General features: G+C 53.4%; 9 protein-coding genes across 28 annotated transcripts; 4 read left to right on the forward strand and 5 right to left on the reverse strand.

The window, feature by feature from the left end:
• Positions 1-4745: 4745 nt before the first annotated feature.
• On the forward strand, positions 4746-14654 carry STX4 (syntaxin 4). 4 transcript variants are annotated; one of them, XM_054669326.2, is made up of 13 exons: positions 4746-5345; positions 5523-5624; positions 5736-5835; positions 5972-6046; positions 6482-6552; positions 9398-9506; positions 9586-9662; positions 9982-10119; positions 11015-11125; positions 11197-11292; positions 11386-12633; positions 13581-13717; positions 13832-14654. In XM_054669326.2, the coding sequence occupies exons 1-10, from the start codon at positions 5316-5318 to the stop codon at positions 11275-11277; spliced, it is 894 nt and encodes a 297-aa protein (XP_054525301.1). In that variant the 5' UTR covers positions 4746-5315; the 3' UTR covers positions 11278-11292; positions 11386-12633; positions 13581-13717; positions 13832-14654. The 4 variants fall into 4 exon arrangements, with proteins under 4 accessions (XP_054525301.1, XP_063653846.1, XP_063653847.1 ...); XM_063797776.1 differs by having other exon boundaries at positions 13584-13717; XM_063797777.1 differs by having other exon boundaries at positions 4867-5032; positions 5714-5835.
• A 17934-nt stretch (positions 14655-32588) lies between these two features.
• ZNF668 (zinc finger protein 668) lies at positions 32589-45520 on the reverse strand. Of its 6 annotated transcripts, none has more exons than XM_063797771.1 (4): positions 36531-36760; positions 36300-36413; positions 35541-36209; positions 32589-34022 (listed from the first exon to the last, which is right to left on the reverse strand). In XM_063797771.1, the coding sequence occupies exons 2-4, from the start codon at positions 36329-36331 to the stop codon at positions 32810-32812; spliced, it is 1914 nt and encodes a 637-aa protein (XP_063653841.1). In that variant the 5' UTR covers positions 36332-36413; positions 36531-36760; the 3' UTR covers positions 32589-32809. The 6 variants fall into 6 exon arrangements, with proteins under 6 accessions (XP_063653841.1, XP_054525297.1, XP_016785231.1 ...); XM_054669322.2 differs by having other exon boundaries at positions 36287-36413; positions 36531-36634; XM_016929742.3 differs by lacking the exons at positions 36300-36413; positions 36531-36760 and adding an exon at positions 45389-45520.
• Positions 45521-45522: 2 nt separating this feature from the next.
• On the forward strand, positions 45523-55242 carry ZNF646 (zinc finger protein 646). Of its 7 annotated transcripts, none has more exons than XM_063797766.1 (3): positions 45523-45610; positions 47976-53434; positions 54701-55242. In XM_063797766.1, the coding sequence occupies exons 2-3, from the start codon at positions 48055-48057 to the stop codon at positions 54820-54822; spliced, it is 5502 nt and encodes a 1833-aa protein (XP_063653836.1). In that variant the 5' UTR covers positions 45523-45610; positions 47976-48054; the 3' UTR covers positions 54823-55242. The 7 variants fall into 7 exon arrangements, 6 of the variants coding, with proteins under 6 accessions (XP_063653836.1, XP_063653834.1, XP_016785224.3 ...); XM_063797764.1 differs by lacking the exon at positions 45523-45610 and adding an exon at positions 46053-46491; XM_016929735.4 differs by lacking the exon at positions 45523-45610 and adding an exon at positions 46126-46450.
• A 138-nt stretch (positions 55243-55380) lies between these two features.
• Positions 55381-60678, reverse strand: PRSS53 (serine protease 53). The gene is given in 12 exon segments (XM_001156750.7): positions 55381-55539; positions 55849-56065; positions 56288-56433; positions 56510-56707; positions 56710-56753; positions 56839-56989; positions 57693-57912; positions 58066-58220; positions 58362-58627; positions 59266-59428; positions 59535-59555; positions 60481-60678. Coding segments are annotated over 12 exon segments (1659 nt in total). The 5' UTR covers positions 60539-60678; the 3' UTR covers positions 55381-55519.
• Positions 60679-62564: 1886 nt separating this feature from the next.
• VKORC1 (vitamin K epoxide reductase complex subunit 1) lies at positions 62565-67394 on the reverse strand. 3 transcript variants are annotated; one of them, XM_016928450.3, is made up of 4 exons: positions 66970-67382; positions 65731-65840; positions 65186-65269; positions 62565-63053 (listed from the first exon to the last, which is right to left on the reverse strand). In XM_016928450.3, the coding sequence occupies exons 1-4, from the start codon at positions 67140-67142 to the stop codon at positions 62845-62847; spliced, it is 576 nt and encodes a 191-aa protein (XP_016783939.1). In that variant the 5' UTR covers positions 67143-67382; the 3' UTR covers positions 62565-62844. The 3 variants fall into 3 exon arrangements, with proteins under 3 accessions (XP_016783939.1, NP_001238859.1, XP_009428908.1); NM_001251930.1 differs by lacking the exon at positions 65186-65269 and having other exon boundaries at positions 66970-67368; XM_009430633.4 differs by lacking the exons at positions 65186-65269; positions 65731-65840 and having other exon boundaries at positions 66970-67394.
• An 11156-nt stretch (positions 67395-78550) lies between these two features.
• Positions 78551-82816, forward strand: BCKDK (branched chain keto acid dehydrogenase kinase). The gene is made up of 12 exons (XM_001156688.6): positions 78551-78726; positions 79294-79665; positions 79758-79826; positions 79920-80030; positions 80324-80371; positions 80452-80571; positions 80648-80746; positions 80935-81008; positions 81338-81466; positions 81547-81636; positions 82116-82274; positions 82368-82816. Exons 2-12 carry the CDS (start codon positions 79471-79473, stop codon positions 82510-82512), a joined length of 1239 nt encoding a protein of 412 aa, XP_001156688.1. The 5' UTR covers positions 78551-78726; positions 79294-79470; the 3' UTR covers positions 82513-82816.
• A 4920-nt stretch (positions 82817-87736) lies between these two features.
• KAT8 (lysine acetyltransferase 8) lies at positions 87737-101630 on the forward strand. Of its 2 annotated transcripts, XM_016929746.4 has the most exons (11): positions 87737-88160; positions 90455-90529; positions 90608-90783; positions 97302-97355; positions 97456-97620; positions 98317-98406; positions 100285-100425; positions 100535-100628; positions 100724-100874; positions 101014-101168; positions 101463-101630. In XM_016929746.4, exons 1-11 carry the CDS (start codon positions 87950-87952, stop codon positions 101525-101527), a joined length of 1377 nt encoding a protein of 458 aa, XP_016785235.1. In that variant the 5' UTR covers positions 87737-87949; the 3' UTR covers positions 101528-101630. The 2 variants fall into 2 exon arrangements, with proteins under 2 accessions (XP_016785235.1, XP_024209206.1); XM_024353438.3 differs by lacking the exon at positions 101463-101630 and having other exon boundaries at positions 101014-101405.
• Positions 101631-101703: 73 nt separating this feature from the next.
• Positions 101704-105999, reverse strand: PRSS8 (serine protease 8). The gene is made up of 6 exons (XM_001157509.5): positions 105686-105999; positions 105426-105443; positions 103497-103659; positions 102953-103224; positions 102700-102866; positions 101704-102606 (listed from the first exon to the last, which is right to left on the reverse strand). The coding sequence occupies exons 1-6, from the start codon at positions 105768-105770 to the stop codon at positions 102280-102282; spliced, it is 1032 nt and encodes a 343-aa protein (XP_001157509.1). The 5' UTR covers positions 105771-105999; the 3' UTR covers positions 101704-102279.
• A 3196-nt stretch (positions 106000-109195) lies between these two features.
• PRSS36 (serine protease 36) lies at positions 109196-118989 on the reverse strand. Of its 3 annotated transcripts, none has more exons than XM_016929748.3 (11): positions 118698-118989; positions 116063-116229; positions 113849-114092; positions 113603-113732; positions 113001-113257; positions 112745-112908; positions 111987-112224; positions 111733-111874; positions 110760-111025; positions 110562-110683; positions 109196-109685 (listed from the first exon to the last, which is right to left on the reverse strand). In XM_016929748.3, exons 2-11 carry the CDS (start codon positions 116105-116107, stop codon positions 109407-109409), a joined length of 1887 nt encoding a protein of 628 aa, XP_016785237.1. In that variant the 5' UTR covers positions 116108-116229; positions 118698-118989; the 3' UTR covers positions 109196-109406. The 3 variants fall into 3 exon arrangements, with proteins under 3 accessions (XP_016785237.1, XP_054524311.1, XP_054524312.1); XM_054668336.1 differs by lacking the exon at positions 118698-118989 and adding an exon at positions 116525-116734; XM_054668337.1 differs by lacking the exon at positions 118698-118989 and adding an exon at positions 116525-116734 and having other exon boundaries at positions 109603-109685; positions 110569-110683.
• Positions 118990-135672: the final 16683 nt, after the last annotated feature.

Raw genomic sequence — 135672 nt, forward strand, 5'->3', positions numbered from 1 at the left:
AGCACTGACATACTGACATTCCACACCAGGTGCTGTTCTGTTTGCTTTACAAATATCACTTCATCTTTACAGCAGTCCTATGAATATGGTGCTATTATTATTTGGATTTTTCTGTTTCTTTTTTTTGAGATGGAGTTTCGCTCTTGTTGCCCCCAGCGTACAATGGCGCAGTCTTGGCTCACTGCAACTTCCGCCTCCCGGGTTCAGGCGATTCTCCTGACTCAGCCTCTCAAGTAGCTGGGATTACAGGCATGTGCCACCACGCTCGGCTAATTTTGTATTTTTAGTAGAGACGGGGTTTCTCCATGTTGGTCAGGCTGGTCTCGAACCCCGGACCTCAGGTGATCTGCCAGCCTTGGTGAGGGCCGGGCACGGTGGCTCATGCCTATAATCCCAGCATTCTGGGAGGCCAAGGCGGGTGGATCACCTGAGGTCGGGAGTTTGAGACCAGCCTGACCAACATGGAGAAGCCCCATTTCTACTAAAAATATAAAATTAGCTGGCTTGGTGGTGGGCACCTGTAATCCCAGCTACTCGGGAAGCTGAGGCAGGAGAATCACCTGAACCCAGGATGTGGAGGCTGCGGTGAGCCAAAATCACACCACTGCATTCTAGCCTGGTGACCTGGAGAGACTCTGTCTCAAAAAACAACAACAACCAAAAAAACAAAAACAAAAACAAAAAAAAATGAGAACTGAGGTATAGAAAGGTTATATAACTTGCCTCCTAGAGTTATTACAGTGGGTGAATGGGCTGGGATTCCAACCCAGGTCGTCTGGCTCCCATGTGGATAGGTCTGGACCCACAGGTAGAGGGGACAAGACAAATTGCCAAGCCTCAGGACTGGGTAGAGCAAGACAGGATCAACAACCTCTCCAGTAGTTGGCTCCAACTTAGCAGGTGTGGGAGATGACCTGTGACAGGGGCAGGAGAAGGCTGAGTGGGGCGGGCAGTCCACCCACTCCTCCCCCAAGACAGTCCAAAGCAATAGGTGACAGCAAGCCCCCAAGGGTGGGTGGAACACGGGAAGCCACCCCAGCTGGTATTTTCCTTGGATCATAGTGTAGAAGTTAAGAAACACACCCCACCCCCCAACAGCTGCACAGTCTGGAGCGAATATACACGCCCACCACCCACACACCCAAGACCCAATACACTTTTTTAAACTTTATTTTTACTTCTATTTATTTATTTTTAAAAAATCTAATTAGAGATGAGGTCTTAGGCTGGGCACAGTGGCTCATGCCTGTAACCCCAGCACTTCGGGAGGCCGAGGCAGGCAGATCACGAGGCGGGAGGATCACGAGGTCAGGAGTTCGAGACCAGCCTGGCCAATATGGTGAAACCCCATCTCTGCTAAAAATACAAAAATGAGCTGGGCGCGGTGGTGTGCACCTGTAATCTCAGCTACTTGGGAGGCTGAGGCAGAATTGTTTGAACTCAGGAGGCGGATGCTGCAGTGAGCTGAGATCGTGCCACTGCACTCCAGTCTGGGAGACAGAGCGAGACTACATCTCAAAACAAACAAACAAACAAACAAACAAACAACAACAACAAAAACAGAGATAAGGTCTTGGCATGTTGCCCAGGCTGGTCTCAAGTCCTGGGCTCAAAGGATTCTCCTGCCTCAGCCTCCCAAAGTGCTAGGATTACAGGCGTGAGCCACTGCACCCACCCTACTTTTTTTTTTTTTTTTTTTTTTTTATACAGGATCTCACTCTGTCACCCGGGCTGGAGTGCAGTGGCAAGATCACTGCTGACTGCACCCTTGACCTCAGGGACTCAAGTGATCCTCCTGCCTCAGCCTCCTGAGTAGCTGGGACTACAGGAGAGCGCCAGCGCACCTGGGTAATTAAGATTTTTTTTGTAGAGACAGACGCTATGTTGCCCAGGCTGCTCTCGAACTCCTGGCTTCAAGTGATACACCCTTGGCCTCCTAAAGTGCTAGGATCACAGGCATGAGCCACTGCACCTAGCCTAATATAGTTAATATCCCGTCAAGGCTGCTCAGAGGGCCTGAGAGGAACAAAGGGCTCAGCTCTGGAGAGCTCCACCCCCAGCGCCAATCTCTCTAAATGGCCTCTTTCCTCTCCATATTCCACCACAAGGCTTGGAGTCCAGCTTCCTGTGACCTTAAGTCACCATTCCAAAGCCCTGCGATCTCACCCAGAGACCACAAGTGAAATAATATTATAATCCTGAGAAGTTTAGTGGACCAAGATGGCATGCCATCAAGACGCTGAGAAACAAAGAGGAAGATGGGACCAGGGGGCCCAGAAGACGCTGGAACCTACAGTATTAAAAGCTCAGAGAGGCTGGGCACAGTGGCTCACACCTGTAATCCCAGTACTTTGGGAGGCCAAGGTGGGTGGATCGCTTGAGCCCAGGGGTTTGAGAACAGCCTGGGCAACATGGCGAAACCCAGTCTCTACCAAAAAAATATACAAAAATTAGCCAGGCATGGTGGTGCGTGCCTTAGTACCAGCTACTTGGGAGGCTGAGGCAGGAGGATTGACTGAACCTGAGAGCACACCACTGCACTCCAGCCTGGATGACAGAACCAGACCTGACCTCAAAGAGAAAAAAAAAAAAAAAAAAAGCCCAGAGGGGAGGGCACCCTCAACAGTTTTCCAGCCCCTTCCACATCCTTCCTAACCTCACTTGATAGTGTTCAAGTCCTACCTTAGGCAAGGCAGAAATTATAGGACCAAGCCGCCAAATGGGGAAATTGAGTCCCAGAGAGAAGTAATGCATTATTTAAGATCCCATGCAGGACTATGAGTCAGGGGTCCAAGAGCCCTTCCACCGTGTGCCACTCAGAGACACAGAGTAGGAGGGGGAAGGGGGTCGGGTGGCAGGGGACAAAAGATGCAGGAGGCAAGCAGCAGTGACTGAAGAGGCAGAGGCTGACATGAAAGACCCAGGAGCAGAGAATCTTTCCTTATCATCTCCAGGGGACACCACTGGGCAGGGCTTGGCCTCCTGAAAAACCCTGCATTCCCTCTGTGGGTTGATCAGGGCACCACTCTCCTACTAGCTGGGGTTTTTTTTGTTTTGTTTTGTTTTTGAGACGGAGTCTTACTCTGTCACCTAGGCTGGAGTGCAATGGCGTGATCTCAGCTCACTGTAACCTCCACCTCCCATGTTCAAGCAATCCTCCTGTCTCAGCCTCCCAAGTAGCTGGGATTACAGGCACCTGCCATCATGCCTGGCTGATTTTTGTATGTTTGTAGAGACAGGGTTTCGCCATGTTGGCCAGGCTGGTCTCCAACTCCTGGCCTCAGGTGATCTGCCTGCCTCAGCCTCCCAAAGTGCTGGGATTACAGGCATGAGCCACCACACCCTGCCTGAGCTGGGTTTTAACAGGAAGAGGAGAAGAGCCAAAACTCCTCACATAGAATCACACAGCACTTGAGAGTTTCCAACCTCATCATCACTGAAGTTTAGAGCAGCCGATACCCATAAAGATGATCTCCCCATCCCCCTACAGTTACCCACTGTGCAGAGGGAGATCCACACTTAGAGACAGGAAGCAATTTCCAGAAGTCCATAGCAACTCAGTCCCAGGAATCTAGGTTTCCTGACCAGGGCATAGCAGAAAGGGTCCATTCCTTTCCTTGCTTGTACCTTCACAGAAGCTTCCTGGACAGAGCCCTGGGGTCCAGGAGACCTGTTATTCATTCCCGGCTATGCTGAGACTTGCTGAGTGACCTTGGGGACTCCTTCTAGAGAATATAAGTTCCACGAGTGCAGGAATTTTTGTCTATTAGTCCTTGATGTATCTCCAGCCCTAGAACAGTGTTTGGCCCATACTATGTGCCCAAAAAATATCCATTAAATGACTGAATGTTGCTGTGCATGGTGGTGCATGCCTGTAATCCCAGCACTTTGGGAAGCTGAGGCAGAAGGATTGCTTAAGCCCAGGAGTTAGAGACCAGCTTGGACAACATAGTGAGACCCCATCTCGTAAAAATTTTTAAAAATAAAAAATGAGTGAATATCTAGATAGCCAGGATTAGAGAAGTGTCACAGTCAGAAAGCCTGAAGCCTAAAGAAGACCAAGGAACCAGGGGCTTTATCCTCAGATACATGAAAGCCTGAAATTCTGTCCACAAGTATTTATAGAGGGCCCGTAATGTTCTTGGTACTGAGCTAGGAACTCCCCAGATTCAGTTAAGAACAAAGTCATTACCTGGACTCAGATGCAAGGCAGGGGCTGGGGGGGTGTGAGTGGCAGGGAGGCAGCGTGATCAATACAAACACTTTTCTTAGCCTGAGCTGCCCTGACATGGTCTGACGGCTCACAAGGTGGTGAGTGCAGCCGGGCTGCAGTGTTCAAGGAGGGCGCCGGCTGGCCGCCCACCTGTCAGAGGCTGCGCCAGAAGGATGCGGAAGAAGAGATTTCTGCCTTGGCTGAGGTCACTTCCCACCCCCAGATTCCCTGCCCACACAACCCTGCAATTTTCTGACGCTGACGACTCGGATCCTATTATTTCCCGATTTTCAAGGTCCCATGATGCTGACAGCCCCAAATGCTAAGTCGTCAGTCCGCCCACGCCCCTGGACCCGAAAGCAATAAAGGCGAAGTCAGCAAGGGTCCTACCACCCACTGCCTCGAAAGGCCTCTGGGGGTGGTCGGCGCGCCCCTCCCCACCTCGCGGGGGCCGTGTGGGCGTCGCTCGGTCGTTGGGGTGCCGGGGACGTCGTGATGAGAACGGCGTCCCAGAGACGGCGGTGACAGAGCCGGGACACGTGACAGTCACAGGGTCACATTCTGCGGTCCACGAGTTTGGGACCGGGCTGGTCACGTGACGCGGTGGGGGCACCATGGGGTGATGTGAGATGCGGGTGTCTCGGATTACGTACAAATGACGTATTCCTACCCCTTTTGGCAACCACATCTCCGTTGGAAGATGCAACGGTTCCGGTGACGGTAGCAAGTTCTCGCGTCCAGGCATCTCCGCTTCCGCTCGGGGCGCAACAACTTCCGACTCCACCTTCCCAGCCTCGGGCAAGGAAGAGACGCGACCATGTGCGCATGCCCCGAATTTATCACGGAGGGGCGGGGCTGAGGCTGCGGGAGCTGGAGGGGGGAAGAAAAGGGAATTCCAACCTGTGGAACCTTGGGGGGTCCCCGGGGTCGGCGCCTTCCCATTGACTGTGGGCGGTGCAAGGGACGGAGCCTCTGGCGGCTCGTGGGGGTGTTGGGGTCCGCAGGGGGAGGGAGGGGAGTGTCAGAGTGTGAGCGGGGTACGGGAATTCCAAATTTGAGGGCCTCCCGGCTCTGGCGCCGGGGAGGGAGAGCTCAGGCCGCCATGCGGGACAGGACCCACGAGCTGAGACAGGTGAGACGCCAGAGCAGCGGGGATGGGGACGGGCGGACGAACTGGAACGCAGGACTTCTGGTCTTCGGGATAGGGAGGGGTGGCTGATGGCCAGGAAGGAAAGTCCCGGAAGCCTGTGGGTCCTGCGGGGTAAGAGCCGCAGCGAAACGGTGGTGCCAATGACTCCGGGCCTGGCAGGGGGATGACAGCTCGGACGAAGAGGACAAGGAGCGGGTCGCGCTGGTGGTGCACCCGGGCACGGCACGGCTGGGGAGCCCGGACGAGGAGTTCTTCCACAAGGTAAGGGGCTGGGGTCTCCGCCTGGATTCGCGAGGGTGTAGGAGGACCCGAGGAGTAGCGTGGTCTGGAGTACCCCATATCTCTTTCAGCCCTCTCGGTCACCCTCCCCAGGTCCGGACAATTCGGCAGACTATTGTCAAACTGGGGAATAAAGTCCAGGAGTTGGAGAAACAGCAGGTCACCATCCTGGCCACGCCCCTTCCCGAGGAGAGTGAGTGAAACCCCGGCTGCAGGGCGCATGCTCCGCCCCAGGGATTGTGGGGGTTGTAGTTCCATGCAGGTGGTGGCCAGAGTGGTTTGTTGAGGTGGGGGCTGCTGTTTGGGAGTCTTGGCCTTCTCTTATTCAGGCATGAAGCAGGAGCTGCAGAACCTGCGCGATGAGATCAAACAGCTGGGGAGGGAGATCCGCCTGCAGCTGAAGGGTGAGCTCCTGGGACCTCAGACAGATCCTTCCCTCTGATCCTGCCCTGTTGTTGGTATATCTGGGGAGTGTGTGGCCCAGAGAAGCCAGTGATATATCCAGGTCACACAGCAGGCCTGGGTCTAGCATCTCTGTCTCCTGGCCTCCAGGCCATTGTACTCTCCACAGCACAAGTCCGCCTCTCAGGTTCTTTTATTTACAATGAAACCATTTACTTACACAGTTATCGCTGCCCACTGGGCATTCTTTGGGCAGGGAGATGGAGTTTTGTTAGGTGGCCTCTGCATACCTATGGGAACTCAGTGATGTAATGCAAAGAAAAATAAACTTACTTTCTCCTCTTAGAGGCTCAGCCTTAGTCATTTTATGATAAATTATATTTCCCTAAAAATCCTATGGAGACAAGTACCCCCAATACCCCTGTGTCTTCCCACAGCCATAGAGCCCCAGAAGGAGGAAGCTGATGAGAACTATAACTCCGTCAACACAAGAATGAGAAAAACCCAGGTGGGTTTTTTTTCTCAGAAATGAGGACATTTCAGCAAATGTTTCATGAAGTATTAGATGACAGGTGTATGAAGGAAGGGCCTGCAGAGATCATGGAGTCCAGTTGGATGACTTTTCCACATGGGGAAACTGAGCTCAGAGAGAGAAAGAACTTGCTCAAGGTCAGGAAGCCAGGTCTCCTGATGCTCAGTCCGGTTATAACACCCTGCTTTATTTTCTTCCATTCAATAAGAAGTTACTGTGGCCCCAGACAAGACCTAGTCTTGGCTGTGGGACACATGTTTTCTTTTCTTTTTTTGCCTCAGCCTCCTGAATAGCTGGGATTACAGGCGGACACCACCATGCCCAGCTAATTTTTGTATTTTTAGTAGAGACTGGGCTTCACCATGTTGGCCAGGCTGGTTTCGAACTCCTGACCTCAGGTGACCCTCCTGCCTCGGCCTCCCAAAGTGCTGGAATTACAGGCGTGAGCCACCATGCCCAGCTGGGACACATGTTTTCTGGGAGTCAAGATGAGGAGTTAGGGTTCAATAGGGGATAAAGACATTACTCACGTGGGACCTGGTGGCTAATGGCGCTGCCCAGGGAAGGAGAGTGAGAAGTCATAAATGACTGGCAGGTTTCCTATCTATGTGACAGGGACATCCTTAGTCCCACAGGTGGAATTCAAGAAGTCAGGAAGAGGAACTCCCCTGGTGTGATATCTTATTTTTTTAATTATTATTATTTTTTTGAGATGGAGTCTCACTCTGTCCCTCAGGCTGGAGTACAGTGGCACAATCTTGGCTCACTGCAACCTCCACCTCCTTCAAGCGATTCTCCTGCCTCAGCCTCACGAGTAGCTGGGATTACAGGTGTGCACCACCACACCTGGCTAATTTTTTATATTTTTGGTAGAAATGAGGTTTCACCTTGTTGGCCAGGCTGGTCTCGAACTCCTGACCTCAACTGATCCACCTGCTTTGGCCTCCCAAAGTGCTATGATTATAGGCATGAGCCACCGCGCCCGGCCCCTGGGGTGATATCTTAGTAAGGAGATTTGCAGTGATCTGACTGGCCCTCTCTGGGTCCCCAGTGAGGAGGATACCAGGAGGTCAGGGTTGGAGTAGTTGGGCCCAGGGCTCAGCAGGGACCCCAGATTGAAGATGGAGCAGCTTGGGCATCTTGGAAGGGTGCAGCTGGAACCAGGAAAGCAGATGTATCTCTGGAAAAGGAACTCCAAGGAATGAGCATATTTAAGGCCTCAGAAGAAGGGGCAAGGCAGAGCAGATGCCCCAGAGCCAGTGTTTCTGGGGAAGCCCGTGGTGGTGATTGGCATGAGTGGTCGAGGGTCCATGTGGGCCTGTTGCACCTGTTTCGCCCAGGCAGCATGTTCGTCTCTAGGCGTAGGAGCTGTGGTGTAGGCAGCGAGGTTGGCATTCAGCAAGCATTCAGCAGTTACATATTGGGTGCCTACTGTGTGCCAGACCTTTTTGGAACTGTTTAGGATACAGCAGTGAACCAGTGATCCTTGTCCTCATGGAACTTCCCTTCTGGTGTAGACAATCACCATAATAAATAAGTGAATTATTTAGAACATAATAAGCATTAAGGAAAAAAGAGCAGGGGAAGAGGGACTAAGCATGCTGGAGGAGGTAGAGTTGCAGTTGAAAGCAGGTGGAGGAAGCTTCGTTCAGAAGGTAACATCTGAACAAGAGACGTAAAGGTGTTTGCTGGGAATGAGCATTCTAGGTAGAAGGAAAAGTGAATGCAAAAGCTTAAGCTGAGAGTGTGCTTTGTCTAGGGAGGGGTAAGGAGACCAGTGTGGATGGGTGGAGGAAGGGAACAGTAAGAGGAAGTAAGATCAGAGAGGTCATGGGAGAAGGAGAGATCATAGAGGGCTAGCCAGGCACCGTGGCTCACGCCTGTAATCCCAGCACTTTGGAGGCTGAGGTGGGAGGATTGGTTGAGCCCAGGAGTTTGAGACCAGCCTGGGCAATATAGTGAGACCCCCTCTCTCTCTCTTTTTTTTTTTTTTCTTTGAGACAGGGTCTCACTCTGTTGCCCAGGCTGGAGTGCAGTGGTGCCATCTCTGCTCACTGCAACCTCCGCCTCCTGGGTTCAAGCCATTCTCTTGCTTCAGCCTCCCAAGTAGCTGGGACTACAGGTGCCCACCACTGCACCAAGCTAATTTCTGTACTTTTAGTAGAGATGGGGTTTCACCACGTTGGCCAGGCTGGTCTCGAACTCCTGACCTCAGGTGATCCACCTGCCTCAGCCTCCCAAAGTGCTGGGATCACAGGCATGAGCCACTGTGCCCGGCCAACCCTGTCTCTATTAAAAATAAAAATAGGCCAGGTGCAGTGGCTCACGCCTGTAATGGAGGCCGAGGCAGGTGGATCACAAGGTCAAGAGATCAAGACCATCCTGGCCAACATGGTGAAACCCCATCTCTACTAAAAATACAAAAATTAGCCGTGCGTGGTGGCGCGTGCCTGTAGTCCCAGCTACTCGGGAGGCTGAGGCAAGAGAATTGCTTGAACCCGGGAGGCCAAGGTTGCAGTGAGCCGAGATTGTGCCACTGCACTCCAGCCTGGGCAACAAGAGTGAAACTCTGTCTCAAAAAACAAATAATAAATAAATAAATAAATAAATAAGATCATGGAGGACCACATAGGCCTGATAAGGGCTTTGGCTTTTAGTCTAAGAGAAATGGGGGAGCCTGTCAAGGTCATCACAAGGTGGTTAAGGTGGCAGATCCCGCATAAGAGCTCATGCTATTTGCTCACTGTACTATGGGGTTGCCGAGGCACCGACCAGGCAGGGATCCTCCCAGGGGCACTCAGCCTATATTCTTCATCTTTAGCATGGGGTCCTGTCCCAGCAATTCGTGGAGCTCATCAACAAGTGCAATTCAATGCAGTCCGAATACCGGGAGAAGAACGTGGAGCGGATCCGGAGGCAGCTGAAGATCAGTGAGTTGTGCATGCCCAGCCTGGCCCGCAGGGGCAGGTAATCCCAACCCAACCCTGAGCCTGGCCTTTTCCTTCACAGCCAATGCTGGGATGGTGTCTGATGAGGAGTTGGAGCAGATGCTGGACAGTGGGCAAAGCGAGGTGTTTGTGTCCAATGTGAGTGGCCACAGCCAGCCCCTCTCTGCTGTGCCTCCCATCCCCTCTGAGTCCTGTCCCTTTCTCGACCTCCTGGGCTCAGGTGATCCTCCTGCCTCAGCCTCCCGAGTAGCTGGGACTATAGGTGCAAGCCACTGCACCCCGCTTGCTGTGGCCCTTTCTGATTAAGGGCACCCTGAGGCCTCTAAGGGAATTAATTAGCCTGCCTGGAGTCACCCATCAGATTCCAGGCTGAGGGCTCCCCAGAAGCTCAACAGGAGTTTCTGACCTGCTGTCGGTCTCCCTGTGAACAGTTGCCCCACTCCTGTCCACCCCCCAGATCCTGAAGGACACGCAGGTGACTCGACAGGCCTTAAATGAGATCTCGGCCCGGCACAGTGAGATCCAGCAGCTTGAACGCAGTATTCGTGAGCTGCACGACATATTCACTTTTCTGGCTACCGAAGTGGAGATGCAGGTGGGTGCCCCACGCAGCCCCAGACGTGAGACCAGGTTCAGTCCAAACTGCCAGCCTCCCGCCACCCTTAGATTCTCTCCCTGAGGCTTTTGTGTCTTCCAGGTTTGGCCATGCCCCCAGATTGGTGCTTATTCCTATCCTTAGCTGTACCCCGAGAATGGCACCTGCCTCTGCTGCTACGCAGATGCCCACTCCCTTCTGCATAGCACCCTGCCCCCTCTCCAAAACTTGAGCCTGCCCAGGTCTGGCCCCAGCCCTCACTCCCCCTCCACTAACAGCATCCACCCTTATACCTCTCAGAGGTCCAGTCAGAGTTGCTCTAGAGGGGCTGCCTCCTAACATCTGTACAAGGCTGGGGTGGGGGCGGCGTTCCCCTGGCCCTGGTTGTGTGAGTTGAGTTGAGCTTCCAGCCCTGTCCTGGAGGAGCTGGCCTCAGTCATGCTACAGCCAATGCCCTTTTGCAGCTGAGACTTACAGGAAAGAGATCTCATTCAGTAGGAGTACTGAGACCTGAGGCTGGTGGTGCCAGGAGGAGGCAGGGATAGGGAGGGCTTTGCAGCAGCTGTAGATAGGCCTGGAAGAATGGGTAAATTCAGACAGATTTGTGAAGGCACAGTTCACCATCTGTGAAAGGTATGAGCCATTTGAGGCCCTTAGCTCCAAGCTACCACTGCAGATAGAGGTTGTATGGGATAAGTGAGCAGGGGACAAGGGACTACATGATAGAAGGGGCCTGGAAGCCATCCCCAAGGAGTCTGAACTTTTGTCAGATCGAGTCTTGCCCTTGTCTTTGTTAGTGCAATTTTTTTTTCCTGCCAGGAATGTTCTTCAGTCATCTAGGGTGGGGTGGGCAAAGGCATCCTTACCTCCCTGAACCACCCCATCCTCTGAGCAGGGGGAGATGATCAATCGGATTGAGAAGAACATCCTGAGCTCAGCGGACTACGTGGAACGTGGGCAGGAGCACGTCAAGACGGCCCTGGAGAACCAGAAGAAGGCGAGGAAGGTGAGCCTCCCAGGCCCGGCCACTGCCCCAGGCACCCTGTGTGACTTCCCTGACCCCCTCCTCTCCCACAGAAGAAAGTCTTGATTGCCATCTGTGTGTCCATCACCGTCGTCCTCCTAGCAGTCATCATTGGCGTCACGGTGGTTGGATAATGTCGCACATTGTTGGTGAGATGTTGTGGGCTGCCCCCTGGCCTGCCCCAGCCCTGGCCCCAGCCATCCCTCCTCCCTCAGACCCTGTTCTCCCTCCTTTCCTTACAGGCACTAGGAGCACCAGGGACCCAGGGCCTGGCCTTCTCTCCCAGCAGCCTGGGGGGCAGGGCAGAGCCTCCAGTCGGACCCCTTCCTCACACTGGCCCCTATGCAGAAGGGCAGACAGTTCTTCTGGGGTTGGCAGCTGCTAATTCATGGTGGCCGCCTCCTTCAGGCCTCAATGCCTGGGGGAGGCCTGCACTGTCCTGATTGGCCGGGACACACGGTTTTGTAAAAAATTAAAAAACAAAAAAAGAGCATAGAAAGCCCTGTGCACGTGTGTTCCTGGAAGGGCTGGCCCAAGGCTTCCGGGCATCCAACCTCCTTACCTCCTGGACGTCCCCAGGGCCGGCCCTGGCTGCTCAGGTCAAACTGCCATGGGTGCTATGCCCACAGCAGGCTGGTTCTGCCTTTCTGCACCCCCATAGGAATGGGTGGGCAGGGAGGGGTAACACCGGCATCTAGCTCCTGGCTCAGTACTGTCCCCGGGAAAGGACCACTGTGAGTATCTGTCTTGGAAATGATGAGGCTGACCAGGCCAGGCTGGGACGCAGGTGAGATGGGGGTTTGGGTGGCATCAGTGGGCCTTCTTGTGGCCCAGAGGAAGAGGCACCATGAAAAAATGCCTAATTGAGGCTGTCACTTTGGATGCAGTGGATAGGGATGGTCTGGTTTCAGCAGGGATGACACTGGAGTGGGATGTTAAGTGGGGAGAAGCCAGTTATGGCGAGAAGCTGGGGAAGAGGTTGCCAGTCAGAAAGCACAGGAGGCCGGGCCCTGTGACCAACAAAAGCATCATCTTTTACATAAGAGTTTAGGCAGGGTGTGGTGGCTTGCACCAGTAATCCCAGCACTTTGGGAGGCCCAGGCAGGAGGATCTCTTGAGCCCAGGAGCTTGAGACCAGCCTAGGCAGGATGGGGCAACCTCTTCTCTTTAGAGAATAATAATTTTAAAAATTAGCCAGGCGTGATGGCAAGTGTCTGTTGTCCCAGCTACTCCAGAGGCTGAGGTGGGAGGATCGCTTGAGCCCAGGAGGTTAAGGCTGCAGTGAGCCATGGTCATCCCACTGCACTCCATCCTGGGTGACAGAGCGAGACCCTGTCTCAAAAATAATAGCAATCATCATCAGTAGCAGCAGCAGCAGCAGCAGCATAGAGAGCCAGTGATCCTGGATCAGTGCACCTGGTTGCTGAGAGTTACCTGGCTGAAACAGGTGGTGGCAGCAGAAAAGCCTGACCTCTGATTTCTTCCATAAGGTACCTGAGATCCAAGCCCTGACTAAATTTGTTTTTTTCTTTTTTCTTTTTTGAGACAGAGTCTTGTTCTTTTGCCCAGGCTGGAGTGCAGTGGCACTATCTCAGCTCACTGCAAGCTCCGCCTCCCAGGTTCACACCATTCTCCTGCTTCAGCCTCCCGAGTAGCTGGGACTGCAGGCACCCGCCACCACACCCGGCTAATTTTTTTTTTTTTTTTTTTTTTTGAGACGGAGTCTCGCTCTGTCGCCCAGGCTGGAGTGCAGTGGCGCGATCTCGGCTCACTGCAAGCTCCGCCTCCCGGGTTCACGCCATTCTCCTGCCTCAGCCTCCCGAGTAGCTGGGACTACAGGCGCCCGCTACCACGCCCGGCTAATTTTTTGTATTTTTAGTAGAGATGGGGTTTCACCGTGTTAGGATGGTCTCGATCTACTGACATCGTGATCTGCCCGCCTCGGCCTCCCAAAGTGTTGGGATTACAGGCGTGAGCCACCGCGCCTGGCCAGCCCTGACTAAATTTCTAAGGGCTCCTAGTCCTGATGCCTAATTTCTGGAGTGGACGTGGCTCCTGTTCCCCGACACCTAGAGTTTTTGTTTGTTTGTTTGTTTGTTTTGAGACGGAGTCTCGCTCTGTCGCCCAGCCTGGGGTGCAGTGGCACAATCTCGGCTCACTGCAAGCTCCGCCTCCCGGGTTCACGCCATTCTCCTGCCTCAGCCTCCAGAGTAGCTGGGACTACAGGCGCCCGCCACCATGCCCGGCTAATTTTTTTTTTTTTTTTTTTTTTGAGACGGAGTCTTGCTCTATCGCCCAGACTGGAGTGCAGTGGTGCGATCTCCGCTCACTGCAAACTTCGTCTCCTGGGTTCACGCCATTCTCCTGCCTCAGGCTCCTGAGTAGCTGGGACTACAGGCACCCGCCACCGCGCCCGGCTAATTTTTTGTATTTTTAGTAGAGACGGGGTTTCATCGTGTTAGCCAGGATGGTCTCGATCTCCTGACCTCGTGATCCGCCCGCCTCAGCTTCCCAAAGTGCTGGGATTACAGGCATGAGCCACCGCGCCCGGCCCCCGACACCTAGTTTTAAAGGGTAAGCCGGCTCCTGGCACCTGCCTACTTGCAGTAGGGCGGCGCCTAGCTCTGACCTCCAAGGTCTGGGGACTGCGTCGCAGCCGCCCAGTCCATCCCACTTTCAATCTTACAGGCCCCTGCTGTTGCTGCCGCTGCCGCCGCTCCCAGCTGCCCAGTCTGGCGGGCTCAGTCCCGCGTTGCCATGTGTGGGAGACCGCGTCCCGTAAGCGCTGGATGTGGCTTCGCTGATGCACATTGGACCGGGCTCTGGACTGGGCTAGGGGAAGGGCAGGAGGGCGGAATTGGGCCCGAGGGCCAGGCCTCGCCGACCCCCGACTGCGCCTCCCGGTGGCCCCGCAGCGCCTCCCGGTGGCCCTGGAGTGCAGGTCTTACCGTCCGAGATCGCCCGCAACTGGGCGAGCTGTGCATGGGGCGTGGCCAAGGCCGTGGTTTGGTTACGATTGGCCAGCGGGACTTAAGTGTTGTCTCTGAAGAGCATGGACATTAGTCTGGAGGGTCCTGGAAGAGTGATCCCCGCCCCACCATCAAATGGCGCTTAGGTCTAGGAAGCGGGTGTGGGTGGGGCCTTAGGGCGAGGCGCAGACACACCCCGAAGTGGTTGGATTGTATACCGCAAGGGGCTGGATCGAACCCCCTAAAGACACTGGAAGGCTGTGTGGCTGAGGAGGGCCCGGCAGATCCAGTGTGTCGTGGGCTTTACAGGAAAGAGCTCCACCTTCGCTGGAGTGTGCAGATGCGATCTAGGTGTGTCCACCCGATGGGAGCTGCGGGCCGGGCAGATGCTGCCCCAGTACAAAGCTGATTTGGACCTGGGGCCTCTGGACTTCCCTGATTCTCTGCTTGCATCTCCAGCAAAGTCCTGTCCCATTGGCTGCCTTCATCCACTCTCTCGCCTCTCTGCCTTCAGAGTAAAATTGCAAGATCTGTGGTGCTTACTGGGATCTGATAGAGTCTCTCGGCATCCACTGTCTATGCAGCGGGTGTCCACCTGCAGCGGGGGGCCATGTGCAGCGGGGGGCCACGTGCAGTGTGTGCCTCTTCTTAGCCATGCTGGACAGCGCCGCCCCTGAAAAGCAGCTCCCCTGTTTCACCCAGAAAGCCATCCAGAACCTCCTGGAAAAGGTGGCCTGATGGCCAGGTGGCCTGATGGCCAAGTGGCCTGGGATGCCAGGATCAATCCTTTGAACTTTTCCTGTGGGCTGTCAGGACCCATAGAAGGTCTTTGAGCAGGTGAGTTTGGAGCAGATCTGGTAGGCAGGCGAACAGATGGATGCGTGCACTGGAGATTCCATGGGCTCCCCTGTGTACATCTCTTCCCTTTGGGAAACTGCCCTGAGTGAGGGGCTAAGGGCAGGATTTGCATTGAAATCCTAGCTTTGCTGCTGTCAGCCCAACTTTTAGGCAACAGGGTCTTGGTTAGATGTGACATTTCCAAGTCCATCTTGTATCACAACCTGTCAGCTGCAGCTCACTTATTCAATCTATTGTGGTTCAAGTTCCCAAGAAAAGGAATCAGTCTGGTCTGCTCTCCAGATCAGATTACATTTACTTGCCTAGGAATTGTCTGCCCTTTAACTCAAGACTTTGCACTGTTGTTCACATTTGTAATCCCAGCACTTTGGGAGGCCAAAGCAGGAGTATTGCTTGAGCCCAGGAGTTCAAGACCAGCCAGGGAAATATAACAAGACCCTATCTCTACAAAAATTAAAATTAGGTTGGGCACTGTGGCTCATGCCTGTAATCCCAGCACTTTGGGAGGCCCTGGCAGGTGGATCACCTGATGTCAGGCGTTCGAGACCAGCCTGACCAACATGGTGAAACCCCGTCTCTACTAAATACAAAAAGTTAGCTGGATATGGTGGTGCAGGCCTGTAATCCTACTTGGGAGGCTGAGGCAGGAGAATCACTTGAACCCGGGAGGTGGAGGTTGCAGTGAGCCGAGATTGTCCCATTGCACTCCAACCTGGGCAACAAGAGCAAAACTCCGTCTCAAAAATAAAATAAAATAAAATAAAATAACCAGGTGCATGTCAGTGGTGCGTGCCTGTGGTCCCAGCTACTTGGGAGGCTGAGGTGGGAGGATTGCTTGGGCCTGGGGTTGAGACCACAGTGAGCCAACATTGCACCACTGCACTCCAGCCTGGACAACAGAATAATAACCTGTCTCAAAAAAAAAAAAAAGAAAAAAAGAAAAAGACTTTGCCCTTGAGTCAAGACTTTACCCTTGGCTAAGATGGATGCAGGAAGTGACATGGTACAAAATGCTGCAGCAGAGCGTGTGTATGTGCTGGAAGAGGAGTGGACTAGGGCAGTGATTGACATCTCTGTTCCAGATATTTGCTTACCTTCCCTGCTGGGCCCCTCCCTATAGGAGCATTATATGCTCATTCCCTGCTTACAATAGGTTTGGCTATAGGACTTGCTTTGGCCAGTGGAATATGGGTAGGAAGGCAAAATATTGGCCGGGCGCAATGGCTCACACCTGTAATCCCAGCACTTTGGGAGGATGAGGCGGGTGGATCAGTTGAGGTCAAGAGTTCGAGACCAGTCTGGCCAACGTGGTGAAACCCTGTCTCTACTAAAAGTACAAAATTAGCCAGGCATGGTGGCACGGGCCTGTAATCCCAGCTGCTAGGAAGGCTGAGGCAGGAGAATCACTTGAACCCAGGAAGGAGGAGGTTGCAATGAGCCCAGATCATGCCATTGCACTCCAGCCTGGACAAAAAGTGAAACTCCGTCTCAAAAAAAAAAAAAGGTAAAGTATCACTTCCGCATAGAAGCTTTAGAGCACCATTGAGTACTCTAGCAGCTTCCAGTCTCTTCTCCCTCTGCTCAGGCTCATAAACCTGGCAGTTTCCAGATCTAGACTTCTCTTTCAGCCTGCAACCCAGAATGACAATGACATGAAGCTGGGCTACAGCCTACCTATAAAATGATGCAGAATTTAAGAAATAAATCTCTCTTGCTGTGAGCCATTGATATATGGAGGTTGTTTGTTAGCACATCCAAATGTTTAAACAAACTGTTACAGAATTAATAACCAGAAGTGGTGTGCTGCAACAATAAAAATTAAGCCTCGGCCGGGCACGGTGGCTCACACCTGTAATCCCAGCATTTTGGGAGGCCAAGGTAAGTGGGTCACCTAAGGTTAGGAGTTTGAAACCAGCCTGGCCAGCATGACAAAACCCTGTCTCTACTAAAAATACAAAAAAAATTAGCCAGGCATGGTGGTAGGTGCCTGTAATCCCAGCTAGAGGCTGAGGCAGGAGAATCGCTTGGACCCAGGAGGCAGAGGTTGCAGTGAGTCAAGATTGCGCCACTGCACTCCAGCCTGGGCGATGGAGTGAGACTCCATCTCAAAAAATTAAAAAATAAAAATAAAAATATTATTAAAAATTAGCCAGGTGTGGTGGCATGTGCCTGTAGTCCCAGCTACTTGGGAGGCTGAGATGGGAGGATCACTTGAGCCCAGGAAGCAGAGGTTGCAGTGAGCCAAGATTGCACCACTGCACTCCAGCCTGGGTCCAAAAAAAAAAAAAAAAAAAAAATCCCCAGCCAGGCATGGTGGCTCATGCCTGTAATCCCAGCACTTTGGGAGGCTGAGGTGGGTGCTGAGGTCAGGAGTTTCATACTAGCCTGGCAAACATGGTGAAACCCTGTCTCCACTAAAAATACAAAAATTAGCCAGGCATGGTGGTGGGCACCTGTAATCCCAGCTACTCAGGAGGCTGAGGCTGGAGAATTGCTTGAACCTCGGATGTGGAGGTGGCAGGGAGCCAAGATCAAGCCACTGCACTCCAGCCTGGGCGACAGAGCAAGACTATCTCAAAAAAAAAAGCCTAAACTATGTAAACTATATGACATTGACGTTGAGCTGGACAGTGGCTGGTAAGGGAACTGTCATTGGAAGTTGGAAAGATGGTGACGTGTGTTATGCAATGGTGAAGCATTTGGTTAAACTGTAAGCTTATGACCAAATGAGCTTTAGGCTTTAGGTAAAGAACTGGGGAAAGGGAGTATTGGTAGCATGCTGTCACTGCTATTGCATGTATTTGAGGAGTTACTAGAAGAAAGAGATGACTCAGAAATTAAATGGTCAGTTTTTAAGCAGAAATGGAAGAGAATATAGAAATTTGAGGCAAGTGATCCACATTTTCAGTAAAAGATACAACTGAGAAAGTCCTTGAGCCACAAGGTTTTTGTTTTTGTTTTTGAGACAGTCTTGCTCTTGTTTCCAAGGCCACCTTCTGGGTTCAAGCCTTTCTCCTGACTCAGCCTCCCAAGTAGCTGGGATTACAGGCATGCACCACCACGCTCAGCTAATTTTTGTATTTTCAGTAGAGACAGGTTTCACCATGTTGGCCAAGCTGGTCTTGAACTTCTGACCTCAAATGATCCTCCCACCTCGGCCTCCCAAAGTGCTGGGATTACAGGTGTGAGCCACTGCGACCGGCTGAGCTACAAGTTTTGATTAAAAGTCATCTTTGTGGCAAGGGCCATATCAAGTATGTGGCTATTATGCCCTTTGTAAAAATCTCCAAACTGATCAAAGTGGTTCCCAATAAATCCTCTCAGCTAGTCAAGATGATTCAGAGGAAAGAGGTTCAGAGTGTAACTCACCTTGGCTGGGTGTGGTGGCTCACGCCTGTAATTCCAGCACTTTGGGAGGCTGAGGTGGGCGGATCACCTGAGGTCAGGAGTTTGAGACTAGCCTAACCAACATGGAGAAACCCCGTCTCTACTAAAAATACAAAATTAGCCGGGCATGGTGGTGCATGCCTGTAATCCCAACTACTTGGGAGGCTGAGGCAGGAGAATTGCTTGAACCTGGGAGGCGGAGGTTGCAGTGAGCCGAGATCACCCATGGCACTCCAGCCTGGGCAACAAGAGTGAAACTCCATCTCAAAAAAAAAAAAAAAATGTAGCTTACCTGAGGGAGTCAGTAGGCTCAACTACAGTTAAGTCTAACGCCATGGTTATGTCTGAAAAGAATTATGGGTATGCTGTTGACCCATGGATCTGAATGGAGTAAAATACGTAAGTTCGGTTTTGGAGGGAATTGCCCTGCTTCCCCTGCCTAACACCCCCTCACCCTGACAAAAAGCCACCAGGTTAAATCTTGACCATGAGTGTTCAATACTTAGTATGATTTTTAGGTCCCCAAGTTTCTTTCTTTTTTTTTATTTCGGAGACCGGGTCTCACTCTGTCACCCAGCCTGGAGTGCAGTGATGCAACCACAGCTCTCTATAACCTCGAACTTCTGGGCTCACACGATCCTCCTGCCTCAGCCTCCCAAGTAGCTGGGACTACAGGCCCATGCCACCCCAGCAGGCTAATTTTTGTTTTTCAGATTTTTTTGAAACAAAATCTCACTCTGCCACCCAGGCTGAAGTGCAGTGGCACGATCTTGGCTCACTGCAACCTCCGCTTCCTGGGCTTGAGTGATCCCCTTACCTCAGCCTCCCAAGTAGCTGGGACTACAGATGTGTGCTACCATGCCCGGCTAACTTTTATATTTTTTTGGTAGAGACAGGGTCTTGCTATATTGCCCAGGCTGGTCTCGAACTCCTGAACTCAAGCGATTCACCTGTCTTGGCCTCCCAAAGTGCTGGCATTATAGGCGTGCGGTGTACCACCATGCCCAGCCTATTTTTTGTTTTGTTTTGCTTTGTTTTGTTTTGAGATGAAGTCTTGCTCTGTCACTCCAGCTGGAGTGCAGTGGCACAATCAAGCCTCACTGCAGCCTCTACCTCTAGGGCTCCAGTGATCCCCCCACCTCAGCCTTCTGAGTAGCTGGGACTACAGGCATGCGCCACCACACCTGGCTAATTTTTCTATTTTTTTCTGGACAGGATTTCAGCCTGTTGCCCAAGCTGGTCTTGAACTTCTGGTCTTAAGGAGTTCTCCCTCGTTGGCTTCCCAAAGTGATGGGATTACAGGTGTGAGCCACCATGCCCAGCCTAATTTTTGTATTTCGGGTTTTTTTTGTTTTGTTTTGTTTTGTTTTTAGTAGAGATGGGGGTCTCTGTATGTTGCCCAGGCTGGCCTCAAGCAATCCTTGCCTCAAGTGATCCTCCTGCCTCAGCCTCTCAAAATGCTGTGATTGCAGATGTGAACCACCATGCCCGGCCTGGGTCTCCAAATTTCTTTCTTTTTTTTTTTTAGAGACGGAGTCTCGTTCTGTCACCCAGGCTGGAGTGCAGTGGTGTGATCTCGGCTCACTGCAAGCTCTGCCTCCCAGGTTCACGCCGTTCTCCTGCCTCAGCCTCCCGAGTAGCTGGGACTACAGGCGCCCGCCACCATGCCTGGCTAATTTTTTTTTGTATTTTTAGTAGAGACAGGGTTTCACTGCGTTCGCCAGGATGGTCTCGATCTCCTGACCTCGTGATCTGCCCGCCTCGGCCTCCCAAAGTGTTGGGGTTACAGGCGTGAGCCACCGCACCTGGCCATGGGTCTCCAAATTTCTATGGGTGTGAAGGAGACTGAGAAAGCTACTCTACTTCAGAAAGACATAACCACCAATGTCCTCTCAATTGTGGCCAAGGAGAATAAGTGGAAAAGGGTGGTTTACTCTAAGGGCAGAGCCAAGAACATGGTGAAGAATGAACTAGGGAACTCTTCCCACTCCCAGGGAAAAGTGGGGGTTCTTCTCAACATCTGCCCAGCAGCACTTTAGACTTACTGGGGCCCAGAGCCTGCTGTGTGTCTCTCGTCCTTTCTTCCTTTTTTTTTTTTTTTTTTTTTTTTGAGACAGAGTTTCACTTTTGTCACCCACGTTGTAGTGCAATGGCACTATCTCGGTTCACTGCAACCTCTGCCTCCTGGGTTCAAGCGATTCTCTTGCCTCAGCCTCCCGAGTAGCTGGGACTACAGGTGCATGCCACCACGCCTGGCTAATTTTTGGTGTTGGGGTTTTTTGTTTTTGTTTTTGAGACGGAGTCTTGCACTGTCGCCCAGGCTGGAGTGGAATGGCACGATCTCGGCTCACTGCAACCTCTGCCTCCTGGGTTCAAGCGATTCTCCTGTCTCAGCCTCCTGAGTAGCTGGGACTACAGGGGCCCGCCACCACGCCCGGCTAACTTTTTGTATTTTTAGTAGAGACCGGGTTTCACTATGTTGGCCTGGCTGGTCTTGAACTCCTGACCTTGTGATCTGCCCCCCTCGGCCTCCCAAAGTGCTGGAATTACAGACGTGAGCCACCGCGCCTGGCTAATTTTTGTATTTTTAGTAGAGACAGGTTTTCACCGTGTTGGCCAGGGTGGTCTCAAACTCCTGACCTCAGGTGATCCACCGGCCTCGGCCTCCCAAAGTGCTGGGATTACAGGCATGAGCCACCGCACCAGGCCCTGTCCTTCCTTCTGAACGGGAGTGTGCTCTGCTGTTCTCCTGTCCTTGTTCTGCTTTATATGTTGGATGTGTGCATGTGTGTGTGTGTGTGTGTGTGCGTGTGTGTAGAAATGGGGCACAGGTAACTTGTCTCTGTCTCTCTCTTATTTTGTAGCTCATAGGTCTCTGAATCAAGAGAAGCCACATCTGGACCTGATATAGAAGAGACTATTAGAGATCCTGGGCTTGAGGCTGATTCCATGTCAGATGGGTCACTTAGGTGGTCTCCCTTGGGAAGGGGATGCATTTATTTTGCATATGGAAGAAAATGCAAAGGCAATATTTGTAAGGAAGAGGGCAGACGGGGGAAGATTTTATAATTGTTCAAAAACATTCACTGGGATGTGTGTGGTGGCTCACGCCTATAATCCCAGTGCTTTGGGAGGGTGAAGCAGGAGGATCACTTGAGGCCAGGAGTTTGAGACCAGCATGGGCAACATAGTGAGACCCTATCTCTACAAAAAATAAAACAATAAAAAAAAAATTAGCTGGGCGTGGTGGTGCTTGCCTGTAGTCCTAGCTACTTAGGAGGCTGAGGTGGGAGGATCACTTAAGCTCAGGAGGTAGAGGCTGCAGTGAGTTATGATTGCACCATGCACCTATGCACTCCAGCCTGGGCAACACAACAAAACACTGACTCTAAAAAACCAACCAACAAAAAAAATCACATGTATTCACTGGCCCTCTCTTTGGGGACCTGCTATATAGAATGGTTTTTTGTCCCCAGTTCACTGACATCAGGTATGGCTATGTGGCTTGCTTTAGACCATGGACTTTGAGTGAAAATGACATGTGCCACTTCCACGAGGAAGCTTTAAAAGCCGTCATGGGGTCTGCCACCTTTCCTCTCTTCGGTGTCTGGAGATGGAAAGTTCCAGCTTGAGGCTTTTCCTTCAGACAGGGCTCTGGAATGAAGATAGCATAGAACAGAGCGGTCCCATGGAGGACATGGATATGAGTGAGAAATCAACATGGTGTTGTGAGCCCCTAAGATTTGGGGGCTGCTATTACTGCAGCGTAACTGGATCCCAGCTGATAGATGCAGCCTCCTTGTGGGATACCCTGCTCAGGTATCCTTTCCCATCACCATGACAACTGACACACCATAATGAGCTATGCTGATGTTAGGAAGTCTCCGCCTTTGCTCCTCTTCAGAGCTGTTCACCCTCAGGTCCTAACCAGTGAGCCTATTTCTTTTTTTCTTTCTTTTTTTTTTTTTTTTTGAGATGGAGTCTTGCTCTGTCACCAGGCTGGAGTGCAGTGGTGCGATCTCGGATCAATGCAACCTCTGCCTTCTGGATTTAAGCAAATATTGTGCTTCAGCCTCCTGAGTAGGTCTGGAACTCCTGACCTCAGGCCATATGCCAGCTTTGGCCTTCTAAAGTGCTGGTATTACAGGCATGAACCACCGTGCCCAGCCAAGCCGAGTCTTCTTGATTCTTGCTGGCATTTGGCAACTAGTAGCAGCTGCTCACAGGAATTGTAAAAACATCTGGTGGGGCCCAGACCTTCTAGCATCAACATGGTGCCTAGTAAATATCAATCTCACATGCATCCTGAGATGCATTAAAAAGAAGCTGTCCACGCCGGGCACGGTGGCTCACGCCTGTAATCCCAGCACTTTGGGAGGCAGAGGCGGGTGGATTGCTTGAGCCCAGGAGTTTGAGACCAGTCTAGGAAACATGGCAAAATCCTAGCTCTATTTTTAAACAGGGGGGAAAAAAGAAATAAAAAGGCTGGGCATGGTGGTTCACACCTGTAATCCCAACACTTTGGGTGGCTGAGGCAGGTGGATCACTTGAGAGAACAGCCTGGTCAACACCATGAAACCCCATCTCTACTAAAAATACAAAAATTAGCTACACCTCATGGTGCACACCTGTAGTCCCACCTACTCGGGAGGCTGAGGCAGGAGAATTGCTTGAACCTGGGAGGCGGAGGTTGCAGTGAGCCCAGATCACGCCACTGCACTCTAACCTGGGCTACAGAGTGAGACTCTGAAAAAAAAAAAAAAAAAAAAGAGAAAAGAACATAATGTTTGGCCAGGCATGGTGCCTTACACCTGTAATCCCAGCAGTTTGGGAAGCCGAGGGGGCGGATCACCTGAGGTTAGTTCAAGACCAACCTAATCAACATGGTGAAACCCATATCTACTACAAAAAAAAAAAAAAAAAATTTGCCAGGCGTGGTGGTGGATGCCTGAAATCCCAGCTACTTGGGAGGCTGAGGCAGAAGAATTGTTTGAACCCTGGAGGCAGAGGTTGCAGTGAACCGAGATTGTGTCACTGCACTCCAGCCTGGGCGACAAGAGTAAAACTCCGTCTCAAAAACAAAACAAAACAAAAAAGAATCATAATGGTTAGTAAGTGAAAATTCTGAATTAGTTTGTGTATGTGTATTGCTGCATATAATAGAGACCCAAATTAACTGTGGCTTAAATAAGATAGAAGTTTATTTCTCTCTTCTATAAAAGTCCAAGTTAGTATGATGGATCTTTCCATGAAATCATTAGGAGCCAGATTCTTTGTATCATTCATTCATTCATTGATTCATTACTACCATTAGTAGAGACAATTTTCTGCGCCATTCAGGCTGGAGTGCAGTGGTGCAATCATAATTCACTGTAACCTCAAAATCCTGGGCTCCAGCGATTCTCTTGCCTTAGCCCCAGCAAAGTAGCAGGGACTACAAGCACATGCCACCACACCTGGCTAATTTTTATTTTTCTTTTTTGTAGAGGTGGGGTGTTACTATGTTGCCCAGGCTGGTCTCAAACTCCTGGCCTCAAGTGATCCTCCTGCTTCACCCTCCCAAAGCTCTGGGATGACAGGCATGAGCCACTCTGCCCCTCCAGGTCTTTTTTATCTTGTTGCTGTTCCGTCCCTAGGGCGTTGCCCTCACCCACATGATCCAATATGATTCACCACCACAGTCTGGCCCTTCTGAGGGGTGATGGTTTGCCCTTTGCCCTAAAGAGCATGATTCAGAAGTACAGATCATTTTTGCTCTAATCCCCGTAGCCAGGATGTAGTCATATGGCTACATCCCGATGAAAGTGTTGCTGAGAAATAGAATCTCTACCCTGAGCAGCTTTTTGCCCAGATAAAAGTTCAGTTACTCTGGGAGAAGGGTAGAATGGATACTGGGGGACCATAAGCTGTTGCCAACACACACATTGAATGTTAACCCATCCCAACTGTATCAATTTTTCCTTTCTTCCTTCCTCCCTCCCTCCCTCCTTTCTTCCTTCATTCCTTCCTTCCTTTCTTCCTTCATTCCTTCCTTCCTTTGTTCCTTTCTTTCGACAGTCTCCCTCTATCCCCTAGGCTGGAGTGCAGTGTTGCCATCTCGGCTCACTGCAACCTCTGCCTCCCAGGTTCAAGCAATTCTCCTGCCTCAGCCTCCTGAGTAGCTAGGATTACAGGCGTGCTCCACCATGCCCAGCTAATTTTTGTATTTTTAGTAGAGACAGGATTTCCCCATGTTGGCCAGGCTGGTCTTGAACTCCTGGCCTCAGGTGATCCACCCACCTCAGCCTCCAAAAGTGCTGGGATTATAGGCGTGAGCCACTGCCTTGGCCTCAAACGGTATCAATTTTCTGTTACTGATTTAACCAATTATCATACACTCAGTGGTTTAAAACCACACACATTTACTTTCTTACAGTTCGGGAAGTCAGAAGTTCAAAATCAGTTTCATTGAGCCAACGTCTGGTGTCAGCAGGGCTGGTTTTTGTTGGTGGCTCTGGTGGACAATGTTTCCTTGCCTTCTTCAGCTCTTTTTTTTTTTTTTTTTTTTTTTGAGACAGGGTCTCGCTCTGTTACCCAGGCTGGGGTGCAGTGGTGCAATCATAGCTCACTGCAGCCTCCATCTCCCAGGCGCAGGCGATCCTCCCGTGTTAGCCTTCTCAGTAGCTGGGACCACAGGCTCATGCCACCACGCCCTGCTAATTTTGTTTATTTTTTGTAGAGATGAGGTCTCACTCCATTGCCCAGACTGGTCTCAAAGTCCTGGATTCAGGAGATCCTCCTGCCTCAGCCTCCCAAAAGTCTGGGATTACAGGTGTGAGCCGTTGCACCCCACCCTCTTTCAGTTTAGAAAGGCTACCTGTATTCCTTGGCTGGTGGGTCCATCCTCCATTGGAAAGCACATGAATCCATCTCTGCCTTCATCATCACTCCACTCTCTCCTCTGAGACTTATTCCTCCTGTGTGCCTCTTAGGAGGATGTTCATGATTACATATCGCCCTCTTGGATAATCCTGAATAATCTCTCCATCTCAGGATCCTTCACATTTTCAAAATCCCTTTCACCATATAACGTGACATTCACAGATTCCAGGAATAGGACGTAGACATATTTAGGGGGGGGTCTCTATTCAGCCTACTGTACCATGCCATTCCACACTTAACTCCTTCACTCATTTATTCATAAAATATGTATTGAGCAAGACGTGTGTGCCAGGCATTGTGTTAGGTGCTAGAGAAATAGAGGTGAAAATACAGACAAGGCCTCTGCTTTCATGGAGTTTATATTCTAGTGAAGAGGACAAGTAAATAGCTAAGCTATTCTTTTTTTTTTTTTTTTTTTTTTTTGAGACGGAGTCTCCCTCTGTCGCCCAGGCTGGAGTGCAGTGGCGCAATCTCGGTTCACTGCAAGCCCCACCTCCTGGGTTCACGCCATTCTCCTGCCTCAGCCTCCTGAGTAGCTGGGACTACAGGCGCCCGCCACCACACCCAGCTAATTTTTTGTATTTTTAGTAGAGACGGGGTTTCACCGTGTTAGCCAGGATGGTCTCGATCTCCTGACCTCATGATCCACCCGCCTCGCCCTCCCAAAGTGCTGGGATTACAGGCGTGAGCCACCATGCCCGGCCAAGAGCTAAGCTATTCTAAGCTATAACGTGTATTATCGAAAAAATTAAGGCCAGGCACAGTTGCTCACACCTGTAATCACAACACTTTGGGAGGCTGAGGCGGGTGGATCATTTGAGGTCAGGAGTTTGAGACCAGCCTGGCCAACATGGTAAAACCCTGTCTCTACTAAAAATACAAAAAAATTATCCAGGTGTGGTGGTGCATGCCTGCAGTCCCGGCTACTCGGGAGGCTGAGGCACAAGAATAAGAATTGCTTGAGTGGGGAGGTGGAGGTTGCAGTGAGCCGAGATCATGACACTGCACTACAGGCTGGGAGACAGAGTGAGACCCTGTCTTAAAAAAAAAGCAATTAGGCCAAGTGCAGTGGCTCATGCCTGTAATCCCAGCACTTTGGGAGGCCAAGGAGGGCAGATCACGAGGTCAAGAAATCGAGACCAGCCTGGCCAACATGGTGAAACCCTGTCTCTACTAAAAATACGAAAATTAGCTGGGTGTGGTGGCACGTGCCTGTAGTCCCAGCTACTCGGGAGGCTGAGGCAGGAGAATGCCTTGAACCCGGGAGGTGGAGGTTGCAGTGAGCCGAGATCACGCCACTGCACTCCAACCTGATGACAGAGTGGGAATCCATCTAAAAAAAGAAAGAAAGAAATTGGCTGGAGAATCGCTTGGACCCAGGGGTGGAGGTTGCCATGAGCCGAGATTGTGCCACTGCACTCCAGCCTAGGCAACAAGAGCAAAACTCCGTCTCAAAAAAAAAAAAAAAAAAAAAGGGCTGGGCCTGGTGGCTCACGCCTGTAATCCCAGCACTTTGGGAGGCTGAGGTGGGTGGATCACCAGGTCAGGAGATCAAGACCATCCTGGCTAACATGGTGAAACCCTGTCTCTACTAAAAATACAAAAAATTAGCTGGGCATGGTGGCGGGTGCCTGTAGTCCCAGCTACTTGGGAGGCTGAGGCAGGAGAATGGCATGAACCTGGGAGGCGGAGCTTGCAGTGAGCCGAGATCACACCACTGCACTCCAGCCTGGGCAACAGAGCAAGACTCTGTCTCAAAAAAAAAAAAGAAAAGAAAAGAAATTAAACAGTGTGATGTGACAAAAAGTGATAGGGGGTTGGAGACAGCTTTTCTGTTGGATGGTTAGGAATGGCTTCTTAGAAAAGATGACTGACACATGGGAGGCTGATGTGGCAGATCACGAGGTCAGGAGATCAAGACCATCCTGGCTAACATGGTGAAACCCCGTCTCTACTAAAAAATAGAAAAAATTAGCCGGGTGTGGTGGCGGGCGCCTGCAGTCCCAGCTACTAAGGAGGCTGAGGCAGGAGAATGGCGTGAATCCGGGAGGCAGAGCTTGCAGTGAGCTGAGATCACGCCACTGCACTCCAGCCTGGACGACAGAGCAAGACTCCATCTCAAAAAAAAAAAAAAAAAAAAAGAAAGAAAAGAAAAGATGGCTGACACAGAGGGCAGAGCTGAGAGCCAAGAGGGCAGAAAAGAGCCATAGAAAACCACTTCCAGGCCTGGAAGCCTAAAGGAATTTCCCAGCTGGATTTGCAGTTGCTTTGGATTGGTGACTCCTTTTTACCTTTCATTGTTAGGGGACCTGCAGGTTCCTTTGCCTGCTGTGCAGCTACAGCTCCATTACACCAAGACAATAGGGATGCAGCAGAGAGAGTTACTGGTGCAGGGCACCTAGTGCAGAGATGGGAAGAGGCCCTCAAATCTATCTCCCCGAGCAATTCTGGGAGAGGGTTTCTAAGGGGACTGTGGAGGGTAGGGGATTGTGGAGGGTAAGGTTTTGGGCAACTGGGTCATTGATTGATTGGGGGAAGGATGTAGAAGCTGCGTTTTTGGGGGAATTAGCTCCTTGTGGGGTCCTTCAGGTCAGCTGAGTCAGTAGTTCCATGAGGACCTGAAGGAATCTCTTTTCTTTTCTTCTTCTTCTTTTTTTTTTTTTTTTTTGAGATGGAGTCTCTCTCTGTCGCCAGGCTAGAGGTGCAGGGGGTCGCAGGCTAGAGGTGCAGTGGCGTGATCTTGGCTCACTGCAACCTCCACCTCCCAGGTTCAAGCAATTCTCCTGCCTCAGCCTCCCAAGTAGCTGGGACTACAGGTGCGTGCCACCACACCCAGCTAATTTTTGTATTTTTAGTAGAGACAGGGTTTCACCATGTTGGCCAGGGTGGTCTCGATCTCTTGACTTCGTGATCGGCCCCCGCCCCACCCTCGGCCTCCCAAAGTGCTGGGATCACAGGAGTGAGCCACAGTGCCCGGCCTTAATTTTTGTATTTTCAGTGGAGACGGGGTTTCACCATGTTGATCAGGCTGGAGTGCAATGGTGCAATCTTGGCTCACTGCAACATCCACCTCCTGGATTTGAATGATTCTCCTGCCTCGGCCTCCCAAGTAACTGGGATTACAGGCATGCGCCACCACGCCCGGCTAATTTTGTATTTTTTTAGTAGAGATGGAGTTTCACCATGTTGGTCAGGCTGTCTTGAACTTCTGACCTCAAGTGATCCACCTGCTTTGGCCTCCCAGAGTCTGAAGGAATATCTCAAAGGGAACACTTAATGTTGTGTAATGTCCAGGTTGTGATCCATAGAGCAGTTAAAGGTAAAGGTAACTATAATCTTTTTTTTTTTTTTTTAGACAGAGTCTCCCTCTCTGTCACCCAGACTGGAGTGCAGTTTCACGATCTCGGCGCACTGCAACCTCCGCCTCCCTGGTTCAACCAATTCTCCTGCCTCAGCCTCTCAAGTGTGTGCTGCCATGCCAGGCTAATTTTTTTTTTTAGACGGAGTCTCGCTCTGTCACCCAGGCTGGAGTGCAGTGGCACAATCTCGGCTCACTGCAACCTCTGGCTCCTGGGCTCAAACAATGTGTTTTTTCCCCTAGTACTTTGGTGTTTGATTATCTTTTTTTTTTTTTTTTTTTTGAGATAGAGTCTCGCTCTGTCACCCAGGCTGGAGTGCAGTGGTGCAATCTTAGCTCACTGCAAGCTCTGCCTCCTGGGTTCATGCCATTCTCCTGCCTCAGCCTCCCAAGTAGCTGGGACTACAGGCACCCACCACCACGCCCGGCTAATTTTTTGTATTTTTAGTAGAGACGGGGTTTCACCATGTTAGCCAGGATGGTCTTGATCTCCTGACCTCATGATCTGCCCGCCTCAGCCTCCCAAAGTGCTGGGATTACAGGCATGAGCCACTGCACCCAGCCTGGTGTTTGATTATCTATTATGTCAAACAGGCTGGGTTCAGTGGCTCACGCCTGTAATCCCAGCACTTTGGGAGACTGAGGTGGGAGGATCACTTGAGCCCAGGAGCTGAAGACCAGCGTAGCAATGTAGCAACTCCCTGCCTCTACAAAAAGTTAAAAAAATTAGCTGGGTGCACCAGTAGGCCAGCTCCTCAGGAGGCTGAGGAGGGAGGATCACTCGAGCCCAGGAGTTCAAGGCTGCAGTGAGCTGTGATCATGCCACTGTACTCCAGCCCAGGCAATGGAGCGAGACCCTGTCTCAAAATAAATAAAACATGAAGAATGTCGAACACATTATCTGGTTTTTGTTTTTGTTTTCTTTTTTTGAGATGTTGTCTCGCTCTGTCACCCTGGCTGGAGTGTAGTGGTGCGATCTCGGCTCACTGCAACCTCTGCCTCCCAGGTTCAAGCGATTCTCCCGCCTCAGCCTCCCGAGTAGCTGGGACTACAGGTACGTGCCACCATGCCTGGCTAATTTTTGTTATTTTTTTTTTTTCAGTAGGGACAGGGTTTCGCCATGTTGGCCAGGCTGTTCTGAAACTCCTGACCTCAGATGATCCACCCACCTCGGCCTCCCAAAGTGCTGGGATTACAGGCGTGAGCTATCGTGCCCGGCCTGTTTTAAAAAACCATATTGGCCCAACTCGGTGGCCCATGCCTGTAATCCCAGCACTTTGGGAAGCCAAAGCAGGAGGATTGATTGAGCTTAGGAGTTTGAGACCATTCTGGGCAACATGGTAAAACCCTGTTTCTGCACAAAAATAGAAAAATTTGCCACCTGTGCTGGTATGTGCCTGTAGTCCCAGCTACTCTCAAGGCTGAGGGAGGAGGATTGCTTGTAGAGCCTGGGAAGTCGGGGCTGCAGTGAGCCATGATCACACCACCACACTCTAGCCTGAGTGACAGAATGAGACCTTATCCCAAAAGAAAAAATAAATGATATTGTATTATATGTGAACTTTGAATTATATTGTGTTGTATCTGAAGTTTGAATTTTCACGTTATGTTTAAAAATCCTGGCTGGGCGTGGTGGGTCACGCCTGTAATCCCAGCACTTTCGGAGGCCAAGGCGGGTGGATCACCTGAGGTCAGGAGTTCGAGACGAGCCTGGCCAACATGGTGAAACCACGTCTCTACTAAAAATACAAAACTTAGCCGGGCATAGTGTCATGCACCTGTAGTTCCAGCTACTCGGGAGGCTGAGGCAGGAGAATCGCTTGAACCCAGGAGGCAGAGGTTGCAGTGAGCTGAGATCGTGGCATTGTACTCCAGTCTGGGCAACAAGAGTGAAACTCCATCTAAAAAATAAAAAAGAAAAAGAAAAAATAATACAAGAAATTAGCTGGGCATGGTGACAGGTACTTGTAGTCCCTCCCAGCTACTCAGGAGGCTGACGCAAGAGAATTGCTTGAACTTGGGAGGTGGAGGTTGCAGTGAGCTGAGATCGTGCCATTGCACTCTAGCCTGGGAAACAAGAGCAAAACTCAGTCTCAAAAATAAATAGCTTGAACCCGGGAAGCAGAGGTTGCAGTGAGCTGAGATTGCACCACTTCATTCCAGCCTGGGTGATAGAGCAACACTCTATCTCTAAATAAATAAATAAATAATCCTTTAGGATGGCAATGAATTTAAGGACTAAACTAGGGAGAATCGACTTTTTTTTTTTAAAATGGAGTCTTGGTCTGTCGCCCAGACTAGGGTGCAGTGGGTGCCATCTCGGCTCACTGCAACCTCCACCTTCCAGGTTCAAGGGATTCTTGTCCCTCAGCCTCCCAAGTAGCTGGGATTACAGGCACCCGCCACCATGCCTGGCTAATTTTTGTATTTTTAGTAGAGATGGGGTTTCACCATGTTGGCTATGGTTGGCCAGGCTGGTCTTGAACTCCTGACCTGAGGTGATCTGCCTGCCTCGGCCTCCCAAAGTGCTGGGATTACAGGCATGAGCCACTGTACCCAGCCCATTCGATATTATTTATTTATTTATTTATTTTTTGAGGTGGAGTCTCACTCTGTTGCCCAGGCTGGAGTGCAGTGGCACAATCTCGGCTCCCTGCAACCTCCGCCTCCCGGGTTCAAGCCGATTCTCCCGCCTCAGTCTCCCGAGTAGCTGAGATTAGAGGCGACCACCACTATAACCGACTAATTTTTGTATTTTTCAGTAGAGATAGGGCTTCACCATGTTGGCCAGGCTGGTCTCGAACTCCTGATGTCAGTTGATCCTCCCACCTCAGCCTCCCAAAATGCTGGAATTAAAGCTGTAAGCCACCGGGCCTGGTGGACATCTTTTAATAATCTGTCTTTCCATTCAGGTATATGGTATATGTCTCCATTTACTTAGGTCTTATTTCATATCCTTCAGGTTGGAGCTATCATTTCTTTTCATATAGGTTTTGCACATTTCTTGTGAGGTTTATTCCTTCATGGTCCATGGATTTTGTTGTGAATTGGGAATCCTTTTTCCACCAAGTATATTTTCTAATTTGTTACTTTAGTATACAGGAAAGATAACTAATTTTTATCCGCAGTTTATTATCTATGAAAGGATAAAAGTAGAACTACTCAGTAAAAGGTTTCCATAATCAAATAAGTATGGGCTAAACAAAGCTAAACAGATATGTTCACTGCTGGACTTATCAATGCTTGTGATAATTTTTTTTTTTTTTTTTTTTTGAGGCAGAGTTTTGCTCTGTAGCCCAGGCTGGAGTGCAGTGGCGGGATCTTGGCTCACCGCAACCTCCACCTCCCGGGTTCAAGTGATTCTCCTGCCTCAGCCTCCCGAGTAGCTGGGACTATGGCATGCACCACCACATCTGGCTAATTTTTGTAATTTTAATAGAGACAGGGTTTCACCATGTTGACTAGGCTGGTCTCAGAACTGTTGACCTCAGGTGATCTGCCTGCCTCAGCCTCCCAAAGTGCTGGGATTACAGGTGTGAGCCATCACCACCAGGCAATTGAAGACGTATATTCTATGAAGAAATGGGTAGATTTTAATGAACAATACCCCTTTTGTGGGCAGATTCCTAAGTCCCAGGCCCTCACAACAAGGGGTCAGTGGGGCTGGAGATGCCAGCTTCAGCTGCCAGAGGGACTGCTCCTCCAGGGCCACCCCAGCCCACTTTTGATCACCAAGTTTTGATCACCAAGAATCCCAAGAAAGGCACAGGGAATTTCCTTTCTTACCTGCCCATGAAACCTTTTGTCACTAGACATCCTGAAACATACTTTGGGAAACTGCATCCAAAGACCCTTCTAGTTTCAAATCTGTGGATCCAGGGGTCTCCACTGAACCTTACCTGATGCCCAAACTCCCACCCATTCACTCCCAACCAGAACACAGAAGATGACCTGGTGCCAAAATGAAAGCTTTAATGAGTGTTACTCCTAGACAGTCACGTCTCAGCTTCTGCCAGCCTCCACTGTCCCAGCTCTCTTAGCTGGGCGACAGGTGAGCTAGTTGCTGAGGGGTAGGGATCTGGAGTCTAAAGAGCAGAGCCAGGCAAAAGGAGGTACAGGAAGCCCCCGATGGGGGCTGGGCTCCCGGAGTGTGGTGCTGGGGGGTCATGGGCTTCAGGCCGGCCCCTCTTCAGGCATTCCTAGCAAAGCCACCAGGGGCTCCAGGGGTGTGGGGGTCCCCATGGGCACAGGGTGGGTGCGTTCATGCTTGCGCAAGTCGCTGGCACTCAAGAAGGCCTTGGGACAATGGGGGCAGGTGTAGGGGCGCACTGAGCTGTGAGTGCGGCTGTGTTTGCGCAGCCCAGCCCGGTCAGAGAAGCTCTTGCCGCACTGGGTGCAGGGGAAGGGCCGGAGCTCCGGGTGTGAGCGCTCGTGCCGACGCAGCAGCGTCATTGTGGAGAAGGTCTCCTTGCACTCTCGGCACACAAACTGGGGGGGCTTCTCGTCAGCCTCCTCACCCCCCGCCTCGCCTGCCCCTTCCAAGGGACCAGGAGCCTCCCGGACACCAGCATCTTGGCATTCCACATGCTCCACCGTCATGCCCACCACCTGCCACTGTGTGGCCATCACACCACCTGACTCCGGGGGCAGCCCTAGCAGCCCTGCTGGAGGGTCCCCCAGCCCCGCCCCTGCTGCCGGGGCGGCTGAACTCTCACCTGCCACGCCCACAGGCAGCGCCAACCCCACCACCAGCTCCTGTGCAGGGGGCACCCCCGCGGCCTCACTGCTTCGATGGGTCCGCTCGTGCTTCCTCAGGCTCGACGACACCACAAAGGATTTCCCACATGCGTTACAGTGGAAGGGGCGCTCCCCCGAGTGCACCCGGCTATGCTTCGTGAGGCTGGCACGCTCGGCGAAGGCTCGCCCGCACTCCTCACAGCGGAAGGGCCGCTGGCCAGAGTGCACCAGCGCGTGCCGCTTGAGGTCCCAGGACGCCACAAACGTCTTGTCACATTGCAGGCACTTGAACGGCCGGTCGCCCGTGTGCACACGCCGGTGCATGGCCAGGTCCGCCGGCTGCCGGAAGTCCTTGCCGCACTTCTCGCAGTGGTATGGCTTCACCCCTTCATGCGCGCGCTGGTGGCGACGGAAGCTCGAGGGGTCGGAGAACATGCGGCCGCAGCGCGGGCACAGGAAGGGCTTCTCCCCCGAGTGCGTGCGCTCGTGGCTCTGGTAGGAACTGAGCTGCGTGAAGCCCTTGCCGCAGGCCGGGCAGCGGTAGGGCTTCTGTGCCGCGTGGATGCGCTGGTGGCACGTGAGCGAGGATGAGCGGGAGAAGCTCTTCCCGCACTCGGAGCAGAGGAAGGGGCGCTCGCCGGTGTGGGACCTGCGGGGGTGTGGAGGACTTGGCATGAAGGCGACAGACCCATAACGTGACCCCACTGCCTGTCTGGGCTGTACTTTAGGGGCTCCCCAAACGTTCGTGGGGGCCTAGGCTTAATCCCCTAAGAGCCACATGGCTGCACCCCAGAGGAAGAAGCCTTCAGGCTGGCTGGGTGTCTCTATTCCAAAGACCTGTCTCTGCACATTAAAGACCAAGACATGGGCCGGGCGCGGTGGCTCACGCCTGTAATTCCAGCACTTTGGGAGGCCGAGGTCAGGAGATCGAGACCATCCCGGCTAACACGGTGAAACCCCGTCTTTACTAAAACTATAAAAAATTAGCCAGGCGTGGTGGTGGGTGCCTGTAGTCCCAGCTACTCGGGAGGCTGAGGCAGGAGAATGGCGTGAACCCGGGAGGCGGAGCTTGCAGTGAGCCGAGATCTTGCCACTGCACTCCAGCCTGGGCGGCAGAGCGAGACTCCGTCTCAAGAAAAAAAAAAAAAAAAAAGACCAAGACATGGCCAGGCGCGGTGGCTCACGCCTGTAATCCCAGCACTTTGGGAGGCCGAGGCGGGCGGATCACCTGAGGTCAGGAGTTCAAAACCAGTGTGACCAAAACGGAGAAACCCCGTCTCTACTAAAAATACAAAATTAGCCGGGCATGGTGGCGCATGCCTGTAATCCCAGCTACTCGGAAGGCTGAGGCAGGAGAATCGCTTGAACCCGGGAGGCGAAGGTTGCGGTGAGCCGAGATCGCGCCATTGCACTCTAGCCTGGGCAACAAGATCAAAACTCCGTCTCAAAAAACAAACAAACAAACAAAAACAAAACAAAACAAAACAGAAAACCAAGATACGTGTCCTCCGCCTTTTTTTTCCTGTTCCCCAGGCTGGAATGCAGTGGCCTGATCATGGCTCACTGCAGCCTCGACCTCCCAGGCTCAGGCCATCCTCACACCTTATCCTCCCAAGTACCCGGGACTAGAAGTGTACATCCCCACGCTCGGGTAATTTTTTTATTTTTATAGAGACGAGGCTTGCTGTGTTGCCCAGGCTGGTCTTGAACTCTTGGGCTCAAGCACTCCTCCTGCCTCAGCCTCCCAAAGTGCTGGAATTATAGGCGTGAGCTATTGTGCCCAGCCTAGAAACATGTCATTAATGTAGAGGCTGAGAAAAAGAAAAAAAAAATGACCTAGACAAACCAGGCCCCACTCACACCTCCTGGTCTCCACAAAAGACCCTCAGAACTGCCCAACTCCAAACCCCGCCCCCTTTCCAGCTGGCCTACAACGGAGGCCAATCTGACCCAATCCCATTCTCAGGGATCAACCTCAAGGTGGTTGCCACCTCTGCCCAATCAGGGGCACCAATTTCTCCCACATGCCTGGCCCCTCCCCTTGGATCTGCCATGCCCACCTTCCCATTGGCTCACTTTACCCTGAGACTCAACCCCAGGCCCCATTGGCTGCAGTAACGCTGTCGCCCTGCCCCGGAAGGCGCCCTGCCCCGGAAGGCACCCTCACCGCTCATGGTTGCGGAGGTCCTTTAGCTCCGCATAGGCTTTGCCGCAACGCTCACAGCTGTAGGGCCGCAGGCCAGCGTGAGTACGCCGGTGCTTGCGGAACACTGAAGGGTCAGCAAAGCTCTTGCCGCAGTCGGCGCAGGCGTAAGGCCGCTCGCCTGTGTGGCCACGCTGGTGGATCTTGAGCTTGGAGAGCGCGCCATAGGCCTTGGGGCAGTGCGCACAGCGGAAGGGCAGTTCGCCAGCGTGCGAGGCCAGGTGCACGCGCAGGCACACGGGCTGCATGAAGCGGCGGCCGCACTCGGGGCACGGAAAGGGCTTCTCCCCTGTGTGGCTGCGCCCGTGGCTGCGCAGCTCGGGTGCCGTCTTGTAGGCCTTGGGGCATAGCGGACACGCATAGGGCCTAGGCTTGGCCGCGGAGCCTGACACCTTCTCCCCACTGGCTTCCTCTGCCTTAGCTTCTGTCTCTGGCTTTGGCTTCACCTCGGCCACCTCTTCAGAGCAGTCTGCCGGCCCATGTGTGGCAGCGTGGCGCGCTGCCCTGGGCGCGTTTGGAAATGTCTTGGTACAGGACAGGCACTTGTAGCGGCGGCCCGAGCGCTTGTAGCCGGGGGCTGGGGACCGGGCCTCTGCAGCCTCCACTTCCATGGCCTTGGTGAACGGGGTTTCTCTGCAAGAGAAGCAAAGTTAGACCAAAGCCACATACCTTCGCCACTCCTGAAAGCCTCAGAGAGAACCCTATCTCACCTGCATTTCTCACCTCGGAACCCACACATCCTTCCTGCCCAGCATTCCTGGCTCTGACACCCTGCGTTCGTTTCCTCCCTGATCTGCTCATTGAAGAAAGGAGTTGGACCAAGTGTCCGCAGAGCCACTAAGAAAGGAGGCTGAGGGTCACAAAAGATTCACCTACACGTCCCCCCCCCCCGCCCCCAACGGGCTTTTCCAAACACTGTGGCATTCCCAGAGGCCCAGGTTCCATCTGTCTCACCATCTTCCTTCTTCAGCTCAGTGTCCAAGAACTATGCCAGGATAAAGAGTGTACCCAGACGTGGGCCTGGCCTGAAGGTCTCCAAGCGCCCAGAAAAGACAGACCTGGGACCAGAAAAGGGCTGAGCCAATGGGCTAAATCTGGTAGCTGGCACTGTCTGGAAGTGACAGGTCCCCAGCATTTGTGTTTTCTTTCCTCCTCTGGATGGTTAGTCCTCAGAGACAACAACTGTTCACACAGAATTCTGGCCTTGCACAGCTGTACGGGCCTCCGCCCCAGACTGGAATCTGTCCACTCTCTGCTCTGGAATCTTGTTGGCCTGTTCCCACAACTCTGGTAATGGAGAATCACTCAAGGCAGCCTGAGCCATTGCTAGCAGCTGGAAGCCTCTTTCTGAGTCATAACTGATGTATCTGATCTAACATGGCCTCCTGGGATACCAGCTCTAGCTGAGATCCCTACTTCCTGGTCCAGAACCCAGACGCCCTCCACCCAGCTGCTCCTGGGGATCATGGTTGGGAGGAAACAGGATTAATGGTTGTATTAGTCTTAACACCAGCTCATCCTCCCTGGGGGATGAAGGGAAGAGGATTATGGCAGATCCACTTAAGGAGTGCTCAGCAGCTGCTGCTGGGGGAAGGGGTCTGAGGAGTGGGGGCTGCAGGGAGCCAGGTGTGCCCAGAGGCTAGGGGGCCTACGTTCTACTTGCAGCCCTGTGGATTACTATGAGACCTCAGTGAAATGAGTGTTGTTTATAAGACTATTTCCGCCCGGCTGGGTGCGGTGGCTCACGCCTGTAATCCCAGCACTTTGGGAGGCCGAGGGGGGCGGATCACGAGGTCAGGAGACCGAGACCATCCTGGGTAACACAGTGAAACCCCGTCTCTACTGAAAATGCAAAAAAATTAACCGGGCGTGGTGGCAGGCGCCTGTAGTCCCAGCTACTCGGGAGGCTGAGGCAGGAGAATGGTGTGAACCTGGGAGGCGGAGCTTGCAGTGAGCCAAGATCGTGCCACCGCACTCCAGCCTGGGCGACAGAGCGAGACTCCATCTCAAAAAAAAAAAAAAAAAAAGACTATTTCCTCATCTGGACACGTTAGGGGTTGGTGGCTTCTAAGTTATGACACTGGGGTTCAGGAGGAGGAAACTGAGCTGAGCCACGAGGGTGCTAGGGGAAATACAGAGACTCAGGGCCCCTTATGCCAGGAAAGGGCGGGAGAAGCAGCTTACCTGGTTGACCCAGGGAGGACACAGGAGCCCCTGACGCGTGGCAAGGGCCACATCCTTAGAGTCAGCACCCTTCTGCCTGAAATCCCGGCCTCAGGCCTGCACGCTGCCCTCCCTCCCCAACCCCATGCAGCCGGTCTTCTCCCAAAAGTAATGAATGATGTTTCCTGTTCCCTGCTCAAGAACTTTCCATGGCTTCCACCACACCATGCAAATCCCCAGGTCCTTCCTGCTTGTTCCAAATCTGACAAGTCCTTCACTGGAGCCCCACTTCCACCAGGAGGATCCTCAAGCATCTCCCCTTTGGGTTTGGCCCCAATCCCACAAAACTCCATTCTATTCTCACTTGGTTATTTCACTTTTCCCACTAAATCCTAGGGCTTAGCCAGGTGTGGTGGCATGCGCCTGAAGTCCCAGCTACGTGGGAGGCTGAGGCGGGAGGATCCCGTGAACCCAGGGGTTCGAGGCTGCAGGGAACTATGATCGTACCACTGCGCTCCAGCCTGGGCAACCTGGCGAGACCCCATCTCTACTAAAAATAAAAATTAGCAGATGTGGTGGCATGTGCCTGTAGTACTGCCTACTTGAGAGGCTGGGGTGGGAGGACTGCTTGAGCCCAGGAGTTCAAGGCTGTACCACTGCACTCCAGCCTGGGAGACAGGGCAAGACAATGTCTCAATCAATCAATCAATAAATCAATCAATAATCAATCCTGGGGCTTGAAGATAAGTTAAAGGGACTGAATTCTAACCTTTCTGATGACTTGAATTCTTCCTACAGTTTCCAAGGGATCCCTCCCTATTTCTGGATGAGGTACTCACTACCCCTTCCAGACGGTTTCTGGAGAGTCTGCCTGATAATGTTCCTCCTTAATAAAAATGATAGCTTGGGCCAGGTTCAGTGGCTCACACTAGCACTTTGGGAGACCAAGGCGGGTGGATCGCTTGAGCCCAGGAGTTCAAGACAAGGCGGGTGGATCCCTTGAGCCCAGGAGTTCAAGACCAGCCTGGGCGATATAGCAAAATCCCATTTCTACAAAAAATACAAAAATTAGCCAGGCATGGTGGTGCATGCCTGTACTCCCAGCTACTCAAGAAGGCTGAGGTAGGAGAAATGCTTGAGCCTAAGGAGACTGAGGTTGCAGTAAGCCAAGATGGTGCCACTGCACTCCAGCCTGGCAACAGAGTGAGACCCCATCTCAAAAATAAATAAATAAATAAATGATAAAAAATATAGCTCACATTTACTGAGCACTCACCAAATACCAGGCAGTATCCTAAACTCCTTATGTGTATTAGCTCAGTTACCCTTCATGGCAACCCCATGAGGAAAGTTCTATTATTCCATTTTCACAGATAAGGGAACCAAGGTCCAGAGAAATGGTTCAGTATTTTGTTAAGTGCCCAGTCCCTGAAGCCAAACTGTCTGGCTTCAGATTTTGCCTCCATCACTTCCCAGCTGATGTGACCGTGTGTAATGTACTGCATGTCTTAGAACCTCAGTTTTCTAATCTGAAAAATGGAGATAATGATAGTACTTACCTGACAGAGTTGGGTGAGGAATGAATGAGTCAAAAATAATTACTGTCCTCAATTATCAAAGCGTCTTCTCAGAGCCAGACACATTGCTGGGTGTGCTAGTTTATTTAATTTAATGTCTTATAGCTTCCTGAGATAGGGATTCTTGTCCCTACTTTACAGAGGAATAAATCGAGGTTCCAAGAGTTAAGTGACTTGCCCATGGTCCCACAATGGGTAACCTAAGCAGCTGGGACTTCAGTCCAGGTGTTTAATTTGCCTTAAGTTGCTGGGGTCTTGCTCAGTGGTCTGGGGCCTCTTACGCTTGTCTGCTGCCTCCGCCAGCCCCACAGTGACCAGAACCCTGAGCTCAGGTCATACCTGTGTCTTCTCTCATCCTTGCAGAACTGCCCTGAGACCCTGGCCGGCACCCTTTATGTCTCTGCTTCCCTCTCAGAGGGCTTGGCCCAGTGGTTCTGAGCTCTGGCCCTTCTACTGCCTCTTGCCAGCTCTGGGTCTCAGCCTTCCTGTCTGTGAGTTAGACACCAGGTAGCTGGAGGGGAAATCCCTCCTCCCATGGCACTTCCCAGGGGAAAAGGTAGGGGAGTGCCAGGTTGGTCTCAGCATGCGCCCAGCTACACAAAGAGGCCAGGTAGGCTAGGTCTCTGTCTAACATCCCACCATTAAAAAAAAAAAAAAAAAAAAAAAAATATATATATATATATATATATAATTTTTGAGATGGAGTCTTACTCTGTTGCCCAGGCTGGAGTGCAGTGGCGCGATCTTGGCTTACTGCAACCTCCGCCTCCTGAGTAGCTGGGACTACAGGCACTTGCCACCACACCTGGCTAATTTTTTGTATTTTTAGTAGAGACGGGGTTTCACTGTGTTAGCCAGGATGGTCTCAATCTCCTGACCTCGTGATCCACCCGCCTCGGCCTCCCAAAGTGCTGGGATTACAGGCGAGAGCCACCACGCCCAGACTTTTTTTTTTTTTTTTTTTAAAGAGCTTGAGGTAGGCCTCAGGAATCTGTATTTTAAATACACTCTGGATCATTCCAGCCAATACTTTTGTTTGTTTGGTTTTGAAACAAGATCTCACTCTGTCACTCAGGCTGGAGTGCAGTGGTGCAGTCATGGCTTACTGCAGCCTTGACTTCCCAGACTCAAGCAATCCTCCCACTTCAGCCTCCCAAGTAGCTGGGACTACAGGCATGCACCACCATGCCTGGCTAATTTTTATTTTATTTTTAGTAGAGATGAAGTCTTGCTATGTTGCCTGGGCTGGTCTAGAACTCCTGGGCTCAAGTGATCCTCCCACTGCAGCCTCCCAAAGTGCTGGGATTACAGGCGTGAGCCACCGTGCCTGCCCAACCAATACTTAAGAACCAAACACACATCCTTAGGTCTCCACGAGCTCTCAGGAGAGGAGCATTTTAAGTGTTCACTACACCTCTTTTTCAGATATTGAGATTAAGGTCCCCACAAAGGAAAAACTGTACACAAGGACACACAGCTGGTCAAGGAGCCAGACTCGAACCCAAGTCTCCATTCTCTCCCCCAGGTTGAATCATGAGACTTCCCACTGCTCCCAGGAAAAAGACCAATATCTTTTCCATGGCCAGCATAGCCCCAAACCATCTAAATCCTGCCTACCTGGGCAGATCACTTGAGGCCAGGAGTTTGAGACCAGCCTGGCCAACATGGTGAAACCCCATCTCTACTAAAAATACACACACACACACACACACACACACACACACACACTCCTGCCTACCTCACCTCCCACTCCTCTCCCTGGCCCACTGGGCTCTACCCACAGAGGCCTCCTTTCTTCTCCTCAAAGAGCTAAATTCCTTCCCACCTCAGGGCAGTGGCACTAGCAGTTCCCTCTGTCTGAGCCACTCTTCTCCCAGGATCTTTGTGTAGCTGTCTTTTTTGGTGTTATTTGGATCTCAGCTCCCAGTCACCTCCTCAAAAAGAGCTTTCTTGACCACCTTTCCTTTTCTTCCCCCCTTTTAATATTCCAAATTTTTTCCTTTTTTAACCAACCAAGGAGCACTGAATGACTACCTTTCTCAATGCTATCTTTACCCCTGATAATCATTCTCTACTCTTTATTATTATTATTATTTTTTGACGGAATCTCATGATTATCTATCAAGCAGTTCTCCTGCCTCAGCCTCCTAAGTAGCTGGGACTACAGGTGCCCGCCACCACGCCCGGCTATTTTTTTTTTTTTTTTTGAGACGGAGTCTCACTCCGTCACCCAGGCTGGAGTGCAGTGGCACAATCTTGGCTCACTGCAAGCTCCGCCTCCCGGGTTCATGCCATTCTCCTGCCTTAGCCTCCCGAGTAGCTGGGACTACAGGTGCCCGCCACCACGCCCGGCTAATTTTTTGTATTTTTAGTAGAGACAGGGTCTCACTGTGTTAGCCAGGATGGTCTCAATCTCCTGACCTCGTGATCCACCTGCCTCGGCCTCCCAGAGTGCTGGGATTACAGGCGTGAGCCACTGCACCCGGCCCAATCCCGGCTAATTTTTGTATTTTTAGTAGAGATGGGGTTTCACCATGTTGGCCAGGATGGTCTCGATCTATTGACCTCGTGATCTGCCCACCTCAGCCTCCCAGAGTGCTGGGATTACAGGTGTGAGCCACCGCGCCCGGCCCTTTTTTTGAGACGGAGTCTTACTCTGTCCCCCAGGCTGGAGTGCAATGGCACAATATCTGCTCACTGCAACCTCCGCCTCCCAGGTTCAAGCGATTCACCTGCCTCAGCTTCCTGAGTAGCTGGAATTATAGGTGCCCGCCACTACATCTGGCTCATTTTTGTATTTTTAGTAGAGAGAGGATTTCACCATGTTGGCCAGGCTGGTCTTGAACTCCTGACCTCAAGTGATCCACCCACCTTGGCCTCCCAAAGTGCTTGGATTACAGGCATGAGCCACCGCGCCCAGCCCTCTTTACTTTTTAAAAATTGTTTTTATTTTTATTTATATATTTATTTTTGAGACAGAGTTTCACTCTTGTTGCCAAGGCTGGAGTGCAGTGGCACCATCTCTGCTCACTGCAACCTCCGCCGCCCCGGTTCACGAGATTTTCCTGCCTCAGCCTCCCGAGTAGCTGGAATTACAGGCATCCACCACCACGCCTGGCTAATTTTTTGTATTTTTAGTAGAGATGGAGTTTCACCATGTTGGCCAGGCTGGTCTCGAACTCCTGACCTCAGATGATCCACCGCCTCGGCTTCCCAGAGTGCTGGGATTACAGGCATGAGCCACCGTGCCTGGCTTATTTTTATTTATTTTATTATTTATTGTTATTATTATTTGAGACAGAGTCTCCCTCTGTTGCCCAGGCTGGAGTGCAATGGTATGATGTCGGTTCACTGCAACCTCTGCCTCCCGGGTTCAAGCAATTCTTCTGCCTCAGCCTCCCAAGTATTTGGGATTACAGGTGCCTGCCACCACGGCCAGCTAATTTTTTGTATTTTTAGTAGAGATGGCCATGTTGGCTAGGCTGGTCTGGAACTCCTGACCTCAGGTGATCCACCCACCTTGGCCTCCTAAAGTGCTGGGATTACAGGCTTGAGCCACCATGCCCGGCCTATTTATTTCATTTTTACTTATTTATTTTCTTTGAGAGAAAGTCTTTGTTGCCCAGGCTGGAGTGCAGTGGCTGCATCTCAGCTCACTGCAGCCTCCACCTCCCGGGTTGAAGTGACTCTCCAGCCTCAGCCTCCCGAGTAGCTGGGACTACAGGCGAAAGCCATCACACCTGGCAAACTTTTGTATTTTTAGTAGAGACAGGGTTTCACCACGTTGGCCACGCTGGTCTCGAACTCCTGACCTCAAGTGATCCGCCCACCTCAGCCTCCCAAAGTGCTGGGATTACAGGCGTGAGCCACCGTACCTGGCCTTTATTTTTATTTAGAGATTGGGTCTCACTCTGTCACCCTGGAGTGCAGTGGCTCAATCATAGCTCACTTCAGCCTCAAACTCCTGCACTCAAGCAATCCTCCTGAATAGCTAGGACTATAGGCACCCACCACCACACCTCGCTAATTTATTAAAAATTCTTTGTATATAGAGATGGAGGTCTCACTACGCTGCCGACAGTGGTCTCAAGAACTCCTGGCTTCAGATGCTCCTCCACTTTGGCTTCCTAAAGTGCTGTGATTACAGGCATGAGCCACAGTGACCAGCCCCCCTCCTCTCTAATTTCCTTTATGGTGTCATCTGGACAATACTCCTTGCAAGCTTACCATGGGCAAGGTATCATTCTAAGCATTTTGTGCATAATACTCAACTACTCAAGCCAACTGCACAGCTGCCTAGCAGTTCATTATGAGTGAATGTTTGTGTTCCCTGTCCATTCATATATTGAAATTCTAACTCTCATTGTGACTGTATTTGGAGACAAGGCCTTTATGGAAGTAATTAAGGCTGAATGACGTCATAAGGGTATGGCCCTGGTCCAGTAGGATTAGCGTTCTTATGAGAAGTGACACCACAAAGAAACAAGCTTACTAGTCACGGTCCCAGCCAGTGTTCAAATCCCAAACACCTGCTCTCTGAGCCCTGACTATTGCTTTGCTAGCATTACACATCTTATGGTTTGGCTGTTAATTCTTCATCACCAGCACCAGAGTCCAGGCTGGCAAAGGGCTAGGAAACCGATCATCTGCCTCCTCTACACCCAGAACCCTGTGTGGTGACCCAAAACAAATGGAAAGAACCAACCTCAGATGAAATTTGAACCCAGGTCTGTAGCCTCTGCCTCCTCCACAGTAGGAGTTTGTGAGAATGTCCACCAATAACTGCTTATTAACTAAATTCCTCCACCTTTCCAAGTCCACAAGGCCCAACTATTGCCCCAATATCCCACAGTGGGCTCCCTGTCGTGGCGATGAAGCCTTGCTTTGCCTCACTACTGGCTTAGGAAGGGGATGAAGTTCTGCTGTCTCACTAGGCAAGCAAAGATTCAATTTCCAAAAATCCTAGGCTAGGACCCTGGGGCAGGGATGAGGAGAAAAAGGAGGCACCTCAATCTTCCCATCTCTAAACAAGCAGTCACCACACAGGCCTCACGGCCAGGAGTGACGTAGTGAGCGGATGAACCCTGCAGAAGTGAGCGCTAATCATATTCTAGGCCTCCTACCGGGCCAGTTCACAACCTGATCCCAACCTACTTTTCCAGCCTCAGCTCCAGCGACAGAGTCCTCCTCCCGGCAGCGACCGAACCTCCAGCCACAATTCTCAATCCTCCACCTCTAGATGCAGTTTCCTGGGCTCGGGAGCCCTTGCCTGCCTTCTCCAACGGGAAAGCCCCTTTACATCCTTCAAGAACCCCCTTCCCTAGTGCCCTCAGGAATACTTAATGGCAGTAGAGAGGTAAGGGCCCCACGCCGCTCTGGACCTCAGTTTCCTCATCAGTAAAATGGGGTCCCTTAAGTTTGTGGGAGTTTGAAGGGCGGTGGGGCCTACGAAGCGCGCCGAGGAGCCGAGAGTTGCAGAAACCCGGAGCTCCTCGCTCCTCGCAACCGTCTGTACGCGGCGCCCCCGCCAGCCAGGCAGCCCCTGGAGGGCAGGACCCCGGTTATGAGCCTCAGAAAACGTGGCCTCGGAGGACGTGGCAAGGAGGACTGAACGAAGGATGAGGAGATGAACAAATGAATGGACGGAAGGCCGAATGAGGGACAAAGGCTTGCAAGATGGCGTTCTCTAGGACCGCGGGAGTGGTGGCCGGGCCTCAGCAGGGGAGGGGCCCGCCGGCGCCTAGGATCTTGCAGCGCGGGCCGCGCGGCCGGGACAAAAACCCGCAACATGGCGGGCTCTAGGACCCCCGGGACCACACCGCGCCGGGCCAGCAGCCGCGCGGGCCGAGCCTGGGTGTCCGCAGCCCAGAACCGCGGAGACAGCCGGCGGGTTCTAGGACCTGCTGGGCCCGCAATGCGCCCGGGGCCGCTCACAGCCCGCCCCGCCCGCGCTGCTCGCGCTGGGCCAACCCGGCCCGCCCTCGGCGCCCGCAGGGAAACTGAGGCCAGCTCGGATCGTGGCCGCGTGGGAGCTGCCCGGGGCCCTCGCGGCTTCCCGCCGGCGTTTCCTACCTGATGAGACTTGTGCTGACTCCGTGGCGTCGGCGTCGGCTCCTCGCACCGACGGAGCCCGGACCCTGCCAAACAGAGGCCGGCGCTAGGACCCAGCGGGGGGCGGGGAGGTGGGACCGGTGGCGCGGCGAGCGGAAGTGAGGGATCTTCCTCAGCTAGGAAGGAAGGGAAAGTTCCCGGGGAACCTCCAGCCTATGGCGGCAGAGAAGCATCTTGCAAGAGGTCTGTGTGTGTGCTGAGGCAAGGGGACGCCGGGCAGGCTGACGGTATACGCCCGCCTTGTGTTAGTCTGGGGCCAGGTCACCGGCAATGTCTTCAAGAACCAGAAGGTGGGAGGACAAAAAGGCCATGCTCAAGCTCTGCAAAACCTAAGTCCAATTATATTCCACAACATTTCCTTTAATAGCAAGGAGTGGGTTTCACGAAGTTTTCTCCATCTGCCTTGGGAAAAGTCCTCCAGAGAGCCCCACGAAAAGTGTCACCAAAGTACTGTGGCCAGGGCTGTAGAATCTTTTTCTCCCTTTCTGCGTCTATTCAATGTGCACCGGAACGATTCTAGCTGCTCTTGCCGGAAGTGTGGCTAGCATAGCGTGCAAAGACGCCGCGTTGTGACCTACGTGGGCGGAGTCAGCCGTGCAGACCTAGAACCTAGCGCCGGAAGTGTGTCTGCGTAAAACTGCGGCTCGGAGGCGGGACAGGCAGTGCTCCCGAAGCGGAAGTTTCGCGGGGAAGCTTTTGTACCTAAGGACACTTCCTGTTTCCTAGTAACAATAGGAAGTGTCCGCAGAGCTGGGGGTAGACTCCTGGCTCATGCCAGCTGCGCCCTCTTTTCTCTACCTCCTTCCTCTTCCCCCCTTCTCCTTTCCCTCTTTCCCTTCCCTCCCACCTCCCGGGAACCCTGGCTGAGTGTGCGTGTGTGGGAGCGCGAGAGCCCCCCGACAGCCACCCCTTGGGGCGCGCGGCTGCAGTTAGGGTAAGGGTCCCAGTGCGCAGGCGCGCTCTCGTTCGCGGTCCCCAACTGACGCGCCCGCGGCGGGAAGGAGAGGGGGCCGCCGGTGCGAGGTAGGCGTCTTGAGAGGAAATTGGCAGACGAGATGAGTGAGGTCAGAGGACTTCATTGGTGGTTGACTAGGGGAGGGGACTTTTGATCAAAGGGGCTTTGTGAGGTGAGAATTCCGGGGGCAGGTTCAGTGAAGGGGTTTACGGTCGGAAACAGTTGTACTGGGGTCCCATGGGAAGAAGAGTCAGAGTTGGAGAAGGACAAGACGATGTAGGAGGCATGAGAGAGCAAGGGCTTTGGGATGAAGACCGCCTCAGTCAGGGGGTTTGCTGTTACGTGAACTAGAATAACAGGCATTGCCGTGTGTTCTGAGGATTGAGTAACACAATGAATATAGTTAGCACAGTGCCTGGCACATGGTAATATAATACTCTTCATGAGTTGCTGTCATCATCAGTATTAAGAGAGGAGGCAGAAGAAAAAAATGAGAAAGACTGGTGAGGGTAAGATCAGGAGGCATGGGAGAGAAAAGGTAGGCAATGAAGTGACATTACAACCTGGTATTGATGTTATTCCCAAGATGGAAGATAGTTTGAGTTCAAGGGAAGTAGATAAAAGAAGTCGCTAAGAGAGTCTTTTGGGGTTTTTTGTTTTTTTGAGATGGAGTCTCGCTCTGTCACCCAGGCTGGAGTGCTGTGGTGGGATCTCAGCTCACTGCAACCTCCACCTCCCAGGTTCAAGCAGTTCTTCAGCCTCAGCCTCCTGAGTAGCTAGAATTACAGGTGCCCACCACCACGCCCGGCTAATTTTTGTATTTTTAGTAGAGACAGGGTTTCACCATGTTGGCCAGGCTGGTCTTGAACTCCTGAACTCAGGTGATCCACCAGCCTCGGCCTCCCAAAGTGCTGGGATTACAGGCGTGAGCCACCACGCCTGGCCCAGTTAAGAGAGTCTTAACTCTCTTAACTCTCTTGTCACAAGGAAAAGAGACCTTGTGACACTGAAATGACTCGGGGTGGTGGGGGAACAAGCCAGCCCTTTCCCTGAAGGAGGCCTCTAACCTCTCCTCTCAGGTCCTCAGCTATTAACTGGAGGAAACAGCTGCTTTTTCAGTGCTTCTCAGCTACTCTGTTTGGCTGAGAGATGAAGTAGGAAGATTTGGACTTCTCTTATTGAAAGGCCTAGAGAAGGTTTTGGTGTCCTTTTAAGATGTCACAGAAAATTTTTGTTTCAGGATTGTAGGGAGCAGATTCCTACTGTTCTTAAAGGACAGTAATGCCTTTTGAGTCTGGTCTGAAGAACATAACAGGTCTGTGATCAGAAGTAGGTTGCATCTCTCTCAACTTTAATTTCCTTAGCTATACCTGTAGGGATGACTTAAGCCTAGGGGAGCTCCTATATTTGGGAAGCTTGTGCACAGGGAAGCCTTAAATGATGGTGCCTGCAGATTGGATCTAGTAGAAATTAGGTCCTTGGGCATGGATGCTTGGGGAACCTCTCAGTGACCTCAGGTGAACTTGTTGCTCGTAGAGCCAAGAGGCGAAGTTAATTCAGGCCTTCCTTTTGACCACTGCCCCCTCTTCCTAGGCCTTGGCCCCTCCACCAGAGGAAGGTGCTGCCACGTGTCTGCTCCTTCTGAACCTCCAGGTTTCTGCTACGTTGCCCCATGGAGGACACACCCCCCTCACTCAGCTGCTCCGACTGTCAGCGCCACTTTCCCAGCCTCCCAGAGCTCTCTCGGCACCGAGAACTGCTCCATCCATCTCCCAACCAGGACAGTGAGGAGGCTGACAGCATCCCTCGGCCCTACCGTTGTCAGCAGTGTGGGCGGGGCTACCGTCACCCCGGGAGCCTGGTTAACCATCGTCGGACCCACGAGACTGGCCTTTTCCCCTGTACCACCTGTGGCAAGGACTTCTCCAATCCCATGGCTCTCAAGAGCCATATGAGGACACATGCTCCTGAGGGCCGCCGCAGGCACAGGCCCCCACGCCCCAAGGAAGCCACTCCACACCTCCAGGGTGAGACGGTGTCCACTGACTCCTGGGGCCAAAGGCTTGGCTCTAGTGAAGGCTGGGAAAACCAGACAAAACATACAGAAGAGACACCTGACTGTGAATCTGTACCTGACCCCAGGGCAGCTTCGGGTACGTGGGAAGATCTGCCCACCAGACAAAGAGAAGGCTTGGCAAGCCACCCAGGTCCTGAGGATGGTGCAGACGGCTGGGGACCCTCCACTAACTCTGCCAGAGCCCCTCCTCTCCCCATCCCAGCCAGCAGCCTTCTTAGCAACTTGGAACAGTATCTGGCTGAATCAGTAGTGAACTTCACAGGGGGCCAGGAGCCCACCCAGTCCCCTCCTGCTGAGGAGGAGCGGCGGTACAAATGTAGTCAGTGTGGCAAGACCTACAAGCACGCCGGGAGCCTCACCAACCACCGCCAGAGCCACACGCTGGGCATCTACCCCTGTGCCATCTGTTTCAAGGAGTTCTCTAACCTCATGGCTCTGAAGAACCACTCTCGACTGCATGCCCAGTATCGGCCTTACCACTGTCCCCACTGCCCCCGTGTCTTCCGGCTCCCCCGGGAGCTGCTGGAACACCAGCAGTCCCATGAGGGTGAAAGGCAGGAGCCACACTGGGAGGAGAAAGGGATGCCCACCACCAATGGGCACACAGATGAGAGCAGCCAGGACCAGCTCCCCAGTGCACGGATGCTGAATGGCTCTGCGGAGCTCAGCACCTCTGGGGAGCTGGAGGACAGTGGCCTGGAGGAATACCGGCCTTTCCGCTGTGGGGACTGTGGCCGTACTTACCGCCATGCTGGGAGCCTCATCAACCATCGAAAGAGCCACCAGACAGGTGTCTACCCCTGCTCACTCTGTTCTAAGCAGCTGTTCAATGCGGCTGCCCTCAAAAACCATGTGCGGGCTCATCACAGGCCCAGGCAAGGAGTTGGGGAAAATGGGCAGCCATCAGTCCCACCAGCTCCCCTGCTGCTGGCTGAGACCACCCACAAAGAGGAAGAGGACCCCACCACCACCCTGGACCATCGGCCCTATAAGTGCAGTGAGTGTGGTCGTGCTTACCGCCACCGGGGGAGCCTGGTGAACCATCGCCACAGCCATCGGACTGGAGAGTACCAGTGCTCACTCTGTCCCCGCAAGTACCCCAATCTCATGGCCCTGCGCAACCACGTGCGGGTACATTGCAAGGCTGCTCGCCGAAGTGCAGACATCGGGGCTGAGGGTGCCCCCAGCCACCTCAAGGTAGAACTCCCGCCTGACCCAGTGGAGGCAGAGGCAGCCCCGCACACAGATCAGGACCATGTGTGCAAACATGAAGAAGAGGCCACGGACATCACCCCAGCAGCAGACAAGACAGCAGCACATATCTGTAGCATCTGTGGGCTGCTCTTTGAAGACCCTGAGAGCCTTGAACGTCATGGCCTGACTCATGGGGCAGGGGAAAAGGAAAATAGCAGAACAGAGACCACAATGTCACCTCCTAGGGCCTTTGCCTGCCGAGACTGTGGAAAGAGCTATCGCCACTCAGGCAGCCTTATCAACCACAGGCAGACCCACCAGACAGGAGACTTCAGTTGTGGGGCCTGTGCCAAGCACTTCCACACCATGGCTGCCATGAAGAACCACTTGCGCCGGCACAGTCGGCGGCGGAGCAGGCGGCATCGGAAGCGGGCTGGCGGTGCCAGCGGTGGGAGAGAAGCCAAACTCCTGGCAGCGGAGAGCTGGACCCGGGAGCTAGAAGACAATGAAGGCCTGGAGTCTCCCCAAGACCCTTCAGGGGAAAGTCCTCATGGGGCTGAAGGCAACCTGGAAAGTGATGGGGACTGTTTGCAGGCTGAATCTGAAGGGGACAAATGTGGGCTTGAGAGGGATGAGACCCATTTCCAGGGTGATAAAGAGAGTGGAGGCACTGGGGAAGGACTGAAAAGGAAGGATGCCAGTTTACTTGACAACTTGGACATCCCAGGTGAGGAAGGTGGTGGCACTCACTTCTGCGATAGCCTCACTGGGGTGGATGAAGACCAGAAGCCAGCCACTGGCCAACCCAACTCCTCTTCCCACTCTGCCAATGCTGTCACTGGCTGGCAGGCTGGGGCCGCTCACACATGCTCTGACTGTGGGCATTCTTTCCCCCATGCCACTGGCCTGCTGAGCCACAGGCCCTGCCACCCACCAGGCATCTATCAGTGCTCCCTCTGCCCGAAGGAGTTTGACTCTCTGCCTGCCCTCCGCAGCCACTTCCAGAACCATAGGCCTGGGGAGGCGACCTCAGCACAGCCTTTCCTCTGCTGCCTCTGCGGCATGATCTTCCCTGGGCGGGCTGGCTACAGGCTTCACCGGCGCCAGGCCCACAGCTCCTCTGGCATGACTGAGGGCTCAGAGGAGGAGGGGGAAGAGGAAGGAGTGGCAGAGGCAGCCCCTGCACGCAGTCCACCACTGCAGCTCTCGGAAGCAGAGCTGCTGAATCAGCTGCAGCGGGAGGTGGAAGCGCTGGACAGTGCAGGGTATGGTCACATCTGTGGCTGCTGTGGTCAGACCTACGATGACCTGGGGAGCCTGGAGCGTCACCACCAAAGTCAGAGTTCTGGGACTACTGCAGACAAGGCTCCCAGCCCCTTGGGAGTGGCAGGTGATGCCATGGAGATGGTCGTGGACAGTGTCTTGGAGGACATAGTGAATTCTGTCTCTGGAGAGGGTGGAGATGCCAAGTCTCAAGAGGGAGCAGGCACCCCCTTGGGAGACAGCCTCTGCATCCAGGGTGGGGAAAGTTTGCTGGAGGCTCAGCCCCGCCCCTTCCGCTGCAACCAGTGTGGCAAGACCTATCGCCATGGGGGCAGCCTGGTGAACCACCGCAAGATCCACCAGACTGGAGACTTTCTCTGCCCTGTCTGCTCCCGCTGCTACCCCAACCTGGCTGCCTACCGTAATCATCTGCGGAACCACCCTCGCTGCAAAGGCTCTGAGCCCCAGGTTGGGCCCATCCCAGAGGCAGCAGGTAGCAGTGAGCCGCAGGTTGGGCCCATCCCAGAAGGAGGCAGCAACAAGCCCCAGCACATGGCAGAGGAGGGGCCGGGGCAAGCAGAAGTCGAGAAGCTCCAGGAAGAACTTAAAGTGGAGCCCCTGGAGGAAGTGGCCAGGGTGAAAGAAGAGGTGTGGGAGGAGACCACTGTGAAGGGGGAGGAGATAGAGCCCAGGCTGGAGACCGCCGAGAAGGGCTGCCAGACTGAAGCCAGCTCTGAGCGGCCCTTCAGCTGCGAGTTGTGTGGCCGATCCTACAAGCACGCCGGCAGCCTCATCAACCACCGGCAGAGCCACCAGACCGGCCACTTTGGCTGTCAGGCCTGCTCCAAGGGCTTCTCAAACCTCATGTCCCTCAAGAACCACCGGCGCATCCATGCAGATCCCCGACGTTTCCGCTGCAGCGAGTGTGGGAAGGCCTTCCGCCTGCGGAAACAGCTGGCCAGCCACCAGCGGGTCCACATGGAACGGCGTGGGGGTGGGGGCACCCGAAAGGCGACTCGGGAAGATCGGCCCTTCCGCTGTGGGCAGTGCGGGCGGACCTATCGCCACGCCGGCAGCCTCCTGAACCACCGGCGCAGCCACGAGACGGGCCAGTACAGCTGCCCCACCTGCCCCAAGACCTACTCCAACCGCATGGCCCTGAAGGACCACCAGAGGCTGCACTCAGAGAATCGGCGGCGACGGGCTGGACGGTCCAGGCGCACAGCTGTGCGTTGCGCCCTCTGTGGCCGCAGCTTCCCTGGCCGGGGATCTTTGGAGCGGCACCTGCGGGAGCATGAGGAGACAGAAAGGGAGCCAGCCAATGGCCAGGGAGGCCTGGATGGCACAGCGGCCAGTGAGGCGAACCTGGCTGGCAGCCAGGGACTAGAGACCCAATTGGGTGGTGCTGAGCCAGTACCCCACTTGGAGGATGGAGTCCCAAGGCCAGGGGAGCGCAGTCAGAGCCCCATCAGGGCAGCAAGCTCAGAAGCCCCAGAGCCACTGTCCTGGGGTGCAGGGAAGGCAGGTGGGTGGCCGGTAGGTGGGGGACTGGGGAATCATAGTGGAGGCTGGGTTCCTCAGTTCCTAACTAGGTCAGAGGAGCCAGAGGACAGTGTCCACAGGAGTCCTTGCCACGCTAGTGACTGCCAGCTCAATGGACCTAATCTGAGTCACATGGATAGCTGGGACAACAGAGACAACAGCTCTCAGCTGCAGCCAGGGAGCCACTCCTCCTCTTGCAGCCAGTGTGGCAAGACTTACTGCCAGTCGGGCAGCCTCTTGAACCACAACACCCACAAGACAGACCGACACTATTGCCTGCTCTGCTCCAAGGAGTTCTTAAATCCTGTGGCCACAAAGAGCCACAGCCACAACCACATAGACGCCCAGACCTTTGCCTGTCCTGACTGTGGCAAAGCCTTTGAGTCCCACCAGGAACTGGCCAGCCACCTGCAGGCTCATGCCCGGGGCCACAGCCAGGTGCCAGCCCAGATGGAGGAGGCCAGAGATCCCAAAGCCGGGACTGGGGAGGACCAGGTGGTTCTCCCTGGTCAAGGGAAAGCCCGGGAGGCCCCATCAGAAACCCCCAGAGACCCAGGAGAGAGTGTGGAGAGAGCCAGGGGAGGACAAGCGGTGACGTCCATGGCGGCTGAGGACAAGGAGCGGCCCTTCCGCTGCACCCAGTGCGGGCGCTCCTACCGCCATGCTGGCAGCCTGCTGAACCACCAGAAGGCCCACACCACAGGGTTATACCCGTGCTCCCTCTGTCCCAAACTTCTCCCTAACCTGCTGTCTCTTAAGAACCACAGCAGGACCCACACGGACCCCAAGCGCCACTGCTGCAGCATCTGTGGCAAGGCCTTTCGGACAGCTGCCCGGCTGGAGGGCCACGGGCGGGTCCATGCACCCCGGGAGGGGCCTTTCACCTGCCCCCATTGTCCCCGCCACTTCCGCCGCCGAATCAGCTTCGTGCAGCACCAGCAGCAGCACCAGGAGGAGTGGACGGTGGCCGGCTCCGGTAGGGGGCATGAAGGGTCCCAGGAGGAGGTGGGCACACAGTGGAGGGGGAAGTCCAGCCCCAAAGTGGGTGGGGGAGCAAGGAGTGAGAGGAGAGAGCCCCGGGGATTCTAAGAGGTGGGCGGGGGCTTGGCTATGGGGTGAGAGAAGTAGTTTGAGGATGTGCTGAGCTGAGCACCCGCAGGTCAGGTATAACAAATAGGGTGGGTTGGGCAGCACGTGGGGGCGTGGTCAGGCCGAGGCTGCTACCTGGGCTCCTCCATTACACTGTAGCCAGAATGGAATGGTCTTTCTGTTCAGGGGAAGGTCACTGGGTACCCCCTGGCTGCTGTGTCTGGAAACCCTCCTGAGTCAGCCAGTAAAGTAATGACTTCCAGAGAAAAAGAGGAAGCCATTGGTTTGGTCTAGGTTCCATTCTTTCCTGGAGCAGGCCGGGTGCCAGGGAACAAGGGATGGGGCATGGGCTCCACGGCTTCCCTGCTGACTTGGCCACGGAAACTGGTTCACTGGTTGGCACCCTACTCCCTGTCCCTCTTTCCCTGCGCCTTGTCTCTGCTGCTCCTCTCCTTGGAAACTAGACCTCTGGTCCTTCCCTGTCAGTGTTGCTCCCATCTCTTCTCTAACCTTTATTCAGCCCCTTCTCCCTCTGCTGCCAACGGCCTTTTTAGGATCCAACCAAACCACCCTTTCTACCTGCGCACCCTGCCACCCTCTGCACACCTTTAACTGGAGGACTGAGTCACAGATAATTGTTTCCTTGAAGTCCAGGCCCAGCTGCAGCAACAACAGTCATTAGCCCGTGTCACATCCCTGATCAGAGGGCATCTCCGTGGGGAATCGCCTCCACCCAGCACTGCTGGAAGCCGCAGCTGCCAGGGAGTGGGGCGGCCGGTTCCCTCAGCAGGACCTGGGCTGGCCTCTCCACCTCCTCTAGTAGAGGCGGACCCATTCCATCTAGTGGCCACCGAGGGTGGGTGGCCCTGAGATGGTGGGCCCTTGACAGGCCTTGTCAGAGCAGAGGGCAGGTGGGAGTCACCTGAAAGCTGAAGGAATGGCTTTAAGGATAGAAGATTTCTCATGACCTCAAGGGATATGAGGGAGGAGCCAGTTTGCCAGGGCTGGGAAAATAATTAGGAGGCCTAGAATCCCTGTTCTCATCTGGGCCTCCGGGGCCAGGGGCGGGGGAATGGCCTGCAGGGCTGGGAGGGGGTACACGCTGTGCGGGGTCTGCCCCTCAGTTGGTGACCTCCTCTCTCTCTCCCCCCAGGAGCCCCAGTGGCACCAGTGACGGGCAGAGGGGACTTGCCATTGCCCCCTCCACCCACCCCCACGACCCCACTCCTGGATCCTTCACCCCAGTGGCCTGCAGACCTCAGCTTCTCCCTCTGAACTTCAAGTCTCCAAAGATCAGAATCTGGGGGAGGGAGCGCGTGCAGGGAGGGGCTTGATCTCCACATTTTCTCAGGAGTAGTTTGGGCATCCCCATATCTTCTCCTCTCCCCTTGTGAAGAGGACCCAGATCTGGCTTCTTTCCCAAGGAGGGGGTGGGGTGTTCCTCGCGTCCCTGTCCTTGAAGGACCTCCTTCCCCCAGCCTCATCACCGTGCTCTTCTCAGCGCCACCCTCAGCAGCCAGATTGGAACACCAGGGAGAGGCGGATGCAGAGCCCCACCGGTGGGAAAGTTGCCTGTGGAAGGGAGCCTTTTGCTACAATTTGTAACTTATTTTCTAAAGTCTATTTTGTAACAATTTATTTAAGTTTAAAAAAAGGAAAACTGCTGCCCCCCAAAAAAAGAAATTTTCAAAACAACGTGGCTGGCGTGATTGTATCTGAAAGGGTAAAGGAGGAGGAAAGCTGGGACACCTGCTTGGTAGCAGAGTTGGGTGTGGGAATGTCCACAGACACCCCTGTCCTGCAGGGTGGGGAGTGGGCACCTGTGGCCCCAGGCAGGTTCCTTCCCACAGCTGCTGGGCTTCTGGGCCTGCCCTGGTGCCTGGAATCACACATGACAGGGTGGGGAGGACAGGGGCAGTAATGCCATTTGCCTGCCTGCATTCTCTTGTCCTGAGAATGGCCAGGTCCCCTGTCAGCAGCTGGTTGGTTGGCCTGTGGGGAAGGAAGGAGGGTGGAGTTGTCCTCATCCTCACGGCTTTGGTCCCTCCCTCCCTCCCCATTCCTCGAAGGAACAGGGTCTGTCTTGGCCGCCATGACAGATGAGAATACTGAGGCTCAAAGCGGTTGAGCAGCCTGCTCCAAGTCACACGATGACAAAGAACCAGAATCTGAATCAAATGGGTCTGCCTGTTGCTCCACCCTACCCAAGGCAGCTGGAGTGGGTTAGAACGGCACGTTCTCACTGGAGAGAGAAGGGTCCTGGAGAGGCAGGGTTTGGCAGGAGGCCCCGGGGCCACATACTTATGTTGGCCAGGCAGCTTCCAGGCTCAGCCTCGGGCTCTGGTTCCTCGGCGAAGTAGACCTGCCAGTCCAAACTGCTGACCCAGTCCTCATAGGCAGGGAGTGCGGTGAAGACCGCCGGCCTGGCGGGGCCTTGGCAAGCATCTCCGAAGCTGTGCAGCCCGGCCAGGAACCATGTGCCCCTCACCTCATGCACCAGTGGTGCCCCAGACAGGCCCTGTCAGGGGTCAGGTGACACTGGGTGACTTTTTATAGGCAGCTGTGCAGGACGGTAGAGCAGGCTAGGGAACCTCTGGCTGTTTGGGGGCTAATTGGCAAAAAGGCTTAGTTTCAGGTGGGAGGTGGGTCCAGAGGCCAAGCCTGGAAGGTCCGTTCTTGAGCTATTGGGTGAGGGGATGCCAGGGGCCTATTAGGTAAGGTGTGGGGGCCTGGGGCTCACCTCACAGCTGGGCAGCTCACCCACAGCACTGGTACACACCATCCCTGGCAGAATAGGGCTGCCGTCACCCCCAGGAGCTGCATGCAGCCGGCTGCAGGCCCTAGGCCCCAGGAGGGTCACGGGCACTGTCTGGAGGGAGCTGATGCCTGTGGAGCAAGGGAAAGCTGGCTGCCCCGGCCTGCAGGTTGGATGGACAGCAGCCCTGGCCCTGTGCCCACCTACCTGCTCCTGGGCGGGCCCGTCCCAGAACCCAGCCGCGCTCCCCATCAGGCAGGTGGTGGTCAGCATAGGGCAGGCAGAGGGGCCGCAGGCTGGCTCCCAGTGTCACAGGCTGGGCCAGCAGCAGGAGGGCCACGTCGTAGCCCCCCTCAGGGTGGGTGTAGGCTCCATGCAGGATGAGCTGCTTCAGGCCCCACTCCCCGGTCTGGTCCCCAGCCCTACGCTCCATTCCTCTGGGGCCTGGCGCCTGTGCAGAGGCAGTGTGGACGGCACCAGGTGACAGGGCTGCCGGCAGGCGCAGGGGGCACAGCAGAGAGGGATCCAAGACTCACCCAATGAAGCAGTGGGCAGCAGTTAGCACCGCCTCCTCTGACACCAGGGCTCCGCCACAGGCCAGCTGTCCCTGATGCATCAGCCTGGCATCCCAGGGCCATGGGGAGGGTGCTCCTGCCTGGGGACCTGCTGTCCTCAAGGATCCACAGGCTGAAACAGATGAGTGCCTCATCTGACTTCTTGCTAAGCACTTCCCACTTCCCATCAAATCCTCACAGTATCTTTTGAAATTGAATTTTGTTCCCCTCATTACTGAAGGTAACCAAAGTTCCAGAGAGGTTAAGAGACTTCCTTGCTCTGTAACTACAGGCAAGTGGCAGACTTGCGATTCGCAAGCCAGGGCCTGAGCTTTTAGCCCTGTTGGTCTGATGGGACCCCTGTCCCAGCCTCGTGGGAATGCCCCTACTTGTCACTCCCCTGCTCCACCCGTCTGCACCCTCCAGGCTGGGCCTGCCTCCCGTATTCCTGACTCATTAGTGCATCTCTTATCATCAAGACATAATATCCATCCCAGGAATTACTTTGCATTCAATTTGCATGCCAGTCACTTAATGCCGGAATTCTGACTGGGAGCCCTACCCTGTGCAGGCTCGCTGGGTCCCTGCTGGAAGCCTGCCACTTCCCCAGAAACCCAAGTCAGGTCTCAGAGATTCCTCTTCTCACCTAAACTCCAAACCTGTAGAGTTCCAAAGTGCCTGTGCCTCTCAGTCCTAACAGGGCTGTTCCCATCCCAGGGGGTGAAAGAGCCCCCTAATTAGGCTCGGCGGTGTGGATGCCTATGCCAGTTCTCTAGTCCTAACTGAGGTTTGCTTCACAGTGGCTTCTGCCCACTCCCAGCATGCCCCACTCGTACCTACACAGCTGTCCTCATCACTCATCTCCGGGGTCTCTGGGCTCTGGGCCAGGAAAGCTGCCCCCTGAACTCGAGCCTGCAGCCAGGAACTGTGAGCAGCTGTGTTGGTCAGCAGCACAGGAGCGTCCTCCTGGGCACAGCTTGATGCAAAGCTGATGATGCCAGCCTGAACCCAGTGTCCGTCAGGCTCGAGGCACAGCACAGGGCCCCCGGAATCTCCCTGGAGCCAGGCAACAAAGCCAAGGACAGATGCCTGAGCCCAGCTATGGCAGACACCCTCTGATTGCAGCTCTTTCCCCCAGTCCTGTGAGTCCAACCCCCAGCCCAGGGTTAGGCCCCTCCCCTTCTGCTCCTTCTCTTCTCCCTATCAGACCTGACAGGGGCCCTGCACCCCAGGCTGGGGGCCCCCACATAGCATCCCAGGCCGGGCCGGGTTGGACAGGTGTCGCTGGTGCAGCTGGTTGTAGATACAGTTACATGTGGGGCGACTGATGAGACGCAGGCGCAGATTGCGTAGGGTCCCAGGAGCTGGTGAAAGAGACGGGGCTGGGGCTGGAGTCTGGGATCTGGGAAGCAAGGGAGACTGGAAGCCAGGACAGTTGGGAGCTGAGACTGTGACGCTGGGCAAGCAGAGTGCCTCTCCGAGCTTCAGTCTGGGCCAGCACTTACCATCACTGGTGTCCTGATCCCAGCCAGTGGCCCAGCAGGAGGCTCCAAAGGGGAAGCGATGGGCAGGCTGGGGCAGGCAGAGGGGTGTGTGGGTCGTGGGGTGGGCGAGCTGCAGCAGGGCCAGGTCTGAGCCCTGGCTGTAGTGGTTATAGGCCCTGGGCAACTGCAGGGCAGCCACCCCCACCTCTTCGGCCCCAGGGCTGAGTCCCTCACGCTGCAGAGAACCCAGGACCACTGACCAGGAGTTCAGTTCTGTTGCTGCTGCCCTGGAAGGGGAAGGACAAGGTCCAGGCTGCTAAGTGCAAGGGTAGACAGTGACACCATGGGAGACCCCACAGGTAGGTGGAAGATAGCAGAGAGCACTCCACGGCTTTTTCTTTTTGAGGTAGGGTCTCGTCCTGTCGCCCAGGCTGCAGTGCAGTGGCATGACCATGACTCACTACAAGCCTTGACCTCCCAGGCTCAAGCGATCCTCCCACCTCAGCCTCGTGAGTAGCTGGGACTACAGGCGTGCACCACCATGCCTGGCTAATTTTACAGTTTTTGTAGAGACATGGTCTTGCTATGTTGCACAGGCTAGTCTTGAACTCTTGGGCTCAAGCGATCCTCCCTCCGTGGCCTCCCAAAGTGCTGGGATTACAAGCGTGAGCTACTGTGCCCGGCCTCAGTCTGTGACTTTAAGCGAGGTCATTCCCTTGCAACCTGAGTTTTCTGATTTGTAAATCTTCTACCATGAAAGGTGGTTGTTACAATTAACTTGACAGTATGTACCCAGGACATGGCAGATTCTCAGTAAATGGTTCTTTATTATTACTCTAGAGGCAGGGACTAGCCTTGTGGGGCTTGAGACAAATTGTCCACTCCCCAGAGCCGGAGACCCTGCCTGACCCCAGCCATGACTTACTTTTCAAAGCAGTGGGCAGCAGTGAGGACCCAGGTGTCTGCCACCAGGGAGCCGCTGCAGATGTGGGCTCCTTGCCTCCTCACACTGGCCTGCCAGGGCCACTCGCCAGAGACTGTGTTGCCCTCCTGAGGCTTGGGGGGGCCGGGGCCACGCTGTCCACAGGCTGTGGAAAGGAGTTGGTCACACTGACAGCAGATACCTGTCCTGACCTCACCCCAGTCCCAACCCAGACCCAAGTAAGACCTAGGCCCCGTGTCCCCAGACCTTACCACGCTGAGCGGCTTGAAGACCTGGGAAGAGAGAGACACAGGTGAGACGCAGGGACTCCAGGCCTGCCTAGCTTTGGGGAGGAGAGGGGATGGGCTGGGGGGCGGGCCCAGGGTCCTTGCCTGTGACTCTGATTACCTCACCAGCCCCTCCCAGAATGAAAATATTTATATGAGGCCGAGACAGCTTTTATTGGAACCTATTCAGTGTGCACACTCAGTAATTAATTCTCCTTCAGCTGTGCTCAGCACTCCGGGGCTTGGTGTTCAGCTTGGGAGTAGGCCAGCCCTCCTCCAGGCTTCAAAACCCCCAACTCCTGCCCCCGCCACTGAGTCAGCCAGGCGGCCTCTGTGTGTAGAGAGCATTAGCTTAATTGTCCTCTTAGCAGCAGAGGCCTAACAGGAAGGATTAGAGGCCTGCATCATTTCCAAGTGGGGAGGGCCCCAAGAAATGGAGACTTACCTCACCCTGGTCTAGAGACTCAGTCTTCCGCACCTTCCCAGAAACTGCCTGAGAGCCCGCCAGAGAGAGGGCCCCTGCCCACCGCCCCTCACAGGCACACAGGCACCCCATGAGACAGCTGAGCCAGGCTGCCCGGAGGATGGATGAAAAGAAAGGGAAACTGAGGCCAGAGGAGCCCAGAGTTTGCCTGACGTCATTGTGGAAGTCGAGGGGGAGGCAGGCACAGGACACACGCAGGCAGCACCTCACACACACACAAGACCACAGGCCCCACCAACGCAAACTGCAGCTGGCCCAAGAAAATCTCATCCATGTTGACACAGGTGGCCACATATACCGCCCCACAGAGTCCTATGGAGTTACATCCCCACTGGTGGACTGTCGCCCACAGGCGGTCCCCCCACCAAGAAGCAGGGACTGCTGGGGCAGAGATGGCCCCTGAGCCCCCACCAGGCCACCCCCATACCCCAGCACATGGCGGCTTACCCTCCATGAGGACCGTGGCACCCGCGATGAGCAGCACTGGGCCCCAGCACCACTTCATGCTGCCCCGGGCCACTCTGCCACCTGTGCTCCACTCTCAGAGAGGCCACCTGGGTCTCCCTGGCTCCACCTCTGCTCCACCTCCAGTTGGCTAGGAGTCAGCTGTCTGCTTGCCCTAGCCAGCAGTTCCTAGCTCTGGGGCTGTGGCTGTGTGACCCTAGGCTTGTCACCACCCCTCTCTGGGCCTTAGCCGTGGAGCCAAACTGTCTGGGTTTAAATCTGTTTCCTTACTACTTGAGTGGCCTGGGAGAGCTAACCTGCCTGTGCCTTGTCTGAGAAACAGTTGTTGAATGGAAAACGCCTCAATGACAGCCTGGCACAGGGCAAGCTCACTCCCAGCATGAAAGTGCCATCCTGGAACCATGGAGGGCACGTGGGCAGCTCCTCCCAGTCCCCACTTTTCATTTCCACTCCCCCACTTCTCTTCCATCCAGGGCTAGGTGGGTTTCACATGCCTTCTCCCAGGTCTGCTCAGAGACAGTGTGTGCCAGGCTGAGTGGTGAGGGGCCAGCACCCACTGCTGCTTGCTCGCTGTGAGCCTTTGGCAAATCCCAGTATCTCCCTGGGCCTGCTGGCTTCCCGGGAAACAGGGTGACAGTGGTGCCCGCCTTCCTCACAGGCGCAGAGGACTCGGTCAGGCGGGAAGAACACTTTGGCACGTGCCTCCTCTTCCTCTTCCCACTCCTAACTCAGGCTGGCCCAGACCATTCAAGAACCCTGACCCCAAGACAGAGGCAGCTGTGGGTAAGGTTTAGCATATATTATAGATGCTGGCCGGGCATGGTGGCTCACGCCTGTAATCCCAGCACTTTGGGAGGCCAAAGCAGGCAGATCACCTGAGGTCGGGAGTGCGAGACCAGCCTGACCAACATAGAGAAACACTGTCTACTAAAAATACAAAATTAGCCAGGCCTGGTGGCGCATGCCTGTAATCCCAGCTACTCAGGAGGCTGAGGCAGGAGAATTGTGGTGAGCCGAAATTGTGCCATTGCACTCCAGCCTGGACAACAAGAGCGAAAGTCCGTCTCAAAAACAAACCAACAACAAAAAAAAAGCATATAGATGCTGGAGCCAGATGGACCAGGTGGATTCAAATCCTGAGAGCCTCCTGCAGTAGCTGTGTGATCTCAGGCATAATAATTAGCCACTCTGTCCCTATCATCAAGATAGGGATAATAATAGTACCCACCTCATAAATCACTGTAAAGATTAAACGAGTTTAACACGTTAACACAAGTTTTTTTTTTTTTTTTTTTTTTTTTTTTGGAGACGGTCTTGCTCTGTTGCTCAGGCTGGAGTGCAGTGATCATGGCTCACTGCAGCCTCAACCTTCTGGGCTCAAGCAGTCTTCCTGCCAGCTTCCCGATTAGTTGGGACTATAGGTACATACCACCATGCCTGGCTAATTTTTTTTTTTTTTTTTTTTTTTTTTTGTAGAGACAGGGGTCTCACTATTTTGCCCAGGCTGGTCTGGAACTCCTGGCCTCAAGTGATCCTCCTGCCTTGGCCTCCCAAAGTACAGGGATTACAGGTGTGAGCCACTGCACCCCGCCAACACAAGTTCTTAAACAGTGCTTGGCATGTAGGTAAGTGGTCAGGGCATAATAGGCAAAACAAAAACCTTCACAACCTGGCCCTGGCCCTCCAAGGCTACCAATACTGGCTTGGAATGGTCGATAAGGCAACTGGAGGGGTTAAAGTTAAACTCAAGGAAGAACTTCCCAGCAAGCATTTACAGAACCAGAAGGGCAGCCTGCCCTTCCAGGTGTGTGCTCAGCCTTCCCAGGAGAGGAGGCCTGGCTCCTGTGGGCAGCAGGAGCGAGCTGCCAGCCTGTTTCCTGGGGGTGGGGGCCAATGGTGCCCCAGGCCTTGCTGACTCCACACACTGGAGATGAGACTACCCATAACCACCCTTCCCAGCAGGCCCTCCACTCTCCCTCTGACTCACCCTTCCCAGCTCCAGAGAAGGCAACACCGAGGGAGGCCCAGCACCACAGTCCATGGCAGACACATGGTTCAGACTTGGCTGATTGATCTAAGAAACTTTATTGCTCAGAACCTTCCCTCCCTGGGCAATGGAAAGAGCTTTGGAGACCAGCCCATGGGGACAGAGTCAGAGGCACTGGGTGTAAAAAAGAGCGAGCGTGTGGCACATTTGGTCCATTGTCATGTGCGGGTATGGCAGGAGGAGGGGGTAATCTAGAAGCTCCACATCTAGGGCCTTCTAGGGACCCAGATATGCCCCCTTAGGCAAGGCTCACATGCCAAAGCAAAGCAGATGAGGTCAGCCTGGCTTGGGTTGAGGGTTCAGTGCCTCTTAGCCTTGCCCTGGGGTTCTTGGACCTTCCGGAAACTGAGCCACATCAGGCTCACGTTGATAGCATAGGTGGTGATGCAAACAATGCAGAAATCATAGAGCACGAAGAACAGGATCCAGGCCAGGTAGACAGAACCAGCGAGAGACACCAGGGAGCTCAGCAGCATCAGGACAGAGGCCCAGCGTGTCCGCAGGCAACCTGCAAGGCAGAAGAGGGTCCGGTGTGGGCTTCAGGCACTGGCCACCTCCCGAACACTCCATGATGTCACCGCACTACCTAGATGCCAGGAGCTGCTGGGAAGGGTCTCTAAAACAAGAGGCTCCAGGGCAGATGTGGTGGCTTACGCACGTAATCCAAACACTCTGGGAGGCCGAGGTGGGAAGACTGCTTTAGGCTAGGAGTTCAAGACCAGCTTGGGCAACATAGAAAGACCCGATCTGTATCAAAAATTTAGAAATTCAGCTGGGCACGGTGGCTCATGCCTGTAATCCCAGTATTTTGGGAGGCCAATGGGGGTGGATCACCTGAGGTCAGCAGTTCGAGAGCAGCCTGGCCAACATGGCAAAACCCCATCTCTAATAAAAATACAAAAATTAGCCGGGCGTGTTGATGGGCACCTGTAATCCCAGCTGCTGGGGAGGCTAAGGCGGAGAATCGCTTGAACCTAGGAGGTGGAGGTTGCAGTGAGCCGAGATCATGCCACCACACTCCAGCTTGGGCAGCAAGAGCGAGACTTCGTCTCAAAAAAAAAAAAAAATGCCCGGTGAGGTTGACTCACGCCTGTAATCCTAGCACTTTGGGAGGCCAAGGCGGATGGATCACCAGGTCAAGAGATTGAGACCATCCTAGCCAACATGGTGAAACCCTGTCTCTACTAAAAATACAAAAATTAGCTGGGCGTGGTGACACGCGCCTGTAGTCCCAGCTACTCAGGAGGCTGAGGCAGGAGAATTGCTTGAACCCGGGAGGCAGAGGTTGCAGTGAGCCAAGATCGTGCCGCTGCACTCCAGCCTGGTGACAGAGCGAGACTATGTCTCAAAAAAAAAAAAAAAAAAAAAGTTAAAAATTAGCTGGGTGCAGTGACATGTGCCTATAGTCCTAGCTACTCAGGAGGATCGCTTGAGCCAGGTTACAGTGAGCTATGATTGTGCCACTGCACTCCAGCCTGGGCAACAGAGCAAGATTATTTCTTTTTTATTTTATTTTATTTTATTTTATTTTATTTTATTTTATTATACTTTAAGTTTTAGGGTACATGTGCACATTGTGCAGGTTAGTTACATATGTATACATGTGCCATGCTGGTGTGCTGCACCCACTAACTCGTCATCTAGCATTAGGTATATCTCCCAATGCTATCCCTCCCCCCTCCCCCCTCCCCACCACAGTCCCCAGAGTGTGATATTCCCCTTCCTGTGTCCATGTGATCTCATTGTTCAATTCCCACCTATGAGTGAGAATATGCGGTGTTTGGTTTTTTGTTCTTGCGATAGTTTACTGAGAATGATGGTTTCCAGTTTCATCCATGTCCCTACAAAGGACATGAACTCATCATTTTTTATGGCTGCATAGTATTCCATGGTGTATATGTGCCACATTTTCTTAATCCAGTCTATCATTGTTGGACATTTGGGTTGGTTCCAAGTCTTTGCTATTGTGAATAATGCCGCAATAAACATACGTGTGCATGTGTCTTTATAGCAGCATGATTTATAGTCATTTGGGTATATACCCAGTAATGGGATGGCTGGGTCAAATGGTATTTCTAGTTCTAGATCCCTGAGGAATCGCCACACTGTCTTCCACAATGGTTGAACTAGTTTACAGTCCCACCAACAGTGTAAAAGTGTCCAGGGCGGAGAAATAAGATTATTTCTTAAAAAAAAAAAAAGAAGGCTTCAACAGGTCCCCTCCAAGGGACTGGTCTCTGAAGCTCTTGCCATTGCCCAGGGAGGGAAAGTTCTGAGCAATAAAATTTCTTAAATAAATCGGCCAAGTCTGAACCATGTGTCAGCCAGGACCATGGTGCTGGGCCTCCCTCAGTGATGCCTTCTCTGGAGCTGGGAAGGGTGACTCAAAGGGAGCGTGGGAGCCTGCTGGGAAGGGTGGTAATGGATAGTCTCATCTCCGGCATATGGCATCAGCAAGGCCTGGGGCGCCATCGTCTCCCACTCCCTTGGTTCCTCTCTCTGTTCTTATGGGACTAGATACAAATTTTCCTGCTGAGCACTAAATGAGACAAAAGATAGCTCATGCTCAGCTTCTCCTTAAAAAGGAATTTCGGCATCTTTTCCACAAAACTGGGGTGTTGGTGGGGCATGGTAGCTCACGCCTGTAATCCCCCCAGCACTTTGGGAGGCTGAGGCAGACAGATTGCTTGAGACCAGCCTGGGCAACATGGCGAGACACCATCTCTACCAAAACAAAAACAAAAACAAAACAAAAATTAGCTGGGCATAGTGGTGCACGCCTGTGATTCCAGCTACTTGGGAGGCTAAGGTGGGAGGATCCCTTGGGCAGGGAGGCAGAGGTTGCCATGAACTGAGATCACGCCAGTGCACACTAAGGGCATCCTAGACCTCACTTTGGGCAACAGAGCCAGACCCTGTCTCAAAACAACAACAAACAAAAAACCTGGGGACCTAGGATGTCTTTAAGGGCCCTTCAGCCTCTAACAGTACTTAAACCAATTAAAAGATTCCTGTTAGTTACCTCCCCACATCCCCACCCGCAGGACGCTCCGTGATGAGCAGCTAGCTGGCTGTCAGCTGTGTGGATCACCAAGATTGCATGGAGTGGGACTGAGCTGACCAAGGGGGATGAGGGGCGGGGCGGGGCAGGGCGGGGCGGGCAGGGAGGGGGCGGAGCCACTCACCTAACAATAGCTGTAGTGTGTAGAAGATGCAACCGAATATGCTGTTGGATTGATTGAGGATGCTGTCCTGTCCCAGCACATGCTCCACCAGCCCGAAACCCCTGCCCCACCTGGCAGAGGGGTGGGGTGGGGTGGGGTGGAACCAGGTTAGGACTGTCAACCCAGTGCCTTGGACCCTGCCCGAGAAAGGTGATTTCCAAGAAGCCACCTGGGCTATCCGCTGTTCCCCCACCTCCCATCCTAGTCCAAGGGTCGATGACCTCCTGGCACCGGGCACCTTTGGCCACGTCAGGATTCCATGTCACTGACCCCATCCTCCCCTCTCCCCAGACCAGGCCCGGACGTGGCTACTCCGTAGGCCCTGCTTTTCATCTTAGACCTTAAGTAAGTCTCTTTTTTTTTTTTTTTTGAGACGGATTCTCACTCTGGCCCAGGCTGGAGTGCAGTGGCGCGATCTCGGCTCACTGAAACCTCCGCCTCCCGGGTTCAAGCGATTCTCCTGCCTTAGCCCCCCCGAGTAGCTGGGATTAAGGCACCCGCCATAGCGCCCGATTAATTTTTCTAGTTTTGGTAGAGACAGGCTTTCACCATGTTGGCCAGGCTGGTCAACTCCTGACTTCAAGTGATCCATCCGCCTCGGCCTCCCAAAGTGCTGGGATTACAGGAGTGGGCCACCGCGCCCGGCCCTTAAGTAATTCTTAAAATGGCAAGGCTGGTATAACGGTTCACTCGGTTTTGCATCAGAGACTGGGAGTCGGGGGCAGATTATCTTTGCCCTGGACCCCAGAATCTCCAGCTCCCTGGCCACTCACTCGCCTCCTCTGTATTCCGTCATTATGCTAACGCCTGGCCATCACGCACAGCCAGACCGGGCCACCTTGTTCCTGGGCGCAGCCATCGCCAACACCCCCCTTCACCTGCGCGCCGTCCTTGAGACCATCGTCAATCTCTACCGCCATCCTGCCTCCCCGCCTTTCCTGGTCACCGTTATTCCTTGGCATCCAATTCACGTGCGAGTCCCCGGAATAATCCCAGTACCCAGCACTGTCTGGTCCCTTGCCTCGCACTCTTATTTCGAACACCAGTATCTCTGGGTAGCTCAGCCCCTGTGCAACGACCCCGCGAGCAGTCCAGCCCCGTGTCCGTTCCCCGGGCACACCGATCCCAGACTCCAGAATAATCATCTGGCATCCTGGCCGCCCTGCTCCGAGGCCCCACGCCTCCCACTCCCGTGCACACCTGGAGGAGAAGACGCGCGAACAGCTGATGGCGGTGCCCACGTCGCAGAGCGCGCGGTAATCCCGGTCCCGGGCGCGCGCCGCCTTCACATGCAGCGCGTAGAGCGAGAGCACTAAGCCCGTCAGGCAAAGAGCGAGCCGCACCCAGCCAGGGCTCCCCCAGGTGCTGCCCATTATCTCCAGGTTCCGCCCGAGGCGCCCGCGGAGAAAACCAGCCACGGAGCAGGGGCCGGGCGGCGAATGGCCGCGCCCCTCCTGGCCCTCTGACTCGGCGATTGGCCGGCCGTGCTCGCACTCCGCGACCCAAATGGCTGTTCCAGGGCGCTAGTCAAGCGGGCGAGTTAGGAAAACAGCGAAGAATGCCGGGACTAGTGAAGCGGGTAAGGGACGTGCAGAATCGCGGCCCCAGCGGCTGCCAGGCATGATGGGAGTTGTAGTCGGCGCGGCTGCAAGGCATCAAGGGAAATGAAGTCTCCACAGATTTAAAAACTGTTGGCCGGGCACGGTGGCTCACGCTTGTAATCCCAGCACTTTGGGAGGCCGAGGCTGGCGGATTACCTGAGGTCAGGAGTTCAAGACCAGCCTCGCCAACATGGTGAAACCCCATCTCAACTAAAAATACAAAAATTAGCCGGGCGTGGTGGCACATGCCTGTAATCCCAGCTACTCGGGAGGCTGAGGCAGGAGAATTGCTTGAGCCGGGGAGCCGGAGGTTGCAGTGAGCCGAGATCGTGCCACTGCACTCCAGCCAGGCCGACAGAGTGAGACTCTGTCTCAAAAAAAAAAAGAAAAGAAAAGAAAAGTGTGTTAGTGTGGTTAACAGCATTTGCGCTTACCCTATGCCAAGTCCTGTTGTAAGAATTGCAGCATCCGGGACCTAGAGACCAGCGGATCAGGGGATCCAGCGAATACGGCGATCCGATTCGGGAACCAAGCATTTCCCCTGAAACTATTTCAGGCACCATTCGGGCTGCAGCCTCCCATCCTCCCGGGTCCTGCCTCACCAGTGCTTCCTGGTGGTCGGTCTCCCTTTCTCCCATACATTCACAGAACCACTCCTTTGGCCACACACACCCTTGACAGTATCCTAACCTCTCTACTATCATGGCGCCCGCCTGACAACACCTAAGCTTGCATCAACTCAACAGTCAGTCTCTCCTTTCCAAGCTGTGGGCCAGATGAGGTCTCTCCTTCACAGACGTCCCATCTGATGGTGACCCATCTCTCCTACACCTTCAACCTCTCCATCCTCCCCATCTACACTGCAACTTGTTTCTCTTTCCCATCTCAGAAACAGCAACAAATCTCCCTTCACTAAGAGGTCCTTCACCAGCCTCCTCTCCCGGCATTATCCCATCTACCCCTCCACATTCAAGTTTTTGGAAAGATTCTACACTCCCAGTCTCTACTTCCTCACTTCTTCCTTGCTGCCCACGCCATAAACTAGCTGCTGCCTCCAGCATTGCCCTGACACCTAGTGGCTGGTGTCACCAAGACGCTAGACCCAATGGTTATTTATTTATTTATTTACTTATTTTGAGACGGAGTCTCACTCTGTCGCCCAGGCTGGAGTGCAGCGGTGCCATCTCGGCTCACTGCAACTTCCGCCTCCAGGGTTCAAGTGGTTCTCGTGCCTCAGCCTCCCAAGTAGTTCGGACTACAGGTGCCTGCCACCATGTCTGGCTAATTTTTGTATTTTTAGTAGAGACAGGGTTTCACCATGTTGGCCAGGCTTGTCTTAAACTCCTGACCTCAAGTGATCCACCCACCTCGGCCTCCCAAAATGCTAGGATTATAGGCGTGAGCCACTGCACCCGGCCAATGGTTGTTTTTCAGGTCTTCTCTTGCTTGACCTCCCAGAGGGATCCCTTACTGTTGCACATACCCTTCTGGGAACTCTCTTCCTCTGGCGTCTGTGATATTTCCCTCTCCTGCTGGCTCCTCCCTCTCCAGATGCTGTTTCTCACATCTACTCTCTTCTAGAGAGTGTGGTAGACAGAATAATGGTCGCCAAAGATGTCCCTGCATGAATCCCTGGAACTTGTGAATATGATAGGTTAAATGGCCAAAAGGGAATTAAGGTTGCAGATGGAATTAAGCTGACCAATCTCCTGATTTTATTTTACTTTATTTTATTTTATTTAGTTTTTGAGGTGGAGTTTCGCTCTTGTTGCCCAACTGGAGTGCAATGGTGTGATCTCGGCTCACTGCAACCTCCGCCTGCCAGGTTCGAGAGATTCTCCTGCCTCAGCCTCCCGAGTAGCTGGGATTACAGGCACCCGCCATCATGCCTGGCTAATTTTTTAAATTTTTAGTAGAGACAGGGTTTCGCTATATTGGCCAGGCTGGTCTTGAACTCCTGACCTCAGGTGATCCGCCCACCTCGGCCTCCCAAAGTGCTGGGATTACAGGCGTGAGCCACCGTGCCCAGCCTATATATTTATTTATTTATTTATTTATTTTTGAGATGGAGTTTTGCTCTTGTTGCCCAGGCTAGAATGCAATGGTGCTATCTCGACTCACCGCAACCTCCACCTCCCCGGTTAAAGCGATTCTCCTGCCTCAGGCTCCTGAGTAGCTGGGATTATAGGCATGTGCCACCACGCCTGGCTAATTTTTTGTATTTTTAGTAGAGATGGGGTTTCTCCATGTTGGTCAGGCTGGTCTCAAACTCCTGACCTCAGATGATCCACCCACCTGGGCCTCCCAAAGTGCTGGGATTATAGGCGTGAGCCATCATACCAGGCTCTATTGATTTATTTTTATTTTTATTTTTGAGACGGAGTCTCGCTCTGTTGCCTAGGCTGGAGTGCAGTGGCACAATCTTGGCTCATTATAACTTCCGCCCCCCCCAGGTTCAAGCCATTCTCCTGCCTCAGCCTCCCGAGCAGTTGGGACTACAGGCGCGTGCAACCATGCCTGGCTAATTTTTGTATTTTTAGTAGAGACGGGGTTTCACTGTGTTGGCCAGGCTGGTCTCGAACTTCTGACTTTGTGATCTGCCTGCCTCGGCCTCCCAAAGTGCTGGGATTACAAGTGTAAGCCACCACGCCCAGCCTATTTTGTTTATTTTTTCAAAGACCCTTGACACCCAGGCTGGAGTGTAGTGGCACTGTCATAACTCACTGCAACCTCCGTCTCCCAGGTTCAAGCGATTCTTGCACCTCAGCCTCCCTAGTAGCTAGGAGTACAAGTACGTCCCACCACACCTGGCTAATTTATTTTTATTTTTGTAGAGATGGGGTCTCACTTTGTTTCCCACGCTGGTCTAAACTTCTGGTTTCAAGCAACCTTCCCACCTCAAAGTGCTGGGAGTACAGGCGTGAGCCACCACCACACCTGGCCTAATTTGCTGATTTTTATTTATTTTTTATTATTTATCTTAATTTTTATTTTGAGACAGAGTCTTGCTCTGTCATCCAGGCTGGAGTACGGTGGTGCAATCTCAGCTCACTGCAACCTCCCCCTCTCGGGTTCAAGCAATTCTTGTGCCTCAACCTCCCAGGTAGCTGGGATTATAGGTGCTGGCCACCACGCCCGACTAATTATTGTAATTTTTTTTTTTTTTAGTAGAGACGGGATTTCACCATGTTGGCCAGGCTGGTCTCGAACTCCTGACCTCAAGTGATCCACCTGCCTCAGCCTCTCAAAGTATGGGGATTACGGGTGTGAGCCGCCGTGCCTGGCCCAATTTTTGTATTTTCAGTAGAGATGGGGTTTTGCCATGTTGGCCAGGCTGGTCTGGAACTCCTGACCTCAGGTGACCCACCTGCCTCCGCCTCTCAAAGTGCTGGGATTACAGGCATGAGCCACCATGCCTGGCCCACAGGGGTCCTTAAAAAATGAAGGAGGATGGCAGAAGAAAGTCAGAGGGAGATGTGAGTAAAGAAAAAAGACACAGAGAGCTGCAATGTTTCTGGTTTGAAGATGGAGGAAGGGGATTGTGAGCTAATAAATACGGGTGGCCTCTAAAGGCAAGAAAGGGTAAAGAACTGGATTCTCACTCTAGAGTCACCAGGAAGGAACTATCAACATCTTGATTTCAGCCCAGTGAGACTCTGTCAGACTTCTAAGCTACAGAACTGTAAGATAAATTTGTGTTGTTTTACATCATTAAATGTGCAGTAACTTGTTACAGCAGCAATTAGAAATGAATACAGAGGACTGGGCATTAGGCCTGTATCTCAGCTTTCTCTGATCTCCTGGTGTGTTCCTGTTATTTATTGTTGGTTTCCCCCAGAATGAGTGATCTAAGAGGAAGCAAAATAGAAGCCGCAATCTCTTTATGACTTAGCCTCAGAAGACACACACTGGGGCCGGGTGCAGTGGCTTATGCCTATAATCCCAGCACTTTGGGAGGCTGAGGCAGGAGGACCACTTGAGCCCAGGAGTTTGAGACACCCTGGACAACACAGGGAGACCCTCACTCTATAAAAAATAAACAAAATTAGCCAGGTGTGGTGGTGCACACCTGTAGTCCCAGAACTTTGGGAGGCTGAGACAAGACAATGACTTGAGCCCAGGAGTTTGAGACAGGTCTGGACAACGTGGTAAGACTCTGTCTTTATAAACATTCTTAAAATTAGGCGGGGCATGGTGGCTCATGCCTGTAATCCCAGCAATTTGGGAGGCTGAGGTTGGTGGATCACCTGAGGTCAGGAGTTTAAGACAAGCTTGGCCAACATGGCGAAACCTCGTCTCTACTAAAAATACAAAAATTAGCTGGGCATGGTGGTGGGTGCCTGTAATCCCAGCTACTCAGGAGGCTGAGGCAGAAGAATCATTTGAACCCGGGAGGTGGAAGTTGTAGTGAGCCGAGATTGCCTTCCTCACTCTAAGAGTTATAAAAGATTTTGACCGTATTTTCTTCTAGCATTTAATTAATTAATTAATTAATGTGAGACAGTCCCACTCTGCTGCCCAGGCTGGAATGCAGTGGTGCAATTTCGGCTCACTGCAACCTCTGCCTCCCGGATTCAAGTGATTCTCCTGCCTTAGCCTCCTGAGTAGCTGTGATTACAGGCGCCAGCCACTATGCATGGCTGATTTTTGTGTTTTTAGTAGAGACGGGGTTTCACCATATTGGCCAGGCTGGTCTCAAACTCCTGACCTCATGATCCACCCTCCTTGGCTTCCTAAAGTGCAGGGATTACAGGCGTGAGCCACTGTGCCTGGCCTTTTTCTTTCTTTCTTTTTTTTTTTTTCATTAGAGACGAGTTGTTGTTATGTTGCCTCTAACTCCTGGGCTCAAGCAGTTCTCCCACCCTGGCTTCCCAAAGTGCTGCTGGGATTACAGGAGTGAGCCACTGCCCCCAGCCTCTGACAGTTTTTGTGCACTAGGAATTTGGGAAGACAATTTTACCTGGCTATTTCTGGCTCATACAATTGCAGTCAGATGGTGGCTAAAGCTGGAACAATAAGCAGCTAAAACAGCTGAAAGATAACCTAGCATTCTCTCTCCCTTTCTCTGAGTAGTCTCCGGGCCTATCTATGTTGTCCTCTGCATGGGCTAGCTTGGGCTTCCTCACAGCATGGCAGCCTCAAGGCTTTAATAGTCAGCTTCCAAAATGGTCCTCAGTTATTCCTGCTTCCTGGTATTAATACCATTGTGAAGTCTCTTCTCACATTGAAAGGGGCTGAACTGGCCCATTGGGATAATGCAGAAATGACAGTGTGTGACTTTAGAGGCTAAATCATGAAGATATTGTGGCTTCCATCTTGCTCCTTTGTAGATCACTCATTCTAGACAAAGCCAGCTACCATGATATGAAAGCACTCAAGTAACCCTAGGGAGAGGTCTCCTTAGTGAGGAACTGAGGCCCTGTAAGAAACATGGGTGTGCTGCAGTCAAGTGGCATAGGCCAAAGTAAACATCCAGAGTGACTCAGTGAGTTTAGAGTGCAGGCATATAGCTCCGCTTGTTATCACAGCCGTGTAGCCATAACATGGGAAGGCTCATCACTTGGCTCTGAGCCACTGTTGTCTGTAAAAGGTATAATTGCCCTGCTGACACTGTGCACAGGGCTCGGCCCAACATGGCTTGACATGGGACATGGCTCTTGTGCAGGTGCTTGTGCCCAGAGAAAGAGAGAAAGCCAGAGCTGTCCATCTCGGGGAAGCCAAGACACAGCTCAGCTAGCTCATGCCCAGAGGGAGAAAGAGTAAGGCTGTGGGGTGTGGTGGCTCATGCCCATAATCCCAGCACTTTGGGAGGCCAAGGCAGGTGGATCACAAGGTCAGGAGTTTGAGACCAGCCTGGTCAACATGGTGAAACCCCTTCTCAACTAAAAATACAAAAATTAGCTGGCCATGGTGGTGCATGCCTGTAATCCCAGCTACTCAGGAGGCTGAGGCAGGAGAATTGCTTGAACCCAGGAGGCAGAGGTTGCAGTGAGCCGAGATCACACCACTGCACTCCAGCCTGGGCAACAGCGCGAGACTCCATCTCAGGAAAAAAAGAAAAAAGAAAAGAAAAGAAAGAGTGAAGCTGCTGACCCTGAAGGGAGAGCTGGCCACACAGCTGTGTGTGTGTGGGAGCTGCCGGAGTAAGCAGCTGAGACAGAGCAGACAGTGCAAGAGTAAGATGTTGATGATGAGAGAGCTGCTGAATAAAGCCATGTCTCATTTACCTGCTGTCTCTCGAGTGTTCTTCTAGCTCCCTGCCTCACGTCCACTGGTTCCTCTCACACCTCAGCTGGGGCTGGACCCCAACCCTGAGCATGACGGGCCTTCTGCCAACAACCAGCAGTAACCTGCTGGGCATGTGAGGGAGCTACCTTGGAATCAGATTCTGTAAAACAGTCACGCCTTCAGATGATGGTAGCATTGGCCAATATTTTGACTGCACTTCATGAGAGACCCTGAGCCAGAACCCCTTAGATTCCTGACCCAAGGAAACTGTGTGTGATAAGTGTTTATTGTTTTTTTGTTTTGTTTTTTTTTTGAGACAGAGTCTCGCTCTATTGCCCAGGCTGGAGCACAGTGGCACAATCTGGGCTCACTGCAAGCTCCGCCTCTCAGGTTCACACCATTCTCCTGCCTCAGCCTCCTGAGTAGCTGGGACTACAGGCACCCGCCACCACGCCTGGTTAATTTTTTTGTATTTTCAGTAGAGACAGGGTTTCACCGTGTTAGCCAGGATGGTCTCAATCTCCTGACCTCGTGATCCGCCCGCCTCCGCCTCCCAAAATGGTGGGATTACAGGCATGAGACTCCGCACCCGGCCAGTGTTTATTGTTTTAAGATATTGGCTGGGCGCAGTGGTTCACACCTGTAATCCCAGCACTTTGGAAGGCCGAAGTGGGAGGATCACTTGAGCTCAGGAGTTCAAGTTCAAGAACAGCCTGGGCAACATAGTGAGACCTTGTCTCTATTTAAAAAAATGTTTTTAAGATGTTATGTTTGAGCTGGGTATGGTGTGGCTCACGCCTGTAATCCCAGCACTTTGGGAGGCTGAGGTGGGTGGATCACCTGTGGTCAGGAGATGGAGACCAGCCTGGCCAACATAGTGAAACCCCGTCTCTACTAAAAATACAAAAAATTAGCTGGGCATGGTGGTGGGCACCTGTAATCCCAGCTACTAGGGAGGCTGAGGCAGGAGAATCGCTTGAACCCGGGAGGCAGAGGTTGCAGTGAGCCAAGATCGTGCCATTGCACTCCAGCATGGTGCTATGTTTTGGAGGTAATTTGTTACACAGCAATAAATAATTCGTACAGGGCACCAGCCTGGCCAACATGGAGAAACCCTTCTCTAGTAAAAATTATCCGGGTGTGGTGGTGCATGCCTGTAATCCCAGCTACTTGGGAGGCTGAAGCAGGAGAATCCCTTGAACCTGGGAGGTGGAGGCTGCAGTGAGCCAAGATCGCACCACTGCACTCCAGCCTGGGTCACAGAGCAAGACTCTGTCTCAATTTAAAAATAAAATAATAATAATATAGGGCAGTCAGACTGCCCACCTGGCAGCTCAGGACTAGCACATGTGCTCCAGAAAGCCAGGTGGAAGCTACATATTTTATGATCTAAACTCAGAAGTCATATAGCATCCGTTCCACTGTAATCACAAGCCTTCCCAGTTCCAAGGGGAGGGAACATAGACTCCCTCACCTCTTGATACAAGAAGTGTCAAAGTTATATGGTAAGAAGTTGGCCAGGCCGTGCTTGTCTCTGTTGTTCATGCCTGTAATCCCAGCACTTTGGGAAGACGAGGCGGATGGATCACCTGAGGTCAGGAGTTTGAAGCCAGCCTGGCCAACATGGTGAAACCCTATCTCTACAAAAATACAAAAATTAGCTGGGCATGGTGGTATGCACCTGTAATCCCAGCTACTTGGGAGGCCGAGGCACGAGAATTGCTTGAAGCTGGGAGGCAGAGGTTGCAGTGAGCCGAGATTGTGCCACTACACTCTGGCCTGGGTTACAGTGCAAGACTCTGTCTCAAAAAAAAAAAAAAAAAAAAAAAAGAGAGAAGTTGGTTGGGCCCAGTGGCTCACGCCTGTAATCCCAACACTTTGGGAAGCTGAGATGGGAGGATCGCTTCAGGCCAGAAGATCCATCGTTACCAGCCTGAGCAACACAAGGAGATCCCGTCCCTACAAAATTTTTTTAAAAATCAGCTGGGTGTGGTGGCAGGCACCTGTGGTCACAGCTACTCGGGATGCTGAGGTAGGAGGATCGCTTGAGTCAGGGAGGTTGTGGCTGCCGTAAGCCATGAACATGCCATTGCATTCTAGCCTGGGTAACAGAGTGAGACACTGTTTCAGAAAAAATAATAAAATAAAATAAAATAAAATAAATAATGTTGTAGGACAGGCGTGGGGCTCACGCTTGTAATTTCAGTGCTTTGGGAGACTGAGGCAGGAGGATTGCTTGAGAACAGGAGTTCGAGGCTGCAGTGAGCTGTGATCGCACCACTGCACTCCAGCCTTGGTGACATGAGCGATATCTTGTCTCAATAAATAAATACATACGGTTCTCTTTTACATCGAGTATATGCAGATTTTTAAAAATACATTGAAAGCGCTTAGAAAGCCGCCTGACCTGTATACAGTATTCTGAAAAGGGGGTCGCGAGGTGCATGTCCAACCTCCGCCGCCGGGGGCAGCAGCGAGTCCAGGCCGAGCCGGGGCCTAGCGAGCGGGGTCAAATGGGGTGAGGCCTGTGCCAGACGTCTCCACCTCGGTGGCAGCCGCAGCCTCCTCCGCCTGCGGCTCCTGTCCACGCCGCGGCCACGTGAGCGCCAGATTCTGGCGCACAGACCACTGCCAGTCCTTTGCTGCTTTGCGCAGCCTGTCCTCCCCGCCAGGAGCACCCTTCCCGCTCCCTTTTACCACGGGCTCCAGCCGTGGCTGCCTCGGGGCTGCCGCCGCCTGACTGTACTCCAGGACGCTGGGAAAGAACGGGTGGGAATGGTGTGGGTGGGGGGCAAAGAGGAAACCCAGAGATGCAGGGCGCCCCTTTCCCGTGGTCTGCCCCCAATTGCTCAGGCAGGCCAGTCACGGTGAGGCGTCCTCCCTCCAAGTTTATATTTATTATTATTTATTATTTATTTTTTTCACCTTCAAGTTTATTATTTATTATTTATTTATTTATTTTTGAGACGGAGTCTCTCTCTGTCGCCCAGGCTGGAGTGCATTGGCACGATCTTGGCTCACTGCAACCTCCGCCTCCCGGGTTCAAGCAATTCTTCTGCCTCAGCCTCCCGAGTAGCAGGGATTACAGGTGCATGCCACCGCATCCGGCTAATTTTTGTATTTTTAGTAAAGACAGAGTTTCGCCATATTGGCCAGGCTGGTCTCGAACTCCTGACCTCAGGTGATCCGCCCGCCTTGGCCTCCCAAAGTGCTGGGATTACAAGCATGAGCCACTGCACCTGGCTAACCTCCAAGTTTAAAGACAGCCGCCAGGCCCAGTGGCTCACTCTTGTAACCCCAACAACTCAGGAGGCTGAGGCCAGGAATTTGAGACCAGCCTGGGCAACATAGCGAGACCCCGGCTCTAACAAAAATAGGCCAGGCACGGTAGGTTACGTCTGTAATCCCAGCACTTTGGGAGGCTGTGGCAAAAGGATTGCCTGAGGGGGAAAAAATCACCCTGGGGGTAGTGGTGCACACTTACAGTCTCGGCTACTTGAGAGGCTGAGGTGGGAGGATCATTTAAGTCGGAGACTGCAGTGAGCTACTATGGAGCGACTGTATTACAGCTTGAGCAACAGAGCGAGACCCCATCTCCAAATAAATAAATAAAGATAGCCTCCAAAGATGTCACTTGCTTCACTTAGCACTTTTTATTGAACATATTTAGGAAATATATAACCATGGTAAAGAAAATTGCAATTAGTACAAATACACACTACACACATATGCACGTGCACACACTGAAACGTGTCCCTTCCAGCGCCTCCTGCCTGGATAATTTTTTTTTTTTTTTTGCAACGGAGTTTTGCTCTTGTTGCCCAGGATGGAGAGCAGTGGCGGGATATCGGCTCACTGCAACCTCCTCCTCCCGGGTTCAAGCGATCCTCCTGCCTCAGCCTCGCGAGTAGCTGGGATTACAGGCGCCAGCCACAACACCCGGCTGATTTTTGTATTTTTAGTACAGACGGGGTTTTGCCAAGTTGGCCAGGCTGGTCTCGAACTCCTGAGATCCGCCCACCCCGTCCTCTCAAAGTGCTGGGATTACAGGCCTGAGCCACCGCGCCTGGCCTAAAGTAATTGTCTTCTTATTGGTTTCTCTGCCTTTGGTCTCACCAAACGCCCCACTCTAAATCACTGCAGACAAGGGGTTCTGTCTAAGGAGGAGAGCCCACCAGTTAAAACCCTTCAGTGGTTCCTAACTACCCTAGGACAAATGCAGACTTATCCTTCGCTCTCTGCTGCCGCCCCTCTTCTTCCCAGATCCCATATGGCTCCAGCCATATCCTCGGACCATCTGGGCTGTTGTCTGTCCTGCCACACACCCTTCCCACCCCGCTCCCTTGCAAGTCCTACTCAGGCTGCACCTACACAGCTGTCTCAGTTTCTATCTGAGGCTCCCGCAGCCTCCTCTGAAAGTCCTCATCACAGCCAATGATACTGAAACTGTTTTCTTATGCAGGGCACGGAAAGATCTGTTCAACTCACTGCCCAATCTCCTCTCCTGGTGCAGAAAAGACACCCAGTCAGCGACTTGCATTATCTGCAGGCATGAGTGAATAATAATGCCTAACCCTTATATAGTGCTAATTCCACGCCTGGCACTGTTCTAGGCACTCATATAAATTCATGTAATCCACACAACCCCAAAACTGATGATATCTCTTCATCTTACCAAGCACTGAGCAGTTAAATAACTTGCTCCAGATATTAAGGGGCCGAGCTGGGGTTTGAAGCCTGGTTACCCATAAATGAACCAAGAACTGGAAGGAGGACAAGACCTCCGAGAAGGAGTCAGGGCGTGATCTGTGCGCTTTACATCTAAGATCTTCCAGCTCCCAGGGAGCCCGTTTCATAGAGCAGGAGATAGAGGCCAGGAGGGACACGGAGAGCCTCGAGAGCCGTGTGGAGGAAGCGGTGCTGTTTGGGGTCCGGGAGCAAGGGCGTGGCCTGGATGCGCGGGCGCCCGGGGCTGCAGGTCCTCAGACCAAACTACAACTCCCAGGACCCAGCGGGCGCTGCCGCCCACGCGACGTCACGGCGGCGGAGGGCGCAGGCGGCTGGGCGCCCGGCGAGTGGACTGTTCGAGCCCTTCCGCTGGGACCCGGGCCCTGGCTCCGGCCCCGCGGTAAGTGGGGCGACCCCGGCCTACTCAGTCCGCGGAGGCCCCGCGGCGCACGTCCGCAGCCTCCATCACAGCGCGGGCGCGCAGACGGGGCTGGCATCTACCATATGGGGGGCATCCGGGCCGAACCAAGTGACCCGCGTGGGGGGTCCCGCTGGGGACTCCGTGCCGCACCCTCCCAAGCCGGCCCCAGGGGCCCAGGGCTGGTGTCGCACGTTCACTGGCCGCGCTCCCAGGGCCCGGGTTTGAAGGCGCTGGGCAGGCAGGGGCAGCCCCGCCCCCTGAGAAGGGTACCCGGGACCCCGGGGCGCTGGGGCGAGGTTTTCGGGCTGGAAGGGTCTGAGGGGCTCCTCCCCCGACAGCCCTCCCACCGCCAGTAGAGCCTTGGGTTGGGTAATAGAAGCCCCCGGGAGGCTAGGTCCTTTGGGCGCGGCCTGTGTGCATCTGGGGAGACGGTGGGAGTGGTGGGGAGAGGTCGCCCGGGTCTGGGGAGACCGATGCACAGGTGGAGAGATGGTGCGGGTTCTGTGGATTCGGATCCTTACAACTTCCTCTTCCCCGCCCCGGTAGATGGGAGCTGCTCTCCGCGGGCTGAGCCTGTCAGCATCCTCGACGCACCCTGGTCCCTGAAGTCGGAGAAGAGCCCCTACCCACCCACACCCCCTTGCCCCATTTTGGGTCGCCTGGGTCCTCAGTCCTAGCGGATCCTCAGTCCTAGCGGCCACCGGGTCTGAAAGGAGCAAGACGATGATCCTGGCGTCGGTGCTGAGGAGCGGTCCCCGGGGCGGGCTTCCGCTCCGGCCCCTCCTGGGGCCCGCACTCGCGCTCCGGGCCCGCTCGACGTCGGCCACCGACACACACCACGTGGAGATGGCTCGGGAGCGCTCCAAGACTGTCACCTCCTTTTACAACCAGTCGGCCATCGACGCGGCAGCGGAGAAGGTGCGCAAGGGGGCAGCCAGCCCAGGGTCCGGGATGTAGGCGGGAGGGAGAGTGTTGGGGGTTCTCTGCTCAAGGCCTCTCTCCCTCTCTAGCCCTCAGTCCGCCTAACGCCCACCATGATGCTCTACGCTGGCCGCTCTCAGGACGGCAGTCACCTTCTGGTAAGATTCACGCCCTCTATTTGCCTCGTGGATCCTGGAGCTCTCCCAGACACTCAGGCTCCAGCCCCGCCTTCCCTTCTCTTTTTCTCCTAGAAAAGTGCTCGGTACCTGCAGCAAGAACTTCCAGTGAGGATTGCTCACCGCATCAAGGGCTTCCGCTGCCTTCCTTTCATCATTGGCTGCAACCCCACCATACTGCACGTGGTAAGGTAGAGAGGACCTTAGGTCAGCGGGCCACCCTGCCCCGGGGGCAAGTGGGGAGTCTGGGGCCCAGAGTGGCAGACAATTGCTTGCCTAAAGGTGTCAGGGCCACACAGGATTCAACCCCAGGCCTTCAGAAGCCAAAGGTGTGTATTCACGGAGCCTGGAAGGGTCGAAGTGGGGGTTTGATCACGTGGCCGACCAGCTGGGTGGTGATCCCCACGGGTAGGTGGGGGTGGCTGTTCTCTGCTCAGTGCCCATGCGGCTTTGTGAATTCCCACACCTCTTCCTTGCAGCATGAGCTATATATCCGTGCCTTCCAGAAGCTGACAGACTTCCCTCCGGTGAGTGCTGGGCCAGAGCAGGGTGAGGGGCTGAGAGGTTGGGCTTGGACCACCCTTCCTCATGACTCTGTGACCTGCAGATCAAGGACCAGGCGGACGAGGCCCAGTACTGCCAGCTGGTGCGACAGCTGCTGGATGACCACAAGGATGTGGTGACCCTCTTGGCAGAGGGCCTGCGTGAGAGCCGGAAGCACATAGAGGTTGGGGCAGCAAAGGAGAGGCCGGGCCTGCTGGGGGTGGGAAGGGCATGGGATTCTGAGACCTCACTCTTTACAGGATGAAAAGCTCGTCCGCTACTTCTTGGACAAGACGCTGACTTCGAGGCTTGGAATCCGCATGTTGGCCACGCATCACCTGGCGCTGCATGAGGACAAGGTGGGGCTCTGGGACCTGAGACCCACCTGGGAACGTTAAGTGAGACAGAGGAGACTGGGCTGGGGATCCAGGTCAAGGGCCTGGGGGCTGAGGCTGTGGGGCTGGTGCTTTGGGGCAGTTCCGAAGTTGCCAGCATCTTGGGGTGGGGCTAGGGGCATGGGTAGTCCTGACCTCCTTTCTCCGGCCAGCCTGACTTTGTCGGCATCATCTGTACTCGTCTCTCACCAAAGAAGATTATTGAGAAGTGGGTGGACTTTGCCAGGTGAGGCAAGAATGGCTCAGGGGGTGGGCAGACATCTGGGGCAGGGAAGGCTTGGGTCTGAGCCCTTGCCCGGGGCATGGTCTGCGGGGAGCAGGGTTTCTCAACCATGGCACTATTGACATTTCCAGCCAGATAATTCTTTGTCATAGGGGCTGCCCCGTGCACGTTAGGAAGTTCAGCAGCATCCCTGGCGCCAGCAGTACTGCCTAGTTGTGACAAACAAAAATGTCTTTGCACATTGCCATATGTTACTTAGGGGGGCAGAATTGTTTCCAGTTGCAAACCACTGGTGGAGGGGCCCCTGACTGAACCCTCGCTCCTATCCGCAGACGCCTGTGTGAGCACAAGTATGGCAATGCGCCCCGTGTCCGCATCAATGGCCATGTGGCTGCCCGGTTCCCCTTCATCCCTATGCCACTGGACTACATCCTGCCGGAGCTGCTCAAGAATGCCATGAGGTGGGGTGGCTTGATGTGCTGACTTGGGGGCGGACAGGAACCGGGGTGCTTGTACCTACTGGTCTTTCCCCTCTGCATAGAGCCACAATGGAGAGTCACCTAGACACTCCCTACAATGTCCCAGATGTGGTCATCACCATCGCCAACAATGATGTCGATCTGATCATCAGGTTTGCCCCGAGTGGGAGTTGAGCTGAGGTGGATGGGATGGGGGTCTAGGCACTGTTTCTGACTTGATTTAGGACCTTGAGCCCCTTCCTGCCCCATTCTGGGACTTGGTCCCTGACCAGACAAACTATTCTCTGAATCCTGAGATGGCCATGAGCTGCTTATTAATGGATCTGGGGCCAGCTGCAGGCCTAGGTATCCTGCCTCTGTCAGCAGCTGAGGAGCTTGAAATTGAGAAACAGTCAGGAGTCGGTCTAGGATGCTGGGCCAAGGATAAATGTCACATCCTGTGAGAAGGTATAAGCAGTCAGTGGCCCTGGCAGGGGTGAGGATGATACAAACAAGGCCCAAGGGTCTAGGTGGACCACATTCCAGCTCTGGGTGGAAGGAACAGGAAGGCAGACTTTGCACTGTCTGCTTGGGGGGTGGTGAGTACCCCATCAAAGCTGAGCCAAGCCCATTGTTGTTGCCATCTTGCTAGGATCTCAGACCGTGGTGGAGGAATCGCTCACAAAGATCTGGACCGGGTCATGGACTACCACTTCACTACTGCTGAGGCCAGCACACAGGACCCCCGGATCAGCCCCCTCTTTGGCCATCTGGACATGCATAGTGGCGCCCAGTCAGGACCCATGCACGGGTGAGACCCTGCCAGGCCAGGATGGAGGGGTGGGGGACCCCAGGAGACTCAAGCCTCTGAAGCCTCCTGTCCTGTCCCCCTGCCCACCCCCAGCTTTGGCTTCGGGTTGCCCACGTCACGGGCCTACGCGGAGTACCTCGGTGGGTCTCTGCAGCTGCAGTCCCTGCAGGGCATTGGCACGGACGTCTACCTGCGGCTCCGCCACATCGATGGCCGGGAGGAAAGCTTCCGGATCTGACCCCACAGCCTTTGGCCTGCTCACCCGACCAGCCTGGGCCGCATTCCCTGCAGGACCTCCCGGGTCAGGCAGGGCGGCCCCCTGCTCCACACACTGCTGCATCTTGGGTCTCAGGGCCCCAGACAGATGGACTTACATGGAGCTGGGCACTGCCCCGCCTCAACAGGGTCCATTGCCTCCTCGCCTCCAGACCTTGGAGTGGGGAAGTGGGCACCCTGAGGCCTCCAGCACCAGTTCCGTCATTCTCGTTCCTGGGGAACCCCCACTCTGACCTGTTGTTATTAAAGTTCACATTTTGAATGCCCTCTCGGGCCCCGTGTGTGGGGAGGGCAGGTGAACTTTTGTTTCTGCCCCCATTCAGGTTCACTGAGCCCTTGGGTTGAACTGGTTCGTGTCCCAGTCTCTTACCTGCCCTGAGAGACTGGCAGGCCATGAGTAGAATGGGTCCCAAGTCTGTTGCATGTTTGATTTGGTGGGAGTGGGATGACTGCAGCACCTTATACAAAGAGCTTTCATTCATCTTGTTGAACAAATGTTTCCGGGTCCCAGATAATATTGAAGGCCCAGACTGACCCAGCTTCGGGCATCAGTTTTGACTCTTCCTTTCCTGGCAGTCACAGTTTCTAGAGGTGAAGGTCACCAGACTGGGCAAACTCCTGAGCCAACTGCTTCCCAAGCCTGAGTAGGTTAAAAATACTGTGTCTGCTGCTGCCAAGGAAAAGAACATACAAGGTTGTGCCTTGGCAGGCCCTAGCAGGGACTGGGTGCCCCACTGCAAGGAAAGGTGGGGCCCTGATAGAAAGGACCTAGGATTTGGGCAAAGATATCAAGTAGGCTCAAGGTTAGACCTGAATCAGAACTCCAGATGACATCTTAGGTAGGAACACCCTACCCACCTTGCCAGGGAAGAAGAAAGGCCTAAGGGCGGCCTGGTGGGGCTGGGAGGAGAACTGGAAAGTTCTCTTGCCTTCACATGTGAGCTCCCACAGCAAACTTCCTGAGGCTGGCTCTAGGCCTGTACCATCTCCTACCCTTCACGGGGATGGAGGGGAAGTTGTATGTGGAAGCCAAATGGCAGGGGCTAGGAAACCACAGTGACTTGCTAGACTGAAAAATCCCGCCAGCTGCAAGGCAGGGCGCTGAGGCTGGAGAGGCAGGCAGCAGTCAGAGGCCAGGGCCCTGAAACATGGGATTTATCTTGAGCCATAGGGATCCATGGGTGAGTTTTTATTTATTTAGAAATGGGGTCTTGCTCTGTTGCCCAGGCTGGAATATGGTGGCTGCAGAGTTCACTGCAGCCTTGAACTCCTGGGATCAAGAGATTCTCCCACCTCAGCCTTCTGAGTAGCTTGGACCATCATGCCAGGCTAAATTTTAAAATTTTTTGTAGAAACAGGGTTTCTACAAAACCCTATGTTGCCCCGGGCTGGACTTGAACTCCTGGGCTCAAATGATCCTTCCACCCCAGCCTCCCAAAGTGGTGGGGTTACAGGCATGAGCCACTGCAGCTGGCCCATGAGTGGGTTTTGAGCTGGGAAGGGATGTTTCTGGTTGGAGTCCCTGAGAGGATTCATGTCCACGTGATTTCTTAAGAAAGTGCTCCCAGAACAGAGTAGGGGAAGCAGGAAGGGGAAGGGGAGGAAGCCAAGCAAGGATGTGACCTCAGGCAAAAGCCCAGAACCAGTCAATTATGCCTCAGGGTTGAAGGTAAGAGAGCTAAACCTCAGAGTCACTGATTAATTTCTCCACTTGGCAGTCACTGGTTAAAGTCAGTTGGGAAAGTGAACAGCTCTATTAACCTAAGGATGGTTTTTTAAGAAGAGCCTCAGGTGCTGGTGTGGGCCTTTGAAAGCACATCAAAGGTAATCTGGGCACAGAAACAGCAAGAACTCCCAGAGGATCTGGGTGGAGCACCTACATTGTTTTTTTGTTTGTTTTGTTTCGTTTTGTTTTTTTAAACGGAGTCTCAATCTGTTGCCCAGGCTGGAGTGCAGTGGCTCGATCTTCGCTCACTGCAACCTCCGCCCCACCCCCCCCAACCCCAGGTTCAAGCGATTCTCCTGCCTCAGCCTCCCCAGTAGCTGGGATTACAGGCGCGTGCCACCACGCCCAGCTAATTTTTCTATTTTTAGTAGAGATGGGGTTTCACCACGTTGGCCAGGCTGGTCTCGAACTCCCAACCTCGTGATCCACCCACCTCAGCCTCCCAAAGTGCCAGGATTACAGGCATGAGCCACCATGCCTGTCGGATGTTTCTTGATTTGTAACCTCTGAGAGACCCATCCGCAGGCCCTGAGCATTCCACTCCTCTCAGAATTGTTTCCAAGCCCAATAACCACATTATAAATCAAACAAGATTCAGAGAATAGCCAAAGGGAATGTTTACTGAGTACCTACCCGGTCTGGCACTTTGCAATACACTTGTATATTGCTAAGACGGATAGTTCAACCGTTACATAGTTATATGATTGATAGTTATACATGCTTAACTGCTGGGGATTGGTTCCAGGACCGCCTGTGAATACCGAAATCTGCAGGTGCTCAAGTCCTACAGTTGGCCCTGCCAAACAGCAGATATGAAGTCAGCTCTTCAGATCTGTGGGTTATGCATCCTTACAATATTTCCTTTCCTTTCCTTTTCTTTTCCTCCCTTCCTCCCTCTTTTTTCTTTTTCTTTTTTGAGATGGAGTCTTGTTGTGTCGGCCAGGTTGGAGTGCAGTGGCGCGATCTCGGCTCACTGCAACCTCCACCTCCTGGGTTCAAGCAGTTCTCCTGCCTCAGCCTCCCAAGTAGCTGGGATTACAGGCACACGCCACCACCCCTGACTGTTTTGTATTTTCAGTAGAGACGGGGTTTCACAATGTGGGCCAAGCTGGTTTTGAACTCCTGACCTCAAGTAATCCACCTGCCTCGGCCTCCCAAAGTGCTGGGATTACAGGTGTGAGCCACCACGCCCAGTCTTTTTTTTTTTTTTTTGAGGCAGAGTTTCACTCTTGTTGCCCAGGCTGGAGTGCAATGGCACAATCTCAGCTCACCACAACCTCTGCCTCCCAGGTTCAAGTGGTTCTCCTGCCTCAGCCTCCCGAGTAGCTGGGATTACAGGCATGCGGCCACCACGCCTGGCTAATTTTGTATTTTTAGTAGAGATGGGGTTTCTCCATGTTGATCAGGCTGGTCTCGAACTCCCGACCTCAGGTGATCTGCCTGCCTCGGCCTCCCAAAGTGGTGGGATTACAGGAGTGAGCCACTGCGCCCAGCCTCCTTTTCTTTCCCCCACTTTTTTTTGAGACAGGGTCTCACTCTGTCACCCAAGCTGGAGTGCAGTGGAGGGATTATAGCTCACTCAGCCTTGACCTCCTGGGTTTAAGCGATCCCTCTGCCTCAGCCTCCTGAGTAGGTGGGACTACAGGTGCGGGCCCCCAGGCCCAGCTAATTTTTTTTTTCCCCCAAATTTTTAGTAGAAAGGAGGTCTCTATGCTGCCCAGGCTGGTCTTGAACTCCTGGCCTGAAGCGATCCTCCTGCTTGGATTCCTAAAGTGCGAGATTACAGGTGTGAGCCACCATACCTAAACACTGTATTTTCAACCCGCTCTTCGTTCAATCTTCAAAGGTGGGACATGCGGATATGGAGGGCCGATTGTATATGGTTGGACCATACACATATAAATGGCTTTAACCTTTACTGACTCATAGAACCCTCAGTGCAGTGGCGCGATCTCAGCTCACTGCAAGCTCCACCTCCCGGGTTCACACCATTCTCCTGCCTCAGCCTCCCGAGTAGCTGGGACTACAGGGGCCCGCCACCACGCCCGGCTAATTGTTTTGTATTTTTTTTTAGTAGAGACGGAGTTTCATCGTGTTAGCCAGAGTAGTCTCGATCTTCTGACCTCGTGATCCACCCGCCTAGGCCTCCCAAAGTGCTGGGATTACAGGCGTGAACCACCACACCCGGCCTTTTTATTTTTTTTGAGATGGAGTCTGGCTCTTGGTCCCCAGGCTGGAGTGCAATGGCGGGATCTTGACTCACTGCAACCTCCACTTCCCGGGTTCAAGCGATTCTTCTGCCTCAGCCTCCCGAGTAGCTGGGACTACAGGCGCGTGCCACCACGCCCGGCTAAATTTTGTATTTTTAGTAGAGACGGAGTTTCACGGTGTTAGCCAGGATGGTCTCGATCTCCGCCCGCCTCGGCCTCTCAAAGTGCTGAGATTACAGGCGTGAGCCACCACGCCCCGCCCAACTCGTCCTTTCTTTAGACTTTATCCTGTGAGGGTGAATTATGGCCTGTCCCTGGACACACCCGTTCTGCTTTCCCCGCACCAACTGTATCCCAAATAGGGGAAGTAGTCTCTTCAACCTTCAAAAATGGGGCACTGGCTGGGCACGGTGGCTCACGCCTGTAACCCTAGCACTTTGGGAGGCCGAAGCGGGCGGATCACCTGAGGTCAGGAGTTCGAGACCAGCCTGGCCAACAGGGTGAAGCCCTATCTCTACTAAAAATACAAAAAATAGCCGGGCGTGGTGGCGCACGATTGTAATCCCAGCTATTCAGGAGGCTGAGGCAGGAGAATCGCTTGAACCCGGGAGGCGGAGGCTGCAGTGAGCCGAGATCGCGTCACTGCACTCCAGCCTGAGCGACAGAGCGAGACTCCATCTCAAAAAAAAAAAAAAAAGGGGGGGGGGGCGGGGAGCGACATTAGGCCAGCGCGAGTGTGCGGCTCCAGGCCACCAGGGCGGCCGCTCTGGCTCTGCCCTGTTAAAGTGGGGGCAGCGCCCGCTGAAAATTGGCACATCTTGGCTTCCTCAAGTACCAGGGCCTTTAAAAAGGTTCAGCTGGCCGGGCACGGTGGCTCACGCCTATAATCCTAGCACTTTGGGAGGCTGAGGCTGGCAGATCACGAGGTCAAGAGATCAAGACTATCCTGGACAACATGGTGAAACCCCGTCTCTACTAAAAATACAAAAATTAGATGGGCGTGGTGGCGCGCGCCTGCAGTCCCAGCTACCCGGGAGGCTGAGGCAGAAGAATCGCTTGAACCCGGAGGCGGAGTTTGCAGTGAGCCGAGATCGCGCCTCTGCACTCCAGCCTGGGCGACAGAGCATGATTCCGTCTCAAAATAAATAAATAAATAAATAAATAAATAAATAAATAAATAAATAAATAAAAGGTTGAGTTGAGTCATCGCATGAGGTAAGTCTGTCTCCTCTCCTCACCCATAGGCTGCAGCCACAGGTCCGCACAGAAAACCAGGAGCTCCAAGACTGCCGCACACTCAACATCCAACTCGCGAGGCCGCGGGGACGGCCACAGAAGCCAATCGGCTCCTGCTACATCACAGACCCCGCCCTCAAACCTTGAGGAGCCCGCCCCACGCACTGCTGACCCGGAGCCAAAAGAACTGCGTGGCGTCCGATTCTGGCGTCACTTCCCTTCCCGCGATGGCGGCACAGGGAGCTGCTGCGGCGGTTGCAGCGGCGACTTCAGGGGTCGCGGGGGAGGGCGAGCCCGGGCCCGGGGAGAATGCGGCCGCTGAGGGGACCGCCCCATCCCCGGGCCGCGTCTCTCCGCCGACCCCGGCGCGCGGCGAGCCGGAAGTCACGGTGGAGATCGGAGAAACGTACCTGTGCCGGCGACCGGATAGCACCTGGCGTGAGGGCGGGGCCCAGGGCTGGGGGCGGGGCGGAGCTCAGGGCCAGGGGGTGGGGCGGGGCCTGAGGACAGGCTGTCAGTGAGGCCAAGATCCGGGGGCTGGGAGTGGAGAGGAGGAGGGGCGGGGCTTGAGGAAAGAACGTCGCGTTCCGGGCGCTGAGAAACCAGCCGGGTTGTGGGAGGCTGTTGACCTTGAATTATGCCGAGCGACGCCTACAAACCCACCGCTCAGGCCTTCACCAGGATTGTTCCCATTCCACTTCCTTGCCCAGTCTTAGGCTTCATTCCTTTTTCTTGCTAACGCTGCTTCCTCACCCGTCTCTTGTCTCTGCGTCTTCTTTTTCCATTTGTCCCTGGCAGCCATCCGCAGAGAGAAGACCTTCCAGAAACAACAGGCTTCCCTTTCCTAAAGTTCTGCTGCCTTCTCTCATTTTCAAAATTAACCCCAAACTCCTTAGGGTGGCATTCATTTTTGTGACCTCTCCAGTTTCTAGCCAACACTAGGAAAGGGCATTGCCAGGCCAGAACACACTGTGCCCTCTGAAGACCACACGCCCTTTACCACCTGTGCCCTTTGCTTGGAATGCTTTTTCTTCCCTTTCTCCTTGTTTGCCTGCCTAGCTCCTACTCATCCTCTTAGCTTCATATCCTTTGTGATGTCATCCTTGATTCCCCTTTAGGCAAAGTGAGTGGTTCCCTTCTCTATGTTCCTGCAACATTTTTTTCCTACCTCAGTCATAGTGTTTGTAACATTATGTTGTAATTTTCTCTCTCTGTCTTCCTCCATCATACTGGGAACTTCTGGAGGGCAGCACTTCTTGTGATTCATCACTGTGTCCTCTGTACCCGGCAACAACACAGCATAGGGCCAGACACGTAGTGGTTGCCTTACTCATTTATTGAATGCTCTGCTAATTGTCAGGTGCGCTGCTAAAAATTTTGGAGGCATTAATTCACCTTCTAAGGTTGGTACGATTATCCCTTTTGTCTTTTTTTTTTTTTTTTTTTGAGACAGGATCTCGCTCTGTCACCCAGGTGGGATTGCCGTGGCACGATGACAGCTCACTGAAGCATAGACCTTCTAGGCTCAAGTGATCCTCCCACCTCACCCTCTCAGAGTGTTGGGATTACTGGCATGAGCCACTGTGCCCAGCTGTTATCCCTTTTCACAGATGAAGAGACTGAGGCTCAGAAAGATGGAATAACTTGCTCAGTTACACATAGCTAGGAAGTAGGGAGCTGGAATTTTGTGGATTTTTGTTTGTTTGTTTGTTTGAGATGGAATCGCTCTCTGTTGCCAGGCTGGAGTGCAGTGGCGCCATCTTGGCTCACTGCAATCTCTGCCTCCCGGATTCAAGCGATTCTCCTGCCTCAACCTCCTGAGTAGCTGGGACTACAGTTGTGCGCCACCACACCCAGCTAATTTTTGTATTTTTAGTAGAGACGAAGTTTCACCATGTTGGCCAGGATGGTTTTGACCTCTTAACCTCGTGATTCACCCACCTCGGCCTCCCAAAGTGCTGGGATTACAGGCGTGAGCCACGATGCCCAGCCCTGGAATTATACATTAATGTAGGTTATCTTAATCCAGAGCCAGCACTCATGATCCCTGAACAAATGAACAACTGCGGGTATGTGGTAAAATGAGCACTGAATTTAGAGTCAGACTTAAATTCAGTTAAGTATTAGCTCTTATCACTTTTCAAATCTGTGACCCTGGGTAAGCCTCAGTTTTGTTCTGTTTTTTGGGGTTCTTTTTTTTGAGACAGAGTCTTGCTCTTGTCACCAAGGCCACAGTGCAGTGGTACAATCTCGGCTCACTGCAACTTCTGCCTCCCGGGTTCAAGCATTTCTCCTGCCTCAGCCTTGCCTCCCAGGTTCAAGCAATTTTCCTGCCTCAGCCTCCCAAGTAGTTGGGATTACAGGTGTGTGCCACCATGCCTAGCTTTTTTTTTTTTTTCGTCTTTTTGGTACAGATGGGGTTTTGCCATGTTGACCAGGCTGGTCTCAAACTCCTGGCCTCAAGTGATCTGCCCATCTCGGCCTCCAGAAGTACTGGGATTACAGGTGTGAGCCACACACCCAGCCAGTTATTTTCTCATTCGTAAAATGAGAATAACAGCCCCAACCTGATCCACCTCACAGTTGTGGCAGTGATTGAGTAGAATGGCAGAGGTGGACCAGTGAGGTTAGCTGATGTGTGGCCCTGAACTCTGGAAACTGCTTCTCAGTGTGCAGGATTCCTTTTGTTCCAGCCTTACCTTCCTGATGACCCTAGCCTTTTTCCATCACAGATTCTGCTGAAGTGATCCAGTCTCGAGTGAACGACCAGGAGGGCCGAGAGGAATTCTATGTACACTACGTGGGCTGTGAGTGGCTTGGCACATCTGGGCATGGGTGTGGGGAGTTGGCTGCCCTGGCAGCACTCTTATGGCCCATCCTTACAGTTAACCGGCGGCTGGACGAGTGGGTAGACAAGAACCGGCTGGCGCTGACCAAGACAGTGAAGGATGCTGTACAGAAGAACTCAGAGAAGTACCTGAGCGAGCTCGCAGAGCAGCCTGAGCGCAAGATCACTCGCAACCAAAAGCGCAAGCATGATGAGATCAACCATGTGCAGAAGGTCCGGATCCCTTCCCATCCACGGGCCCAGGAGGCCCAGCTGCCTCTGCCAGTTCCCTTGGGTCTCTCGGGCCCCAGTGCCAAAACCATAGCAAATCCCATTTCTTAAGCTCCTGTAGTGTGTCAGGGACTTTACCTACTTCCTCTTACTTACTTTTCATAGGTAAGAAAACAGACAGAGGGTAAGGGCTTCACTGCAGTCTCACAGCAAGGAAATGGCACAGCTGGGACTAGAACTCAGGCCTCCGGCACCGGTAGCCTCTTTTGTCTCCTAGTAGCTGTGTCTTAGTAGAAAAAATGACTTGAAGTTCAGTGGGAAAGACGAGAATGTTATTCGGCAGTTGCTATAGCCAAGCACCCTGCCAAGTCCTGTATATGTATAAGCTCCTCAAATCCTTCCCAACAATTCAACACACAGGAATAGTTACTTTTTTGGTAGGTGAGGAAGCAGGCTGAGAGAGATTAAGTAACATGCCCAAGGTCACACAGCCAGTAAAACGGTGGGCTGGAATTAGAATAATAATGCCAAACACTTGTTAGCCGGTGAGCAGAAGTATTCAGCTAAATGGTTTTTGTGTGTGTGTGTGTGTGTTTTGTTTTTTTTTTTTTTTTTTGAGACGGAGTCTTGCTCTGTCGCCCAGGTTGGAGTACAGTGGCATGATCTCGGCTCACTGTAAACTCCGCCACCTGGGTTCAAGCAATTTTCCTGTCTCAGCCTCCCAAGTAGCTAGGACTACAGGTACCTGCCACCATGCCCTGATAATTTTTGTATTTTTAGTAGAGACGAGGTTTCGCCATATTGGTCAGGCTGGTCTCGAACTCCTGACCTCAGGTGATCCGCCCACCTCGGCCTCCCAAAGTGCTGGGATTACAGGCGTGAGCTACTGCGCCTGGCCTAAGCTAAGTGTTTTAATACATGACCTCACTGACATTTCACAGTAGGCCTGTGAAGTAAGCATGCAGAAGAGCTACAGATAAGTTTAGGGACCCAGACAGGAATTTGATCTACCAGCTAGATTGTGCTACCTCAGAGCCAGAGGCCTTAGCAATGATTTTGGTTTTTTTCTTAAGAGACGGGAGTCTTGGTGTGTTGCTCAGGCTGGACTTGAACTCCTGGGCTCAAATGTTCTTCCTGCCTCAGCCTTCTAAGTAGCTGGGACTACAGGAGTGCATCCCTGTACCTGCCTTGGTTTTTTCTTGTATTGATACATAATAGTTGTACATATTATTGTTATTTTTTTTTTTTTGAGACAGCGTCTTACTCTATCGTCTAGGCTGAGTGCAGTGGCACAATCATGGCTCACTTGAGCCTCAACCTCCTGGGCTCAAGCAATCCTCCTGCCTCAGCCTCCTGAGTAGCTGGGACCATAGGCACGTGCCACCATGCCCAGCTAATTTTTTATTTTTTTGTAGAGACGGGATCTGCTATGTTGCCCACACTAGTCTCAAACTCCTGGTCTCAAGCGATCCTCCTGCCTTAGCCTCCCAAAGTGCTGGGATTACAGGTGTGAGCCACTGCGCCCGACCAAGTCTCAGTTTCTAAATTTATAAAAATCAGGAGTGCAAACCAGAGCAAGATTTGTCAAAGTCTCCAGACACCCAGACATATGTTACTTTCAGCTGTTGCAGCTTCATCCTTCTGAGTACATGAGTTAGTGGGCAAGCCCAACATTTAAATTTCTTTAAATGGAAGAAAGAAAGTGGATAAGATAGAAAAATCAGGGTGTTGCACTTTATTAAGTGTAGGTATTGTTTTGAGAAGCTTTTATTTCACACCCAATAAAAGTGTGCAGGATTCCTCTTGTTCCAGCCTTACCTTCCCGATGATCCTAGCACATACTTGTGTGTATATACAGACATGTTACAGTGCCAAGTGTACTTCCTACTGTGGTGTGATTTAAAAAATTGAAATACCCTAAACTGGAAGAACTCCTCAAGGTTTAAACTGCCCAATCGAACTTCCTATTGTAATGGAAATGTTCTATAGCTGTACTATCTAGTACAGTAGCCACTAGCCACATGTAGCTGTTGAGCACTTGAAATGTGTCTAGTGTGACTAAGAATTAAGAATTTTAGCCAGGCGCGGTGGCTTACGCCTGTAATCCCAGCACTTTGGGAGGCCAAGGCGGGTGGATCACCAGGTCAGAAGATCGAGACCATCCCGGCTAACATGGTGAAACCCCATCTCTACTGAAAAATACAAAATAATTAGCCGGGCGTGGTGGCGTGCACCTGTAGTCCCAGCTACTCGGGAGGCTGAGGTAGGAGAATGGCGTGAACCCGGGAGGTGGAGCTTGTAGTGAGCCGAGATCCTGGGCTCACTCCAGCCTGGGTGACAGAGTGAGACTCCGTCTCAAAAAAAAAAAAATTTTTTTTTAAATTATGGGTGCAGTGGCTCACGCCTGTAATCCCAACACTTTGGGAGGCGGAGGTGGGTGGATCACTTAAGGTCAGGGGATTGAGACCAGCCTGGCCAACATGGCCAAAACCCCATCTCTACTAAAAATACAAAAATTAGCCGGGCGTGGTGGTGCACACCTGTAATCCTGGCTACTTAGGAGGCTGAGGCAGGAGAATCACTTGAGCCCAGGAGATGGAGGTTGCAGTCAGCCAAGATCACGCCACTGCACTCCATCCAGCCTGGGTGTCCGATCAAGACTGTCTCAAAAAAAAATTTAATTATAATTTTTTTTTTTAATTTTATTTTTATTTTTTCGAGACAGAGTCTCACTCTGTCAACCAGGCTGGAGTGCAGTGGTGCGATCTCAGCTCACTGCAACCTCTGCCTCCCAGATTCAAGTGAGTTTCCTGCTGCAGCCTCCCAAGTAGCTGGGACTACAGGCACGCACCATCATGCCTGGCTAATTTTTGTATTTTTAGTAGAGATAGGGTTTCACTATGTTTGGCCTCAAACTCCTGACCTCAACTGATCCGCCTGCCTCGGCCTCCCAAAGTGCTGGGATTACAGGTGTGAGCCACCGTGCCCAGCCAAAATTTTCATTTTTTGAGACAGAGTCTCACTCCGTCACCTAGGCGGGAGTACAGTGGCGAGCTCTTGGGTTACTGCAACCTCCGCCTTCCTGGCTTAAGCAATTTTTGTGCCTCAGCCTCCCAAGTATCTTGAGATTACAGGCGTGTGCCACCACACCCAGCTATTTTTTTATTTTTATTTTTAGTAGAGATGGGGTTTCGCCACGTTGGCCAGACTGGTCTGGAACTCCTGGCCTCAAGTGGTCCTCCCACCTCGGCCTCTCAAAGTGCTGGGTTTACAGGCGTGAGCCACCACGTTTAGCTGAGTATAATTTTAAATAGCCCTATGTGACAAGTGGCTACTTTATTGGACAGTGTAGATCTAAGATTAATTCCTCAACTGTTTTGCACTCAACAAAGACATACCTCTGAGCTGGCAACCAGCAGGGTGGATAACGGGCCAGTGGTGATAAAATCAAAGAATAGGTAATGAAACAATCATCCAGTTAACAATCAGCAAGGTTCTTCAGAGCCTAATTAATGTTTAATTCTAAATAAATTGCAACAATTAAGAAAAGTAGTGTTTTTGTAGTTCTTTATTGCATTTGCAGAAGAGTACTGTATTTTGTGAGAATTGGGAAATGTGTTTTAAAGAGATGTGTGAGGAGGAAAATCTTTCTTCCTCATCTTTACAGTGGTTAGGTTCAGAATTGGACAGACCAGGGGCCCATGCCCAACTCTGCTGAGTACCAGTTCTGTGACCTTGGGCAAGTGACCTCACCTCTTTGTGCCTCAGTTTTCTCTCATACAACAGGGACAATGAGCACTCTTATTTCAAAGGCTCATTGTGAGGAACAAAATGAAATAATGTCGGCTGGGTGCAGTGGCTCATGCCTGTAATCCCAGCCCTCTGGGAAGCTGAGATGATTGGATCATTTGAGGTCAGGAGTTCAAGATCAGCCTGGCCAATATGGTGAAAGCCCGTCTCTACTAAAAATACAAAAAGAGGCCAGGCGCAGGCAGACCACGAGGTCAGGAGTTGGAGGCCAGCATGGCCAACATGGTGAAACCCCGTCTTTACTAAAGATACAAAAAATTAGCTGGGTGTGATGGCGCACACCTGTAATTCCAGCTACTTGGGAGGCTGGGGCAGGAGAATCGCTTGAACCCAGGAGGCGAGGTTGCAGTGACGTGAGATTTTGCCATTGCACTCCAGCCTGGGCGACAGGGCGAGGCTCCATCTCAAAAAAAAAAAAAACAAAAGAAAAAAGGCTATGGCTCATGCCTGTAATCCCAGCACTTTGAGAGGCCAAGGTGGGTGGATCATCTGAAGGTCAGGAGTTCAAGACCAGCCTGGCCAACATGGTGAAACCCCATCTCTACTAAAAATACAAAAAATTAGCCGGGCTTGCTGGTGGGCGCCTGTAATCCCAGCTGCTTGGGACACTGAGGTGGGAAGATCGCTTGAACTCAGGAGGTGGAGGTTGTAGTGAGCCAAGATTGCACCATTGCACTCCAGCCTGGGCAACAAGAGCAAAATTTCATCTCAAAAAACAAAATAAATTAGCTGGGAATGGTAGCAGGCACATGTAGTCTCAGCCACTTGGGAGGCTGACGTAGGAGAATCACTTAAGCCCAGGAGGCAGAGGTTGTGGTGAGCTGAGATCTCCCCACTGCACTCCAGCCTGGGCGACAGAGTGAGAGTCTATCTCAGAAGAAAAAAAAAAAAATGTCTGTGCCATGCTTGCCACTTGGAATAAATGGCAGCTCACTAGTCCCCGAGGGTAAGGGACCTCACCTTGCCCTGCCTGTTTACTACTCTGTAAAATTGAAATAACGCAGCTGAGTGCAGTGGCTCACGCCTGTAATCTCAGCACTTTGGGAGTGCGAGGCTGGTTGATCACCTGAGGTCAGGAGTTTGAGAACAGCCTGGCCAACATGGCGAAACTCCATTGCTACTAAACATACAAAAATTACCTGGATGTGGTGGCATGTGCCTGTAGTCCCAGCTACTTGGGAGGCTGAGGCAGGAGAATTGCTTGAACCTGGGAGGCGGAGGTTGCAGTGAACCGAGATGGTGCCACTGTACTCCAGCCTGAGCAACAGAGTGAGACTCCGTCTCAAAAAAAAAAAAAAAAAAAAGAAATAACACTCTATGTAAGGGTTACTGAAAGGATTAAATGAGGCCATATAAGCATATAAGCACAGTGCTTTGTGGAGGGGGTTCTGGGTAAAGCACTGGCTCCTTCCTCCCTTCTCAGCTACAGGGCAGGGCCTCGTCTGCCCTGGTGTAGGTCATGGGCCGTCTTGGGTCCCCCTTCCATTGTCAGGCTGTACTGGGTTCCTCCCACAGGGTCTGGCCTAGGAGCAGGATGTGTTGTGAGTGTGGTGTGACTCAGTCTCTGCTTTCTAAGGACTTGAAAAATAGAGGAACCCAGGTGGGCATACTTGGACAGTGTTGCCCTGTTGACCACTTCTCGCTGAACTTGGGAAGGAGGGAATGTTTTCTGGATGGGAAGAATCCAGTCAGGCCTCCTGGAGGGGGTGGTAAGAATCTCAAGCCTTGAAGGATGGGAAAGAGCACAATAACAACAGTGACAAAGGATAGATCACAAAGCATCATGGACTCACCTGACTCATGCTCCGTGCCAGGCTGAGGAAGTGTTTTCTGCTGGCAGTGAGAGAAGGAAGGGCATTCTCCAGGTAGAAGGAGCTGTTTGTGCAGAAGCATGAAGGCCGCTAAAAGGGGGCTGCTGATAGCAATGAGGAGGCTGGGGCTGGAGGCAGGGAATCTGAGGAGGCCTAGTAAATTGTCCAGACCTGAGATGGGGCCATGACTACCTGGAGCAGGACAGAGAGGAGAATTCCAGAGAGGGCCCAATTCCAGAGATGTCAGAAGTAGACTCGACATCCACTGTATTAGGACTTGGCCAGGCCGAGGGAGAGAGAGTAGTCTGAGGCAAGCCTAGTTATGGGTCTTGGACATTGGGACCAAGGGTGATGTTACCAGTAAAATGAGCAACCCAGGAGGAGGCGCAGGTTTGCAGGGAGGAGTGTTGAGGTCCTTTCTGCACATCTTGAGTCCGCTGTCCCTGTGGGAGGGACCTCTGGGGCAGTCCCATGGGCAGGCAGGGTCTGGTGCTCAGGAAAGGGGTCCAGGCACATCGGGGAGGTAGTAACAGTTCTTATGGTGGGCCTGGAAGGCAAATCTGTTATTTCATTTGAGTCTCACAACTTTGGCAGAGCTGGATTGCCCCCCATCGTGCAGCTGAAGCCCCATCCTGATCCTAACCCTGTTCATCTGGCAAAAGGTCCAAACTTGGACATCAGGGATGTCTGGGATATCGGGGGTGGGGCGGGTGGGTGTGAGAGGAGTCTGGACCAGCCAGCTTCAGAACCAAGTCAGATAGGTTAGCTATTGTTGTGGTTATTATTGCCATCCAGGAATGAGGTCTGGTAGACGGCAGGGAAGCCTTGTGGGTCCTGACGGGAGGGACAGCCTGGTCACCACTTCTGTTCACCTCTGCCCACTTTTCTTTCCTGGCCCAGACTTATGCAGAGATGGACCCCACCACAGCAGCCTTGGAGAAGGAGCATGAGGCGGTAAGTGGGGCTGGGAAGCTGCCTGCAGATCCCCCGTCTCCCCTTGCCGAGGAGCCCCTGCTGAGCCGTGCACTGTGCCTCACTCCCACCCTGCCTGCAGATCACCAAGGTGAAGTATGTGGACAAGATCCACATCGGGAACTACGAAATTGATGCCTGGTATTTCTCACCATTCCCCGAAGACTATGGGAAACAGCCCAAGCTCTGGCTCTGCGAGTACTGCCTCAAGTACATGAAATATGAGAAGAGCTACCGCTTCCACTTGGTGAGGCTGGGCCGGCCGGGCCGAGCTGGGCAGGGGCCTGGTGAGAGGCAGAGGCAGGCATGGAGACTGAGGGCGGCTGCGCCGGCAGCTCCAGGGAGGAGACAGGCCCAAAGGAGCGAGTACAGGGAAGAGCTGCTGGGGGTCAGGAGGCCTGGATTCCAGGCCTGGCTTTGCTGTTGCTGGCAGGGTGACCTTGCCAACTTCAGACCTCAGCTCCTCTTCTCTAGAATGGGGACAGTAACTCACCCCCTTCAGGTCTTTTGCCAAGGCCAGCTCCATCCCAGGAAGCACACATAGCCCCTGGCAGTGGGACCTTAAGTGTGGATGAAATTGGGGGCTGTCAGGAAGGGGCGCTCTCATCACTGACACAGTGGGCTGCTTCCCGAAGTGTGGAATCTGAAGCGAATAGGTGTGGTTTAGGGAAGCCATTGTCATGGACGGGTCCCTCCAGAGCCAGGCCCACAGAGACTCAAAACCCCACCGTGCTGTGTGATGTTTGGATCTCTGTGCCTGGGCCTTGGTCTGTAAAAGCAGGATCACTTTCCTAAGGCTGCTGGGAGGATTACTCGATGTAGGTGAAGTGTTGAGGGGGGAAACAGAGAGGCAGAGACTTGCTCCAAAGCATGCAGTGGTGGGTTGGGTGCCTCCTAGCAGAGAACATATGGGCAGCGAACCTGTTCTCTTGTCCCTGACCAGGGTCAGTGCCAGTGGCGGCAGCCCCCCGGGAAAGAGATCTACCGCAAGAGCAACATCTCCGTGTACGAAGTTGATGGCAAAGACCATAAGGTGAGTGGGTGGCCAGGGGCCGGGAGAGGCCGGGGAGGCCCTGGGCACCTCCCAGATGATCCTCATCACCACCAAAGGGGAGGGGGCAGCCTTAGCTGAGCCTCTATGGGCAGAATGCCTCTGAGGGGCCGGGCACTGCAGCTCACACCTGTAATCCTAGCACTTTTGGAGGCTGAGGTGGGCAGATTGCCTGAGCTCAGGAGTTTGAGAGCAGCCTGGGTAACATGACGAAACTCCTTCTCGACTAAAAATACAAAAAATTAGCCGGCGTGGTGGTGCGCACCTGTAATCCCAGCTACTCGGGAGGCTGAGGCACAAGAATTGTTTGAACCTGGGAGGCAGAGGTTGCAGTGAGCTGAGATTGTGCCACTGTACTCCAGCCTGGTCGTCAGATTGAGAATCTGTCTCAAAAAAAAAAAGAAGGCCTCTGAGGGCCTCCTAGCCTGGCACTAGGCCTGTAGTTGGTGCATAGGAAACACAGGGCCTTGTGGTGGCCCCAAGACTCTTCTGCTGGTGGGGTTAGGTTCAAACTTGGGTTGTTCTGGAACCCAGAGGAGATTTTCTTGCCTGAGGCTGCTTTTAGAAGTGCTTTCTCCTTCCGTTGGAAAGAAAGGTGTTTGTTTTTGCCTGGGAGGGGACTGCTTTGTGTGAAATTTCCTGCTGAGAGAGCTCTGTGGCTTTCAAGGTTTGAGTTCCTTGTTCCTGGCCCCGAATGACTTCAGCGGGGCAGGTTGGGGCCTTTGGGACCTGCCTAGCTGTTGTAGAGAACTTGGCCTTTGCCTTATCAGTCTGGGAGGGTCTGGCCAAGTGTACTGGTTTCCCGCAGATGGGCCATACAGCACAGGACAGAGAGGGCAGGCTTCAGGATGGCTCATGTTGCCCTGTCACTTCCTCACTGACCACAGACAAGTTACTTAACATGGTTTGTTCCTGTTTCCTTGTCCATAAGACGGGAGTCATAATATTTAATATTTACCTAGTTGTGTTGTTAGTGGAATAAATGAGACAGCAAATGTCAAGTGTTCAGTGCAGTGCTTGGCACTAGTATGTGCTTAATAAACATGGGCCTTGTTATTATCGGTGACCTCTTGGGGCTTGATTAGCCTTGGACTCGGAGAATACGCAGGCTGAGCCCAGCCCTTGCCCCTGCTCTGCCTTCCTGAGCATGGCTGTGTGGAATAGCAGAAGGGCCCCCGCTGGAGATGTGGGGGTGCTTTCCAACTGCGCTCTGCCAGCTTTGAGGCCCTGGGCAAGCACTTCCACTCTGGGAGCTTCAGCTTCCTCCTGAGTGAGATGGGCCTGGCAGTGCTGGGCTCGCACAGCTGCCGGGTTGGATGAGAGAGTGGCTGTGGTGTCATAAACCAGGGAGCCCCTTAGTGTGTGCCGTGAAGCCAAACTCGGTCCCATTGTCCCCCTCCTGGAGTGCAGCCAAGTGGACAGACAGGGCTCGAGGTTCCTCCATTCAGCAGACGTTTACCAGGCACCCAGCTTCATACTTAGACTCGTGCTAGGCGCTGGGGACACAGCCATGAACAGGACGGTCTAAATTCCTGCCTCGGAGCCTCAGTTTCACGAGCTGAAACAGAGTTAATGTCTGTGAAGACTGAAGCAGATCCTGCATGGAAGGCACCCAGCTCGTATTTGGCACTCAGAAGGGGTGGCTGGGCTTCGTCCAGCTCCACTGGCACCTCCGAAGTGCTGTTGCTCTCTCATTTCCAGTTCCCTGTTCGTCAGAGGCTGACTGAAGACTCCTTCCAGTGTGAAATCCTTCTGGCCTGGCGAGGCGCCCACTTCGCGTGGGCTGGTGCCGGCCGCTGGAACCAGCTGGGTGGGGCCTGTGCCTGCCCCCTGAGCCTGTCTCCCCCTCCTCAACCCTAGATTTACTGTCAGAACCTGTGTCTGCTGGCCAAGCTTTTCCTGGACCATAAGACACTGTACTTTGACGTGGAGCCGTTCGTCTTTTACATCCTGACTGAGGTGGACCGGCAGGGGGCCCACATTGTTGGCTACTTCTCCAAGGTGCTGGGTCTGGAAACTCGGGGTGGGGAGGGTGGGGAGGGCGAAGGTGGGCATGAACAGAGAGTGGGGCAGAGCCTCCCCAGCGGCCCTGAGCACCTGCCTCCTGCAGGAGAAGGAGTCCCCAGATGGAAACAATGTGGCCTGCATCCTGACCTTGCCCCCCTACCAACGCCGCGGCTACGGGAAGTTCCTCATCGCTTTCAGTGAGTGGTTCCTGGCCTGTCTGGGAGGGGGAGACCTGTGGGGCAGGGGTGCCAGGGCAGGCTAGATCCTAAGTTCTTCTTTCTACTGCTGCCAGGTTATGAGCTCTCCAAGCTGGAGAGCACGGTCGGCTCCCCGGAGAAGCCGCTGTCTGACCTGGGCAAGCTCAGCTACCGCAGCTACTGGTCCTGGGTGCTGCTGGAGATCCTGCGGGACTTCCGGGGCACACTGTCCATCAAGGACCTCAGGTGAGGGGGCCTCCTGGGCCCTGGGGGCAGGACTTGCCCTGAGATGGGCCACGATCCTGCTTCCTCATACCCTGTCACCATCCTGGCCAGATCCCACAAGGGCACCAGGTCTGGCATTTGCTCTCATCCCTTTTTGCAGCCAGATGACCAGTATCACCCAAAATGACATCATCAGTACCCTGCAATCCCTCAATATGGTCAAGTACTGGAAGGGCCAGCACGTGATCTGTGTCACACCCAAGCTGGTGGAGGAGCACCTCAAAAGTGCCCAGTATAAGAAACCACCCATCACAGGTGGGTGGGGGGCTGCTGTGTGTCGGGGGTGGTGGGGGAGTGTCAGTATATGGACTGGTAGGAGTCAAGGCCTCCTTATTGCTGTCACATGATCCCAAACCAGTCAGACCAGCTCCCAGGATGGAGCCCGGGGCAGGCCTCTCATTCCTGGGCTTCCCTGCCCCTCCCCAGCACAGCCTGCCCTTTTGTTCTCACCTGGAGGAGGTGAAACTGGCCTGAGCCCAGAGCAGGGCAGCCAGGTGTGAGCTGGCCTGGCCCAGGCCCAGCCCTGCCTCCCGCCCCTTCTCCCCACAGTGGACTCCGTCTGCCTCAAGTGGGCACCCCCCAAGCACAAGCAAGTCAAGCTCTCCAAGAAGTGAGCAGCCTGGCCCCTGCTGTCGGACCTGAGCCTCCTGGCTCCCAGCCTGTAAATATGTACAGACCTGTTTTGTCATTTTTTTAATAAAGTCAGTTCTGCTGGTGGCCCTGGACTTTGGAGGGGAAGGGGAGGCCAAGAGCGGATGTTCTTCATTTCACTTCACACATGCACGGCAAGTTGTGCTCAAACATTTTAATCATTTCTGCCCTGTTACTCCCACCCCAGATCCAAGCGCCAGCCCAGTTCCGGTGGGGGCTCAGTCCTCCGGAGTCCAGGAGTCAGGGCTCGGGGGCGCTCAGCGGCCAGTGGGCAAGATTGGGGCCTTTCCTGTCCTCGAAGCTGCACAAAGGTGGCCCCAGCCCAGAACACAGGGAGAGGGCAGAGAGATGTGCTCATCAGTCTGGGCAGGCGGGCCGGGAGCAATCTTCCAGAAACAGGTGGGAGCCAGGGCTCATTTTCATAGCCAAGGGTCCCAGGAGCTCCCCAGGAACTCGGCCAATGGGCTGGTCCATGGTGGGTGAGGGGCCAGAGGCTCTGGCCATTGCTACAGGCAGTAAAACTCCTGACTCTCAGTGATGGTCCCAAAAAGCACACCCAGAAGAATGGGCTCAAAGATCAAGATGGGGCCCCAGCCTCCCGCAGAGTCCTGAAGGAAGGAGTGGCTCAAGTCAGGCCCTGGGTCCAAAGGCCATCAGGGAAGGACCAGGCTCCTGTCCTTGAGTGTGATGCATCCATCCTGGAAGTAGGGCCAGCTCAGTGCTCGCTGAGCCATGGGGAGAGGAGGCCCAGAGCCAGGCCCAGAGGCAGGAAAAGGATGGGCCTCAGCAAGCCCTGGGCTGGGGCAGAGCTGAAGGCCAGGTGGCTGCCACAGAGGTTGCTGTCGGGCTGGGACTCCTGGGTTTGGGGCACCACACGAGGCTGGAGTTCTGTCACCTTGCTTTGGATCCAGGAGGCATAGCTGGAGGCCAGAGTGTACACACCAGGCCTGTTGCGGGCCCCACAGGCATCTCCCCAGCTCACAATGCCCGTCAGGTACCAGAGACCCTCCACAGGGCAGGAGAGTGGGCCCCCAGAGTCACCCTGAGGAGAGAAGCCACACAGCAGCCATCAGGACCGGGCCAGGCCTCCTTTCCGAAGTTGCACTGGTCATCTGCCCCCCGGGCCTGTGCTTACCTGGCAGGCGTCCTTGCCCCCCTCCACGTAGCCAGCACACACCATGTCCTCTTGGACAAAGTGCGGCTCCTCAGGCTTGGCGTCGATGTTGTACAGGCAGTTACACGTCTCACGACTGATCAGAGGCACCTCAAGTTGCTGCAGTGGCCTGGGCGTCAGGAGGCTCACTGTGGGGGTAAAAGAGGCTTACCCTGGGCCCCTCCCCAAGTCAGGTGCCCCTCCACACCTCTAGGCACCCAGCGTCCCACCTCACCTGAGGGGGCCACATGGCCCCAGCCAGTGACAGTGCAGTGGAGGCCGTTGGGGAAGGAGGCGTTGGCTGCAGGGAGGCAGATGGGCCGGATGTAGCGGGAGAAGGTGATGGGTGTGCTGAGTTGGAGGAGTGCAATGTCACCCTGGGAGCCCTCCTGGAGGTAGCTGGGGTGGGGGATGATGTCCTTCAGGGTGCTGACCTTGGCGTCCTCGGAGTAGGAGTCTAGCTGGTGGGCCCCCAGCTTGACCTCATAGGCTTCCTTGTGGTGCTCGCTGCAGGCAGGGGGCAAAGGCTGAGACCCAGGAGACCTCTCCTTGTTCCCCAACCCCCACTGCCAACCCCTGATTCCGATCAGCCCCTTTTAGGTCTCAAATTGCACCTTAGTTTTATCATGTAACCTCTGACCCCTCACCTTCACTCCTAACTGGTCCTTCCAGACTTAGAACTGACACTCTCAGACCCAACCCAAGAACCCCAACGTCTGACCTGGATTGACCCATGAACTTTGACCTCCAGCCCACTTTTGACTTTCACCATTTGGTACCTGGGGAAGCAGTGAGCAGCTGACAGCACCCACTGCTCAGACACGAGAGAGCCACCACACACATGGACGCCTTCATAGGTGATGCTGACCTGCCAGGGCCACTGACCGGCGACTGCACTGCTGCCACCTGTGATGCGTGCTTGGGGGGCCACACCGCAGGGAGCTGCCCAGGGAGGAAGGGAAGGGGTCAGGTTGTTAGCCTGGCCACTCCTATGCAGCCCAGGAGCTCTGATATAGAGCTTGGGAAGTGGGTTCACAGGAGTCAACACCCCTTTGTCCCCTCCCAGGCATGGGCAGTTGTGCCCCTTCTGTCCACTACCCATTACCTAATTCAGGTCTCATGGCAGCTTCTCTCCTTGCAAGCCTTCCATCCATCCCGCCCCTTACAAGTCTGAAGATTTTCATAAACCCCCAATCTGACCAGGCCACAGCCCTGCTTAAACCCTTCCTTGGCTCCACGCGGCCCTTAAGATACATTCCAGACAGACCATGGCACCGCCATCGGACCCAGCCGTCCCCTCTGGACCCTTCAGTCGTGTACATCAGGCCACACACTTGTTTACCCGGGACCTTGGCTGATCCAGGTCACTCTACCTGGTATGCCCTTCCCCATCCTTACTGTCTGGCAAACTTCCCTTTGCCTGTGGATGCTTGATTGGAACAGCAGCCCCTCCGTAGACAGGCGGGCTTCTGCTGGCTGAGTTGGGCATTGCCTCCGAGCCCAGCACCCCCCAACCTCCACCATGCTCCCCGATGCTGCCCAGTCTCACAATTGTTCGGGAGTCCACAACTGTGTCTGTTTCCACCACACCAATCTGGGCATTCCCTAGGGGCAGATTCTCATGTCTGCAGTGCCTGTGGCGTCGTGGACATATATTCAACAAACCAACAGCAGAACTGGGCTCCTGTGATGTGAATGTCTAGTTTCCAGGACAGCCCCAGCCACACCCCCATTGAGGCCACTTTGGAGTGGAGCCCAACTGCTCTTCACAAAGTCATCTAGGAGCAGAGAAAATTGCAGACCAGATCTTTCTCTCCCTTATCATCATGACAATAGCCACTATTTAGAGAGCCTAGCGGCTGTGCCAGGCCCTGGAGGGGCTTTCGCTTCCTCATCTCCCTGCATCCTCTCCACAGCCCCAGGAGACGGACATGACCAGCTTCATTTTAGAGGTGAGGAGTCTAAGGCTTAGAAAAGTGGGGGGACTTGGCCAATGACACACAGCCAGTGCATGGGGAAGCCAGGATTGAAAGCCGGTCTGACTCAGAGCCGGGTTGGATGCCTTCCAAGAAAGGAGACCCTTGGTTTGGTTCCCTCAAAACCACCTCCAGGACGAGAACGGTGGCTCACACCTGTAATCCCAGCATTTTGAGAGGCCAAGGCAGGAGGATCGCTTGAGCCCAGGAGTTCAAGACCTGCCCGGCCAACATAGTGAGACCCACATCTCTACCAAACAAAAACAAAAACAAAAACAAAACACAACTAGCTGGGTGTGATGGCATGCACCTGTAGTCCCAGCCACTAGGGAGGCTGAGGTGGGGAGGTGGGAGGATCACGTGAGCCCGGGAGGCTGGATCACTGAGACTGCAGTGAGCTGCGATCGGGCCACTGCACTCCAGCCTGGGTGACGACAGACCCAGACCCTGTTTCAAAAGACAAAAACCAAACCAAAAAAACCACCTTGATTGCCCCACTTTGGGAGTCAGACGTGGATCTGAATCTCAGCTGCACCTTCATTGGCAGTGTGCCCTGGGCAAGTCCCTGCTTCTCTGCCCATAAGGTGAGGGCTAAAACCCCCCACTCTGGGAGCCCTAAGAGAATCTAGTTGGAAGGCAGCCCAGCTGAAGGCCAGGCACTGGTTAAACCCCAGGGGAATCCGATCCAAGTCACCTCCCCCTCCCCTCCTCCCTCTCCGAGGAAAGTCTCACCTTCTGCCCCTTCCGCTCCTAGAAAGAAAGAGAAAGAGGAGGGGTGAGTAGGGAAGACTCGGGTTCCCTGACCCCTTAGTACCCACCACTGCTCCAGAGGGCTGGCCCCTTCCCTGGCAGAGCCAAGGTGGGAGAGGGAGGCCAAGAGCTAGGGAGGCCGGGGGTTTTCTTGGGCCCCAGACAAGGGCACACCCCAGAAAATGATCACGCCGGCTCCCTCCAGTGCATTGTCCCCACCCTGCCCCCACGTCCTCACTTACCTGTCCCCGACCGGAGTAATCCAAGATAGAGCAGAATGGCCACAGCCCCCAGCTGCCCAGGCCCCAGGACCCCCTTCTGGGCCATGGCCCAGGACAAGGGCCCCTGGGGCAGACTCCAGGCACGCAAGGTAGGAAGCCTTGGGGTGGTGTCGAAGGCAGGACCCAGATGTTGGCTCAGAGGGAAGGATCCCAGAATCCGGGCTAGAAAGGGGCAGCAAGTGTCCAAGGCTGGCCTCTAAGGCAGGGAGCGGCCGCAACGGGAGACGCCTGGAGTATCCGAAGCGAGCAGTGTGGACGAGTCACCAGCACCGTCTGGCCACGCAGGGTCCTCCCAGGAGTGGCTGCACCTACCTGCCCGCCCCTCCCCTGGCCCCGCCCGCTGGCTGGGCTCCGCCAGCTCCTCTTGCCACCAAAGTCATGAGTCCTTTCAGAGCTGCAGGCCCGTGTGTGTGCATGTATGTGTCCGTGTGTATGTGTGTGCACATGCATAGGCCTTTTGTGTGTGTGTGTCCCGGTGTGTAGTGTGTATGTGGTGTGTGTGTATGCCTGTGTAGGCTGCGTGTGTCCTCTTACGTGGTGTGGTGTGTGTGTGTGTGCATGTACAGGCTGTGTGTGCACATGTGTAGGCTGTGTGTGTCCCTGTGTGTGTAGTGTGTGTGTCTGAGTGTGCGTGCACGCACGTGCATGTGGTTTGTGTGTGTGTGCAGTCTCCCTGGAATGTGACGACTCTCCTCCGCCTCAGGTCTTTCAGGTTATCTCAGGCCAGTTATGCCCCCCAGGGCCTGGCCCCAGCTCTTATTATCTGGAGCCACAGCCACTCCTCCCTTCTTCCCTCCCTCCTTAGGCTGGGTATGGGAGCTTAAGACATTATGGTCTGTCCCCTGCCAGGCCCTTTCTGCGATGCCTGCACCTCATGGGTGGTGGCGAGCTTGTGGAGCAGCACCAATCATCCCACAGACATTTCCTAAGTGCCTATGATGTTCCCAGGTGTCCAGGACAAAACAGGCACCAGCCCCGTCCCCCTTGAGCCCTGAGCTCATGGTGAAGTAGGGGTGACACACTTCAATCAAATAATCACAAACAGGCTGGCAAGGTGGCTAGTCGGCTTTGGGAGGCTGAGGCTGGAGCATCACTTGAAGCCAGGAGTTCCAGACCAGCCTGGGGAATATAGCGAGGCCTCATCTCTACAAAGAAATATAAAAATTAGGCAGGCATTGTGGCGCATGCCTATGGTTCCAGCTATTTGGGAGGCTGAGGCAGGAGGATTGCTTGAGCCCAGGAGTTCAACGAAGCATTGAGCTATGATCACGCCACTGCACTCCAGCCTGGGCAACAGAGGGAGACCCTGTCTTAAAAAAAAAATTGCAATTACACAATAATTTCAAGCTAGGAATAGTGATGAAAAAGAATGGCGTGAGCACACCACAGCCTGGCAAAGGCTGGCATTGTGAAAGGGTCCTCGAGGAATTGCCTTGGAAACTGAGACCGAAAGGGATTATAAAAGGTGGTAAGGCGAAGATGGGGGGATGGGGTGCAGAGGGCAGAGGCTCAGGGAAAGAAGGCTTGCCGTGTGGCTGCGGTGGGAGTGAGGCATGTATCCTCTTTGAGGGCCACTCTGGCCGTTCAAAACACCTGTTGAGGCTGGGTGTGGTGGCTCACGCCTCTAATCTCGGCACTTTGGGAGGCCAAGGCACACGAATCACGAGGTCAGGAGTTTGAGACCATCCTGAACAACATGGTGAAACCCCATTTCTACTAAAAATACAAAAATTAGCCAGGCGTGGTAGCACGCACCTGTAATTCCAGCTACTCAGGAGGCTGAGGCAGGAGAATCGCTTGAACCCGGGAGGTGGAGGTTGCAGTGAGCCGAGATATTGCACCATTGCACTCCAGCCTGAGCGACAGAGCGAGACTCCATCTCAAAAAACAAACAAACAAACAAAAATTGTGGAGCTTGGATGTGGTGGCTCACACCTATAATCCCAGCACTTTGTGAGGCCAAGGTGGGAGGATCATTCTCGAGATCAGGAGTTTGAGACCAGCTTGGCCAACATGGTAAAACCCCGTCTCTCCTAAAAAATACAAAGAAAATTAGCCAGGCGTGGTGGCGCATACCTGTAATCTTAGCTACTCGGGAGGCTGAGGCAGGAGAATTGCTTGAACCCGGGAAGCCAAGATTGCGCCACTGCACTCCAGCCTGGGCAACAGAGGGAGACTCCATCTCAAAATAAATAAATAAATAAAATAAATAGGCCAGATGCAGTGGCTCACGCCTGTAAATCCCAGCACTTTGGGAGGCTGAGGTGGGCGGATCATCTGAGGTCAGGAGTTCAAGACCAGCCTGGCCAACATGGAGACACCCCATCTCTACTAAAAATACAAAAATTAGTTGGGCATGGTGGTGGGCGCCTGTAATCCCAGCTTCTCAGGAGGCTGAGGCAGGAGAATTGCTTGAACCTGGGAGGTGAAGGTTGTAGTGAGCCGAGATTGCGCCATTGAACTCCAGTGTGGGCGACAATAGCAAAACTCTGTCTCAAAAATTTAAAAATAAATAAGTTAAATAAAAATACAAAAATTAGTCCGGCGTGGTGTCTTGAGTCTGCAATCCTAGTTACTTGCGTCTGAGGCAGGAGGATCGCTTGAACCCAGGAGGTGGAGGTTGCAGTGAGCCGAGATTGCACCACTGCACTCCAGCCTGAGCATCAGCATGAGACTCTGTCTCAAAAAAAAAAAAGTGGAGATGGGGGTCTTGCTTTGTTGCCCGGGCTGGTCTGGAATGCCTGGCCTCAAGCGATCCTCCCAAAGTGCTGGGATTACAGGCATGAGCTGCCGCACCTCGTCTCTGGTTTTGCTTTACTTTTTAATTGTAGATTCATTGGCTGGAAACCACCTTCCCTTTTTCTGTGCTCAAACATCACTGCTATGACATCTTCCCAATCCCAGCCAGGGATGTCCACATGTGTCCCCACTAGATTGGGAGGACTTTGTGGGCTTATATATCAGACCCCAATTGTGCCACGACTTAGCCACCAGGGAACACGGGTTGAATGAATGCAGGGAGGTGCAGGTAAGCAGTGGGTAAGGGAGTGAGGTTCACATATAAGGGACCCAAGTTCTGGGCAGAATGTGAAAGTGGCAGACCCTTGAAGGGCCCAAGTGTTGTGTGTGTGCGGGGGATACATCGGAGCATCATGCATTGAGGTGTGTCTATGGCGGGCAGCGAGGGCAGCGGGTCTGAGCAGGGGTTGAGATGTCCAGCACGTGCCGAGAGTGCTGACTCCACTGGGCAGGTGACACACAGCCAGCTGGCCACCCGACTTCCCTGCCCTGGGACAGGAATGAAGGAATCGCTGCCAGGTTATCAGGGTACATTTCCTGAGAGCCCAAGGCCTGACTCAGAGGCCGGAGGAGGGAGGAGGGAGGGGACCTCCCCCTTGGGCTTCCCGCTTAGCCTCTGATGCCAAGCCCCTCAGCCTGCCCACGGCGATGCCACAAGGCCACACAGGTACCTGTGTTTACACCTTTATTGTCCGCTCCTCCCACCACCCCCAAGGATTCCTGGGTTCAAAATAGCCCGGGCACTGAGGCCCAATTAGCCAGAGCCGCTGCAATCTCGGTGGGTGGGGCCCTTGAGGTTCCAGCCGGCTGGGCCACATTCCAGCCCCACTGGGCGGGAAGTAGAGGGTGGAGAAGGGGGAAGTGGTGCTGGGACCCTAGCCCCTCAGCTCTGGATCAGGAGAGTCAGCAGGAGCAGGAAGTAGACTGCATGCGGGGATCCCGAGGCCTTGGCCAGTTCTGGGGGGCAGAGATTGCTGCCTCCAGTGGGCCAGTGTGGGGAGCCACCGGGGGGCAGGAAGTTGGCCTCTCCCACTGTCTGGGAGATCCAGGCCTCTTCAGGACCAATGGCAGCAAACAGCTCCCGGCTCCCTTGAACAGCCATGCCCACGAGGATCCAGGACCCTTCCGTCATCTGGCACAGGAGGGGCGGTGCTGAGGTCATCTGCAGAGTTGGAGCGAGGCCACGTGGGTCTGCTGCCCTTCCTCTTGGTCCCCTCCCCCTTTCCCCAGGGTCTGGCCACGAAGCACTCTGGTCTGCATCCCTAGACATCCAGGTCCCTGGTTTCTCTCCCGGGTCCAGCTAGGGTCCCATTTGGGGCCAAATACCCAATAATTCCAATCCTGGCCAGGTGCAGTGGCTCACACCTCTAATCCCAACCCTTTGGGAAGCCAAGGTGGGCGGATCATTTGAGGTGAGGAGTTTGAGTCCAGCTTGGCCAACATGGTGAAACCCTGTCTCGACTAAAAATACAAAAATTAACCAGGTGTGGTGGTGCATGCTTGTAATCCCAGCTACTAGGGAGGCTGAGGCAGGAGAATCTCTTGAACCTGGGAGGTGGAGGTTGCAGTGAGCCAAGATCACACCACTGCACTCCAGCCTGGGTACCAGAGCGAGACTCAGTCTCAAAAAAAAAAAAAAAAAAAAAAAAAATTCCTTGGCCGGGCGCGGTGGCTCACACCTCTAATCCCAGCACTTTGGGAGGCCGAGGTGGGCGGATCACGAGATCAGATCGAGACCATCCTGGCTCACACAGTGAAACCCCGTCTCTACTAAAAATACAAAAAATTAGCCGGGCGTAGTAGCGGGTGCCTGTAGTCCCAGCTACTCGGGAGGCTGAGGCAGGAGAATGGCATGAACCAGGGAGGCGGAGCTTGCAGTGAGCCAAGATCGCGCCACTGCACTCCAGCTGGGGGACAGAGTGAGACTCCGTCTCAAAAAAAAAAGAAAAAAAAAATTCCAATTCTGCTCTCTCTCTAGGGTACAGTAGTCCAACACTGCCTCTCCCCTGCCTACTCCAGGACGCCCAGGCCCCTGTACCTCACACCTGTTCTCCTGCCCCTCTGCATACAGGACACAGAGGGTTCCAGGGGGCAGGATGCCCTGATAGAGGCAGTCGCAGATTCGTTGTGTCAAGATGGAGACAGCAGCAGCCACAGGGACTGGGGAGAGGAGACAAAGTTGTTCCAGGGCTCTGGCCTCCAGCTACTCCTCGTTCCCGTGACCCAGGGGTCTCACCTCGGTCCTGGGGTTCTTTCCAGCCCAACACCCAGCAGCTGGCCCCCGGGGGGATACCCGCCGGGTGGAGACAGATGGGCAGGGCTGATGGGGAGGGCTCCACCCGGAAGTTCAGCTCCAGGAGGGCCAGGGGGGGCCTGAGTCCCAGGTGCCGGGGCAGCCGGATGCTGATGACCAAGCGGGATACCTGGTGGCCCTGTGGGAGGGAGCTGGCCCCTGCCCGGCCCAGATACACTTCAATGTAAGGCACTGTTGTAGAGCCTGGCCTGTTGGAACAAGGTCCAATGTCACCTTCTGCTCCTCCCATTGCTGGCAAAGTCCTTCCCAGCCCAGGGAAAGGATGACTCTCTGGGGTCATGCCACTCACTCCTTCATCATCCCTCCTTCCAAATCTCCCTTCTAGGTCAAAACATCTCCCAGTGCTGTAAGATTCTTCCCTCATGCCCCACCCCAGACAGAGTCTTGCTCTGTCGCTCCGGCTGGAGTGCAGTGGCGCAATCTTGGCTCACTGCAACCTCTGCCCTCCCTGGGTTCAAGCGATTCTCCTGCCTCAGCCTCCCACGTAGCTGGCGTTACAGGCGCCTGCCACCACCCCTGGCTAATTTTTGTATTTTTAGTAGAGGGGTTTCACCATGTTGGCCAGGCTCGTCTTGAACTCCTGACCTCATGATCTGCCCGCCTCGGCCTCCCAAAGTGCTAGGATTACAGGTGTGAGCCATTGCGCCCAGCTGTAAGATGCTTAAAGGAGAATATCCCACTATTTTAAGAGTCCTTTGGGTGAGGCACGGTGGCTCATGCCTGTAATCCTAGTACGTTGGCCAAGGCAGGAGGATTGCTTGAGGCTTGCCTGGGCAACACAGCAAGATCTCATTGTTAATTTTTTTTAAACAAACAAACAAACAACAAAAACAAGCATTTGGCTCTGTTCCATTCTCCCCTCCCGTCTCTCGCCTAGGAGACGAGTGAGACCCACCTGAGGACACAGTGAGTGGCTGCCAGGACCCAGCCTGGGGCCAGGAGGATCCCAGTGCAGACTCGATCACCAGCCACATGCACCTCTGCCAGCCAGGGCCACAGGACCCCCACTGGAGCAGCCTCCAGCCGCAGGCCACAGGCTAGGGAGAGGAGGTGGCCACCTCAGTTGGGGCCCCATGGCTGACCCCTGAGCCCCTGCCATGGGTCTGTGCACTCCCAGGAGCCCCTAGGGCCCAAAAGCGTCCTGCTCACCACCATGCTCTGTGTGTGGGGGACAAGTCTGTGTCTCAGTCTCCTCCCCATCAGGGCCCCAATCCCAGGCTAGCTGGTCCTCCAGATAGGCTCCCCGAGTCACATGGCTGATCCATGGGCCATGAGTCTGCAGAGGGAAGAAGGCTCGGGGACGTAGACAGCCACTGGGAAAGTCTCTGATTCCAGCCAGAAACCAGGTCCCCTCCTCCTGGCACAAAAGGCTCCAACGCGAGTCATTCTGCAGCAACAAAGTGTGTGTGTTACTTGCCTCTGCGTGTGTGCAGAGAATATCAGAGCTCCTGGGGCTTTCCAGGACTCCAGATTTTCCCATTTGCGGAAATATCAAGTTCCACCTTCTCCAAATCAGACTCCAAATACTAATTTGTGTAAGAATTCAGCCCTCACTTTAAGATTCTCCTTAAATCCAGAGATAGAGAGAAACCATAGCACCAGCTCAGAGCCCGCCTCAGCTCCCTCCCAAAAGTTCTCTAGGGGCAGGCCCCACCCCCAGCTCGTTCTGGCCCCGCTTCCACCCCGGCTCCGCCCCATTCCCAGTTCCGCAAGCCCCGCCCCTTCCTAGAGCCCACTCGGACCCGCCTTCCCCAGGCCCCGCTCCCTCCCTAGAGCCCACTCGGACCCGCCTGCCGCAGGCCCCGCCCTCTCCCTAGAGCCCACTTGGACTCGCCTTCCACAGGCCCCGCCCTCTTCCTAGAGCCCTCTCGGGCCCGCGTTCCGCAGGCCCCGCCCCCGCCGCTTACCCAGCAGCTGCCCACCTCCTCCTCTTCCTGGTAGGCGGGGCAGAGCGCGTGCGGCGGGTCTCCGGGCAGCGGCACTGCCGCCCCCTGGCGGCCGTACAGGCAGTGGCACCACCAGCCGCCTAACAGCTCCGCCTCCAGCAGCGCGCCTGGGCCAAGCGCGGGTTCTGGAAGGGAAAAGGCAGGGAGCCCGCGCTGCGGCCCAGACGGCCCCTGCACCGCCCGGTGCCGCCCGGCCCAGCGCCGGTCCCCAGCTCACCCCCGCGGCCCCAGCGGGCCAGGCGGCAGCGGCTCCCGGGCAGGAAGTAGTGTTCCGGGTGGGGTAGGCACACGGGCCGCGAAGCCGCGCTCAGGTTCACGGGCGTGCGCAGCTGCAGCAGCGCCAGGTCCGAGGCGTTGTCCCACGAAGCGTTCTCGTGCTGCACCAGGCGCGCCACCCGCTCCGCGCGCGGGCGCGAGGGCAGCAGCACGCGCCAGGCGTCGAGGTCGCGGGGTGGGCTGTCGGAGCTGTTCGGGCTGCGGGATGGGGGCCGAGGGACGTGGGGCGGATCCCGCACACGTGGCTGGAAACCTCACACCCCTGGCTTAGACTTGCCAGGCGAGGATCCTGCATCCTGGCGGGATCCCCACGACACCCCCATTCCAACGGCTCACTCACACCCCCGCCTCCGGGATCGAACTTCTACCATGCCTCTACCCACCCCTGCCAGGCCAGGACCCCTCTTTTTGTGCTGGATCCTACACCTCCGGATGGGACCCCGCCCCCCCCACACCCCCTGGGGAGGGGCTGGGGCCGAATGGATGGTATCTCAGGCTGTAGGGAGGGGCAGGGATCGGCTTGAAACGTAGATTTTCACTCACTCCAGAAAGCAACTGGCAGGTGCCAAGACCCAGCTTTCAGACACCAGCGCCCCATGGCAGGGTCTGGATCCTGGCACCATCACCTGGGCCTCCCAGGGCCAGGCCCCTGGCCGCGGGGCCTTCCCGCACTCTGAGGGGTGAGAGGCCTGGGTCAGTGGGCCTCCTGCAACCCAATCACTCCCAGCAGTCTCCATCCCAACTCACTCTCCCATGTCCCGCTTACATCCAGGGGTGCCGCCCACTCACCAGGCAGGGCAATGGTGCAGTTCTCCTCCCTGGGCTCCTGGGGATCTGACTTCTGGGGCTGGGTGGGAAAGGCAGGCCCAGGCTCTGAACCCATCACCTGCTCCCGTATCCATGCCTCATAGGTAGCCACAGCAGTGAAAACTCCAGGGCGGTTTCTCCGTCCACAGCCGAAGCCAAAGCTGGTGATTCCTGCCTGGAACCAGCGGCCGCCTTCCTCACAGACCAGGGGCCCCCCAGAATCACCCTAGTGACAGATGACTGCATGTCAAGGGGTCAGCCCAGGGACCTACCCGTTTATACTGGCCTCCTCGAAAAGGTCCTGCACCTCCTTTTGGCCCAACATACACCACCTTCTCCCTTCTCCTAGAAACCCTCCTTGGCTAGGCCTTGTCCTCTGCATTCCCTGCGGCTCTAAACAGAAGAAAACCCTGTAAGCAGAAGGCCGATGGCAGCCAGAGCCAAGAGCACCAGGGGAGTGCATTCAAAGCCACGCAAGATAATCCTGCAGTTGTCATTAGAGCCAAGTGATTCTTGTTGTTACTAGCTCAAATAATTCCCCTCCCTCCCTCCCTTCCTTCCTTCTTTCCTTCCCTTTCTTTTTCTTTCTTTCTTTTCTTTTTTGAGACGGAATCTCGCTCTGTCTCCCAGGCTGGAGTGCAGTGGTGCAATCTCAGCCCACTGCAACCTCTGCCTCCCGGGTTCAAGTGATTCTCCTGCCTCAGCTTCCCGAGTAGCTGGGACTACAGGTGTACACCACCACAGCCGGCTAGTTTTTGTATTTTTGGTAGAGATGGGTTTTTGCCATGTTGGCCAGGCTGGTCTCAAACTCGCGACCTCAAGTGATCCACCTGCCTCGGCCTCCTAAAGTGCTGGGATTACAGGCGTGAGCCACTGTGCCCAGCCAGTTTGTCTCTTTTTTTTTGGGATGAGGTATCACTATGTTGCTCAGGCTGGTCTCAGACTCCTGGGCTCAAGTGATCCTCCCACCTCAATTTTTCTGATTAGCTGGGATTACAGGCATGAGTCACTGCTCCTGGCTATGCTGTCTTTGGTTTTTAAATTCACTCGGCCTTGGCTGGGCATGGTGGCTCATGCCTGTAATCCCAGCTACTTGGGAGGGTGAGCCAGGAGAATTGCTTGAACCCGAGAGGTGGAGTTTGCAGTGAGCCAAGATCGTGCCATTGCACTCCAGCCTGGGCAACAAGAGCAAAACTCTGTCTCAATAAATAAATAAATAGCCGGGCATGGTGGCTCACGCCTGTAATCCCAGAACTTTGGGAGGCCAAGGCAGGCGGATCATCTGAGGTCGGGAGTTCGAGACCAGCCTGACTAACATGGAGAAACCCCATCTCTACTAAAAATACAAAATTAGCTGGCCGTGGTGGCACATGCCTGTAATCCCAGCTACTTGGGAGGCTGAAGCAGGACAATCGCTTGAACCCGGGAGGCAGAGGTTGTGGTGAGCTGAGATCGTGCCATTGTACTCTAGCCTGGGCAATAAGAGTGAAACTCCGTCTCGGCTGGGCGCGGTGGCTCACTCCTGTAATCCCAGCACTTTGGGAGGCCGAGGCGGGTGGATCACGAGGTCAGGAGATCGAGACAATCCTGGCTAACCTGGTGAAATCCCGTGTCTACTAAAAATACAAAAAAAAATTAGCTGGGCGTCGTGGTGGGCATCTGTGGTCCTAGCTACTCGGGAGGCTGAGGCAGGAGAATTGCGTGAACCCGGGAGGCGGAGGTTGCAGTGAGCTGAGATCATGCTACTGCACTCCAGCCTGGGCGACTGAGCAAGACTCTGTCTCAAAAAAAAAAAAAAAAAAAAAGGAACTCCGTCTCAAAAAATAAATAAAATAAATAAATAAATACATAAATAAATTCACTTGGCCAGGCGCAAGTGAATGCAAAATTAGCAGTCTGTGGTGGTGCATGCCTGTAATCTCAGCTACTTGGGGGGCTAAAGCACAAGAGTTGCTTGAGCGGTGGGGGTGGAGCAGGGGGAGGTTGCAGTAAGCCGAGATTGCGCCACTGCAGTCCAGCCTGGACGACAAAGTGAGGCTCTGTCTCAAAATACACAAACAAAAAACTTCACGTCAACCCCATCCCTTGGCAATCTTGCCCTCCTTTTGCAGATGAGGCTTGGAGAGATGTCCTTTATCTATTTGTCACTGGTTAGGACTCTGGCCCTGCCAGGCAGGTGCCGGGGCCTTCCCTCACCTGGCAGGTGTCCCTGCGGCCCTCTGGGTAGCCAGCACACAGCATCCCTGGCAATATCTGGAGAGTGAGGTTGAAGGGACCGGGCTGGCTGTAGAGACATTGACAGGTGGCCTTGCCCAGCAGCCTTAGCTCCACTTCCTGTAGCACCCAGGGGAGAGGCAGAGGATCTGGAGGCAGAACCAGAGAGCAGGTGCTGTGAGGCAGGTATGGCGTCCCCAGTTCCCAGGGTTCAGGTTTGCCTCCTGCGGCTGCTTCTTGGACATCAGCTAGATGCCCCATGGCCTCTCAGCCCACCACATTCACCACATCTCCTCCTGCTTCTATCTGTTCTTTCTACTTTTTCATCTCAGGAATGGTCTCATCAAGCTCCTAGTGAGAGCTGCCATGCATGGTTGTGCAGGTTGTGCACTGCAACAAAGGATGCAATGTAGGGACTAAAACCATTAAGTTCTGAGCTCTCACGTGGAGTTGTGTTGGTCCAGAGACATCTTTTCACAGAGATGCCATATGGACTTGACATGGTCCTGTCCTGAGTTGCCAAGCATGGAATCTGGGTGTCATCCCTGTCTCCTCTCTCAACTCCCCTCCTCCAGTCAGTTCCCAGTTCATGAAAACCTCTCATTTGTGACGTCTTGGCATTCTAAACAACTACACTAGTTGAGGCTGCATAGCTTTGGGCCTGGATAACTGACCCAGCCTTCTGATCCACTCTTCACTTCAGCAATGAAGAGGAATGCTACTCAAGTTCAGTTCTGATCTCGCCAAGAAAAATAAACGGATCACACTGTCTAAACTTGGTGCCGCAGCCCCATCCTGCTTTTGACGGAAACAGCTTCAGGATCCAGAAAGGAGTAGGGGGTGGGGGGAAGTACAGACAGAACTCCTTCCCCAACTCACTCAGAATCTGAGGTCAAAGGCGCGGTGGCTCACACCTGTAATTCCAGCACTTTGGGAGGCCGAGGCAGGTGGATCACCTGAGGTTAGGAGTTCAAAACTAGCCTGCCCAACATGGTGAAACCCTGTCTCTACTAAAAATACAAAAAATTAGCCGGGCGTGGTGGTGGGTGCCTATAATCCCAGCTACTTGGGAGATTGAGGCAGTAGAATCTGCTTGAAGCTGGGAGGTGGAGGTTGCAGTGAGCCTAGATCGCGCCGTTGCACTCCAGCCTGGGCAACAAGAGCGAAACTCTGTCTCAAAAAGAAAAAAAGAATTAATGAAAAAAAAAAAAGAATTTGAGGTCAGGTGATGGCTGAAGCTGTACTTGGGGCTCACCAGGGAAGTTGGGGATTGTCCTGGGCGTCCCTGGAGCTGGTGGGGTGCTCTGGCCCTCAGTCTGATCTTAAGGTCTTCATGGCCGGGCCTCAGCAGCCTTTGCAGCCCAAGTGCCTGTACCCCTCTCACTCCAGCCTGGCATCCTGGCCCTTCTTCATCTAACATGCCTTATCTGGGTCCACAGGGTGGCCTTCATCTCCCCCCATCTTCCTGCAATGTACCCTCTCTTCAAAAATCTCTGCAGCAATCTCCCTCTCTGGGTGCCCATTGTTAGGATGGCCTGGCCCCATTCACACAGACTTCCTGGGGCTCACAGTGACGCTTCCTCATCACCTCCTGCCCTGATGGGACCTCCACAAGCAGAGGCTGTAGCATCTTCCCCTGTAGCACCTTCCCAAAGCCCCCAGGATGGGCACAGGTCTGACCACGGCTGATGTGGATATTTGTGGGGGCCCTGGGAGCATGGAAAGCTTGGGTGATGGGGATGATGGGGATGGAGATTTGGTCTATTCCCCCCCACCTTCTAACATAATGCGTGCTTATTTATTGAATTTGTTGCTTGTCTATCTGCTAGGCTGTAAACTCTGAAAAGGCAGGATTTTGGCTTTTTATGTTCACTGGTGTCTCTCTAATGCCTAACACGGTGCCTGGCATGTAGAAGGTGCTCAAGAAATATCTTGAGTGAAAGAATGATTGAATGAATGATGGTGGGTAGGAAGAAGAGAGGAGGTGGGGAGTAGAGAGATGAGTGGGGGTGGATGGAATGAGAGGAAGGCGGATGGGAGGGAGGCACAGACTGGCATTTGCTGAATATCTATTATAGGCCAGCCTTATGCTGTAGTGCTTTACTATAGATTACCTGAGGTGAAATATGTAAAGTGCATTTGTTATTGCTATGCCAGGCACTGTACTATGAACTTTACATGGATTTTCTCATTTAATCCACCCAACCACCCCTTGAAGTGGGTATGGCTATTTTCCTCGTGTTACAGATGAGGAAATGTACTGGGTGAAGTGCTTTGTCTGACATGTTAGAGCTGGGATGGGAACCCTAGTCGGAGCCTAAACCCAGGAAAGAAAAAACTGGAAGGAAAGGTAAGGAGGGAATGGGGTGCGTGTGGGTGATTCCGTGGTCTTAGTTTGAGAATCCTTGCAGGGAGAAGGCTACATGGAGATCGGTGTGGGATTCATCCACCGACCCGCAGAAACCTACCCTCCAACGCTCCCCCAGGCTCCGCTCCGTGGCCCCACCTCCTGAGGCCCCGCCCTAGGAACCTCACCTCCCGACGCCCCGCCCTAGGAACCTCACCTCTCGAAGCCCCACCTCCCCGAGGCCCTCCCCTCTTGTCCCGTCCCACTCACCTGCCTCCTGGACGTCTCCCCAGCCGGTGGCCCAGCAGGCGGTGCCGTGCACGAAGCGGTGTGAGGCGCGGGGCAGGCAGACAGGCCACACGGCGGGGCCCAGGCTGGCGGGTGAGGCCAGGCGCAGCAGGGCCAGGTCGGCGCCCAGCTCCACTTGGCTGTAGTTGGCCGGCACCACGATGGCGGCCACTGCGCGGGTGTGCGCGCCGTCCAGGGGCCCGTCCTGGGAGTGCACGCCCAGCAGTACCGACCACTCGGCCGCGGGCTCCAGCGTCCCATTCCTGCGCTCGACCGGGGCAGTAGGAGGTTAGGTTGACCCTATGGAGGGGGCAGACCCTCGTGGGGGTCAGGGGCTCAGAGCCAGAGGGGCAGGTGCTATCCGATCCAGATTTGGTGCTGATACTCCTCAAAGGGGAAGAGCAAATCCGATTTGGAGCTGGTGGTGGGGGGTCATTGGAAAGATGGGATTCACACCCGGATATTGAGTGGAGTGGTGGGACCAGTCCGGCAGCCTTGCCCCACTCGGAACCATGATGCCTCGAATAGCACCTCGCTTTGGGGACAGCTTGGCTCCAAATTATCCTTGAGGACGGAAGTGGGGCGGGAGGAGGGAACCAACTGCGGGGGCGGGGGCCAGCTTTTGGCGGAGAGGGGCCAGGACCAGGGCGAATACTCACGTCATGAAACAGTGAGCAGCGGAGAGGACCCAGGAGGGGGCGATGAGGGAGCCCCCGCAGATGTGGCCACCTCCATGGTGCAGGCTCACTTGCCAAGGCCAGGTGCCCGGCTGCGCGTTTGAGCCCCCCACGATGCGGGCCGAGGGCTCAGGGCGCCCGCAGTCTGCAACGGGGAGCCGTGGAAGCCAAAGCTCCCCTCGGGTTCCCCACTCCAGAAGCCCAGGTAACTCAGGACGAAGGCCCGTCCTCCACCCGCTTCAGTTTGCCCCTCTGAACAAAGAACATAGAGGACCCAGGCTTGTCTACATTTCTGGTCTTTTCCACCTCCCTCATGGCCTGACCAGCCTTAGCCTCCTTTAAGGTCTGAGGGTGCCAAGGCCTCTTCCTTACCCAGATCTTCAGGTTCTTCCTGGGCAGGACTGAGAGCTGGGAGCCAGAGGGGAAAGAGAGGAGGACACTTGTGACTTCCAGGCCTGCACCGCCCAGCCCCACTTCCTGCTCTCCAACCCCCGACCCTATCTTCCCACTTCCCTGTCCGTTCAGCAACCCCTGCCAGCACCCATGCCAGTCCTCTGGTCTTTTCTGCCTCTGCACGTGACTTTCCCCCAGTCCGGCTACCTTACCTGAGTCCTGGAAGGCTCCTGGGATGGGACTGATGACTGGAAAGACAGAGGTAGGCAGGAAGAGGCTGGCGACTCGCACTCAGTATGTGCCCTCCCTGACTCCCTCCCCCAGCCTCCTAGCCTCCGTCTCCCCAGGGCACCCAGGCCTCCCTCTCCCTCCTCTGATACATCCTCGCCTTCTGCTGCCTCACTTCCTTCCCTCTGACTTCCTGCTCCCCACACAGAAACCAGGAATCCTGCTCTCCAGCCCCCCAGATGCCAGGACCCAGGCCCTTTGCAGCCACTCTTGTCCCCTGAGGTTACCAAGCATCACAAGGGGGAGGAGCAGGTGCCGGGCCATGGCGCTAGAGTCAGCAGAGCCAAGTGAAGGTCTGCTCCCTGCAGGGCTCTGTCACTGCCCAGGCAGCCCGTGACTCCTGATGGTCCCAGGGGCAGCCCCACCCTCCCTGGCTGGAGCCCATCTCTGGGAATCTGAGAGGATCTGGGGCTGGAAGGGGGAAGCTGGGGAGCCTGAAGGCCCCACCCAGAGCCCTGCGCACATCTCATGTCTCTGGAGGCCCAGGGTGGGGGTGGAGGACAGGTGTCCTAGCTCCTGGACACCTGTTGGGTGGGAGAGGGAGGGATGAAAAAACACTGCAGGCAAAGGTCAAAGAGGAGGACAGTGTTCTGGGTCCTTGGTGAGCAGTGGCCCTTAGGACAGGGGAAGTGGCCCCTCACGGGCATGACTCATCGGAGACCTCACCTCTGTTTGGGGTGCGGCTGCCCCAGTGGCTTGGCCTTTTCTTCTCACACAGCTCTGGTTACTGGAGCTGCTGGCCAGGTCTGGGACAGGAGCCCTAGGGAATTCAATCCCATCCCAACAAAAGGATCACAGATTCCAGCAGGTTGGGCAGGGCATAGGGACCCTGGGAGGGGGCTGGGCAGGCTGGCGAGGCTGAAAAAGCCTCCACCCTGCTCTATGTTCCAGTGACAATGCTCTTAGCTGCCCTGTCACTTACTCTGTGTGACTTTGGGAAAGTAACCCAACCTCTTGGTGTGTATCAGTAAGAGCCAGTTTAAGGGACATATGACTTGGCCGAGCACGGTGGCTCACTCCTGTGATCCTAACACTCTGGGAGACTGAGGTGGGAGGATTGCTTGAGGCTAGGAGTTCAAGACCAGCCTGGCCAACATAGCAAGACCCCATCTCTACAAAAAATTAAAAAATACAAAAATTATGAACTGCAGGGCGTGGTGGTGCACGCCTGTATCCCAGCTACTCGGGAGATGAGGTGGGAGGATTGCTTGAGCCTGGGAGGTCGAGGTTGCAGTGAGCTATGATTGTGCCACTGCACTCCAGCCTGGGTGACAAAGCGAGACCCTGTCTCAACAACAACAACAAAAAGAAAAAAAAAAAAAGAAGAAGAAGAAGAAGAAAGAAACATATGGCTCTTCAAAGAGGAGTTGAAGAGAGTTTAAGGAAGAAACTATTTATAGAAGTGTAGGCAGGGTCAAAGGAAACCAAAGAGGCTGGGTGGCTCACGGCTGTAATCCCAGCACTTTGGTAGGCCGAGGCGGGCAGATCACCTGAGGTCAGGAGTTCAAGACCAGCCTGGCTAACTTGGAGAAGCCCCATCTATACTAAAAATACAAAAATTAGCCGAGTGTGGTGGAACTCACCTGTAATCCCACCTATTAGGGAGGCTGAGGCAGATAAAAATGCTTGAACCCAGGAGGTGGAGGTTGCAGTGAGCCAAGATAGCGCCTTTGCACTCTAGCCTGGGTGACAAGAGCGAACTCCGTCTCACAAAAAAAAAAAAAAAAAAAAAAAGGAAACCAAAGAGGGATGGTAACGCATCCTGGGGCCAGCAATAATAGAGAGCCCTTGCTACCTGCTGGCCTGAAGAGGCAGAGAGGGGGCAGTTACTGGAACCCAGCAAGAGCTGCAGCTATGGAAGAGATAGCTGTTAGGAGCCGTGGCCTTCAATAGAGAAATGCAGCCTTTACCAGCAGAGAGGGAGCGGGGAAAGAAAAATCCCCATCTCACTCTCATCTCATCCTCTCTATTTTTAATTAAACCAATTAAAAAAATTTTAGAGACACGGTCTCACTCTGTCACCCAGGCTGGAGTGCAGTGCTGTGATTATAGCTCACTGTAACCTCGAATTCCTGGGCTTAAGCGATCCTCTGGCCTCAGCCTCCTGAGAAGCTGGGACTACAGGCACGCACCACCATACCCAGCTAATGTTTTTTATTTTTGTAGAGATGGGGTCTTATTATGTTGCCCAGGCTGGTCTCAAACTCCTGTCTCAAGCGATCTTGCTGCCTCAGCCTTCCAAAAGTGCTGGGATCCTCCCATCCTCTGATCACCCCCTGGCTCTTCTCATTGAAACCTCCCAGAGGCCAGAGTTCAAGGGAGCCCATTATATGGTCCATAAAGGTCACTCTTAGGGAACAAATCAGGGTGGACAGCAGAAATGCAGGGTCAACCCAGGAATATTTACACATGTGTATCTATCTTCTTACTGATAATATCAGTTAATAATAATATTGGTCTATGAGTCTAGTTGCCCTAGAAAACAGGCCTAGGCAAAGCCTGCATGCTTGTGCTTAATTGGGAGGTGCAATCCCAGGGTGGCAAGATTGAGGGAAAATGAGAAGTGAGCAGGAAGAGGGAAAATGCAAATTCAGCCACCCAGCAACGGACTGGACTCAATTGATAAACCTGCTAGCCTTAGCCTGTCCACAGGAAACGATGGAGGTAAATTGAGTCTTAACTTCAGATTTCTTAACAATGAGAGCCTCCTCAGGCATTTGTTTAACTTGCTGCTTGGGTAGCTATTTGCCCTTCAAAGGATAAATAACCAATCATTTAACCAAAACTCAGAAAAATGAGGTAATGGGCAAAGGTAGGAAAGAAGAGAGTGCAAGTGTCATTGACGCAAAACATGCACGCCCTGGAGACCCTCACCGATACATTGCTTGCTCCAATTTAGTGGTTAAGAAACATTTTGGAGCTGGGCGCAGTGGCTCACGCTGGTAATCCCAGCACTTTGGGAGGCCGAGGCAGGTGGATCATGAGGTCAGGAGTTCAAGACCAGCAGCCTGGCCAACATGGTGAAACCCTATCTCTACTCAAAATTAAAAAATTAGCTGGGCATGGTGGCATGTGCCTGTAATCCCAGCTACTCAGGAGGCTGAGACAGGAGAATGGCTTGAACCCAGGAGGCAGAGGTTGTGCTCAGCTGAAATTGCACCACTGCACTCCAGGCTGGGTGATAGAGTGAGACTCTGTCTCGAAATAAATAAATAAATAAATAAATAAAATTTTGGGGCCAGGCGCAGTGGCTCAAGCCTGTACTAGCGCTTTGGGAGGCCAAGATGGGAGGATTGCTGGAGGCCAGGAGTTCTAGACCAACCTGGGCAGCATAACGCGATCCTGTGTGTGGTGGTGTGCACCTGTAGTCCCAGCTGCCCAGGGGTTTCTCCATGTTGGTCAGGCTGGTCTCAAACTCCTGACCTCAGGTGATCCACCTGCCTCGGCCTCCCAAAGTGCTGGGATTACAGGCATGAGCCACCGTGCCCAGCCAAGACAATGATTCTTAACCCTTTCCCCAACCCAGCAGACATGAGGAGTAGGACTTGCTCTGCTAAATAGCACAGACGTTGGCCAGGCGCGGTGGCTCACGCCTGTAATCCTAGCAGTTTGGGAGGCTGAGGCAGGTGTATCACCTCAGGTGAGGAGTTCGAGACCAGCCTGGCCAACATGGTGAAATCCCGTCTCTACTAAAAATACAAAAAATCAGCCGGGTGTGGTGGTGGGTGCCTGTAATCCCAGCCACTTGGGAGGCTGAGGCAGGAGAATCGCTTGAACCCGGGAGGCAGAGGTTGCAGTGAGCTGAGATTGCACCATTACACTCCAGCCTGGGCAACAAGAGCAAAACTCCATCTCAAAAATAAATAGATAAATAAATAAATAAATAAATATAAAAAAAAAATAGCACAGAGGCTCGCCAAAGCAATGGATCTTATGGGAGGAAGGAGAACATTTTCTTGTAGGGAGACAGATTGGAATTTCTGGAGGAGCAAGTGCAGTTTGCAAAAGCTGCCCAGGTGATTCTTATGGTTTCACCACTCTAAGATGCCCTTGATTGCAACTAGCAGCCAAGGTAAGGAGGGAAGCTCAAGCAGGAGTCTCTCTCTTCCAGGTTCAAGGACAGAAAATAAATTTCTCCTTGGAGGAGCCAGGTGTGCCGGTGCATGCCTGTAGTCCCTGCTACTCTGAAGGCTGAGGTGGGGGGATCCCTTGGGCCCAGGAGTTCGAGTCCATTCTGGTTGGGAGATCATGTCTCTTTACTTGGGTATAATAAAATCTTTCTTAACAACATCATGTGAAAAACAGCAAATAGTTTCATGAGGTTTTTTTTTTTTTTTTTGAGATGATGTTTCGCTCTTTTTGCCTAGGTTGGAGTGCAATGGCATGATCACGGCTCACTGCAACCTCCACCTCCCAGGTTTAAGTGATTCTCCTGCCTCAGCCTCCCGGGGAGCTGGGATTACAGGAGCCCACCACCATGCCCTGCTAATTGTGTATTTTTAGTGGAGACGGGTTTCCACCATGTTGGCCAGGCTGGTCTCAAATTCCTGACCTAAGGTGATCTGCATGCCTTGGCCTCACAAAGTGCTGGGATTACAAGCATGAACCACCATGCCCAGCCTTTTTTTTTTTTGGAGATGGAGTCTCACTCTGTCACCCAGGCTGGAGTGCAGTGGCATGGTCATAGCTCACTGCAGCCTCGAGCTCCAGGGCTCAATCGATTCTCCCATGTCAGTCTCCTGAGTAGCTGAGACTCCAGGCATGTGTCACCATGCCTAAGGTTGATTTTTATAGTGCTGCTTAATTTCAGCCTATGACACCATAAACAAACCACAGTCAATAAAATAAGGATATGTGGTGGTGCCTCTGGGTAAGAAAGGTGATACATACGCAGTTCTCTACTGGTCTGACTAGTGGAGGGGGAAATGATAGGTGAACTAGTATATTAGTTTTCCATTGCTGATGTAACAAATTCCCATATACTCAGTGGATTAAAACAATACCAACTTATTATGTTACAATTTCAAAGATTAGAAGTCTGGCACGGGGCCGGGTGTGGTGGCTCACGTCTGTAATCCATCCCAGCACTTTGGGAGGCTGAGGTGGGCAGATCACTTGAGGTCAGGAGTTCGAGACCAGCCTCGCCAACACAGTGAAACCCTGTCTCTACTAAAATTACAAAACTTAGGCCCGTCTCTACTAAAAATACAAAAAATTAGCCGGGCATGGTGGCAGGCGCCTGTAATCTCAGCTACTCGGGAGGCTGAGGCAGGAGAATCGCTTGAACCTGGGAGGCGGAGGTTGCAATGAGCTGAGATCACACCACTGCACTGCAGCTTGGGCGACAGAGTGAGACTCCGTCTCAAAAAAAAAAAAAAAAAAAAAGACCAGGCGCAGTGGCTCACGCCTTGTAATCCCAGCACTTTGGGAGGCTGAGGCGAGAGCATCACTTGAGCTCAGGAGCTTGAGACCAGCCTGGAAAACATAGTGAAAACTTCATCTCTATTCCTAAAAATAAAAATTAAGAAAAGATAACTGGCAGAATAGACGAAAGCTAAACATATGCCTGTATTTTGACCCCACAATCAAGATCCTAGGTATAGACCTAAGAGAAATGAGGGTGCCATAAGGCATATGCAGAGCATGGCACTCATAGAAGGTCTAGATACAAGAGCCAAGATCCAGAACATAAATGTCCGGCCCCAGGAAGATTGATAAATTGTGGCATAGTCATACACTGAAATACTATGCAGCAATAAAAAAGAATGAATTACTGATATCTGCAACAACATGGATGAATCTTACAGATTTTTTTCAACAAATATGTGTCATATTGCATGATTCCAATTATATGCAATTTAGGAACAAGCATAACTAATCCCCAGTGGTAGAAGTCAGAATAGTGGCCGGACACGGTGGCTCACACCTGTAATCCCAGCACTTTGGGAGGCTGAGGCAGGCGGATCACTTGAGGTCAGGAGTTCAAGACCAGCCTGGCCAACACAGTGAAACCCTGTCTCTACTAAAACACAAAAATTAGCCGGGTGTGGTGGCACATGCCTGTAATCCCAGCTACTCAGGAGGCTGAAGCAGGAGAATCGCTTGAACCTGGGAAGCGGAGGTTGCAGTGAGCCGAGATAGCACCACTGCACTCCAGCCTGGGTGACAGAGCAAGATTCCATCTCAAAAAAAAAAAAAAAAAAAAGGAATCAGAATAGTGGTTACTTCTGGTGGAAGTATTATATTATGTGGGAAGGAGCACAGAGAAACTTGCTAGAGTGCAAGAAAGTTCTAGATCTTGATGTAGGTGTGTATATACACAGGAATATACACATGCAGAGTTTCACTGAGCCGTACCCTTAAGATCAGGACTCTCTATGAACTTAGCTAGAGAGGCTGAGGTGGGAGGATCTCTTGAGCCCAGGAGTTTTGAGACTAGCTTGGGCAGCATAATGAGACCCCATCTCTAAAAAAAAAAAAAAAAAAAAAAAAAAAAAAAGTTTACACCTGTATCCCAGCACTTTGTGGGGCCAAGGCGGGTATATCCCCTGAGGTTGGGAGTTCAAGACCAACCTGACCAACACAGTGAAACCCTGTCTCTACTAAAAAAAAAAAAAAAATACAAAATTAGCTGGGCATGGTGGTGCATGACTATAATCCCAGCTACCTGGGAGGCTGAAACAGGAGAATCGCTTGAATCCAGGAGGCAGAGGTTGCAGTGAGCTGAGATCGTGCCATTACACTCCGGCCTGGACAACAAGAGCAAAACTCCGTCCCCAAAATAAATAAAATAAAATAAAAATTAGCCAGGCATGGTGGCATGCACCTGTAGTCCCAGCTACTCGGGCTGAGGTAGAAGGTTCACTTAAGCCCAGGAGGTCGAGGCTGCAACGAGCTATGATTGCACCACTACACTCCAGCCTGGGTGACAGAGCGAGACTCTGTCTCAAAAAAGAAAAAAAAAAAAAAAAAAAGAAAAGAAAAGAAAGAAAGAAGGAAAGAAAAAAAACTATATGGTTATTCCACATGAGTAAAAAGAAATTAAAAGAGGCAAAACACACTTTGCAAATAAATGGATTCCAGAGTCAATTAAGAAAAAGCCAAACGAACTAGCTCCAGAAATGCTTTCCTGGACCAAAAACATTGGGTAAAGGTGTAGCTTTACATCTGATAACACCAGGGCATGTGTGTAATGTCGTTTCTGAAAGCTTAGCTAAAATAATGAAACCCTTCAGCATTTGGAAAAACAAGAAAAGCATGCTTAACCAAAGATGTTGGTGTTATGTTTCCTGATAAAAGAGATCATGTTTTTTAAAGGATTTTGGTAACAGGTTACTTTTTTTCTGAATTGGCTTTGTCACTAAAATGTCTGGTTATCACTGACCTACAAAAAAAGGCATTCTTCAGATAATCCTTGATAGTATTGTTGCTCTCACCAAACTTTCCAAAGGTGCTGACCAGAGGGAGCAGAAGACTGTTTCACAGCTCAAGCACACAGCCGCATGCGCTCCACACCAGCGAAGCCCAGCAGTGCCGCATCTCATCGTGAAAAGAGGAAGCCAGAAGCTGGGAGTCACTCCACTTCTGGTCAGGGCTGTTCTGTGGAATATATTGTGGGCAGGGCCACATGTCTCCTCGAAAAATAATCTGGGCTGTCTGTCCTCATGCACACCAGAATGGGTACCATGACAGAGAAAGCTGCATTTTATTTTCATTTTTTATTTGAGACGGAGTCTCACTCTGTTGCTCAGGCTGGGGTGCAGTGGTGCAATCTCCACTCACTGCAGCCTTTGCCTCCTGGGTTCAAGTGATTCTCCTGCCTCAGCCTCCCAAGTAGCTCGAATTACAAGTGCCCACCATCATGCCCAGCGAATTTTTGTATTTTTAGTAGAGACAGGGTTTCATCATGTTGGCCAGGCTAATCTTGAACTCCTGACCTCAAGTGATCCACCCGTCTCAGTCTCTTAAAGTGTTGGGATTACAGGCGTGAGCGCAGCCACTGCAAATATTTGGTTTGTAAAACTCTTTTTTTTTTTGAGACGGAGTTTTGCTTTTGTCCCCCAGGCTGGAGTGCAGTGTTGCGATCTCAGCTTACTGCAACCTCTGCCTCCTGGGCTCAAGTGATTCTCCTGCCTCAGCCTCCTGAGTAGCTAGGATTACAGGTGTCCACCACCATGCCCGGCTAATTTTTTTGTATTTTTAATAGCAATGGGGTTTCGCCATGTTGGGCAGGCTGGTCTCCAACTCCTGACCTCAGGTGATCTGTCCGCCTCAGCCTCCCAAAGTGCTGGGATTATAGGCGTGAGCCACCACACCCAGCTGGTGTATAAAACTCTTAAAGCACGTGTCACTCCTTTTGGAGTGCCTGCTAAAATACAGATTACTTAGCTCAGTCTGAATTTGAGATAAACGATTATTTTTATTTTTTTTTTACTATAACTAGGTCTCAGGAAATACTTGAGTTATATTGAAAATTATTTGTTGGGCCAAGTGAAGTGGCTCACACCTGTAATCCCAGCACTTTGGGAGGCTGAGGCAGGTGGACTGCTTGAGCTCAGGAGTTTAAGATCAGCCTGGGCAATATAGTGAGACCCCATCTCTACAAAAAGTTTTTTAAAAAATTAGCTGGATGTGGGCCAGGCGTGGTGGCTCAAGCCTGTGGTCCCAGCACTTTGGGAGGCTGAGGCGGGCGGATCACGAGGTCAGGAGATTGAGACCATCCTGGCTAACACAGTGAAACCCCGTCTCTGCTAAAAAGAAAATACAAAAAAATTAGCCGGGCATGGTGGCGGGCACCTGTAGTCCCAGTTACTCAGGAGGCTGAGGCAGGAGAATGTCGCGAACCCAGGAGGCGGAGCTTGCAGTGAGCTGAGATAGCGCCACTGCATTCCAGCCTGGGTGACAGAGCGAGACTCTGTCTCAAAAAAAAAAAAAAAAAAGCTGGATGTGGTGGTGTGCACTTGGGAGCTACTTGGGAGGCTGAGGTGGGAGGATGGCTTGAGCCCAGGAGGCAGAGGTTGCAGTGAGCCATGCCACTGCACTCCTGCCTGGGCAACAGAACCAGACCCTATCTCAAAAAAAAAATTATTTGTGTTTCCAATAGGCACAGGGCTCACGTCTGTAATCCCAGTGGTCTGGGAGGCTGAGGCAGGAGGATCACTTGAGACCAGGAGTTCGAAACTGCAGTGAGCTATGATTGCACCATTGCATTCCAGCCTGGGTGACAGAGCAAGACCCTGTCTTAAAAAAAAATTATTTGTGTTTATCTGAAATTCAGATTTAATCGGGCACTTATTTTATTTGCTAAATCTGGTTGGGAGTGGTGGCTCATGCCTATAATCCCAGCACTTCAGGAGGCTGAGGTGTGAGGATTACTTGAGTCTAGGAGTTCGAGACCAGCCTGGGCAACATAACATAGACCCCGTTTGTACAAAAATTTTTTTTTTTATTGATCATTCTTGGGTGTTTCTCGCAGAGGGGGATTTGGCAGGGTCACAGGACAATAGTGGAGGGAAGGTCAGCAGATAAACAAGTGAACAAGGTCTCTGGTTTTCCTAGGCAGAGGACCCTGCGGCCTTCCGCAGTGTTTGTGTCCCTGGGTGCTTGAGATTAGGGAGTGGTGATGACTCTTAAGGAGCATGCTGCCTTCAAGCATCTGTTTAACAAAGCACATCTTGCACCGCCCTTAATCCATTCAACCCTGAGTGGATACAGCACATGTTTCAGAGAGCACAGGGTTGGGGGTAAGGTCACAGATCAACAGGATCCCAAGGCAGAAGAATTTTTCTTAGTACAGAACAAAATGAAAAGTCTCCCATGTCTACCTCTTTCTACACAGACACGGCAACCATCCGATTTCTCAATCTTTTCCCCACCCTTCCCCCCTTTCTATTCCACAAAACCGCCATTGTCATCATGGCCCGTTCTCAATGAGCTGTTGGGTACACCTCCCAGACGGCGTGGTGGCCGGGCAGAGGGGCTCCTCACTTCCCAGTAGGGGCGGCCGGGCAGAGGCACCCCTCACCTCCCGGATAGGGCAGCTGGCCGGGCGGGGGGCTGACCCCCCCCACCTCCCTCCCGGGCGGGGCGGCTGGCCGGGCAGAGGGGCTCCTCACTTCCCAGTAGGGGCGGCTGGGCAGAGGCGCCCCTCACCTCCCGGACGGGGCGGCTGGCCGGGTGGAGGGCTGACCCCCCCACCTCCCTCCCGGACGGGGCGGCTGGGCAGGTGGGGGGCTGACCCCCCCACCTCCCTCCCGGACGGGGCGGCTGGCCGCGCGGGGGGCTGACCCCCCCACCTCCCTCCCGGACGAAGTGGTTGCCGGGCGGAGACGCTCCCCACTTCCCAGACGGGGTGGCTGCTGGGCGGAGGGGCTCCTCACTTCTCAGACGGGGCGGCTGCCAGGTGGAGGGGCTCCTCACTTCTCAGACGGGGCGGTTGCCAGGCAGAGGGTCTCCTCACTTCTCAGACGGAGCGGCCGGGCAGAGACGCTCCTCACATCCCGGACGGGGTGGCAGGGCAGAGGTGCTCCCCACATCTCAGACGATGGGCGGCCGGGCAGAGACGCTCCTCACTTCCTAGATGGGATGGCGGCTGGGAAGAGGCGCTCCTCACTTCCTAGGTGAGATGGCAGCCGGGCAGAGAAGCTCCTCACTTTCCAGACTGGGCAGCCAGGCAGAGGGGCTCCTCACATCCCAGACGATGGGCGGCCGGGCAGAGACGCTCCTCACTTCCCAGATGGGGTGGCGGCCGGGCAGAGGCTGCAATCTCGGGACTTTGGGAGGCCAAGGCAGGCTGCTGGGAGGTGGAGGTTGTAGCGAGCCAAGATCATGCCACTGCACTCCAGCCTGGGCACCATTGAGCACTAAGTGAACGAGACTCCGTCTGCAATCCTGGCACCTCGGGAGGCCGAGGCTGGCGGATCACTCGCGGTCAGGAGCTGGAGACCAGCCCGGCCAACACAGCGAAACCCCGTCTCCACCAAAAAAATACGAAAACCAGTCAGGCGTGGCGGTGCGCGCCTGAAATCGCAGGCACTCGGCAGGCTGAGGCAGGAGAATCAGGCAGGGAGGTTGCAGTGAGCCGAGATGGCAGCAGCACCGTCCAGCTTCGGCTCGGCATCAGAGGGAGACCATGGAAAGAGAGGGAGAGGGAGACCGTGGAAAGAGGGGAGAGGGAGACCGTGGAAAGAGGGGAGAGGGAGAGGGAGAGGGAGAGGGAGGACAAAATTTTTTTTGTAAAAAAAAAAAAAAGGAGTAAAATAAAATTTTTTGCTAAACCTGGCAACCCTGTTCCCTATTCCATAATATTATCTTGCTAAGTCACTATATTGTTGCATATCTGCTTGGAAGAAATAACTTTTTTTTTTTTTTGAGACGGAGTTTTGCTCTTGTTGCCCAGGCTAGAGTGCAATGGCACGATCTTGGCTCACTGCAACCTCCACCTCCTGGGTTCAAGCGATTTTCCTGCCTCAGCCTCCCCAGTAGCTGGGATTACAGGTGTATACCACCACTCCCAGCTAATTTTGTATTTTTTCAATTTTGTATTTTGGAGTATTTTAAATACGATAGAGTATTGTATTTTAAATACAAAATTGTATTTTACAATTTTGTATTTTAGAGACGGGGTTTCACCCTGTTGGCCAGGCTGGTCTTGAACTCCTGACCTCAGGAGATCTGCCCGCCTTGGCCTCCCAAAGTGTTGGGATTACAAACATGAGCCACTTCGCCTGGCCAGAAATAACTTGTTCTCAGAAAAAACTTGGAGTTAGAATGTTATTCTATGAGGGACCCTCTGAGTGGGAATATTTGAGAGACTTGATAAAATTGGGAACATGTTGTGTGTTGACTCCACGCTTGACTGATACGATCAAGACATCCCCTTGGTGCTCCCTCTCGTGGCAAGAAGAGTAACTGCTCCTTCAATTTTACTCCCAGACTCTGCCCCCACCTCCCCACCCACCTCTTGGTCTCCAGGGACCATGCTGGTACCCTGAGCCTATCGGAGCCAGAGATTGCCCCAGGACTCAGCGCTTTAGCCTCAAATGAGTTGCCCTACTTCAAGGGGACCTCACTTTGTGAGATGCACTGTATGGAATTTTTTTTTTTTTTTTTGAGATGGAGTCTCGCTGTGTCACCCAGGCTGGAGTGCAATGGCATGATCTCAGCTCACCGCAACCTCTGCCTCCCGGGTTCAAGTGATTCTTGCCCCAGCCTCCCGAGTAGCTGGGATTACAGGCATGTGCCACCACGCCCAGCTAATTTTGTATTTTTTAGCAGAGACAGGGGTTCTCCATGTTGGCCAGGTTGGTCTCGAACTCCCAACCTCAGGTGATCTGCCCGCCTTGGCCTCCCAAAGCGCTGGGATTACAGGTGTGAGCCACCGTGCCTGGCCCTAATTTTTGTATTTTTAGTAGAGACGGGGTTTCACTATGTTGGCCAGGCTGGTCTTGAACTATTGAGCTCAGGTTATCCACCTGCCTCAGCCTCCCAAAGTGCTGGGATGACAGGCATGAGCCACCGTGCCTGGCCATTGTATGCAATTTGGAGGGTGGTTCCTGAGACACAGAGAGAACAATCCGAGTTGGAGTCTGAGGAGGTGGCAGCTCATTGCTGGGAGAGAGATGTCCCCCTGCTTCTGAGGGGAGCAGTTTTGGGGTGCTCCTGCATAAACTGTATGGGGTCCGGGAGAGCTCTTGGGGGCAAGAGAGGAGGTCAGGATTGGATGGGGGTGAGGGCGAGGTTTTTGAGTCATGGCTGGAGGCAACAAGGCTTATGGCCCTGACTTGGAGGCCTGAGCACAGCGAGCTTTCTGAACCCCTCTGGAAAACAAAGGAGGTGGGGTGTTGCAGGACCTCAGGTACTCAAGCTGAGCAGCCATTTCTCCTGCAGGTTGTTTGTATTTTCTGAATTCTGAACATCTGAAACGAGAGTGCGTATGAGAGGGGAAGCTGTTTAGATAATGAAAACCCATTGAGATTAGTTTAATCAAACACACAGGGACACGGACAGGCTTGGTGGCTCACGCCTGTAATCCCAACAGTTTGGGAGGCTGAGGTGGGTGATCATCTGAGGTCAGGAGTTTGAAACCAGACTGGCCAATATGGTGAAACCCTGTCTCTACTTAAAAAAAAGTACAAAAAATTAGCAGGGAGTGGTGGCTCACGCCTGTAATCCCAGCACTTTGGGAGGCCGAGGCAGGTGGATTGCCTGAGGTCTGGAGTTCAAGAGCAGCCTGGCCAACATAGTGAAACACCATCTCTTCTAAAAATACAAAAAATTAGCTGGGAGTGGTGGCGGGCACCTGTGATCCCAGCTACTAAGGAGGCTGAGACAGGAGAATCGCTTGAACCCAGGAGGCAGAAGTTGCAGTGAGCCAAGATCGCGCCATTGCACTCCAGCCTGGGCAACAAGAGTGAAACTCCGGGCTAGATGAGGTGGCTCACGCCTGTAATCCCAGCACTTTGGGAGGCCGAGGTGGGCAAATCATGAGGTCAGGAGGTCGAGACCAGCCTGGCCAACATGGTGAAACCCCCTTTCTACTAAAAATACAAAAAATTAGCTGGGTGTTTGGTAGTGGCAGGCGCCTGTAATCCCAGGCTGAGGCAGGAGAACTGCTTGAACCTGGGAGGTGGAGGTTGCAGTGAGCTGAGATTGTGCCACTGCACTCCAGCCCTGGCAACAGAGTAAGACTCTGTCTCAGAAAAAAAAAAAAAAAAAAAGAAAAGAAAAAGAAAAAAAAATTAGCCGGGTGTGGTGGCAGGCACCTGTAATCCCAGCTACTCGGGAGGCTAGGCAGGATAATCGCTTGAACCTGGGAGGCGGAGGTTGCAGGGAGCCGAGATCGCGCCACTGCACTCCAGCCTGAGCAACAAGAGTGAAACTCAATTTCAAAAAAAGAAAAAAAAAGTGTTTGTCCCTGCTTAAAAGTCTCTGTGGCGGCTCTAGGCTCTTCTAATAAACTCAAGCTCTCCTTGGTCGCTGCTCACTGTCCCGGTCCCTGCCTGCTCCCTGTGTTCCTTGTTGCCATGCCTCAGAAAATTGAGGAAATCAAGGTCTTTCTGCTCACAGCCCGACAAAAGGATGCCAAATCTGTCAAGATCAAGAAAAATAAGGACAATGCGCCGGGCACGGTGGATCACGCCTGTAATCCCAGCACTTTGGGAGGTCTAGGCGGGTGGATCACGAGGTCAGCAGTTCAAGACCAGCCTGACCAACATGGTGAAACCCCGTCTCTACTAAAAATACAAAAAATTAGCTGGACATGGTGGCGGGCACCTGTAATCCCAGCGACTTGGGAGGCTGAGGTAGAAGAATCGCTTGAAACTGGAAGGCGGAGGTTGCAGTGAGACGAGATTGCACCACTGCACTCTAGACTGGGCAATAAGAGCAAAACTCTGTCTCAAAATAAAAAAAAGAAAAAAAAGAAAAAAAAAAGAAAAATAAGGACAATGTGAAGTTTAAAGTTCGATGCAGCAGATACCTTTATACCCTGGCCATCATTGACAAAGAGAAGGCAGAGAAATTGAAGCAGTCCCTGGCCACCATGCCCGGCTAATTTTGTATTTTCAGTAATTCTGTATTTTAGTAATGTAGTATTTCGTATTTTAGTAATTTTGTATTTTAGCCTCCAGAGTAGCTGGGACTACTTGGATGCCACCACGCCCAGCTAGGTTTTTACATTTTTTGTAGAGATGGGGGTCTTGCTATGTTGCTGAGGCTGGTCTTGAACTCCTGGCCTCAAGGAATCCTCCCACCTTTGCCTCCTGAAGTGTTGGGATTACAGGTGTGAGCCACTGCTTCCAGCCATTGGTAAATTTCGCACAATTTTTGTACTGGCCCAGAGAGTTTTGCATATCGTCAGCCATAGAAAAAGTAGCAAGTAACAATTATGTTACACAAACAGCCACATAATTGTCCCTGGTAGACTAAAGTAAACCATATCTGTTTTTCCAATTTTACACTCTGTCATGGTTAGGTTTTTTGGCGATCCGATAATGTGTTTCTTCTTCTGCCACCACGGAGAAAAAACACATATTCACCTAAAAATACTAAAGTCAAATTTACTAATAAAAATGTCTTCCTATTTCGATACGCATCATCAGGTTAAAAAACCCTCTGAGGCTGGGCGCAGTGGCTCACGCCTGTAATCGCAGCACTTTGGGAGGCTGAGGGGGGCGGATCACCTGAGGTCAAGAGTTTGAGACCAGCCTGACCAACATGGAGAAACCCTATCTCTACTAAAAATACAAAAGTAGCTGCGTGTGGCAGTGCATGCCTGTAATCCCAGCTACTTGGGAGGCTGAGGCAGGAGAATCGCTTGAACCCAGGAGGCAGAGTTTGCAGTGAGCCGAGATCGTGCCATTGCACTCCAGCCTGAGCAACAAGAACGAAAACTCTGTCTTAAAAAAAAAGAAAAACAGCTGGGCGCGGTGGCTCACACCTGTAATCCCAGCACTTTGGAAGGCCGAGGTGGGTGGATCACGAGGTCAGGAGTTTGAGACCAGCCTGGCCAACATGGTGAAAACCCGTCTCTACTAAAAATACAAAAATTAGCCAAGCGTGGTGGCGCATGCCTGTAGTCCCAGCTACTCAGGAGGCTG

Source organism: Pan troglodytes, chromosome 18 (assembly GCF_028858775.2).
Source record: "Pan troglodytes isolate AG18354 chromosome 18, NHGRI_mPanTro3-v2.0_pri, whole genome shotgun sequence".
Taxonomy (NCBI): Eukaryota; Metazoa; Chordata; class Mammalia; order Primates; family Hominidae; genus Pan; species Pan troglodytes.

Excerpts from the sequence above, each read along its gene's own strand:
- STX4 (XM_054669326.2), top strand. The coding sequence starts at position 5,316 with ATGCGGGACAGGACCCACGAGCTGAGACAG. Across the intron at positions 5,625-5,735 it reads ACGAGGAGTTCTTCCACAAG|GTCCGGACAATTCGGCAGAC; the intron begins GTAAGGGGCTGG and ends CACCCTCCCCAG. Across the intron at positions 9,663-9,981 it reads GCGAGGTGTTTGTGTCCAAT|ATCCTGAAGGACACGCAGGT; the intron begins GTGAGTGGCCAC and ends TCCACCCCCCAG.
- ZNF668 (XM_063797771.1), bottom strand. The coding sequence starts at position 36,331 with ATGCTGGGCAGGAAGGATGTGTGGGTTCCGAG. Across the intron at positions 36,210-36,299 it reads AAGGATGTGTGGGTTCCGAG|AGAAACCCCGTTCACCAAGG; the intron begins GTGAGAAATGCA and ends CTTCTCTTGCAG. Across the intron at positions 34,023-35,540 it reads GACCTCCGCAACCATGAGCG|GTCCCACACCGGCGAGCGCC; the intron begins GTGAGGGTGCCT and ends ACACCCCCGCAG.
- ZNF646 (XM_063797766.1), top strand. The coding sequence starts at position 48,055 with ATGGAGGACACACCCCCCTCACTCAGCTGCTCCGACTGTCAGCGCCAC. Across the intron at positions 53,435-54,700 it reads GTGGACGGTGGCCGGCTCCG|GAGCCCCAGTGGCACCAGTG; the intron begins GTAGGGGGCATG and ends CTCTCCCCCCAG.
- VKORC1 (XM_016928450.3), bottom strand. The coding sequence starts at position 67,142 with ATGGGCAGCACCTGGGGGAGCCCTGGCTGGGTGCGGCTCGCTCTTTGC. Across the intron at positions 65,270-65,730 it reads CACACTACAGCTATTGTTAG|AGATGGTGTCTCGCCATGTT; the intron begins GTGAGTGGCTCC and ends TTGTTTTGGTAG. Across the intron at positions 63,054-65,185 it reads GTGCTGGGGGGATTACAGGC|GTTGCCTGCGGACACGCTGG; the intron begins GTGAGCTACCAT and ends TCTGCCTTGCAG.
- BCKDK (XM_001156688.6), top strand. The coding sequence starts at position 79,471 with ATGATCCTGGCGTCGGTGCTGAGGAGCGGTCCCCGGGGCGGGCTTCCG. Across the intron at positions 80,031-80,323 it reads ACCCCACCATACTGCACGTG|CATGAGCTATATATCCGTGC; the intron begins GTAAGGTAGAGA and ends TCTTCCTTGCAG. Across the intron at positions 80,572-80,647 it reads AGAGCCGGAAGCACATAGAG|GATGAAAAGCTCGTCCGCTA; the intron begins GTTGGGGCAGCA and ends CACTCTTTACAG.
- KAT8 (XM_024353438.3), top strand. The coding sequence starts at position 87,950 with ATGGCGGCACAGGGAGCTGCTGCGGCGGTTGCAGCGGCGACTTCAGGG. Across the intron at positions 97,621-98,316 it reads AGAGCTACCGCTTCCACTTG|GGTCAGTGCCAGTGGCGGCA; the intron begins GTGAGGCTGGGC and ends GTCCCTGACCAG. Across the intron at positions 100,629-100,723 it reads GAAGTTCCTCATCGCTTTCA|GTTATGAGCTCTCCAAGCTG; the intron begins GTGAGTGGTTCC and ends TACTGCTGCCAG.
- PRSS8 (XM_001157509.5), bottom strand. The coding sequence starts at position 105,770 with ATGGCCCAGAAGGGGGTCCTGGGGCCTGGGCAGCTGGGGGCTGTGGCC. Across the intron at positions 102,867-102,952 it reads GGGCCATGTGGCCCCCTCAG|TGAGCCTCCTGACGCCCAGG; the intron begins GTGAGGTGGGAC and ends TTACCCCCACAG. Across the intron at positions 102,607-102,699 it reads GGGGCAAGGACGCCTGCCAG|GGTGACTCTGGGGGCCCACT; the intron begins GTAAGCACAGGC and ends TTCTCTCCTCAG.
- PRSS36 (XM_054668336.1), bottom strand. The coding sequence starts at position 116,684 with ATGAGAGGTTTTCATGAACTGGGAACTGACTGGAGGAGGGGAGTTGAG. Across the intron at positions 111,026-111,732 it reads GCCACTCACTGTGTCCTCAG|GCCAGGCTCTACAACAGTGC; the intron begins GTGGGTCTCACT and ends TTGTTCCAACAG. Across the intron at positions 110,684-110,759 it reads GAAAGAACCCCAGGACCGAG|TCCCTGTGGCTGCTGCTGTC; the intron begins GTGAGACCCCTG and ends TCCTCTCCCCAG.